The sequence below is a fragment of the Bufo gargarizans genome, chromosome 1 (assembly GCF_014858855.1).
Source record: "Bufo gargarizans isolate SCDJY-AF-19 chromosome 1, ASM1485885v1, whole genome shotgun sequence".
NCBI lineage: Eukaryota > Metazoa > Chordata > Amphibia > Anura > Bufonidae > Bufo > Bufo gargarizans.
In genome coordinates, this window is record NC_058080.1 from 95,386,818 (window position 1) to 95,530,996 (window position 144,179).

The 144,179-nt window shown below is 45.1% G+C and overlaps 1 protein-coding gene across 6 annotated transcripts; it reads left to right on the forward strand.

The window, feature by feature from the left end:
* The first annotated feature begins 33,991 nt into the window (after positions 1-33,991).
* CPEB2 (cytoplasmic polyadenylation element binding protein 2) lies at positions 33,992-117,978 on the forward strand. Of its 6 annotated transcripts, none has more exons than XM_044296705.1 (12): positions 33,992-35,292; positions 49,881-50,168; positions 70,068-70,158; positions 77,155-77,205; positions 89,373-89,456; positions 93,649-93,672; positions 106,945-107,115; positions 107,296-107,385; positions 109,878-109,996; positions 110,776-110,890; positions 112,922-113,103; positions 114,133-117,978. In XM_044296705.1, exons 1-12 carry the CDS (start codon positions 34,234-34,236, stop codon positions 114,358-114,360), a joined length of 2,502 nt encoding a protein of 833 aa, XP_044152640.1. In that variant the 5' UTR covers positions 33,992-34,233; the 3' UTR covers positions 114,361-117,978. The 6 variants fall into 6 exon arrangements, with proteins under 6 accessions (XP_044152640.1, XP_044152651.1, XP_044152662.1 ...); XM_044296716.1 differs by having other exon boundaries at positions 49,881-50,159; XM_044296727.1 differs by lacking the exon at positions 89,373-89,456 and having other exon boundaries at positions 33,993-35,292.
* The last annotated feature ends 26,201 nt before the right edge of the window (positions 117,979-144,179 follow it).

Genomic DNA, 144,179 nt, shown 5'->3' on the forward strand with positions numbered 1-144,179 from the left:
CCCATACAGCTTCCGGCTGGCTTCCGAGCCATCGGGTCCCCCCTACAGCTGCATGGGGACCCGATGGCACCGCCGATGGGCGCCGCAAACCGCAGGTAAAGCCGCAAACCGCAGGTCTTAATTGACCTGCGGTTTGCTGCGACAGGATGCCCGCTGAATGATTTCAGCGGACATCCTGTTCCTATTAACCCCCGCTGCGCCGCAATCTAGTTCCGCCGCTGCGCCGGTACGTCATGGGTCCTTAAGGACTCGGGAAACATGCCGTACCGTTACGTCATAAGTCCTTAAGGGGTTAATTGTGGTTGCCATAGAGGAAGCCCTGCTTTGCATTACATGGATATGGATAATATTACATTTTTGCCCCTGGTATAGGGGGAAATGCAAGAACATACGCAGCATCTCTAACTATATCTGATCGCTGGGTGTTAGGATTTCGATTGCCTTCATTGTCACCAGGGAGAGTGACCTGTTTCTCCTGCAGTGGAAATGTTTTGTTGCCTATTAAGATGAATGTAACGTTCTGTTCACACCAGCAACAATATTACACGACGAGTCCAACACATAAAAGGAATGATCTCTTATCTATTCTTGCAGTGTTTCTGCTCACTCAGAAGCCTTCCTCAGGTTCTTCTGAAGGCTTGTACCAGATATATTCAGAATTTTTCACGTGCGCTGTTCATACTGTCATCATGACTTCCATCTATGCTGGGGAGATAACAGCTATCCCAGTTCCGGATGCCACCCGGCGGACCCCATTGACATGGGTTCTGGTCATTGTGATGGCAGGAATATTGCGGGGGCCATAATTGACGGCCCTTACCAACCTAAGCACCACCAGGGAAGATATCAGATCACAGGACGAGAAGTACTACAAGAAGTACCGTAGGACCTGTTTAAGTCTTCTGGTCATTACAGGGTTAACGTTCAGTGGTAAGAAGACGATTCTAAGAGGTTTCCCTGAATGGAGATCTTTCCCTAATAAACCCCGGAAAGATCCTTGTATTGTTTGCCTAACAATGCGTTCACATAGGGAGCTGGTGCTTTAATATGGCGTGAGAAGGCAGTGTAAGGTCAGACAGGGTTCATAGATGGGAAGTGAAAAAAGTGAGAGAATGGTCAGCTGCGGTCAGACATGTGGCCTGATGACATCATCGGTCTCAGCAGAAGGCAGGGGAATTGTCATTTAAATCATGGGAGACTTCAATGGAGTATGGAGACACAGAGGTTTGCACATGAAGTGTGACCTGGATCAGTACCGGGATATTGTTGGAGATGTCATCAATGTTTCCTATTTCTAATGTGAACGATATGAACAATGCATTAGGCTTCATTCACACGTCCGCAAATGGGTCCGCATCCGTTCCGGGTCCGGACCCATTCATTCTCTATGGGGACAGAAAAGATGCGGACAGCACACAGTGTGTTGTCCGCATGCGCATTTCCGTGCCGCGATCTCGAACTTCCGGGCCGCAGCTCCGCAAAAAATAGAACATGTCCTATTCTTGTCCACAATTGCAGACAAGAATAGGCAGTTCTATGGGGGTGCCGGCCGTGTTTATTGCGGATCCGCAATACACCACGGACGTGTGAATGGACCCTAAGACCACCTGCATGGATTCTCGTATGGAAAACGCGCAGTGTAATACAGTACCAGAAAGGCGTATGAGATTTCATACACATTGCTTTTTCAGAAACTGACTGGTTTGGATAAATCTCCCCCTATGTTTTTGAATTCTTTCCAGTTTCCAACATCTCTACTTGCTGTCAACCAAAAAAATGGAATTATCCTTACTTCTATTCAAAGCTGAAAACCGATTCTCCTAACTTCCCGCTGCCCATAAGACTGACAGGTTAGGCGGGGTTCACATCGCCATTTGGTTTTCCGTTCTTCTGATTCATCCAAAAAACCTGATCCTGTATTTTAAGCATCCATTATGCTCAGTTATGCACATTTTGCGTCTATTTTTGCCATTTCCGTCTGAGATCTGTTATTTTAGTTGGCAAAAAAAGACTGTGGAAGATTTTTTTTTTCTGCCTAAAATTTTGTTTTTTGTTCTTTTCTGTTCTTCTGACGGATCAGAAGAACGGAAAACCAAACGGTAATGTGACTAGGCAATCCTCTACGAGGTGAAGCCTGAGCTCCGGACCATAATCTGCAGGCTCAGTGACCGATGGCATCTTTTGGACCCTCAATTATATGATTGAGTGTAAATTATTTTTTCATATATTTTCTCTATTTTTCATCTTCCATTTCTGTTGCGGGTTTTTGATTCTTCTCCAAGAGGCACATGTGGCTTACGTTATCATTAACTAGTGATGTGGTGACCGAGCGTCTTAAGCCCCCCATAAACAGCATGTGTGCCCAGCCTGAACCATCTGCCATGTGCAGGCTCATTAGAACTACCTGATAAGAGATATCAGGGACCCGTTAGTATCTAAAGAAAAAAATGACAGCCTGGTGGCATATACATAACAATGCCAGGACTTACTTTATGCTAATGGGCCTTATTAAAAGAAATCCCTACTTGCCACCATTCATTTCAACTGGCTAATCTTTAAATATTTTGACTTGGTACAAAATAGATCTAGACTTAAAGGGGTTGTCCCACGAAAAATATTCTACAGTTTTCAAACCAGCACCTGCATCTGAATACTTTTATAATTGCATGTAATTGAAAATTTAGCATAACCACTGAGTTATTCAGTAAAATGTGTCTGTATAGCGCCACCTGCTATTTGTTTATTTTCTTATTTCTTTGACCTGCTCACTGAGAAGGCCGCACATGCTCAGTTTCATCCTTCAGCTGCCTCCTGAGCTGTGATAGGGAGGGCTGAGACACGCCCCCTGAGCTGTGATAGGGGGAGCTGAGACACGCCCCCTGAGCTGCAGCAGAAAAGACCCTCCCCCTGAGCTTTTAGCTTGATATAAATCTAGAAGAGCAATGAATGTGGGGATCTCTGGATCCATGTGAGGTACAGGGCTGGTTCTAGCTTTATTAGAAAGGTATCATCATGTACTATATAATGTCTAATTTTTATTTTTTTACATTAGTCATGGGATAACCCCTTTAAAATAGGCACAAAACACGCCTTTGTGGACCAAGGATACAAGAACGATAGCTTAAAGTCACAGTAGAAGAAGCGGGCACCGTGTGACACCACCATGTGTACAGTGCCAGCTTCTTCAGGCTGTGGCATACATAGAGAAGTAAGGGCCCCATAGCAAGGATCAAACCAGGCCCCCTACACAGGACAGAAGGGTTTCTGCCTAAACCCTGTTCAATGACCCTTGGGCCATTTTTCCACTGCCTCGTTTTTCCTTTAGAAGGTAGAGTCCTGACCAAGTTTTCACCTCTAGTAGAAGAAGGGATGATCCCAACTGGGCCCCATAGCAGCCGCATGGTCCACTGCTATGGTAGTTACGTCCCTGTCTCCAGGCCCTGGATCATATCTGTAACCTCACTTTCTGGGCACTACAATAGCCAATACTATGTGAGAAGAAAATTGAGGAAAATGTTTTATTCTATAAAGATTTTTTTAATGTGCTTATTCAATGTGTGATCGCAGTGTGAGTTAACTATGTATATGTTAATAGAGGACATATACATATAATAGACATATATATTAATATGTGTGGTAGAAGAACACCCACATTCCCTGTTACATGTGCTGTCACACTTCAGCAAGTCTTCTTACACAAGTCCATGTCTGTGATGACATCTGTGACAAGATGGTCTGTGGTTCATCCGTGAAGATGTTTGGTCTGTGTGTCCATTTTTGCCCTCCTTGTCTCATCTGTATTTTATGTGCACTGCTAGGCTGAAAATTACCACCAGAACATTTCCTAGCAACAATTCGTGAAAACCCTGACAAAACATGGATGGCGCCTGTGTTGTGTCGGTGGTTTTCACAGATCCATAGACGTGCGTGAGGGATCAAATGGGGACAAAAATAAGGCATGTCTCCGTGGTGTCGGTGGAAAACCACTGGTGTATAAATACATCCAGGAATTTATATTGATGACCTGTCCTCAGGAAAGAGGCCTATGCGTGCATTCACACGACTGTATGTATTTTGTGGTTTGCAAAACGGGGATACGCAAACAATACGGATGACGTCCATGTTGCATCTGTTTTTTTTTGCAGACCCATTGTCCACAAAACGGACAAGAATAGGACATGTTCTATCTTTTTTGCTGGACTGTGGAACAGACATAAGGATGCTGATAGCACGCGGTGTGCGGTCTGCACTTTTTGCAGCCCTATTGAAATGAATGGGTCAGCAAAAAATACGTATCGGATGTAGACCAAAAATACAGTTGTGTGAATGGGGCCTAATGATGACTTTAATTTTGGTTCTTCTCCAGGCATGATAATGGGGGGTCTCATATCTAGGAAAAATAAAACTGGACATAAGTCACACAGACAGCAGTTTATGTTACAAGGGAGGTTTTAGGGTGAAAAATTCTCAGAAATGATAGAACTAGAGCATCCTGCAGTCTGAACCGTGGCTACATCTGTCACGGGGGGGTTATCATTAAAAAATAAGTACAGTACAACACTTAGGGCTCATGCACACGACGGTATGCCCTCCGTGAGCGGGCGATATGTCCCGGAGTGGCATACATCGTGCGCAACAGAGCGCACAGCATCATAGGTTATGGATTAAAAGTACTTTATCTTCAGAATTAAGAAATGGATAATTGGACATGTTTTGGAAAGATACACACCTAACTACATGAGGTCTCAGCCATGAGCCATGAGGAGGAAAGAACTGCCTGTAGAGCTCAGAGACAGGATTGTGTGGAGGCACAGATCTGGAGAAGGGGACAAAAAAATTCTGCTGCACTGAAAGCTCCCAAGGGCAAAAGGGCCTCCATAATTGTTAAATGCAAGACGTTTAGAACAACCAGGACTCTTCCTAGAGCTGGCTGCCCCACCAAAGTATAGCTTCCTCTTCATGCCCAATAAATACACAAGAATAGTACATGTTCTATCATTTCTGAAATGGCCACACGGTTGTGGACAGCACATGGATGCATCCGTGTGTTGTCTGCATTTTCTGCATAATAGAAATGAATGGGTCAGCATGCTATCCGAAAAAAAATGCAGATCGGGCATGGACCAAAAACTATGGTCATTTGCTTGAGGCCTTAGAAAGGGTGATGGGGGGCTTCATATATGGCATTTGTCCCAAAAATCATATCATAAAGTTAAAAAAAAAAGTCTGATGCATTTATAAATCTGTAGGATAAAGGCAAAAATGATTGTATAGGAGCTGCTGATACAATTTACACACATATGAAATATCTTTGAAGACTCATAACTGGAGACATATGTCATAAAGTAGTAAATCATGGGGAAAAACAAATTTCTAGGCTTGTTAATTGCACCATCTCAGCCTCTCCCTTGCTTTAAATAGCGGATGACATGCAACAAGAGCTTGTATTCAGCAATACAGCAAATTTAGACCTGACATGCTACATGCCGAATGACCACAAGACACAAAAACGTTGTGTACATACACACAACCGTTGTTTTGGTCCGCATCCAAGCCGCAGTTTTTGCGGCTTGGATGCGGACCCATTCACTTCAATGAAGCCACAAAAGACGGGGACAGCATTCCGTGTGCTGGCCGCATCCGTTGCTCCGTTCCGTGGCACGCAAAAAAAATATAGCATGTCCTATTCTTGTCTGTTTTGCGGACAAGAATAGGCAGTTATATTAATGGATGTACGTGAAAATTGCGGAATGCACACTGACGCCATCCATGTTTTGCGCATCTGCAATTTGCGGACCGCAAAACACACAACGGTCGTGTGCATGTAGCCTAAAAAAAAAAAACATTCAACTTAAAGGGACTTTCCAGGGCCCTAAAAATGTTAGATAATTGCAGGGATTATTATGAAAGCACAAAAGAATATTTACTGACCCGTCCGCTCCCCCTCTATTCCAGCATTGCTGCTCCTGTACTGCCCACCACCGATTTCCCGCAATGCATCGATGACTTTCCAAACTATTCCATGTTATCTCTGCAGCCATTCAAACATCTGTCACATGAAGTAGTTGTGAACTAGGGACGGGCGATTTTAAAAAATTTGATTCGGATCCAATTAAATTCGACGGGAATCGAAAGTGTTCTGATTGTCTGGAAACGTCTCTCTCTTCCTCTCTGTCTCCACCAATCTGCATCTCTCTCTCCCTCCCTCTCATTGTCTTTCTCTGCCTCTTTTTCTATGTCTCTCACTCCCTCTGTATCTTTCACTGACTCCCTCTATCTCTCTCTCCCTCCCTCTCTTCCCCCCCCCCACTCTCTCTCTTCTCTCCCTTTCCTCCTCTCTCTATCCCCCCTCTCTGTCTCTCTCTTCTTCTCTCTGTCTCTCTCACTGACTCCCTCTATCTCTCCCTCTATGTCTCTGTCCCTCTCTCTTTCCCCCTTTCTCTCTCTCCCTCCTTTTCTGTCTCTCTAGCCCCCCCTCTCTCTCTCTCTCCCTCTGTCTTTCTCTCTTTCCTCCTCTCTCTATCCCCCTCTCTGTCTCTCTTCTTCTCTCTGTCTTTCTCACTCTCTCTCTCTGTCTTTCTCTCTTTCCTCCTCTCTCTATCCCCCTCTCTGTCTCTCCTCTCTCTCTCTTTCTTTCTTTCTTTCTTTCTCTCTCTCTCTCTCTCACTCCTCACTCTTTCGCACTCCATGATTCTCTGGAATCAAATCTTACAAAATTTAGGTTTGGTAGAATCAGAACTTCTTGAAAAATTCTGCTTGAATTTACAATTTTAGAAATTATTTCCTCCTCTCTATTGGGAACGTCATTGCTGCTGCCGCTCTCTCAGTATCGATGATATCCCAGAATGACTGGCTGCAGGAATCCTGTGGGACCTGTGGCAGCACTACAGCGCGGGCAGGTGAGTAATAGCGGGATTAAAAGGCAGATTATCGGGGATGAACGAAGGGGACAAACAATTTTTTTTTATACAATGTTGCTATAAATATATATATACACTCACCTAAAGAATTATTAGGAACACCTGTTCTATTTCTCATTAATGCGATTATCTAGTCAACCAATCACATGGCAGTTGCTTCAATGCATGTAGGGTTGTGGTCCTGGTCAAGACAATCTCCTGAACTCCAAACTGAATGTCAGAATGGGAAAGAAAGGTGATTTAAGCAATTTTGAGCGTGGCATGGTTGTTGGTGCCAGACGGGCCGGTCTGAGTATTTCACAAGCTGCTCAGTTACTGGGATTTTCACGCACAACCATTTCTAGGGTTTACAAAGAATGGTGTGAAAAGGGAAAAACATCCAGTATGCGGCAGTCCTGTGGGCGAAAATGCCTTGTTGATGCTAGAGGTCAGAGGAGAATGGGCCGACTGATTCAAGCTGATAGAAGAGCAACGTTGACTGAAATAACCACTCGTTACAACCGAGGTATGCAGCAAAGCATTTGTGAAGCCACAACACGCACAACCTTGAGGCGGATGGGCTACAACAGCAGAAGACCCCACCAGGTACCACTCATCTCCACTACAAATAGGAAAAAGAGGCTACAATTTGCACAAGCTCACCAAAATTGGACTGTTGAAGACTGTAAAAATGTTGCCTGGTCTGATGAGTCTCGATTTCTGTTGAGACATCCAAATGGTAGAGTCCGAATTTGGCGTAAACAGAGTGAGAACATGTATCCATCATGCCTTGTTACCACTGTGCAGGCTGGTGGTGGTGGTGTAATGGTGTGGGGGATGTTTTCTGGGCACACTTTAGGCCCCTTAGTGCCAATTGGCCATCGTTTAAATGCCACGGGCTACCTGAGCATTGTTTCTGACCATGTCCATCCCTTCATGACCACCATGTACCCATCCTCTGATGGCTACTTCCAGCAGGATAATGCACCATGTCACAAAGCTCAAATCATTTCAAATTGGTTTCTTGAACATGACAATGAGTTCACTGTACTAAAATGGCCCCCACAGTCACCAGATCTCAACCCAATAGAGCATCTTTGGGATGTGGTGGAACGGGAGCTTCGTGCCCTGGATGTGCATCCCTCGAATCTCCATCAACTGCAAGATGCTATCCTATCAATATGGGCCAACATTTCTAAAGAATGCTTGCAGCACCTTGTTGAATCAATGCCACGTAGAATTAAGGCAGTTCTGAAGGCAAAAGGGGGTCCAACACCGTATTAGTATGGTGCTCCTAATAATTCATTAGGTGAGTGTATATATTTCCAAATATACAATATACTGGATACACAGTATACATTGCAGTACTGGAGCATAAAATACGGTACTGTCATGAGTACTGGCTAATCATTTTTAACAAGAGGTGTGTGTCCCACAACACTGACACAATGTGCTATAAACCAGGAGACAAGGCATCAGCAAGCTCAGGGCTTTTCCACAGAGGCAGGAGACGTAATCCTGTTCTGCTTATATTACATAATGTTGCAGACAAAAGATGTGACTCTCAGCTGTTTGCGGTAAACTTGGCAGCATGGCGCGGTGTCACCTGACCTCTGCGCCAATTTCACACCTTGCTGTCCTGGTTTTCCGTATTACCCAGAATGCCTCTGGAGCTCAGCCAATGCTCCTTTCAGCAATCACAGCTCGGCACTTCAGCTGCAGACATGTTCCTTCAGCATTACCCTGGAACTAATTCAAGGTGAATTAAGCTGCACGTGCATAGAAATGGAGGCAGACGTAATTATCTCTGGTGTCAAGTTCTGAGGAGGACTAAACATCAAGAAACAAAAACAAGAGGTAAAGAATAAAAAATGCAAGCATTGAGGGTGTTCAGGGGCATTAAAGGGGCGGTCTGGTTCAGAGCAGCCATTTTCAGGACCCTCGTCTATTAGACTGGGCTAGGAACAGTTGCATCTCTCCATCTGAAGGACCCAGCACGTTCACACATTACACTCACTTCAAAGGAAATTGTGTAATGCTTCATTTCTCCTGCAGGGGCGCTGTTGTCGATTCCTACACAGAAGGTCATCAAGTTATTCTCCTGACAAAAAAAAGTATTGTCAACTCCTTAAACCTCCTTACAATTCCATTAAAATTGGTAAAACGATATCACTTTTTATTGTACATTTTTAATATATGTCTGAAGTAAATATAGCTGGCGCAAAACTCACAGGATGCAATTGCTCTTTTAACCCCTTGCTGAAAAAACACATTTTAGCCTTAAAGGGGTTTTGTCACTTCAGCAAATGGCATTTATCATGTAGAGAAAGTTAATACAAGGCACTTACTAATGTATTTTTATTATCCTTATTGTCTCCTTTGCTGGCTGGATTCATTTTTCCATCACATTATATACTACTCGTTTCCATGGTTACGACCACCCTGCAATACATCAGAAGTGGCCGTGCTTGCACACTGTAGAAAAAAGTGCCAGCCTCTTTGGTGGCTGGGACTGTGAGAGCGCACATATCATATAGTGTGCAAGAACGACCACTTCTGCTGGATTGCAGGGTGGTCGTAACCATTGAAACTAGTAGTGTATAATGTGATGGAAAAATGACTCAAGCCGGCAAAGGAGGCAATATGGACAATCACAATACATTAGTAAGTGCCTTGTATTAATTTTCTCTACATGATAAATGCCATTTGCTGAAGTGACAAAACCCCTTTAAGGACCAGTAACATTTACCCCAGTTAAAGTAGTTGTCCGGGTTTAGAGCCCCTCTTCACTCATTTACCATGTATGAGCATTTCTAGCTCTGATGCTCCCCCTTGCCCTGCGCTGCATCGCACAAAGCAAGGGCTTTTTCTTTACTACCAGTGACGTCTCGGGCTTCACCTGGGTATGCTAGGTGGAGGCTTCTGCCTAGCAGTGAGCCGGGTGATGTCACCATCACAGATGCGCGGTCTTCAGCACTGCCCTAGGCTATTTGACAGGATAGAGCAGTGCTAAAGACCGCCCATTAGTGCTGGTGAGGTCACCGGAATCACTGCTAGATGGAAGCCTCTGTCTAGCATACTGAGAAAAAGCAGCCCGTCTCCTGCACAATGCAGCGCAGGCCAAGGGGGAGCATCAGAGCAAGCAATGCTCCGCTCATATCGTACATGGTAAATGAGTGAAGGGGAGCTTATGTCCGGTTTTCAGCTCTGAACCTGGACAACCCCTTTAAAGTTTTTTTTCATTTTTTCTTCAAATTTTTTTTCTAGATTTTACAGGATAAGCAGTAACTTTTTAGGAACCATTTTGTGGTATCAAATAACTTTTATTATTTTATTTTTAGGAGGAAAGATAAAACAGCAATTTTAACATTATTTTGTGGAATTTATTTACTGTGTGGTATAAGTAACATGATAACTTTATTCTGAGGTTCAGTGGAAATGGACGCAGCTCAGCCCCATTGAAGAGAATAGTCATGGCGTCGCAGGCCTGCAGGACGCGGCGAGAAGGCTGCGGTGCTACTATAGTGTGAACTCGCCTCTAACAATAATTCCTTGACCCTGAAATGAGTAAGGCAGGACCTTCTGACGTGTGTATGATCGGTGTCCAGCTCATGGGTCCTCACCTCACAGTTGGACACTCGACTCACTATGGTTATCTTTTTGAAGGTCTCAGTGACATTAGCACATTTTCAGCCAAGCATGAATGTTTATGGAGGAGCTTTTGGCTTAATGCTATGTCTATCTAATATGTCCGACCGGCCACCGAACTAAGCTTGTAATGGCATCAATATTCATAAGCTCCGTCCAGATGCATTGGACCTGATATCACACTTTGGGAGGAGATCTTTCAATGACAATCCACAGCTGCCAAGGTTGTGAAGAGCCCTGGGAGGTAAGGTAGCATGTATGACTATACAAGGCGAGAGGAGACTGACATACAGCGAGACAAAGGGCACTCGTATAATGACAAAGGAGGCGAAGATAGAGAAAGCAGATGCAGGCCAGAGGCAGGCTGGATAATGGTGGGAATACGCAAGTGGTGAGAGACGAGGAGCAGGGCGGAAGGGAAACAAGGATCCCCACTAAGAGCAATCTGCTAAACTGATGACTAGTGGAACCGCATAAGGCACATTTTACATTATTTGTACAGACCAAGGTTATTCACTGTCAGTAAACTGACTAAATGCAGGAAACCATACCATTAAATGAGGATTAGAGGGAACCTGTCACCATGAACATATAGCACAGCAGGTTATAGAGAAGGATTTATGGGGAAGGATTCAGGATAACTTGTCATTTATTTAAGTCACTGCTTGCTCTGGGCTTAGGAGTCCAGTGGGCGGTCCTATGAGTGATTGACAGCATTCTATATATGCATAGTCACTATAGTCTGCACTATATACAATAATGTTACATAACCACGGCAAATCATAACCGGATAGAGGAGGTAACAGGGGCTGGGTGCCAATTGCCATTTTGTACCCTTCTGACTGGCAAATATGCCTTGTACTGTACATATACAGTCAGTGACCCACCTTCCATGGAGGCAGACCCGAAGACTGCTATGGGATCCAGGTTGAGGGGGGCCTGATACTAAACTCCTTCTATTCCTGACACTGCATTTTCATACTGTCACCCTAGAAAGGGTTCTCAGTGCAAATATATTTTACAGCTTCCATTGCAGTCAATGTTAACTGTATACATTGCTATACACTGAGCTCCACCTAGTGGTGGCTTCAGGCAGGTATTTTTGCAATTAACTGGGGGAGAAGCCACAAACATAGACCTGTAAGGGGGGGATTTATCAGTGTATTTATGAGAGCTGTGTGATGTAAGTGAACTGAAAAATATAGGGGGGAATTTATCATATACTCTATGCCAGTTTTCTGGTTGCACCATGTTTGTGACTTTTTAAGTGCGATTGCAACAAAATATTGTCGCAAGTGGCATTTGTATGCCGCCCTTGACATTCGAAAATAATATGCAAAGAGGCATCTCCCAGGGAAAGAGAACCATCTGACTAGCGCCACCTTTTTGAAGTGGTTCCCAATGAGTGAAAATCCGACTTTTTAACAAGCTTTGGGACATAACAAAGGGAAATAGCCAAGCCAGATACCCATCTGCAGACAGCTTCCTGCTTAATAAAAAAAAAATCATATATTCATCAGAAATCTTTGGAGTTGTGCTTTCAGTTCTGCATTGCCTGGGAGTGTTTTACACATGCACATTGGGAAATCGGGTAGGGCAGGGGGCCCTAAGTTTTGCTATGGGGCCCTATGAGATCTGTGTATGTCCTTGTATACAGATGTAGAGAAGCTGAAACGGTATTATTACATGACAAATGAGCAATTCAGGAACTCTGGCAGACCATCCCTCTGGGAGCTGCAGCGGTGTCCTTATTCCTTACTGGTGTGAAAACCCCAAAACCCAAGCATCTGGTCATCAGCCATTGAAGGTGTATGGACACAGGTTAATGGATATAGTAGGTACTACTAATATAGTGATATAGGTAGCACTAATATATGCACTCCCTTGTCCTGTGCTGTATCGCGCAGGCTAAGGGCTTTTTTGTTTATAATACCACACCTCTGTGCGGAGGCTTCCGCCCAGCAGTGTTCCCAGTGACGTCACCGGCTCTGATGGGCGGGCTTTAGCGCTGCCCTAGCCGTTTTACAGGCTAGGGCAGCGCTAAAGCCTGCCCATTAGTGCCGGTGATGTCACCGGACTCAGTGCTGGGCGGAAGCCTCCACCTACCAGTCTTTATGGAGAGCCCAGTATATCACCGGAACGCCATAAAATGCCTTTGTCCTGCACAATCCACTGCAGGGCAAAGGACAGCATCGGAGCATGAAATTATCCGAAGCTCATATTAGGGGGGCTGCCTGCGTGAAAATGTGGTTATGTCCGAGTTCAGCTCAACCCCTTTAATATAATGACATACAATAGGTACTACTAATATAGTTCTATAGTTACTACTAATATTGTGATATATGTATTACTAATACAGTTATACTGGTACTACTATATAGGATGTAGGTACTAATAATATCTAATGATATAACCATATAGGTAGTAATTATATAGTTATTTTAGTACTAATAATATAGTGATATAGGTATTACAAATATAGTTATATAGGTAGCACTAATATAGTGATACCAGTGTTACTAATGAATTGATATAGCTACTAATAATGACATATAGTAGGTACTACTAACATAGCTCTATAGCTACTACTAATATTGTGGTATATTTATTAATAATACAGTTATATAGGTGGTACTAATATAGTTATATAGGTACTACTAATAGTTATAGAGGTAGTATTAATATAGTGATACAGGTACTAATAATATCTAATCATATAGTTATATAGATACTAATTATATAGTGATTTACATACTAATGGTATAGTTATACAGGTATTACTAGCATAGTAATATAGGTACTAATAATATAGTGCGAGTGCTAATGATATATTGCTATAGATACTAATCAAATAGTAATAGATACGAATACAGTGATACAGGTAGTGCTAATATAGTGATCTAGATACTACCAATAGTTACACAGGTAGCATTATTATAGTGATATAGGTACTACTAATAAAGCGACATAATCTAGTTGTTATTAACCCTTTATGAAATACAGTATAAGAATAGTAATAAAGCCATCTAATATATAAAGCTGAGTGTATGTGTGTATGTATGTCCGCTAAAGGAATCCGCACCATCACATTTAAAATCACAAAATTTGGCACACAGGTACATCAGGTGTCCGGGAAGGTTTTAGAGCAGGTCTCAGCTCTCTAGGACACACTGTTCCTGACATATTCCCAGAAAAATGCATTAGCCAATAGAAGCGTGGTCACATGAGCCTTATCAGCCAATGAAGCTGTCAGGCCCTTAGTCCACACATACACACAGTTTTACACCAGGTTTCCACAACCCAGCCACTTTTCTTCACTGCTGTAGGTCAGCTTTCACTGTTAAGGAGATGGGGTACTGTGGAGGTCACTAATAAAGGGGAGGCGCTTTGGAGGTCACTGTAAAGGGGATGGGATGCTGTGGAGGTCACAGTTAAGGGGATGGTCCGCTATGGAGGTCAGTGTTAAGGGGCAGGGTGCTATAGAGGTCACTGTTAAGCGGGTGGGGTGTAGTGGAGGTCACATTTTAAGGGAACGGAGCTCTGTGGAGGTCACTGTTAAGGGGGTGGGTTATTGTGCAAATCACTGTTAACAAGACGGGGTACTGTAGAGGTCACAAATAAGGGGCAGGCCATTGTGGAGGTCACTGTTAAAGGGGCGTGTGCTTTGGCGGTCATTGTGGAAATCCCTGTTAAAGAGACAGTGTTGTGGAGGTCACTAATAGGGGCGGCCATTGTGGAGGTCACTGTTAAAGGGGCGGGCACTGTGGAGGTCACTGTTAAGGGAGGAGGGGACTGTGGAGGCCACAATTAAAGGGGCAGCGGTGTACTGTGAGGTCACTGTTAAGGGAGCCGGGTACTGTGAGGTTACTGTTAAGGCAACGGGGTACTGTGAGGTCACTGTTAAGGGAGCAGGGTACTGTGGCAGTCACTGTTAAAGGGGCAGTCGCTGTGGAGGTCTCTGTTAAGGGGGCCGGGAATGGTGGAGGTCACAGTTAAGAGGACTGTAACCTATGGTCAGTGTTAAGGGCAGGGTGCTGTGGAGCTCACTCTCAAGGGGGTGGGCCCCTGCGGAGGTCACTCTCAAGGGGGTGGGGTGCTGTGGAACTCACTGTTAAAGGGGCATGCTGCTGTGAAGGTCAAAGTTAAGGGGGTGGGCTGCTGTGGAGGTCCCATTTTAAGGAGGCGGGGCACTGTGGGGGGTCAGTGTTAAGGGGTGGGGGCTGTAGAGGTCACTGTTATAGTAGATACTGTCGATATCTTTTAATAACGCACACAAACATTAAATGAAATAGATGAAATATACCCGAGCGAAGACGGGACCTTCTGCTAGTTGTATATGTATATGAACACTAGAAATGATGAAAAATGGTAACAATCATTGTTACTACTGTTAATAAAGCCTATAGAGGGGTGGATCTATTAGGCCCCTTGCAGAAGAGCGTGTTCGGATTAGGTCCGGATGCGTTGCGGATGCGTTCTGTAAAAACTGCGCGATTTCGCAAGCAACTCTATTCAGTTTTGTTTGCAATCGCGTTTAGTTGTTCAGTTTTATCACGCCGGGTGCAATGCGATTTAATGCATGTTGCATGCGCGTGATACAAAACTGAATGTATACAAACATTTCTTAGCAACCATCCGTGAAAAACGCACTGCATCCGCACTTGCTTGCGGATGCGATTTTTACGCAGCTCCATTCACTTCTATGAGGCCAGCGTTGTGTGAAAATCACTGAATATAGAACATGCTGCAATTTTCACGCAACGCACAAGTGATGCATGAAAACCAACGCCCATGTGCACAGCCCCATTTAAATGAATGGGTCCGGATTCCGTGCGGGTGCAATGCGTTTGCATCGCGCATTGCACCCGCGCGGAATACTCGCTCGTGTGAAAGGGGCCTTAGACTGCCATGGCTCCCTTGTATACACCACTCCTGCCTGGGATTGAGTAATTTTGGAATACGTATCTATTCTCGTCATCTGCATTATTCCTGGTCCCTCTCAGCAAACACCGGACCTGCCAGAGTCCACCCTTTCTTATCTGTCAGGTGCACATTTCGTGGTCTCTCCTCTGCTTCCAAAGGAGGGACTTATCACCAGTCATCAAGACTGGGAACTCTAGCTTCCCTTCTTTCAAGGTGTTGATGGCTTTACGAGAGATAATGCTGCTGACCTAACCTGGCTTTTCCAGAATTTCCTACTGTGTTCTTGGACTGATATTAGGAAAACTCTTTCATGACAGGTGGTTTCATTGATACAAAGCAGATTCACACCCCAAACAGGCTCGACTTGTCCAATCTGTCCAGGTTCTGTGCATTGTTAATGAGTAGACATGCAGTCCAGAGTCTACTATACAAGAACAGGACAAGTGCTGACATGTCTGAGGCCAAAACCCTGCTTGTCTTAACAAGTTCCTAGCTATTTCCTCAAACTGTATCAAGTGAATTTCTTTGAGGTTTCACTTTTGATGTACTCTACACATTACATAGTTACATAGTTAATACGGTTGGAAAAAAGACATAAGTCCATCAAGTTCAACAAGGGATGCAAATCCCAGAAGGAAATTAAACTAAGATTTCTACACGTTTTCATAAGCATTAATGTTGTTTTCTTTTAAGAATTCATCTAAACCCTTTTTAAAACCGTCCACTGTTCCTACTATGACCACGTCCTGAGGAAGTCTATTCCACAGCTTCACCGTTCTTACAGTAAAGAAGCTTTGATGCTTCCGGAGACTGAGGTATTTCTTCTCCAGTCGGAGGCAGTGCCCCTTGTCTTTTGAGGGCATTTTACATGGAACAGTTTTTCACAGTATTTTTTGTAGTGGCCCATTTATATATTTGTATAGGTTAATCATGCCCCCCCCCCCCCCACCTTAGTCGTCTCTTCTCAAAACTTAATAAATTTAATTATTTTGATATTTTTTTCATAGCTAAGCCCCTCCATGCCCCTTATCAGTTTAGTCGCTCTCCCCTGTACTATTTCCAGCTGCAGAGCGTCCTTTCTATGGACTGGTGCCCAGAACTGAACTGCATATTCCAGATGAGGCCGCACCAACGCTTTGTAAAGTGGTAATATCACATCCCTGCCCCGCGAGTCCATGCCTCGTTTAATGCATGACAATATCCTGGTGGCCTTAGAAGCAGCTGATTGACATTGTATGCTGTTATTCAATCTTTGATCTACAAGGACACCCAAATCCTTCTCTATAAGTGACTCTCCAAGTGTTACATCCCCTAGGACATATGAAGCACAGAGACTATTATTGCCAAGATGCATAACTTTACATTTATCCACATTGAACCTCATTTGCCAAGTTGATGCCCAATCACTCAGAGTGTTCAAGTCAGCTTGTAGTTTATGGACATCTTCCATAGACTGCACAGTACTACACAGCTTAGTGTCATCTGAAAAAATAGATATGGTGCTATTAATCCCGTCCTCAGTATCATTAATAAATAAATTAAATAATAGAGGGCCCAGCATTGAACCTTGGGGTACACCACTTATAACCCGGGACCATTCTGAATAGGAATCATTGACCACAACTCTCTGGACATGGTCAGTTTTCAATCCAATTACAAACGATACTTTCCAAGCCAATAGACCTTACTTTACCTATTAAACATTTATGAGGGACAGTATCAAAAGCCTTTGCAAAATCCAGAAACACTACATCCACAGCCGCCCCTCTGTCCAGGCTACTACTTACCTCCTCATAAAAACAAATCAGGTTAAAGTCTGACAACTTCTGTCCTTGGTAAACCCATGTTGGTTATTACAGTCACATACTCCTGTGTATAGTCCCTTTAGAGTCCTTCAAACATTTTTCCCACATAAGAAGTTAAACTAACTGGTCTATAATTATCTGTGAAGGACCCAGATCCTTTTTTGAATAAGGGCCCCACATTTGCCTTGCGCCAATCACTTGGCACTGCACCAGTCCCTAGAGAATCTTTATAAATTATAAACAGGGGCACAGCAATGACTGAACTGAGCTCTTTAAGCACTCTTGGGTGTAATCCATCTGGACCCGGAGCCTTGTTCACATTTACTTTATTTAACTTATCTTGGACAATATCTACCGTTAGCCAATTAAGTATATTATATATATTATAATATTATATTACGTGATGTCCTCTCTACTCATACACTAGAATAGCAGAAATGGGCTTCCAAAGAGATGGTCAGTTTGACTCGCTAGGGGCCCATTTTCTGGGGTTGTGGAGCTACAGGTCTCAGGTGGACAGAATTCACTTGTATACCAGCCAGGGATTAATTATCCTCCCTACCTGCCCCCGGTTCTGATATAATCAAGGACCCATGAAGACAACGCCACCTAAATATATAAACTTTTGGACTTTGGACTAGACCCGTTGCCTTGGGTCTAGCAGATTTTCATTTTTTTTCCTCCCCATCTTCCAAGAGCTAAAACTTTTTAAATTTTCCATTGATATAGCCTTATGAGGGCTTATTTTTCTGCAGATCAAGTTGTATTTTTTAATGGCACCGTATAATTTACTAGAACTTGTATTGGAAAATGGGAAAAAAAAGGAAAGTTTTTGTGTTTTGGTTTTAGCATTCCATATGTGCTAAAAATGACATGATGACCCTATGCTGTGGGTTGGTACAAAAATAAATAGTTTCTGTTACATTTTACTGCTTTAAAAAAAACAACATAATTTTTTCTTGAATCACCATATTGACTTTCACAGTCTGCCTGTCAGGCTATGCCTCAGGCAGGGCTTTTCAGACAGTTCACTATGGCAGGCCTGGGAGCCTTCACAAAGCCCTAGGCTGTAATAGAAATCGATCGGAGCCCCACAATTTTGCTGTAGGGGCTCCAATCGGAGGACAGAGGGAGCCCTCTCCCTTTGTCTAATCACACAAATGATGTGGTAGCTACTGACAGGGGCATGTGATGGGTTAAATAAATGGAATTGGAGTCATCTCTATACCCGGCCACTACCATAATGAGCTCCGATTGACAAGTCTATCTGCACTCATTTAGAGGAGTTTTTACATTGCCAGATGCAAATAGTATGAACAAGATCATTCAGTCCCCTTACGGTTTGAATATTGTTGGCAGCAGATCTCCAGTAGAAATGGGGAGACATGCTGCCATCGACAATGATTTTAAGGCCCACATTAAAAAAATGTATAACTCCTTTAAGAGTGTTGTCTGTGACTTTAAAACAGAGGTCTAACACTCAGGACCCCAACCAATCGTCAGATCGGCAGACCCCCCTTAGCTGATTATTCAGACACCACACCGGATCGCTCAGCACCATTTGCTTGAATAGGCATAGGTGCAGTACCTGGCACACATACACCTGCGCAGACTGAAGGAGCTCCTGGGGGTGGGGGTCCCAGGGGTCAGACCAAGATAAGCCATCATTTTAAGGTCCTACGCAACTACTTTATGGCCTCAGGCACTGTGAATGGTGCCAAAGATCCTACCGTTCTGTACTACTGAGTCATAGTTATGGATGGAACATGCCTCCACATAAAATCAGAGGTATACTATGTGCACATTGGAATCCATGGGTAAAACAATGGATCCGAAATAGGGCGGTGTACCTGGCCTTTATATTATTCCAGGAAGTACTTCCTAATATCATATAATATAATAATTAGGCATGTGGTATGGGAATGCAGTGAGGTAAGCCGGTACAATATGTGGCTATACAGGTAGAGGGATTAAGGTCAGAAGACGGTGGTTGTCTTGCCACTTTAAAGTCATTAGCAAGTACTTGCCTTGGGTATTGCACATACACAGGTACTACGTCCAAAATAAATCCATTATAAAGGTGCGGCCAAAATGCTATTTCACTTATTAACCCCTAGGTCACCTGTCAGTTGTGCATGTACAATGTTAATAAAATATTTATCCTGTACAGTGCATGGTGTGAAAAAAATAAAAATAAGACCAAATTGTCGTTTTTTTATGTCTTCACTTCCCAAAAGAACTGCAAAAAAAAGTGATCAGAAAGTGATACATAACCCAAAATGGTTTCAATAACAACTAATGCACTTCCGACAAAAAAGAGCCCTCACAGCTACATAGACAAAACTATAAAAAAAAAAGGTTATGGCTGTGAGAGTACGGTGATCCCAATACATTTAAGGATTAAAGCAAAACTATATAAATCTGGTATTGCTGTAAACATACTAACCCTCACAATGAAGGTGGCACACAGGGCACCGGCCGTGTCTTCTCCACATCGCGATGCAGACCCACTGACCTCAATAGGTCTTAGAATAGGAACATGTCTTATCTTTTGCGGCCGCATGGATCTGGAAGCACACGGAAGATAACACATGCCCTATTCTTTTGCCGCATCTTGCGTATTGCAGACCCATTGAAGTCAATGGGTCTGCACCACAACATGCATGTCCATGTTTTGCAGATCCACGGTTTGAGGTCTGCAAAACAGACACAGTTGTGTGAACAAACCCTTATGTATATGTGGTAATTGTGTTAATCTAATGGACATTCATCGCAAAAATGTTTAGGAAATGTATAAAAAGCCTGAGTACAATGACTCTTCTATGATAGGACAGGGCTGAGTACTGCAGCTCCGGAGGGACTGACCTACTTGAATTCTAGCATTTTTCTAGCTCTGAAGGTTCATGTGTTGAAGGACTACCTTGTAGAAGGCCCCTTTCTGCCACGCAGTGTATATACTCAGGTTTGGGACAAGGTGAAGCCATATAAGTATTACTAATGAACCAGTCCTAATGTATTTAACAATTCTAGTTCTGTGGTGCAGTTGACCATATAAGTGTGTCCTTTGGGAGCACAATCATTTCTCCAGCTCCTTGTATCCGAAGTAGAGGCTCAGTTTCCATTTTCCGGTTTGCATGGTTTCTAAAGTCAAATCTGGAAACCATGAGATTCTTGCTGGGATCAAGACAGTAAATACCTTGCCACTGCAGAAGAGCCTATGGAGAGCAGTAGGTGACCCCAGCTCAGGTTGGAACTTGGCCTTGTCCTCACTTTAGCATATAAGACATGAGAAAAAGGCTGGAAGGTCACAGTCTTCTTCCTTGCTACATGAGATGGATAAGAAACACTGTGCCCCCTGTCATGGGATGTGCTGGTATTGGCGATGGGGGCATGAATAGTGGTAAGGTCAAGGATGGACTGTTAGTGGTCCAGGCCTTGCATATACTCTAGGCCCATACTTCACTCAGAGGACAGATGACCAGGGCTCAAGAAGGGACAACACAGAGTCATTTCTTCTTCTACCATCGATCACAGCTTCTGACCCAGCTCTTAAAACCATATCCTCACAGATAGGGCTGAGGTCCCTCAGGATGGTTAAAGATAGGGTTCTAGTTATGTACATAATTTACCTACACCGATCACCATCCTAGCTATAACAATCACTGGGACTGATGGTTTTAATCCCTAGGACAATCCCCATAAGAGCTCCTTCACACGCTCTTAAGCCTGTATTACACTGCCCGATTTTTCGGCAGATAATCGCTAACAAGCGTTAATCGGGCAAACGCTCGTTCATTGGGCGATCCAAATCTTTTGACAAGTTAAAAAGTCATCCTTTGCAGGCGGCAGATCGTGGTGTGTAATCATGATCTGCTGCCGGCAAACAAGGATTCAGTATAGGGAAGAGCGACGGTATAACGATTCCTACTCCCTATACTGAGGAGGAGATCGCTGCATGTAATAGCGAGCACAAGATTGCCAGGAAGGAAAGCGTCCCTCCCGACAATTGCCTGTTAAATTGGCCAGTCTAGTACACAGATAAGGGCTAGAGATCGAGCTGTCAGAGCAGCTCTCTGATGGATTCACTGAGAAAGCAACAGTCTGTAGAGGCATTGAAAGTGAGAGATGTATAGGAAAAATTGTTTAAAATTTGTTCTAAAGATCATCATGAAAACATGATTTCAGACGAAAATTAGTTGAATGCCGTGACCATAATCTTTAAGGCGTACCTTACAGGTAATAAGAATGAAAAAATGTCTCCTAGTAAGACACGGACATTTTTAAAGTATAATAATACAGTATATAAACAGTTAAAAAGGGTAAACAGAACACAACATAAAAAACTGCTTCCATGAAAAAAATAAAAAGTTATAACTTTTGGAATGCAGTGAAGGACAGAACACCAAATAAAAAACAATCTGCATGTTATTAGTACATAGGATGAGGTGGCAGTGGTTGTTGGGGGTAGTAGTACCTGTGTGTTGGAGATGTACCGTATATAAAGCAAGTTTCAGAACTACCATGGTTGCATCTTGATGCCGTCGGTATCCTGGACGCCTAGGCCTATAGGTTACCGTGAGCTTTGTAGCTACTGCTGTGCTTTTATAGTAACATGCTGTGTTCTAGAAGCATGGCACAGAGAGACCATTCATACAGTCTGTAGGTGCTGTAGATATACTGTATCCACCATGGACGAGCCACACACAAACCACTACCTGACCAGTAACATTAGCACAATACTACCCCACAGTAGTAAATAAATGATAGTATATCAAAGGCAGTTGAATAGTTTCCTTCATAGTGCCAACATAATATGTACAGAGGTTCCAGTATCTAACACGTTGCAGATCTACAAGAGATCCTTCCTTCAATTAGCACACGAAATCGCACCTCTAACGCATTTCAGGTTCACAAGCAGGCATTCCGTACATAGGGAAAGACCGCTTGGAGGTCCAAAACACATTAGCAGTGTGGTTTCCTGTGCAACTTGGAGGAAGGACTGATAGTAGGTCCGAAATGCGTTAGCAGTACGTTTTCTTGTGTTCCCCGGATTTTAATAATGTCCAAATAAAGCCTGGATTTTTTAACTGATTTAAATGCTGAAACCCCTCCACAAATTGGTAATATGCTGGACCCTCAGCATTTTCGAGCATCCTATTAGTCATGGGTGAGCTGAACTTTCTATTACATTACCAATAGTGTTGAGCGAATCGAAGTTCACAAAATGGACTTCGATATAAATTTCAGGGAAAATTTGATTCGTCGAATTTAATCGTGCTTCGTGGTAACAAATACATTTTCCCTAAAATGGTGATAAAACAAATAAAATTCTTACTCACCTCATCCATTTTGTACGCAAAGAGTCCTTCCCGGCAATCTTGATTGAAGATCCCATGCACAATCTTGTGCGCGGTGCTGTATGATGTCACCACGCCGGACAGTATGATGATGCTATCACGTACTGTCCATTTCGCACTGGATCTTCAAGCAAGATGGCGGCAGTGCGATCAAATGGATGAAGGTGAGTATTTTTTTTTAACAGATTAATTCCTGACAGCCCTCAATAGCCAATCTTAGGTGCCGTGATCAGAGTTGAACGCACAATCGCCGTTCATCGTCATTGTGCCCACGACTCACAAAGAAATGCACTTCGTGATAAAGTAATTAGTCACAAAGCGAATTTCTTTATGAAATTTGGCGGAGCAGCAAAACCGAAGTTCTGAGTACTTCACTCATCTCTGATTACCACCATAGCATGTAGCGCTCTAGGCTTTCTGCCTGCTCTCATCTTGTAATAGCTGTTCAGTACCACTCTCTACAGAGAGACTGCGGATTACAAAATGTGAGCACTCCATTAAACTGGGGCGCAGCTATAGTGGAAGCAGATGCTAAGGGGCCCGAACTCAGAAGGGGCCCGCCTGGGAAGAGGACTGAAAATTTTTAATGTCAGGCCCGTTCGAAATTCTGCTGTGGGGCCCAGTCGCTTCTAGTTACACCAGTGCATTAACCCATATAGGTCTACTCTCTCACACCTGAGAGTTTGCTACGAGGGTCCAGTGGAGGTAATCCCCTGAGAGATAAGAAAGAGTCGCAGCTCGATTTTCCTTTACCCAGGGCAAAGTTTCTGTTTGCTGCCCTAAGGGCCTATTCTCACACGACCGCGCCGTGTTTTGCAGACTACAAATTGTGGATGCGCAAAACACAGATGCCGCATATATGTATGTTCTGCAATTTGCATAATGGAATGGGCGGCCCATTATAGAAATGCTTATTCTTGTCCGTGATTGCGGAAAAAAATAGGTCATGCTCTAGATTTTTTGCACGCTGCATTGCATTGAAATGAATGGGTCCGCACCCATTCCGCAAAATTGCAGAACGGATGCGGACTCATTCATACAGTCATGTGAATGAGCCCTAACCCTGTATCTAAATCTCCTATCCAAGCAGTGCAGCTTGTTAGCAGGACAGTTTCTATTATTTATTTTTACGAGGCACTGGAAAGCAAACAAAACATGTATGCTTAGGTGTATCACTTGTTTTTTTTTATTTTTTTTAACTAATTAAAACCAATTAGTGACACACATTTATTTCTCACTTGTTTTATTGTAGATAGACACAATGGACAGGAGAAGTTCGTCAACTTTCACGGGGGAGGTTTCTAGGCATGCTCTGTGACCTGTGCAGAGGTCATTGTGCAGGGAGGGGGAGTATAAGATCTGTGTCCATTACCTATTGTAAATGGAGGATCCCGTATTATCTATACAGGGGTGCTATATGTCACTGTAAGGGCTCATGCACACGACCGATTTACCAGTCAGGATACATTGTAGGAAACGGGGAGGAGCAGAAAATCTGTACAAGATTACAGTTCTCTGGATGCTACTAAGGGCTGATGCACACAACCGTGCAAAATGTGGATTCGCAAAACACGGATGCCGCCCGTGAGTGTTCCGCAATTATCAGAACAGAATGGGCCGCCCATAATAGAAATGCCTATTCTTGTCCTCAAAACGGACAAGAATAGGACATGCTCTATATAAGTGAATGGGTCCGCATCCTAGCCACAAAAAATGTGGCTCATATGTGGACCCAAACAACATTTGTGTGCATGAGCCCTAAGATTGTCTCTGTTCACTGACAGAAAGCAGAAATTGTGTTATTATGAGGAAAAGGGGTCACCTGCAGCTGTTTTTATTTTTCTAAGGATTTTTTTTTTAATTTTGTAAAACTGGTAACAAATAAAAGCCAACGTTGTAAGAATAAAAATGGTCAGTGCAAGAGGGAAAAAACATAAAAAAGCCAGACACACCAGGCTCTGAAATAAAGTACCACACCACAAAAATGCCCCAAACACTCTCAATGAACATGGCATCAATGTGTTACACGATTGAGGGCTCCGAATGTGGTTCATGACAGCACAATAAAAGCAGGAAAAATATGCATAAAATATTTGGCAAAATTTGACAATTGGGTGTTACCAGTTGAGGCTGGGTCCCTATCTAGTCTAAAATTGCCCATACACATTACATGCATGAACCCATTGATTTTGGCAGGATGGACCGACCATATAAATAAATCAGGACCAATACATAGGGATTGGGCAGTTAGATGTCAATATGCCTGATCCTTTTGATTTTATTTATTTATTTTACGCACTTAGGCCCCATGCACACGGCCGTGTTTCACAGCCGTGTGCGGGCCGTGGAACCGCGGCCTGGATCCCTCCTGAGAGCAGGAGCGTACGGCGTCACTGGTTGCTATGACGCCGTGCACTCCCTGCTGCTGCCGCAATACAGTAATACACTGGTATGATCTATACCAGTGTATTACTGTACTGTGCCGGCAGCAGGGAGCGCACGGCGTCATAGCAACCAGTGACGCCGTGCGCTCCTGCTCTCAGGAGGGATCCAGGCCGCGGTTCCACGGCCCGCACACGGCTGTGAAACACGGCCGTGTGCATGGGGCCTTATATAGCGCTACTATATTCCGCAGCATCACACTGTCCCCAGTGGGGCTCACAATCTAAGGTCCCTATCAGTGTGTCTTTGGAGATGAGCCGCCACCAGAGGTATCTGACAGCGGCTTTCTCCCGTTTCCCGTTCAGAATACATTCATGCTTGTCCAAGCTGAGTGTGTACAGTCGTGGCCAAAAGTTTTGAGAATGACACAAATATTAGTTTTCACAAAGTTTGCTGCTAAACTGCTTTTAGATCTTTGTTTCAGTTGTTTCTGTGATGTAGTGAAATATAATTACACGCACTTCATACGTTTCAAAGGCTTTTATCGACAATTACATGACATTTATGCAAAGAGTCAGTATTTGCAGTGTTGGCCCTTCTTTTTCAGGACCTCTGCAATTCGACTGGGCATGCTCTCAATCAACTTCTGGGCCAATTCCTGACTGATAGCAACCCATTCTTTCATAATCACTTCTCAGAGTTTGTCAGAATTAGTGGGTTTTTGTTTGTCCACCCGCCTCTTGAGGATTGACCACAAGTTCTCAACGGGATTAAGATCTGGGGAGTTTCCAGGCCATGGACCCAAAATGTCAAGGTTTTGGTCCCCGAGCCACTTAGTTATCACTTTTGCCTTATGGCGCGGTGCTCCATCGTGCTGGAAAATGCATTGTTCTTCACCAAACTGTTGTTGGGTTGTTGGAAGAAGTTGCTGTTGGAGGGTGTTTTGGTACCATTCTTTATTCATGGCTGTGTTTTTGGGCAAAATTGTGAGTGAGCCCACTCCCTTGGATGAGAAGCAACCCCAGAAATGACTGGTCTCAGGATGCTTTACTGTTGGCATGACACAGGACTGATGGTAGCGCTCACCTTTTCTTCTCCGGACAAGCCTTTTTCCTGATGCCCCAAACAATCGGAAAGAGGCTTCGGAGAATATGACTTTGCCCCAGTCCTCAGCAGTCCATTCACCATATTTTCTGCTGAAGATGAATCTGTCCCTGATGTTTTTTTTGGAGAGAAGTGGCTTCATTGCTGTCCTTCCTGACACCAGGCCATCTTCCAAAAGTCTTCGCCTCACTGTGCGTGCAGATGCGCTTACACCTGCCTGCTGCCATTCCTGAGCAAGCTCTGCACTGGTGGCACTCCGATCCCGCAGCTGAATCCTCTTTAGGAGACGATCCTGGCGCTTGCTGGACTTTCTTGGACGCCCTGAAGCCTTCTTAACAAGAATTGAACCTCTTTCCTTGAAGTTCTTGATGATCCTATAAATTGTTGATTGAGGTGCAATCTTAGTATCCACAATATCCTTGCCTGTGAAGCCATTTTTATGCAACGCAATGATGGCTGCACGCGTTTCTTTGCAGGTCACCATGGTTAACAATGGAAGAACAATGATTTCAAGCATCACCCTCCTTTTAACAGGTCAGGTCTGCCATTTTAACCCAATCAGCCTGACATAATGATCTCCAGCCTTGTGCTCGTCAACATTCTCACCTGAGTTAACAAGACGATTACTGAAATGATCTCAGCAGGTCCTTTAATGACAGCAATGAAATGCAGTGGAAAGCTTTTTTTGGGATTAAGTTAATTTTCATGGCAAAGAAGGACTATGCAATTCATCTGATCACTCTTCATAACATTCTGGAGTTTATGCAAATTGCCATTATAAAAACTTAAGCAGCAACTTTTCCAATTTCCAATATTTATGTAATTCTCAAAACTTTTGGCCACCACTGTATGTGGAGTGTAAGCCACTTTACAACCCCCTCTGACAAGAGGAATAGTAAAACCTAGAATTCCTACAATTCTAGGAGGAATAACAGGGGAACGGTACATGGCTGAGTCCTATAAAAACCTGATCCAGAGTTGTTATTTCATGGGAAATACACGTAGTAAAACAGACAAGTCAGGCGAGGTGACAGCTCCTCTTTAAAGCCCCTGCCCTGATGATTCTTATCTATAACATACAAGCACAAGGCCTAAGCTTTGTTCACCCCTTCTCCTCCCGAAGGCCAGGGAAGCTGCAGATGGATTAGTTATTTGCTTTGGGCGCAGACAGATCTGTGCTCTCACTAGGGAAAAATCCCATGTCTCAGCAAGTCTCTGAAAGTAGCACTTTCTCCCATTACTGCCTGCTCTACCCTCCCATAGCTGGAGGCATCTCGCACAGTACAAAACACATAGACGGGTCAGAAAAACCAAGGAGAATCCTGCAAGTTACTTTAACCCTTTGTATCCATGACTGCTGTGCGGTCAAGTCCTGACACTTAACTAGCCCCCTGCAACGCTCTCCGCACGCTGAGGGTCGGTAAATGGTGCAGAAATAACACTGAGTGCCGAGTCAGCTATGAGGCATTAGTCAGCGTTCACCACCCCATGTACTAAGTATACAGCTGGGCCAAATGTATGACCTGTCCATGCAGGGGTGCACCTAGCCTTTCTGCTGCCTGAGGAGAAAATTAAAAACAGCCCCCCCCCCCCCCCTCAATACCAAATTCTCAACCTAACCCCTCTCCTCCTAACATTACATATATCACTACAGAACATACAGGGTAATACAGCGCCCCATACCTCTTACATCCAGTGACGTCTCTTTGATGTAGAGGTTCTCTTTCCTCATCTTCTCCTTTCAGACCTTCAGACCAGACCACCATTTTTCAGCCATTTCTCGTCTCTGCAGTTTGAAAATAAATAAATCTTAGTTTACTACTTTTCCATCATCCTCCCATGATCTGGACAAATCATCCTACCACCCCCAATACTGTGCCGCTGTGCTCCCCAATACTATACTGCAGAAACAGATAGACCCCCTGATAATAGTAGTACCATGCAGATAGTGCCCTTCAATAATTATTGGCCCACAGTGCCCTAAAATAACTGCGCCCAGCAAATAGTGCCCCTCACACTAATAGTGTAAGCATAACGTCCCCCAAAAATAATTGTGGTAAGCTGATACTGTGCCAAGGTGCCCCCACAGTAATAGTGCTCCCAAAAGTCCCACCAATAGGAATAATTCTCTGCTAGAGCACACATGGTAGTAATAGTGCTCCTACAGTGCCCCCAACATGTCCCCACTGTGCCCTAGAAGTAATAATGCTCCCATAATGCCCATACTAGTAATCATGTTCCCCATAGACCCCCAGTAGTAATAAAGCCCATTATAATGCCCCCAGTAGTAATAATTCTCCTTATAATGTGACAGTATAAAAAAATGCCCCCTTATAATGTATGCCAGTGCAAAAATACCCCCTTTTAATGCCCCCAGTTGAGCTGTCTCCATAGTGCTTCCATAATGTGTCAGTATAAAATACCCCTATATAGTGCGCCCAGTAAATGCCCCCATAGTGCTCCTCTCCTCCTTGTGCCCTGCATAATGTACCACTATAAAATGCCCCCTATATATAGTGCCCCAGTAGATGCCCTCAGTGTCCCCCATAATTTGCAAGTATAAAATACCCCTTCTTAGTGCCCCCCCGTAGATGACCCCGTAGTACTCCTCTCCCCCGTTCCCCATAGTACCCACCATAATGTGTCCCAATATAAAATACCCCTTTTTGTGGCCTCAGTAGATGCCCCCCGTACTAGTAAAAAGTGCCCACATAGTACCATCCAATAATGTGCCAGTAACAAGTGTCCCCATAGATGCCCCCCAATCATGTGCCGGTAAGAAGTGCCCCCCAATCATGTGCCAGTAAGAAGTGCCCCCCCCCATAGATGCCCCCAAATCATGTGCCAGTAACAAGTGCCCCCACAGTGCTCCTCTCCTGTATTGTACCGTATAAAAAAATATAAACACATACCTCCATCAGGCTGGCAGTGATGCAATGCAGGCCTCTTCCGGCCTGTGTCCCGCTCTGTACGGCTCAGGCGGCGGGATGATGTCATCGCGCCGCTTGCACTGGCCTCTGATAGGCCAGAGGAACGGAGATGTCTCTCCCCTGCCCCACAGCATCCATCTGTATCGCTGTCCTGAGGACGGCGATACAGATGACTATGGATATGGGTGCCTCCACAATGAAAGCGCTCATCTCCCTGTGCCCTGCCGCTCCCCACTTGTCACCAGGGCCGCGCCGCCTGAGGCCATCGCCTCACCTCGCCTAATTGGTGGTGCGGCCCTGTGTCCATGCACCCTACATGATGAAGGGGCGTATCCTGCACAGGACCTCCCCTTATAAGCCCATTTTCCTAGCCCGGCCAATTATTGCTAACTAACATTTGTACAAAAGCTCGTTCGCAAGGATCGGCTTGTGTAGAGGCGTCGCCGATTGCCCGCCAAATGAGCAAATGAGGATGGGCCGTCACTAGCTGACCGGTGGGGGTCCGCCACTCTGCACCTCCGCCAATCAGCTAGTGATGGCCTAGCCTGAGGATAGGCATCATGTAATAAAAGGGGGACAATCCCCTTAAGGGCTCATGCACACGACCCTATGTATTTTACGGTCCGCCAAAAATAATGATGACGTCCGCGTGCATTACGTATTTTACGGTCTGGAATAGCTGGCTCCTAATAGAACAGTACTATCCTTGTCTGTAATGCGGACAATAATAGGACATGTTCTATTTTTTGGGCGGAACGGAAATACGGACATATGGAAACGGAATGCACACAGAGTAACTTCAGTTTTTTTGTGGACCCATTGAAATAAATAGTTCTGCATACGGTCCGCAACCCCCCCCCCCCCCCAAAAAACCCCCCCCCCTGAAATGGCACGGAAAGGAAATGCGTTTGTGTGCATGAGGCCTTACATGTAACATCACCATTTCAGCATGATGTGATGGTCTGCACCTTGTTCTCCACCCAATGGCCTGTGCTCTGGATAATGTGTACATGGGGCTGCCTTTCATGTAGCAGTGCTGGTGCAGGATATGGCAAGTGGATGGGATGAAGCTGTGATATCTTACACTGCCGCCACTAAGTACACGGTGTACAGACCCATGTACACAATGAAGAGGCCTCAGAGGCGGCACGAGCTGCGATCCCTGATCGGCGGTGGTGCCGAGAGTTGGATTCTCACTGATCTGATACTGATGTCCTCTTCTGATAGAACATCAATATCCTGATCCCAGAAAACCCCTTTAAAAGAGCACTGAAGGTAAAATGGACGCCCTGTTATACGTACAGCAGGGTCGAAGGGGGTGGGGCACGACACAAGGATTGTCTCTGTGGCTGGTCTTGTCATGCTCCGCCCCCTCAGTCCCTGCACTACCTAGAACGCAGTGTAGAGGCTTTACCTGGAGGGTTACGGCACCCAGCGGGTTACAGGGAAGGCAAAGCAAACGTTCCGACCGCTGATTTCATAATGGTTGTTTAATGAGCTAACAATGAGCTGGAATCCTAAAAATCAAGACAAAAAGGGGCAAGGTCGCTACGCCCGACATGGCGGTGACGAGATATCTCAAGGCAAGGCCTCTCCGTTGTGTTTGATCTGTATTTAACCCTTTGTTACTCTACCTCTCCAGTAAAGAATATCCGCCCTGAGACACAGGGCGAGATTTATCAAAACTGGGGTAAAGGAAAACCGGTTTAGTTGCCCATAGCAACCAGATTCCACCTTTCAGAGTGCCTTTGGAAAATGGTTGCTATGGTTTTCCTTTAACCTCCCCCAATATTATAAATATGCGGCAGCGGGCGCTGGTTTGTGGCTGTAAACCGTTTCCTGATACGGTTTTCGTGTGATCATGGCGGTCATACGACATTACATCACTTCGTAAAGTGATAACGATGACTAACATTGCGCAATGTTTTCAGCATGTGACTCCTGCCGATGACATCACACAATACAGGCCACTGTCCCAGTAATATGCATCTAGCAGTAGTCTATATACTGCAATCTACACTCCCATATCTGCACAGCCCGAGCAGAGAGCTCCAGCCCCTGCTCCTCGCAGCTTCTCTCCGGCAGTGAAGGGGTTACGCGCGAGCTCCCGGCCTGCGTTTTCCCACGGCTGGCTATCGGCCCCGCCCACACTCTGCATTGTGACGTCACGGAGCTGGAGTCGAGGCAGCCCACAGCCTGACAGGACGGGCTCCGGGACGCATGCGCAGCCCGGTCTGTGCTGCAGGGACCACGTCACTTGGTCAAGCTCTACTACTGCAGTGAAATAAAGGCTGGGAGCCGGGCTCTGCAGTGTGTGACATCAGCTCTGTGCACATTCATATGAAGGCTATGGAGCCTCCAGACCACCAAAAACACGCGCAAGCAGTGGCGTACACACAACCGATGGGGCCCCGGTGCAAAACCGATGTACTTTTACTCAGAACTGCAGGTGTCAGCATCAGGTACCAGCAATGCATTTCCCACGTAAAACCAGCTACATTATGTAGCAGAGCTGGTTTTGTCATGCATTTCTTTTGCCTTCATATGGTAAAATACTCCATTGGCCCATCAATGGCTTTATAACTAAGGCTACTTTCACACCTGCGTTTAGGTGCGGATCTGTCTTGTATCTGCACAGACGGATCCGCACCTATAATGCAAACGCTTGTGTCCGTTCAGAACGGATCCGTTTGCATTATTCTTAAAAAAAAGTCTAAGTCAAAACAGATCCGTCCTGACTTACATTGAAAGTCAATAGGGGACGGATCAGTTTTCAATTGCGCCATATTGTGTCAGTGAAAATGGATCCGTCCCCATTGACTTACATTTATTTTACAAATCTTAAAAATCTTATCTAGTAACAATCCGGACGGTCGGCACCGGTTTCTTTGCGCGCTCCCTTCTCCCTGCTGCGTCTCGGCATCGTTGTGCGCCTGTGCAGCCTAGGGAAACGTCATGTCCCGCACGAGGATGAGACTGACGGGGGAGGAGACTCAAGGGAGGGTAGGCCTGGCTCTACAGCGAAACACTGGGCGGTGGGCCCCAGGCCGCCCGCCCGGGTTATTATACTGGCAGGCGCAGCGCCAGCACACACAGTACTACTGCAGGGCGGGGCGAGGGGTCCACAGGCGGCCGGGCCCCCTGGAGTGCCGGGCCCGGTCGCAACTGCGACCCCTATATGTACGCCACTGCGCGCAAGGTCCACATTAGGCTGTTGTGCACACGGATTACCGCCCTCATCCGTAATTTTGAGTACAAACATGGATGTGACCTGAGGTGCAGTGCAGACCATGATAGCTTATGGTGCACCATGTATTGGGCGTTCCTGTTGGAAGGTTTGGGGGTAGCACCGCTACACAAACCAAGCTAATGCTTAGGGCCCCAGGGGGCCCCTTGCTGGCCACAAGGCAATGAAAGGGGTGCATATACCGCCTGTTCAGCTACTGTAAAGGGGGGCACTGCTAAGCTAAAAATAGGGCACAGTGGGCCAACAGAGGTGGGGTGATGGGGATCCCCAGAACTCCATACATGACCCACTGTTTACATGAGCTGTTCTTCTAGATATGCGGGATGAATTGGATCCATAATTGAAGGACCTACAGGATCCATACACGAAGGACCTACAGGATCCATAAACAAAGGATCTACAGGATCTATACACAAAGGACCTACAGGATCCATAAACAAAGGATCTACAGGATCCATAAACAAAGGACCTACAGGAACCATACACGAAGGACCTACAGGATCCATAAACAAAGGACCTACAGGAACCATACACGAAGGACCTTCAGGATCCTTTTACTACAGGACCTACAGGATCCATAAACAAAGGACCTCCAGGATCCATAAACAAAGGATCTACAAACAAAGGACCTGCAGGTATGATAACCAGAGGCCTTGTCCCTTCTGGACATTTATAAATGACTGCTAGGTGCCACCTCTGGGACCCCCTCCTCTCTCTAGGTCGGGAATGGAGAGACGGCTCCCCATGGACAGCTCCACAGAACATCTGAATACAGCCGAGCGTGCTTGTAGGTGGGACCCGCATCTATTGGACAGATAGGACAACCCCTTTAAGTGTCAGACTGCTGAATAGCATTTTTAGCACCTTGACAGAATAGGGGATTGGTCATCAGCATCTGATCGGTGGGGTCCGACACCCAGGACCCCCGCCGATCAGCTGCTTTAGAATGCAGCGGTGCTTGCAGTATCACCAAGGCCTTCTTGCTGCTTTCCCTAGGCCCAAGGGACATCATAGTCATTGGTCACATGGACAAGGAGCAGCTCAGCCCCATAGACGTGAATGGTCCACCTATCAGAATTAGGGCTCATGCACACGACGGTATACGAGACATACGGGCCATATGTCCTGGAGCGGCATACATCGCGTGCACGGCATCATAGGTTCCTGTGACACTGTGCGCCCGCGGGGCTATTGTCCTACACTCACATTATCATATGTACAGCGCTATGGATATAATATGATATTATTCTGCTGGCCTGGTATATGACATGCTGGCCTGTGGCTCAGTGGTTAGCACTGGTGCCTTGCAGCACTGGGGTCCTGGGTTCGAACCTGACCAAGGACACTTTTGCATGGAGTCTGTATGTTCTCCGGTTCCCCCCCACACTCGAGGATACACTGACAGGACCTTAGATTGTGAGCCCCATTGGGGACAGCCTGATGCTAATGTCTGTGGAATATAGAAGTGCCTGTAATATTCATCTTCTCTCCCTATAGACTAGGACACACTGGCCCATATCTGCTATAGCCCGTCACACACGTGTACTACCCCATATCGCGCACACACAAGTGCCCTGCCCCCTCCTGTTGTCAGGGCTGCAGGTGTCACCCTCACGCAGGCCCCGCCCCCTGTGTCAGCAGCAGCACGTCGCCGTCACGCTGACGTCTCTTCCTGCCTTTATAAGGCGGCGCTGCAGTCAGGGAGCCGGCATAAGGAGGAGTGGAGGGGGGTAGTAAAGAACACACAGGGCAACATCACCAGGGAGCCCCCCCAAACCGAGGACAGTAACGTAAGCCCCGACCCTCCTCAGCCGGCGCCTCTCATGTCTTCTTCTGTAACACTGTAACGAGAAGCCAGCTGTGCAGTAGTAACGTTGTACATAGAGACCATATATCCGAGCTCCTCTGTTCTTAGCTGCTCTGCCCATAGAGGTGTCAATGGGGGATTACGGGTTCGGGTTACTGCAGACGGCCGGCAGCGGAGCTGGCAGCAGCGGGGGCACCGGCTTATTCGGTGGGGGAGCCTTCAGGAGCAGCCAGCAGTTCCCCTCGTCGGGGGGCAGCGCCCTCTTCTTGCCCAGCTACCCGCAGGTGATGCAGGATGAGCTGCTGTTAGGGGTGAGCTGTGCCCACAGTAAGAACGGCGGAGGGCATCACCAGGTGTCGCCGCCCGCCCTGCTGCTGCAGCACGGTGCCCAGGACAAGCAGCTGGGGCACAAGAGGAAGGACTACAACCCCCAGGAGAGCTCGGCTGCGTTCAGGGAGGAGCTGAAGAAGCCTGGGGAGGTTAATCATCGCCAGGGATCTCCCAAAGCGGAGGATCTGGGTGTGGAGGGTCCTGACAAGCTGCTGCCAGCCTCCCCTTCATCGTCCTCCTCTTCCTGCTCCAGCTCCTGTTCTGCAGAGGAGGTGGTCGCCGCTGCTGGAGACCCCCATGTGTCAGGGTCTCCTCCATCTCTGGGTGGTCACCAGCTGCCAGCCAAGAACAAGCTCCAGATGGACGGACAGAGTGGGCACCTACTGAGCGGGAGCACCAACCTGCTGGGCAGCCCCTTCCCCGGCTCTCCTGACTTACCCAGCACTCAGAGCCCCGGAGGATCCAGTTCTTCTCCCTCACTGCCCGGCTTTGGCACCCCCTGGTCCGTGCAGACCTCATCCCCTCCACCGCCCCCACCATCCCAGCTCCCCCAGCAGCAGCCAGCTGCGCCCCACCCTACCGGGCACAACCTGAACGCCCTGCAGAGCCCGGAGCCCGACGGCTACTACCCTGGCATCCCCTCCTCCATCAACCCGGCTTTCTTCCACAGCTTCTCCCCTGTGTCTGCCAACCCTTGCCCTGGCATGAACGTGCCTGGATTCAGCAGCCCCTTCTCGGCTCAGATCAACCTGACCCAGCAGCAGCAGAGCAGGAGGTCCCCTGTCAGCCCCCAGCTCAACCCTCAGCACCACCAGGCTGCAGCCTTCCTACAGCAGAGGAACAACTACAACCACCATCAGGTAATGTCCTCTCTACTGTCACCGCTGCTGCTTGCGTTAACCCTGTAGTGGCCGCGCTGCATGCATTGTCTCCGTATTTCTAAGCCATACGCGTTAAAATTTATTCTGGTGATAGGCAGCGTCAGAATGAGTACGATCGCCCTTGTTTCGGGGAACAGTCACTCTCAACAGACACTAATCCGTCTTATTGGTCTCGGATGTGCGTAAAATCCAAGCTTTTATTGGTAAGTGATTGCGGGACGATGTGGATATCCCAGCGTGTCATACGTGTGTGTATATGGCGGTCATGGCAGGATAAGATATGGGACTGCGGTCTAATGCGGTTTATAGCGTCACCTCAAATGTCAATTGTGCCTCTTCTAACACTGGGTGCCAATGGGCTTCATTGTGCTATAGTGGCATCTGTAGCGCCTGGGCCGCATGTCAGTCACCAAATGATAGATACCCCCTTGAGTGTGTACCCCCCATTGTTACATAGCCCCCTTGCATCCCTTTCAGAGGCCTAGTGACGCGGGTCCCCCGTGTCACCTTGCTGTGCTCACCGTCATTGTGATGGGTCCTTATCTGCAGCGTGACATATGGGTGCCTCATCGGATTAGGTGGCATCTTCCTATTTCCAGATACACACCGACCGATGTAGCAGAGCTGAGTTTAACATTCGGGATATCACCATCTCTTTTTTTTTTTTTTTTTTTTTTTTTACATAGGACTGCAGGTGCGTAGGGATGCAAGAACAATGACAAACTGGGCTCTGCTACATGGGTGTCTATGTTTGACCCCTGTGTGTGAGCAGAATAGGCTGTCGTGGCCAGGGTGATGTATGGCTGAGCTGCGCTAGGCCCTAATTACGATGCGGTAGACTGCGATAGATGACTGGTATCACTGGCGGATATAGCCCTGCCCTCCGCGTACAGAGTCCTACGGTGTGGGCTCCTCATGTCACATGAAGCTGTCATTATCATGCACTTTTCCTCCCACCCCGGGCACTGCTGCTTTGTGGCCTTTCCAGCTGCCATTTTGTGTGTGCTCAGTGTATACGTTACTATTTTGTATATGGAAATGCTCCCTGGGGTAAATAGGATGCGTGCTCGGCTCATACAGGATGTGGCTTGTAACCGCCCTGCGTGATAAATACGGCGTATTGTCTGCCTATTCCGTGATCTGTCCGGTACAGTGACCTTGGAGATGGCATAGGGTATTATAATGTAGGGTCTTGTTCTCTTCAGACATGGACGCCGCGCTTTAAGAATGGCCGTCTCTGCATTTGCGGCGCGTCCAGTGAGCTTATAGAACGCTCTACGTAAAGCTGGGTTTGTCATTTTGGCACAATGGGTTTTCCAGTTCAGTGAGAGATGGTGCAGGAGAGAGCGGAATGACGGCTCTGCTACATCTGTCACATCGCTGCTAATTAGCGCAAGGAGCCTCTGTGACATTCCTGGGTCAAGCCTATGACTATTGTTCACACCCAGCAATGGTCTGACACATCTCACTCGTGACTTGTGTATTTCCGTGCAGCCTTTTCTCTGCTAGGCCACGCTGGAGGACACGTCTGGCCATTAGAGAAGACAGACTGACTGATAGATGGATAACAGAGAGGGATAAGACTGATAGAAATATATGAAATATACAGATTGATAGATTATGGTGGATATATATGAGACAGGCAGTAGATGGTCACAAATAATTAGATTAGACAGAAACCTGGATGCAGAATTTGATAGATACAATATTAGGCTACATTGGATCCGCGAAAAAATGTCATCCGTCTTTTCTTCTTTTTTTTTTGGGCAGATCGCATAACACATACGGTCGTGTGCATGTAGCCTTAGATTGTCGATAGATACAGTATTATACAGATACAATACTATAGATTAGATCGATAGCTGAGATATATAATGACATGGATATTAGATAGAGATAGATAATAGATGGATACATACAATATTAGGCTACACGCACACGACACGACCGTATGTGTTTTGCAGAGCGCAAATAAAAATGGATGACATCCGTATGCCATCCCTTTTTTTTTTTTGCAGATCCATTGTAAGGGTCCATTCACACGTCCGTAATTTTGTTCCACAATTTCCGGAACGGAATTGTGGACCTATTCATTCCTATGGGGCAGCACGATGTGCTGCCCGGATCCGCACTTCCGGGTCCGCAATTCCGATCCCCAAAAATATAGAACATGTCCTATTCTTGTCCGCAATTTCGGAAAAGATTAGGCATTTTCTATTTAGTGCCGGTGATGTGCGGTCCTAAAAATGCGGAACGCACATCGCCGATTTCCGTGTTTTGCGGATCCGTGGACGGACGTGTGAATGGACCCTTACAATGCCTAAAACGGACAAGAATAGGCCATGTTCTATTTTTTTTGCAGGGCTACGGAACGGACATACTGATGTGGACGGCACACGCGGTGTGCTATCCGCATTTTTTGCGGACCCATTGAAATGAATGGGTCTGCATCCTATCCGCAAAAAAAAAATGGAACGGACACAGAAACAAACATTGTTCGCTTGCATGTAGCCTCAGGCTACTTTCACATCTGCGGCATGGATTCCTCCGGCACTGCCAGATGCGACCGGAATGCCGGAGATCTGGCTGTAGTCCGGCAAACATGCAGAGAATTGGCCGGACAGAAACCGCTGCGGTTTGCGTCTGGCTGATTCCTGGCATTGTCTGCCAGATCTGGCAGCCGGATTGCAGTGCTGGAGATTTGAAAGTAGCTTGAGATAGATGTGGTATTATACCAATAGTAGATGGATATTAGAGTGATAGGATATTACATAGATACGATATTAGATAGCTAGATAGATGGGTACATGCGATATAATATACCGTAGATATTAGATGAGATATTACATAGATTTAAGATGGAATATTACAAAGAGGTATTAGATAGATGACATTTAAATGAGACCGACATTAGATATGACAGATAAATGATAGATACTAGATAGATATTAGACAGATAATAGATAATACATAAAAGGAATATTATATATATTACGGTAGATCGATAGATTACTTATGTGACACACTAGATATGACATAGATATTACGGTAGATAATGATATTAGATACATGCGGTATTAGATACAGATAATATTGGATAGATACATGGATAGATATGATACTAGATGGATATATTAGTTAGATACAGTGATAAATAGTAGATTTTCTTTTATTTTAATAGTCTACACTCCACGGCCTGTAGATGGGATTGGTCCTCATAATTATCCTTTTCCAGGTATTTTCTGCGCCCCTCGTGTGCCCCCCTCACATCAGCACTAGAAGTGCCGTCCTTTTGTCTCTCATTCATTTATTAATAGACGTGTACAGCTTGAACACGCTTTGATACGCGAGGGGATTTTGCAGGACATCACAGAGCGGGGGATGTAGTCCTCTCCGTCAGCACAGGGATTAAATGGCATTCAGGATCTGAAACTGAACAAGGGAGGGCAAAGCCTTTAATACCCCAATTGTTTTCCCTTTTTTTCCCCATGTTTTGCTGAGGTATATCTTACAGGGTAAAAACCCCACGTCACGATCTGCTGATGTACACACTGGTAATTACTGCCCTGGAAATATCCGCTCGTTGACTGGGGCTTGTGTCTGCAATGGGGGAGGTAGTGGCGACCTTCTACATTGATATAGAGACGGTATATAGATGTGAGGTAGTGGCGGCCTTCTACATTGATATAGAGACGGTATATAGATATGAGGTAGCGGCGGCCTTCTACATAGATATAGCGACGGTATATAGACGTGAGGTAATGGCGGCCTTCTACATAGATATATAGACGTGAGGTAGTGGTGGCATTCTACATTGATATAGAGATGGTATATAGATGTGAGGTAGTGGCGGCCTTCTACATTGATATAGAGACTATATATAGATGTGAGGTAGTGGCGGACTTCTACATTGATATAAAGACGGTATATAGATGTGAGGTAGTGGCGGCCTTCTACATTGATATAGAGATGGTATATAGATGTGAGGTAGTGGCGGCCTTCTACATTGATATAGAGATGGTATATAGATGTGAGGTAGTGGCGGCCTTCTACATTGATATAGAGACTATATAGATGTGAGGTAGTGGCGGACTTCTACATTGATATAAAGACGGTATATAGATGTGAGATAGTGGCGGCCTTCTACATTGATATAGAGATGGTATATAGATGTGAGGTAGCGGCGGCCTTCTACATAGATATACAGATGGAATATAGAAGTGAGGTAGTGGTGGCATTCTACATAGATATAGAGACGGTATATAGATGTGAGGTAGTGGCGGCCTTTTACATTGATATAGAGACGGTATATAGATGTGAGGTAGTGGCGGCCTTCTACATAGATATAGCGACTGTATATAGATGTGAGGTAGTGGCGGCCTTTTACATTGATATAGAGACGGTATATAGATGTGAGGTAGTGGTGGACTTCTACATAGATATAGCGACTGTATATAGATGTGAGGTAGTGGCGGCCTTCTACATATATATAGAGACGGTATATAGACATGAGGTAGTGATGGCCTTCTACATTGATCTACAGATGGTATATAGACGTGAGGTGGTGGCGGCCTTCTACAGTACATTGATATAGAGACGGTATATAGACATGAGGTAGTGACGGCCTTCTACATTGAACTACAGATGGTATATAGACGTGAGGTGGTGGCGGCCTTCTACAGTACATTGATATAAAGACGGTATATAGATGTGAGGTAGTGGCGACCTTCTACATTGATATATTGGAGGAGGCACAACCTTCCTTCCTTGACATGCAGATGTAGCAGAGCTGAGTTCAGTGTGATTTTTACATATCACTCATTGAGCTCGGCCTACATAACAAGAATATCCAGAGGGCAGAGTGGCCATGATAACAAAATCATGACTTCAAAAAACGTAGGGGCAGATTTATCAAAACTAGTGTGAAGGAAAACTGACTTAGTTGCCCATAGCAACCAATCAGATTCCACCTTTAATTTTTCAGAGCTCCTTTGCAAAACAAAAGGTGGATTCTGATTGGTTGCCAGTTTTGATGAATCTCCCCTGTAGTGTCTATACAATGTATAGCCGCATGATGGAGGTGAAGTAAGGGGTTCGTTTATGTTTATAGGATTAGTTTATGGTTTTTACAGGAGCCATGACGGATCCATGTTGTGTGACTTTCCAAGGCTCTGTCATTTTTTCTTATGCAACATGCTACACTATAGAGTCCTTTAATGAACAGACGTCTGTATATATACATGATGCAGCCATAGTATATAGTTTCCTATGGCAGCACATGGCTTCTCCACATGTTACAGACCAGTACATACACTGGGGGGGCAGGTTTGTCAATCTATCTGGGAGAAAAGCGTTGTTGCCTATAGCAACCAATCACAGTGCAGCCTTCATTTCTTCATGTGCTCTTGAGAAATGAAAGCTGCCCTGTGATTGGTTGCAATTGGAAACAAAGACAATATGAATGCCATGTTGCCCTATACGAGACTTTAGCTGCGGTTTGAGTAGGCGCTCATTGCTCTGTGTCACCTACCAGTGATCACAACCCAAATTACAGTCTGTGATTATCGCCTCCTACGGTACATGCTAACGTCCTACATCCAACATCACACAGATGTGCTTGCTGACTAGAAAGCAAGGAAGGAGTTAATCTACTTAGCCTTCGCTTATCAGTGACCGGGAATAGAAGCAGATGAGGGTTCAGGTCATCTCCATTACGTTGCAGTTTGTCAGGTCAGGTGACCAGCCTGCAGCGTAGCGCCCCCCACAGGTTTGTAGCGTAGGGTGCTGGTCGGCGGTGGGTGTAAAAATAAGGGAGCTGGCAGTAGACCCCTGTACATGCCGCAGTCATGTTTCCTTCCTCCATTACTTGACTCAACCTTGCATGGATTGATGGCGGTGCAGGATTAACCCTTTGCGTCTGCTTCTGGTTTGGCCATTATATGGCAACTGTGCAAGATTAGTGACACACAAAGTGATGAGAAGACAACACCGCACACGATAAACCTCTAGTCTTCTTTGCGCAGTCTTATATTTTACGATGTACGAGCTAAGAGCTGGACTACCAGAGGCCGGATTTAAAGGAGTTGTCCAGGATTAGAAAAACGTGGCTGCCTTCTTACAAAAACAGCCCCCACCCCTGTCCAAGGGTTGTGTCTGGAATTACAGCTTGGCTCCATTCAAGTCAACGTGGCTGCAATACAGCACACACCCTGTGGACAGGGGTGGTGCTGTTCTTGGAGGAAAGCAGCCATGTTTTTTTTTTTCCTAATCCTGGACAACCCCTTTAAGGCTACATGCACACAGCAGTGTCATCTATACAGATTTCTCTGTGTTTCTGCACCAGAATCCCCATGTGTAACTTGCAGATTTGCCCCAGAGCTCACCTGCAATTCCGCTCGGCAGCGTCGATTTCCATGTGTACAAAATGCGCAGCGTGTACATGACATTTAGAAAAACTCATTAACTTTGTCGGTACTGTATCACGCCTCCGATTTTCCGCCAGAAAATCCACGTAGGTAATATGCACCGTACGCATATACCTATATGCGCACAGTTCATATTACCTACTTGGATTTTCTGGCGGAAAATCGGAGGCGTGATACAGTACCGGCAAAGTTAATGAGTTTTTCTAAATGTCATGTACACGCTGCGCATTTTGTACACATGGAAATCGACGCTGCCGAGCGGAATTGCAGGTGAGCTCTGGGGCAAATCTGCAAGTTACATCAGCACAAATTGAATGCATTTCTGTAAGTTCCTCTAGAAGAGATGTGATCTGAGTGTACAGGAGGACATAGGCCCTGTACTGTATATTCCAGCATATATACATAACATTGTGGGAGGATCCCGACAGAACCGTCCCCTATCCGCTGCTGACCACTTCTAGTCGAGCAGATCTTGGCATTGTGCCGTTTACCATGCCTTCTGCTGTTCTCTGTTATCAGCCATTTCCAGCTGGAGAGGCTGGCCGTGTGCTCTGCCCTTTAAGCCATGGTTACTATCTTCCACTGACACAGTTTAGTCATGAGGTATGAAACGCGTCAACCTCAGGGATTCCTAATGAATGGATGAATATTACTGCAGATTATTTCGAGGTCGGTGTTCCCGTGCCCCTTCCAATGTTCTCCACGGCTATTAATGGACGCTGTTTATAGACCTGATGACTGTAGGTTTTTAATATATCCTGGCTGGATCTTTACAGGCAGCAAAAATGATCCCGGTGCGACTGGGCGGCTGTGAAAAAAAAGCGATGATCCCTTAATCCTTTGCATTAATTTTAGTTACTGTGGTGAACCAGTCGCCCTCCCCCCAGGTCAGACATAGAGCGGCGCTCACTTGGGCTCGCTTTCAAAAATTTGGTAGGCAGAGCCCGAGAGGGTCAGCTTTCTGTAAACTAAAGCTTTGTTTTTTGGCAGTGTACATGCGATGCATAATAGCCGGTTATCAATGGGGGGAGGATGAGCAATTCAGAGGCCTTTTTTATTTATTTATTTATTTTGCCGTTTTTGGGAACAGTACAAGATGTTCTGAGTGTTTTTAAGAGGAAAATATAAAATATGGGGGAGATTTATCAAACTGGTGTAAAGCAGAACTGGCTTAGTTGTCCATAGCAACCAATCAGATTCCACCTTTCATGTTCCAAAGGAGCTGTGAAAAGTGAAAGGTGGAATCTGATTGGTTGCTATGGGCAACTAAGCCAGTTCTAATTACACCAGTTTGATAATTCTCCTGCACTGTCTTTATTTTTAAGAATAAATTAGATGCTTTCATGCCAATCTGTAGCACAGGAATATTCTCCAAATTTATCATCCTTTTAAATATGAAACCATCCGGTCCCACATCTCTTACCCCTGCAATTACTGGGGGTGAGAAAAAGATTGGCTATATAATGTGACGACACATGGCCGCCATTACCTGATTGCCTGCCCTGACTTAAAGGGGTTGTTCAAGTGCTTAGTATTGATGACCTATCCTCAGTATCTTATTGGTGGCAGTTCGACGCCTGGCACCCTCACGATCAACTGTTTGAAGAGGCCACAGCCAGACATGTTCATTAGTCACATGGCCCATCTGCAGCTCGCTCCCATTCACGTTAATAGAGCTACGGCTACTTTCACACTGGCGTTTCTGGGTCCGCTTGTGAGATCCGTTTCAGGGCTCTCACAAGCGGCCCAAACCGGATCAGTTCAGCCCCAATGCATTCTGAATGGATAAGGATCCGTTCAGAATGCATCAATTTGGCTGCGCTTGGTGCCCGTTACGTTTTTTAGACGTTGCAGCGTTTTGGTGTCCGCCTGGCGATGCAGAGCCAAACGGATCCGTCCTGATTTAGAATGTAAGTCTATGGGGACGGATCTGTTTTCACTGACACAATATGGCGCAATTGAAAACTGATCCGTCTCCCATAGACTTTCAATGTAAGTCAAGTTTTGACTTAGACTTTTTTTTTTTTTATGAATAATGCAAACAGTCTGCAGATACAAGACGGATCCGCACCGCACGCCAGTGTGAAAGTAGCCTAAGCTGCAATACCATGCATAGCCCCCCACCGATGAGATACTGATGACCTTTCCTGAGGATAGATAGTCAGTATTAAACACTTGGACAACCCCTTTAATATTTAGCTTGTGTTGTGTTTATGCTTTAACATAGCAACCAATCTTAACAGGCAATGCTGTAGTATAAAGCATGATGGAGAGGCAACTAGCTTCATGAAGCTCTAATGAGACTGCACAAAACTCCTCAGCCAATACACCTGAAATCGCCTTCACGTCGCATTCTTTGGGGGCAAAGGACTGTCCTGACAGGTTGACGTCATGGTACATGGTACTCCATCAGGAGAACTATACAGGGTTAAAAAGGAGATGCATATGTCAGCCATTGACTTTAATAGTAAAATTAAAAAAGCACAAATGTTAGCATATATAGTATTAGTATAGTGTGTATGTATGTGTGTGTATATATATATATATATATATATATATATATATATATATTGTGTTTTTTGTTTTTGTTTTGTTTTTTACAATGAAAGTCAATAGCTGACATGCGTCTCCTTTTTAACCCTGTATAGTTCTCCTGATGAAGTATTTCTGAACCTGCTCCCCTATTATCCATAGACTATCATGTACATACAGAGCTCCTTATGCAGTGTACCAGTAAGCTATGGACTGTAATCCTGTACGACCGTCACTCAGCCGACATGTGCAGCCTCAGTAAGGTCACTAGTTTACTGTGACATGACACCTTCCATGAAACTTGGCTCTAGAAATAAAATGGCTGTCTGCAGTGTGTAGGTGAGGAGTACTATATAAAGCTAGAACGCCTCTAATATAGTACAGGGCACTCACTATGCTCGGCTACCGACGGCCGCAGAAACCAGCATCATCCTAAAAAGCAAAGCCTTAGAAATAGACGTTCTTCATGTTTGTGGGTTACAGACCAGTCTTTGTGGAGGAGGCCTGATGTTAGGAGAAGGTCGGCTGGGCCTAGCACTTGTGAGGGTTATGCTTGTTTAATGATAGTTACCTTTTCCTGTATATTGACTAGTTCCTCCAGATGTTATATACTGATTACCCCGCTCCTAATATGAGCAAGCGTGGTCTTATTCACATTCTGCAGATTTGACGAGGTCTGTTCAGAATCAACATGGAAGATTCATTTACTTTAGGACACCTTATCAAAACTGTGTCCTGGTTATTCAGTATTGCCAAGGGACCTCATGCCTCCTCACAGACCGACCCCTTTTTATGAAGCAGGAGTCCTTTTTCGAGGGCTGAAAGGGGGTTACTGGACTATTGACCCTCTGACCCGATGGCGCAGTAGTCAGAGAGTTCGCTAGGCTTTTTCTCATCAGGGCTAAGATTTGGTTTGCTTCCTCAGCACAGGCAGAGTAGCTTGTTGGAACCCAGTCTTGCACCCAATGGTCAGGGTCTTATCGCCCATCAGACACTCCCTTCCTACTCCCCTGGTACCAGGGGGTAGTACAGTAGGGTTCTGTTCTTCCCATTTGCATTAGACGAAGGAAAGTTTAGGTTGTCACAAGTTTCACATGTTGTAAGTCTCTTTTGAGCATATTGAATTTTCCAAAGCTCTTGCATGGCGGTATTATCAGCCTGACCACAATGTGCCATGTCTGACCGGAGGCCCCACATGTACATGACTGTATTACAGCTACCTATATCCTCCGGACTTCTTTGGGATTCTGCTGTTCCTCAAAGCGTCTTTGATCTGTTATGGAGGTACAGAGAGGTATTTCTGTCAGATTACACATGAATCCATCACATTATCTCAGGTGCAATTTTCACCAGTCCTGACCATGAAGAGCTTCGCACTGTGTCCCTGTTTAAGTTTGCCTTCATGGTGGTACCCTGACCTCCCACAGCCAGATGGCCAGGGCTATTGCTGAGGTAAACCTGGCGGAGATGCTTCCTAAATCAGAGATACCTAGTATGAGATATAGAGCTAAATGGACTCCATTTTCCTCTGTACAAGCTTCACACACACGCCATTTCCATATTTGAGGCCATGGACTCTCTATGCTGCCCAGCCTCTGCCATTTCTTGTACTCAAACCTTCAGTTCTGTATCCGTAGCTTCCATAGGGCATCTCGTGTATGGCCAGCCTTAGGGTCCTTTTTCACCGGCAGATATACTACGGTACTTGTATCTTGCCTTCATTGACAATTTAGCAAGTTCACAGTTCTACAGTATTTTCACATTGCAATAACAGCTCGTGGGATCATTCATCCCCATACAATCTGCATTACTGTTAGCAGCACATCCTGGTTGATTGGCAGACGAGAAAGAGGGTTCATATGAGCGATTATTCTGGAGATCATCCCCCTACCTCCATGTAAAAGGGCCCTTCACTCTTATGTGATCTCGTTCTGGTAAGAGGCATGATGGGATTTCTAGATTGCCATGGTTGGTGATTTTTTTTCTTTGCCCCATGTCAGCTATTGTTTGTGAGGAAATGGACGACGCGGTTGCTCTTTGTCCTTTATAACGACAACATTTTCCTGTAGCAGACAGCTGACTTCAGCATGGGGACGGAGTCATAAGGACGTCACGTGCCCTGCACACTGTCTCTTTTCTTAAAATATGTCCATGCCGGGGAACTGAGAATCCTGGGCACTTTTACTTTCAGCAGCTCTGCCAGAAGAGCCCATTCTTATCCTTTTTACCAGTATACAAAAGGTGTGTACAGTGTATATTCACACTGCACCAGTCCATGGAAGGCAGTGGTCTCCAACTTGTGACGAGGAAGGCAGTAGTCTCCAACTTGTGACGAGGAAGGCAGTAGTCTCCAACTTGTGACGTGGAAGGCAGTGGTCTCCAACTTGTGACGAGGAAGGCAGTAGTCTCCAACTTGTGATGTGGAAGGCAGTGGTCTCCAACCTGTGACAGACCAACGACTCCCATTCAAGAGAGTCCGCTGATAAGAGACCACTGACGTAAGGTGAACTGTGCAACCGGTACTACGCTTGCGTTTCCAGTACATCTATGGCGTAGGACTTGCTGTTCTGTGTATTGAGACCAGTGACTGTTAGGTGGGCATGCCAGGAGGTAATCCAGGTGGCCACCAGCATTGATTGATCAGATTACAAAATTGGTTGGCAGAAAGGACTGCGTGCCAATGCTGGGGTTGGCACGTTGCCATTTTGCTGTGTGAGTCCTTTCATGCCCTGTCCTTTTATGCATTTTGTTATGCCCACCTCCTAAGCCGGACAGCATTGATAAGGGTGGGTATCACAGGTGTCCACTGGACTTCTATTTGCTTCATGTGACCTCTTATCGGCATGGATTCGGTTAACTTCAGAATCTCCTACAATTACATCTCCTCCGTCATCCCTTAATTCTCCAGTACAATGTGACACCCGCAATAACACCCTCCTCAATTACTCATTCATCTGCAGACTTCTGTCTCCTTGCCAAGTGTTGAGTCTTCTGCGTGTTAATATCCTCTATTTATGGAGCCCCGATACACCCATCACATGCCTGGCACCACCATGCCGTGTCTCTGTATACATCTGCCATCTAAATGTATGTTCAGATGCTCCTTTAGAGAATTATTGGGGGGTCCTCTAAAGGATTATCATTTATAACTCAAAGTATATTAGACTAGAGTGGCTTCAAAAAGTGTCCATTGATTTTAATCTCTCTCTGATACCAAGTGCCCCAACAACTGTCCATCCGATTGTCTGGGGACCCTTCTCACAAAAATGAATTGTCCAAAATGGACATCCCCTTTAAGTGACAACATCGTTACAGGACTGTAAATAACGTGTGATAGTTGGAAGGCTTTGTAACAGTTCTTCACGTTTGTCCCTTGGTTGTATAGATTGGGGAGGATTTCATGGTATGAACCTCTGAGGAATTCCACATTATGGAGTTCTAGGTCCGTCCCACTGTGCAAACCATATACCTCATGGTGTCCTTTTTTCTGCTGTATGTGTCCATATAGAATAGGGCTTTCTGCTGCACTATTGCATACAAAAAAACAAACGTCTGATGGAGGCTAAAAGAGCGCACTTTTGGCCTCTCTTCCGTTGGGTGGATGAGGGCCTATGAATACGCATACACTGGGAGCTTTCCTGGTGCATGCGCCACTGAAAAACACGTTGTGAAAGCAAATAGAGTGATTTATCACCCCCCCCCCCAGCTTTGTGGGATAAAAAAGGTTGAAAACTTCGCGTTTGTGACTTTTTAAACACCACTTGTGACAATTTGTGTTGCAAGTGCTGCTTCTCTGTCGCCCTCATCACTTTCCCGAAAAAAGGGCTAGCTGGAATTTTTATTTACCTTTGTGCCAGTTTTCTTCAGTTAAAGAGGACTGCAATCTATGTCAGCTAGGGGTCAGCGTAGATTTCAGCTTGGACGCACAGACTTAGGGCCCATTCACACGACCGTACTGCTTTGCGGAACCATTCTTCCACAAAAAAAAAAACTGAACAAAGAGTTGTTAATATGTTCCGTTTTTTTGCGGATCCAGGACATTGAAGTTTATTTTTTGCAGAGCTGCGGTACGGAATAACGGATGCGGACAGCACACGGTGTACTGTCCGCATCTTTTGAGGGCCCATAAAAAATCCAAAATTGCGGAATGGGTACGTAGGGGCAGCCTCCGCCAGCAAATCGGCTCCACAGGTGTAAAATGCTGGTCAGCGATAAATTCCCCCTATAGTGTCTTGACAGCGTAATTTTTTTGGAAGATTCTGCACCAAAAAGTTGCTGGCGGCCACACTGCTGTTCATGAGGTGGTGGTTCATAGGTGCGACCATGCCAGGACGTGCACTTTTATTGCGCTGTTGTGGCACGGCCTCCCATTGAAAACGGTGGGAGTTCGATTCCACGTGGGTGCTGGTGGGTTTTTGGCATATTCCATTGTCAAAAGACAAATGGCCCCTACAGATTCTGTATTGGGGCAGAGGCGTCAAGTTACGCCTTTGGGTCCTGCTGCCTATAGTGGCCGATGAGGTTCCAACTTGTGACAGTCCCTCATAACTAGACATGGTCTTGGGAGACAACTCCCTGATGGAGCTCAGATTGCAGCCATATTGGTTGTCAAATATTGACGGAACAGACCTATATTGTATGACTACCTTAGTGGAGGAACAGGTGGGCAGGCCATGTTTGATGGTAGCACAGGCATGACTTGATACTTAGGTGTGGCCTGCCTGTAAACAGAGTTGGTTTATCGAGCTCTGTAGCACTCGACGCCTAGGATTCCTGCCGTTCTGGACTTGTGTGTCCCCCACCCAGTCACCTGAAACAAAACCTTTCATTGACAGCCCCATTACCATTAATGAGTGCCTGGAATAGCTGTGTCCTCTCATTATGACTCTACCTTGTTGGTTTGGCCGGTTCCGTCACATTGTTGCAGTTGTTCACGTGTTGCTTTTTGTTGTCTTGTGTTGGAGTCTTGGTTGCTGGAAAACACTTTCTTGTTGGTGTTTCCCTGTAGAAACACAGAAGACATTCTTCACATTGTGTTAGGGTGACGTACGCAAGCACGCTGCTTTCTGGCATGACGACGGTTAATATACTGAGCCAGCGAGCAGCTAGACGTGGCCCCCCCATCTGCCCCCGCCGTTGCACTCCATAAAAGTGAAGGGAAAACATAAGGAGGAGATTTATCAAAACTAGTGTAAAGTAGAACTGGCTTAGTTAGTTGCCAATAGCAACCAATCAGATTCCACCTTTCATTTTCCAAAGGAGCTCTGATAAATGAAAGGTGGAATCTGATTGGTTGCTATGTGATTACTTAGTAAGGCTCCTTCATGGGAGAATATGGACATCCTGCAGAGCTTTATGGATGAGGAGTTGGACGCATGTTCTAGGCTTTCACCTCTGTTTATGCAGTACATTCCCGGAGAACACTTGTAAATTCCCTTTTTGCAGACCTTTGATGTAACCAGCATAACCAGACTGTAAACCCAAAGATAACATGACAGTAGATTAGATAAAATCTGATGCAAACGTCTTCATTAAGATATTTCTAGATCTGTATCACACAGAACTTTCTACGGCTACGTGCTCATAACTATGTCTTGGTTTCTCTTGCAGCCGATGGTCAAGCAGTCTCCATGGAGCAGCCACCAAGGCAGCGGCTGGAGTACGGGCAGCATGTCCTGGGGAGGGATGCATGGCAGAGACCGCCGTACTGCTAATATGGGAATGCCTGGCACCATGAACCAAATCTCCCCTTTAAAGAAGCCCTTTTCTGGGAACGTCATCGCCCCACCCAAATTCACACGATCTGCACCATCGCTCACACCTAAGTCTTGGATTGATGACAATGTGTTCAGGACGGACAACAACAGCAACTCTCTCTTACCCTTACAGGTAAGAATGGTATGTACCTGCACTTTACCCTTAATGCATGCGTCCATATCCTATACATGCACTTTACACTTCAACAGTCAGATGACACCCGGGCAGTGCATACTGTCCCCATCCTCTGAGATTCCACAAGTTCTTATGTTTTCTTTGTTTCCACCCTAACATCCTAAAATCCTATAAAACCTCATATTGCAAGGCTCATCTATCAGTATATACTAGTACAGTGTATGACGCCATATTTACATACTCTCGGTTCACTAGAAGTAATGATAATGGGGGACCACAGTGACAAATAGCATAACAGCCGTGTTATGTCATCATATCCGATGTGCACCAAACATCTAAAATGGGCCAAACCAATGATATTTCCCCTAGACTATTGACCTGTTAGCTCCTACCCTAACCTTCTTTGTGGACCTTGGAGAGGACCAAATTACCATATGTTGTTTTTTTGGAAATCTTTTGGCGACACCTGCTGAAGACTGCTGTTTACTTGGTATGTGGGACCATATTGGTTAAGGTGATTTTCCAACCACAGTAAGTGATGGCATATTGAAGGATAGGCTATCATTTACGTATTGATGTGGCTGCATCTGCTTGGACCTCCACTGATCCTTAAAGGGGTTGTCTAAGTTCGATTTATTGATGGCCTGGCCACCGTGCCAGCGCTGCCTCCTCTTCATTGTTTACCTGCTAGCCGTTGCATCTGCAGTGGTGAGCAGATGTAATTACACACAACCTGTCCCATTCATTTCAATGGGACGGCTCGTAACTATACACTTGTATAGGAGCGATTCGTACAATTGAAATGAGCGCGCCTTCTCTTCAAACAGCTGATCGGCGGGGGTGGCGATCTGATATTGATGACCTATCCTGAGGATAGGTAATCAATAAATATAACTTGGACAACCCCTTTAACCCTTTTCATTTTTGTGTTTTCATTTATCTACCCTATACAGGTCCTTCTAAAAAAATTAGCATATTGTGATAATGTTCATTATTTTCTGTAATGTACTGATAAACATTAGACTTTCATATATTTTAGATTCATTACACACAACTGAAGTAGTTCAAGCCTTTTATTGTTTTAATATTGATGATTTTGGCATACAGCTAATGAAAACCCAAATTTCCTATCTAAAAAAATTAGCATATCATGAAAAGGTTCTCTAAACGAGCTATTAACCTAATCATCTGAATCAACTAATTAACTCTAAACACCTGCAAAAGATTCCTGAGGCTTTTAAATTACTCAAAACCGCAATCATGGGTAAGACTGCCGACCTGACTGCTGTCCAGAAGGCCATCATTGACACCCTCAAGCAAGAGGGTAAGACACAGAAAGAAATTTCTGAACGAATAGGCTGTTCCCAGAGTGCTGTATCAAGGCACCTCAGTGGGAAGTCTGTGGGAAGGAAAAAGTGTGGCAGAAAACGCTGCACAACGAGAAGAGGTGACCGGACCCTGAGGAAGATTGTGGAGAAGGACCGATTCCAGACCTTGGGGGACCTGCGGAAGCAGTGGACTGAGTCTGGAGTAGAAACATCCAGAGCCACCGTGTACAGGCGTGTGCAGGAAATGGGCTACAGGTGCCGCATTCCCCAGGTCAAGCCACTTTTGAACCAGAAACAGCGGCAGAAGCGCCTGACCTGGGCTACAGAGAAGCAGCACTGGACTGTTGCTCAGTGGTCCAAAGTACTTTTTTCGGTTGAAAGCAAATTTTGCATGTCATTCGGAAATCAAGGTGCCAGAGTCTGGAGGAAGACTGGGGAGAGGGAAATGCCAAAATGCCTGAAGTCCAGTGTCAAGTACCCACAGTCAGTGATGGTCTGGGGTGCCATGTCAGCTGCTGGTGTTGGTCCGCTGTGTTTTATCAAGGGCAGGGTCAATGCAGCTAGCTATCAGGAGATTTTGGAGCACTTCATGCTTCCATCTGCTGAAAAGCTTTATGGAGATGAAGATTTCATTTTTCAGCACGACCTGGCACCTGCTCACAGTGCCAAAACCACTGGTAAATGGTTTACTGACCATGGTATTACTGTGCTCAATTGGCCTGCCAACTCTCCTGACCTCTGAACCCCATAGAGAATCGGTGGGATATTGGGAAGAGAAAGTTGAGACGCAAGACCCAACACTCTGGATGAGCTTAAAGGAAACCTGTCACCAGGATTTTGTGTATAAGGCTGAGGACATGGGCTGCTAGATGGCCACTAGCACATCCGCAATACCCATTACCCATAGCTCTGTGTGCTTTTATTGTGTAAAAAAAAAGATTTGATACATATGCAAATTAACCTGAGATGAGTCCTGTCCCTGACTCATCTCACATACAGGACTCATCTCAGGTTAATTTGCATATGTATCAAATCAGTTTTTTGACACAATAAAAGCACACAGAGCTATGGGGACTGGGTATTGCAGATGTGTTAGCGGCCATCTAGCAGCCCATGTCCTCAGCCTTATACACAAAATCCTGGTGACAGGTTCCCTTTAAGGCCGCTATTGAAGCATCCTGGGCCTCCATAACACCTCAGCAGTGCCACAGGCTGATTGCCTCCATGCCACGCCGCATTGAAGCAGTCATTTCTGCAAAAGGATTCCCGACCAAGTATTGAGTGCATAACTGAACATAATTATTTGAAGGTTGACTTTTTTTGTATTAAAAACACTTTTCTTTTATTGGTCGGATGAAATATGCTAATTTTTTTAGATAGGAAATTTGGGTTTTCATGAGCTGTATGCCAAAATCATCAATATTAAAACAATAAAAGGCTTGAACTACTTCAGTTGGTGTGTAATGAATCTAAAATATATGAAAGTCTAATGTTTATCAGTACATTACAGAAAATAATGAACTTTATCACAATATGCAAATTTTTTGAGAAGGACCTGTATTCCTTGAGCCATAATTTTTTGCAGGCCAAGTTGTCCTTTTTTTTTTACATCACCATATTCTGACCCTCATAACTTTTTAATGGTTATATCTATTGAGCTGTGTGGGGGCTCATTTTTTGAGCTTTAATGCCCTGGGTCAGCATATTAAAATCTATTACTGGCATCCTCACAGGCCAGTAAGAAGCACGGCATCTAAAGGCTTTTATTACAGCGATCGGCATTATTGCCGGTTGTGGTAATTAGCTGTGGGTTTCAAAGAGCAGAGACCCGCCCGCCAAAACACCCGCTGCACGTGCAGGCGGGCGCCATGTTTGCCCATCGTCCCCCCGCCGTACATGTAGCGAAGAGGTTAAAGGGGACGTCTCACCACCTCGGTCTGCAGGTTGCATGTAGTAGAGCAGGAGATGCTGAGCAGCTCGATATATGGATTGTGGGAGAATATTCAGTAAATCCTTTTATTCATACTTTTATATCAGAGTTTTCTGTATTCCAGTTATAGAAAGTTATCCCCTATCCACAGGATAAGGGGATAACTGTCAGATCGGTGGGGTCTTACCGAAGGGACCTCCACCAGTTACTCTGTAGAGTTCCTATCCACAGGATAAGGGGATAACTGTCAGATCGGTGGGGGTCTTACCGAAGGGACCTCCACCAGTTACTCTGTAGAGTTCCCTGAAAAGCACGCCACCGCTCCATTCAGACAAGCACTGTTCTCTACTATCTCCAACTTCTCATTTGATGCGACTTTTTAGGGGGTTGAAGTGTACCTCTCATTTCTGATAGTACATGGGGTGAAACCCAATACCTACTATTAGCTGCTGAATCATGTCTGTCTGCACTCCCTGCCTCTTCTCTCGATAGATTTCTATAGGATGGTGTAATCTGATCCTTCGCTGACCAGGCAGCTGGTGGATAACTAGAACAAGGCTTTTCTGTCCGATTAGATATATTACACATTTTCTTGCGTTTGCTTGTACTTTTCAAGTGTGAAAGTATAGTGACCATTTAAAATAATGATTGGGCTACCATCACGTTATCTGAAAATACACAACAAAGGTGCCCTTCACATATGTCCAGAGATCCGGTTTAGTTCCCCTCTGGTGTGAATCAGAAAAAGCTGGAGGGGAACTTAAGCGAAAACTGATCCCATAGTCTTCTATGTGGTCGTTCTCCTACATCCAGCGTATCGGTTGTGATGCCGGATGTCAAATAACGGCAAACAGAAAAAATGATTAAATAAATAATGCTGCATACTCACTTCCTGTCCAGCGCTATCAGTGTATAGACATAGCTGTGCACTGACATGCAGCACACGTATATCAGTTGTGTCCGTCTCCCGACCTAAAGTAACTGGCCAGGCACAACTGATATACTGTATGTAAAGCGGGCCAAATGCACAGCCTTTTTTTGTTCCATATTATATCGAATTTTATTCCATATTGTTTTTTTTGTTAGTTTTTGTAATCTTGCTGTGTGATACGGATGTACGGCCACATTCACTTTTCCACTAGTTATTTCCATTGTTCTGCAGTGTTAGAGATGAAGTGCTGGATTAGGCATGTAGCTGAAAGCAACGGAGCCTAACTGATCCTGTGACTATAATGGGGTCCATTCAGTTTCCGTTTGGGTGTCCACTTTAAGGACTCATGCCCACGAACGTAAGGGCTCCGTGCCGTGCTGCAGACTGCATACAGCGGTCCTGCAATACACGGGTCACTAGCCATGTGCATTTCGCTTCACGGATGCGAACCCATTCACTTGAATGGGTCCGCAAATCCGGAGATGCGGTGCAGAAGCACGGATCAGAACCGTGCCTCCGCACCGCACAAAAGTATGCACGCACTACTTTTTTGCGGTGCGGACCGTCGGATGCAGATCGCAGAACCTATTAAGGTTGTTGCGATTATTGAAATATCGATACCCAATCGATACTATATGATACTTTATCAATATGATACTGGGATTTTACATTAATCGATACTAGGCTGCCCTACTGCACAGCCTAGCATCAGAGAACATGGAGTACGCTGCTGTCAGCGCGCTCATGTTCCCTCAGCAGCACAGGGGAAAAGGCAGCCCCCCCTGACTTGTGCATCAGAGCAGTTCATGCTCCAAAGCTCTTCTTTGCCCTGCGCCAAATCGCGCAGTGCAAAGGCTCTTTTGTTTACAATAACACATTGCCGGGCGGAGGCTTCCGTCCGGAAGTGTTTGGTGGCATCACCGGCTCTGATGGGCAGGCTTTAGCGCTGCCCTAGCCGTTTTACTGGCTAGAGCAGCGCTAAAGCCCGCCCATCAGTGACGGTGATGTCACCGGGCTCCCTGAGCAGCTGGAAGAAGAGGCTTCAGCTCGCCTGCAAGAGACCCTGCAAACAGTCACTTCCGGCTAAGAATTTCCTATATGAAAACGGGGCTTCAGAAATATGTGGCAAAGGTAGGGCATGCAGGTATGTAATATGTATGTCACTCTAGTACTATTACACCAATGTCCCCAATCCCGGACAACCCCTTTAATACAGGAGGCAGGTGCCGGCAGCAGAATCACATACCCGACACCCTGCCTCTGACAGGGAGCTGCGATCAGCGGCAGTGGTAGTTAACCCCTCAGGTGCAGCAGCTGAGGGGTTAACTGCCGCTTATCTGCTGCCGACACCCGCCTCCTGTATTAAAGGTTAATTATCATTGGGGGGGCAGTGCGCCCCCCCCCCCCAACCCCAGTATTAAAATCATTGGTGGCAGTGGCCACAGGGTCCCCTCCCCTCCTCCTCATTGGTGGCAGTGGCAGCTTCTGAGCGGAGACCCAGCAGTGTAATCCTGTGGCTCTGATCAGTTACCATGGCAGCCAGGACGCTACTGAAGCCCTGGCTGCCATGGTAAGCTCCCTGCTGCCGTGTGTACTATACACAGGGCAGCAGGGAGAGTGTGAGGTCCTATTCACCCTAAGGGTCCATTCACATGTCCGTAGTGTATTGCGGATCCGCAATGCACCCGGCTGGCACCCCATAGAACTGCCTATTCTTCTCCGCAATTCCTGCTCTCCTGCCCACCTGCTGATGACTGACAGGCTTCTACCTGGTTTTCTCCCTTTCTCTCTAGGAGAGAACTGCCAATCATCAGCAGGAGATTATAATAACCAGGACTCTTCTCAGGTAGATTTGACTCTTTACAAGGCCTGGGCTGCAATGATTATGATGCTGGTTCTCGGCAACCACTCAGCTCCTGAGTGACACACCGCTGAGATCAGCTTTTCTGTCACTAATTTATGCTGCCCTCAGTGAGGTCAGGAGAAAGTTGATGACAGGTTCCCTTTAAATAAAAAGTAAAAAAAAAAAAAAAGTTTTAAATAAAACACCAAAATATTAAGTATTAATCACCCCCTTTCCCAATTTTACATATAAGATATATAAACAATAAATAAATAAACATATCACATATCGCCACGTCCGAAAAGTCCAAACTATTAAAATATAAAAAAATCTCCTATGCGATGAATGCCAGAATGCGGAATATACGTGGCTTTTTTTGTTTTATTTTTTTTTGCATGGTATCGACTATCGCAATACTTTTTTATGGTATAAAATTTTTTGTATCGCAACAACCCTAGACCCCATTCAAGTGAATGGGTCCGCGATCCGCATGTGGCTTCCCCACGGTCGGTGCCCATGCACTGCAGGCCGCAATTTGTGGGCCGCAGCACGGGCATGGAGCCCTTACGTTCGTGCATGAGCCCAGGGAGTATTTTTTTCTGTCTGTTTTTTGAGAGCAATCTGTGATTGAGGCCTTGTAATGATTCTCATTGTCGTGCTGAGGAGGCAACTGTAACATGATCTCATTCACTTCCATGGGGTTATGTGGCAAATGTAACATGATGTCTTTCACTTATATGGGGCTGTGTGTCAATTCACTGCATAGCAAGAGCACGTTTGTGGAGGAGAGAAGCCAAAGGCACCCGAATCCCTTCGTTCTCTGGATCGCCAGTGGTCCCCCAGGTAAGGCTACTTTCACACTAGCGCTCCGATCATATTAATGCAGACGGAGGCTCCGTTCAGTACGGATCCGTCTGCATTAATAACTTAGAAAAATTTCTAAGTGCGCAAGATGCCTGAGCGGATCCGTTCAGACCTTCAATGTAAAGTCAATGGGGGACGGATCCGCTTGAAGATTGAGCCATATGGTGTCATCTTCAAGCGGATCCGTTCCCATTGACTTACATTGTAAGTCTGAACGGATCCGCTCGCCTCCGCACGGCCAGGCGGACAGCTGAACGCTGCAAGCAGCGTTCAGCTGTCCGCCTGGCCGTGCGGAGGCGAGCGGAGCGGAGGCTGAACGCCGCCAGACTGGTGCAGTCTGAGCGGATCCGCTCCATTCAGACTGCATCAGGGCTGGATGGAGGTGTTCGGGTCCGCTCGTGAGCTCCTTCAAACGGAGCTCACAAGCAGACCGACAAACGCTAGTGTGAAAGTAGCCTAAGACCCACACTAATAGCCCACCAATATGCCATAACATTCAGGAATAAGAATACCCCTTTAATAGTTGTGGCTCCAGCATATCCTATACACAGTATGTAAATTTCACATCATTTGCAGATCCTCAGGTTACCCATACCGAATATATCCCGGGCTTCAAACCCATGGAGCCGATGCACATTCAGTGTGGCTGCCAGTGAAGCAGGTGTGCTCAGTGGCAGTCTTCCCCTGGCAGGATGCCATCCTCCTGCATGCACTCAATGCCTTACATGGCCGTTCTGCTGTGAAGGGCGAGCGTGTTTGTCAGCTTTGTTTTCCTATGGGCAGTAAGAATGGCTTTGGGATAATTGCAGAGTCCTTAAACTGGGTGAAACCAGCTTAGTTCCGGAGGAATTATCTTCTGTGTCTATGGATAAATATAGCTATTGTAGCCCGTATGTCACACAAGGACGGTAGTATGTCCGTAGCTGATTAGGTGGGGGGGTATATACAAGATTGCATAGTGCTGAACAGGTGTGTCCTGCATGCCCCCATGTTTAATGATAGTTCTTGTCGTTGGGTGGAGTTAACCAGTCAAGGGCACAAATCTTTATTAAAGGCAGAAAATGCAAATCTGCGGCCACGCTAGCCTTGTAGTACATTTGGCTCCTATCACTCTGACAAACTTTGCTTTAATGCCGGGCTTAATAAATTCTATTTAATAACCTTTTAAAAATCGGTCCGTGGCCTCCTCAGAAAAAAAAACTATTGTTTAAATGAAGTTTTAATGTTAAACATCTATTTTTTTTTATTTTTTTTTTACAATCTTTGTAGATTTTATTAAAAAAATTTTTTCCATGTCACCTATATTTAAAAAAATATAAATAAAAAATCCTAACATCCTGCAGTTTTCACACTGATCAGTAAGCCTAATAAACGCCCTCACTTTATGCTTTTCAGTAGTCTCATTATCATAGGCAGGATTGCATTGACAGAATATCGCCTGTATATAGATAACACCGTATCTACCATTGGAACTGTAATGCGCTGCGGAATACGTTGGCGCTATATAAATATTATTATTATTCACCATAGGTGACATCACAGCTCACCTCCCCCCCCTCCCTGCACAATGACCTCTGCAAAGGTTATGGAGCATGCCTTGAAAACTCTCCCATGGATGTCGATAAACATCACCAGTCTATTGTGTGTGTAGGGGGCTGCTGTAAAGCATATCTCTAAATGCTGTTATTACAGCTCAGGCAAGATGGCTGGCCACATAATCAGGCCCAGAAATAGAATTAAAAAAAAATCTACAGTCAGATTATAATATATTTTTTTTCAGTATCTGGTTTTAATTGGTAAAAAATAAAGGTGACGCATTCCCTTTAAGGTTTTAAGTACTCAGTTGTAAGTTACTGAGCAGTAGGGGCACATGGGTTAATACTTTATCTCGTCCATACAGCTCAGTGGTCTGGCATGTGGTGGTCTTCGTCTTCAGGAGGGTGATGTGATTTCAGCCAGGGTTGGATACACTGGTGTCAGCTGCCGTCCTTAGTCCTTTTGTCCTTACAAGGCCTGGTATTTAGAGGGCATCTTCCTTCCTTGTGACCTAGCAATGCAGCATTGTTTGCCTCCAGTCTGTAGTAGTTAAATATTCATTGTTTCCACCTTTGTAGACCAGGGCCTGATGCATCCATAGAGTCTTCTCCTTAGCCCTGGGGAGTCTGTGACCATAACTACAAACCGTTTTGCACTGGCCGGTTTCTTGGATTATGAGCTACTCGGGACACTCCACCACCTGTTCCCTCAGTTTATTATAGAGAGATCGGACGCTATTGTCCTCTTCCTGGCCGTTCTCCTGATCCATGACGTCAAAAACATTACATCACGTTGCACCCAGAGCAAGACAGAGTTTTTGTTTTGGGCTGGGTTTCCACGTTCAGGTTCCTTGATGCACTTTTTGAAGCCAAAGCCGCATCATGAATGGAGGACATGACCAGGATTTTGAATCCACTCCTGGCTTTGCTTTCAAAAACCTGAATGTGGACACCCGCCTAAGTGTCTAGGACTATATTAGATTTTTTTTATCTGGTCCTTTGCTGATGGAGAGCAGATGTTGAGGGTGTCTGGCAGCTCCTCCTACACATTACAAAATAATCTAATCTGTGTAGACAGCTTAAAGGGGTTCTCCGGGAATAATGCCTTTTTCTGTCCTGCCTGCAGCCTGCCTCTGTAAATAGAAGATTGTTTTACCCCCCCCCCCCGGGCCTTCACAGCAATCACTTGGGTGTCGCGTCCTTTTCAAACACTTGATTGTGGGGTGCTGGGATCCTTTAAGCAAAGCCTTCTCCTCGCACCTTGCCAAGAACAGCTCTGTCCATTGGATATAGTGGCTGTGCTTGGTATCACTTGGCTGCGCCTGGCCTGGGCCACGTGACCAATAAATGTGACGTCACTGGCCTAGGGAGAGGCCGCGGCGGTCACCGGATAACTGCGTTCTCTTCTAACAGCGGATTGGCAGGGGGTCCAAGGTGTTAGACCCCCCCCCACCGATCTGAAGATAGGTAATCTCAGTAAACCCCTTTTAATCCCATACGATTCAGGCCTCTTGATAAATTCTGGGCATTTTCTGCCAGTCCATGCGCCAGAAAAGCAAAGATGAGCTAGCGTAGATTTTTTACGCTATAAAAAATGGCAAAAAGTAGCACAATTATGTACAAAATGTGGCTAAAATCTAGGCCAGACACATGATTTTCCCCTATATATACACCCTGTAGATTTGATATCAGTGCACCATTTTGTAACCACTGTCCCCCACAACCCCCATAGCATTTGCTCCCCCGCTGTGTTTCAGCCCAGGCGTTGGGAGGAATAGACCCTTTGAGTGCATGCACTGGCTAATGTGGGCATACCCGAAGTCCAGCAGGTTGTGCCCCCCGCTGTGCACTGAGCAGGTGTACGTGCAGTTTGCTGTTGTGTTTTTGCACTGGTGATTGACAGTCGTGAGCAGTGTAAATAACGCATTGTGTGCGAGCCCGGCTGTGATTGTGGACCTCTTTCCTTTACATTATTTTGCGTATTTAGCTGCCCCTTGACCCCCCCCCAGTTACTGGCTTTCTGTGTTCTAGGTCACTTCATTCCTGTATTTATTGAAGTGTGACAACTGAACTGGTGACATATTGATGGATCCACAGCTCGGTCAGCGCTCTGCAGTGAAATAGAAAGCGAGCGCTGTTGTATGATTTGGCAGTGTGTCCTAATACTCCTAAATTATAGTGATGCTGTGTTCAGATGATTAAAGGGGTTATGCCATAATGTAAAAAAAAAAAAAATCGCATCATATAGGACAGGCATGCTCAACCTGTGGCCCTCCAGCTGTTGCAAAACTACAACTCCCAGGATGCCCAAACAGCCTACAGGTATCAGCCTACAGCAGGGCATTGTAGGAGTTGTAGTTTTACAACAGCTGGAGGGCCGCAGTTAGAGCATGCCTGATATAGGACATGACGACCTCTTTCCAACAAAGCTAGAACCAGCCCTGTACCTCGCCCGGATTCAGAGATCTCCCCATTCATTGCTCTGCTAGATAATCATTAACCTGGGAGCTTAGGGGGGGCGTGTCCTTAATGCTGCAGCTCAGGGGGCGTGTCCTTAATGCTGCAGCTCTCTCCCTGTAACTGCCACAGCTTCTAACAGAACCGATGGTGGGTGGCAGTTGAAGATTTAAACTGAGCATGTTCGACCACCTCAGTGAGACGGACACAAAATAAGGAAAAGAACAAACAGCAGGTGGCGCTATACAGATACATTTTATTGAATAACTCAGAGGCTATACAAAATTTTTAATTACATGAAATTACAAAAATATTCAGATCCAGGTGCTAGTTTGAAAAATGTAGCATATGCTTCATGACACAACCCCTGTAAGGGCTGCTCAGATCCAATGTGCTCGGACATGATCCCCACAGTTACCATTTTTTCACCCCATACATCACTTCGTACATAGTTTTTTCCGGACGGAGCACTTAGACTGTAGTACAATTTTGACAAGTCCACTCCACATGGGGAAGTCCCCCCCTCCCCGATTTGCATACGATATTGACCTAGAAAATGCTTCAGAATTAAAAAACCAGCAGATTAGAAATGCGCTGCCCTTGGTGCAACAAATGAACCTGATTTGCATAAAAATGGATACACTTGACTTGTTCTTGGCGCTTCTTGCCGTTATGCTGTAGCTAGCGCATTTCAGCCGTGTACATGTGTCAGAGTGATTGCCAGGGGAAGCCTTCTATATTGCAGATCTCTGATGTGGCCCTTGTTGAACAAACATCTGCAAATTTGAGTTTTTCTTGGTACAAGTTGTGGACGCGCAGATCGTGGACTAAAATCGGACAATGAGTCCCCGTCTCCATCTGGCAGATAAATTAGGCCGGGCTTGCATGTTGCAGTGTTGGGATTGGGATCACGTGTGAATACAATGTTCTGCTCCTGCAATCTCATAGTCGTGTATAATCTAGTGGTGTTGGGTTCTTTGGGATGACTACAGAAACCGAGCGTCCCCTCCCCCACCTTCTGACACATGTGGCTTGCAGTACAACCTATTGCGGGTGATGTGGTATATTCACGCCCCATGCTTAGGCTTTTACACTGTGCATGTATGCCGTATATGATGGGAAAACACCAGGTGAATACACCAAAACCATGTAGAGGCCAAAAGTGTGCTCTTTTAGTCTCCGTCGAGCTGGTATATACCCGTTTTTGCCGTATCTGTTTTAATGTAGCAGTGAAAACGTATATATTTTTGAACATGGGAGCCTATGGGCAATGGATGCCACTGTATACCTGTATGCCACTGTATACCTTTTTTAATGGTCCTCAACCTTCTGTAAACATTCTTCTCTCAGGGTATAATCCTAAGCAAAGTAGCTTTTCTAGCAGTTTTCCCCCCAGGAATGGTGTTTTCCTGGATAACTTCTGTCTTGGCCTACTTTTCAGCAGGGCACACAAAATAGGCCTGACTCTTGCCTGTTCAGTACCAGACTGTCAGCCCACTACCAGGCAGCTGTAGCGAACAATTGCCAGTTAACTATTTCCTACTTATACATAGCCGTTTGGGATACATGGTGCACAGATCATCTCAGTAATCTCTTTTAAAGTGTGAACCATGGCATTAACCGTTTAGCAGTGAACCAGCAGGTCACTGCCCATATATCCGGAGATCCTTCCAACGTATACCACAAGAGATGAGCGGCGGTATCTTCTCAGTTAGCCATCCCACAGAATACAATGGGCTATTAGATTCACCTATTATTCTTTTGAATTTCTCCTTTGCCAGATGCCAACCTCAAATATGTGACGCTAATTTGCCCAGTATATCTCAGCGGCAGGTGGGATGGAAAATGTAAATCAGCAAATTAAGAATTAAAGCTATAGCGGGCACAGAGGTAGCACTGGCAGAGACAAGACCAGGGAAATGGAGATAAGGCAGAGGATCCATGCCGCTTCCATCCAGCTCAGCTGTTTTTGGATTATTTGCCTGGGTAGTTTTGCAGAATTTAGACGGTTTGCTTCTTGCTTGGTTGGTTTTGATGTGCAGTAAAAACCTTTTGTTTCCAGTGGGACAAGATAGATGAATATTTCATGGCAGGATGATCAGCACGGCGCTTATCTGCTAGGTTTCAGCATGCTGGGGGACTCACAATTGCTATGTATCTGTTTGAAAGGGACATTCATTGGGCAGTGCCAGCTGCTGGAGATCCAGGGTGGTTTTATGTGGAAATGATCCCTCATGGCAAGAATGCCCAACCTGAGGCCCTCCAGCTGTTGCAAAACTACAACTCCCAGCATGCCCCTACAGCAGGGCATGATGGGAGTTGTAGTTTTACAACAGCTGGAGGGCCGCAGGTTGAGCATTCCTGTCTTAGGGTATTTCCACTCATGACAGATACACTTCAGATTCTCTGCAGAGTAAACCGATCTGCGGTGTTGATTTCACATCCGCAGTACGTTAATTTATGCTGCAAATATCCACCGCTCCGCAATTCACTGTGTCAAATCCGTTGCAAAATCTGCCCCGCGTGGCCGCAACCTAAGGCTCCATTCACACGACCATATTATCAGTCCGCATTTTTTGCGGATTAGACACGGACCCATAAGGGTCCATTCACACGTCCGTTTTTTCTTTCCTGATCTGTTCCGTTTTTTTGCGGAACAGATCTGGACCAGTTCTGTACCCATTCATTTTCAATGGGTCCTGAAAAAAATCGGACAGCTCAATGTCTGATTTTTTTTTCAGGACCCATTGAAAATGAATGGGTACAGAACTGGTCCAGATCTGTTCCGCAAAAAACGGAACAGATCAGGAAAGAAACAACGGACGTGTGAATGGACCCTTAATGTCAGTGGGGCCGCAAAAGATGTGGACAGCACACTGCGCACTGTCTGCATCCGCACGTCCGTTCGGCAGTCCCACAGAAAATATAGAATGTGTCCTATTGTTCATTTGGCAGACAAGAATAGGCAGTGTCACAATGGGTCTTCAAAAAAACGGATGTAATACGCACATCCGTTGTTGTTTTGTAGTCCGCTACCGGCCATGTGCATTCTGCATTTTGCGTAACAGAACAGCTGGCCCCTTCTAGAATAGAACAGTCCTATCCGTGTCTGTAATGCGGACAGTAATAGGACATGTTCTTTTTGTAAGTGGAACGGACATGGGAACATACGGACACAGAATGCACTTTTTTTTCTGCAGCCCCATTGAAGTGAATGGTTCTGCATACGAGCCTCATAAAAAATGGAACGGACGTGTTCAAAAAGTACGTTTGTGTGCATGAGCCCTTAGGCTGTATTCAGATGTAGCAGTTCAGGTGCAGTTAAGGCTAGGTCTACACAACGACATTTGTCGCGTGACATTTTGTTGCACTAATGTCGCGCGACAATATTTATAATGGCAGTCTATGGTGTCGCACTGCAACATTTGAGATGGATTTTTTTTGCGACTTTCGCGTTGCAGTTGCAGCATGTTGCAGTGCGACACCATAGACTGCCATTATAAAAATTGTTGCGCGACATTGGTGCAACGTATTGTCACGCGACAAATGTCGTCGTGTAGACCTAGCCTAAAACCACACGGTTTTGCTGCGTTTTTTTTTTTTTTCTTGTGGTTGCATTGATTACAGGTGGAACATGTAAATGAAATGATTCCCGTGTTAACCTGCAAAGGTTGAGCTTACACAGAACTGCTGCATCCGGAGGTGAAAGGTAAGACCTCAGCTTCACCTGCCATACCGTGGAGCCACTGTCGTGGGTGCGCAGAGTTTTGGACGCATGTGGCAGCTAGAGCGTGTAAACCTGCCCCGAGTGCATGGAAACGTTGGTGGGGGAGGGGGTACGTGGAATTCTGCCCCATTAACCTTTTGGCTGCCGCACAGGACAGCTGGCTGCTGCTGGCAGGAGCTGTGAAGGCAGCAGGTGTGCAGTGAATTGTTTGGAGGCAATGTCGCATCACGCTGGTATCGCTCTTTATACGTGGCCGTGGGATTTACAGGCCGACACCTTTTTCTTGGCCCCGCGTTTTGTTTGTTCATTTTATGTCTATTTTATTGCTATTAAAATAGAAAGGACGGCAGTGAGTAAATATTCCCTGGAGATAGTCTATCCGTCGTGTGCCGATTTACTGCAGCTGCCTCCCCAGACCTTCACCAGGTCCAGTACCTTTACTCGTTAAGATTGGACCCCCCACAATTCTTCTAATCATATTACAACCAGTGTATGTACGATGTACATGGAGCTGCCATGTCCAAATCAGTGCTTGCAGGCACCGCACAGCGCCCTGCGTATTGTCTGCTGGCCCATAATGGCGACTCCATGTGCCACCAAGAAGGGTCCATGACCCGCAGTGCGGTCGTGTGGATCCTCGTTATGATTGCTCGGAATTTTGCAAATCGTAAGGATAATTGCCATAAAGATCATTCCTGTCCGTTCAGCGAGTCCTCTGCTGCCATTTACTTCATCTACGTCTGGAAGTACACAGAAGATTTGTCAGTCAAAGTGCCACCCATGAATCGCGAGCCGTCATCAACATGGCAGAGTAACCCGGCAGATCAGGGACAGAGTTATAAAGGTAACCATCTAAGCGGGCTGGTGCAAAGTGGCAGAGGATCAGCTGTAGTCACCAGTCGTGGCATAATCATGGAGCCATCCGCCAGATGGGTGTTACCAATTGGGGGTGGATCCTTGCACAGGCTGGCATTGATTGGATATTGTCAGACTGAAGGGACACACCCTCTACTGGTAACACCCATCTGGACCTGCATTGTGGACAGCTAGTAATAAAGGTCTAACTTCTAGTAGGAATAATAAAGGAATGGCACAGCATCGTCATAAGAACAGATGGTCCACAATGGGGAACGCAAGTAGTTATGAAAACAGACCCATAGACACCCATGGAGGTATGATACGGGCACATTGCAGGCTGTGAGTCCTGTATTAAAGGGGTTATCCTATGATTACTGTAAAGAATGAAAAATTAAGACCTCTTATAGTAGGTGACAATCTCTTTGCAACAAAGATATTACGGATCCTGACCTCTCCCCATGCGTTACGCCAACTGCTCTGCTACATTTAGCTGGCATCTCAGGGGTGTGTCCTTTCAGCTGCAGCTCTCCCTGTCACAGCTCAGGGGGCAATTGAAGGTCAGAAATGAGCATGTGCGTCCACCTCAATGAGAAGCAGACAGCAGGTGGCGCTATACAGATACATTTTAGTGAATAACTCAGTGGGCACGTGTCATTACAGAGGTATTCGGAGCCAGGTGCTGGTTTAAAAACTGGGGGGGACAACCGCTATAAGGATTTCTGTAACAGCTGCATACACAGGACCTTACTCTAGCTTGCTTGGATAGGAAGGAGTTAAAATTGGATATTTGCAGTGGTTAAAAGAAAAAAAAATTCTATAATACGCATGAATTAAAATAAAAGCGTGTAGTGGCCTGTGTCTGTGTAATATCCATAAATCCATATTGCGGTGCACATGCTATTTCCGGCCGGTCAGTAAATCTGGATGCTTGTGTCGCTGTGCCGTTCACCTTGAGCTGTCCTTCTCACATGGTGCATTCAGCTCCAGGCCTCCTCCCTCCGCCGCCTCACTGCGTCACCCAGAGTAATGTGATACGACTGCGTCTAGAGCACCGTTCCTTTCATTCGGTATCCAGTAATCTAGAATATCTCCTAATTTGATTACACACGTCTAAGGACTCAAGCAGACTTCCATTGTTTTTGTCCGCATCCGATCCACATTTTTTGAGGGTCGGATGCGGACCCATTCACTGCAGTGGTGCCGCAAAAGATGCGGACAGCACACCGAGTGTTGTCCACATCTGTATGTCCGTTGCGTCCACAAAAATATAGAACATGTCCTATCCTAGGACAGTTCTATAGAGGGTTCTATAGACAGTTCTTTACATTCTGCAAAATGCACACGGCTACGGCCATGTGCCTGAGCCCTAACCCATATGACAGTATAGTGTGGAATTTGGCAGGACCAGAAGCAGAAGAGGTATCAGTGCTATGGTCGCCTCCCAGGGGTGCAGCAGGGGGATAGCACCGGTATACAGTGTGTTCGGAAGGTCTTTTGTGACTTTTAATTTTTGTTAAATGGGTGCATGGGTGTTTTTGCGCAATGCTGACCACGAGGGGGTGACGGGGGCCAGAACATCAGGCCCTACACATTTACATTGGAAACAGGGATACTCCAGTCAGGGGCTATAGTCGTTTTTACTCCAGGCGCACGGACTGCCGGCGGTGCATCTGATTTGACAAGGCCCGAGCCTCATCATAAATTTGGTGCTTTCTCCAATAGCATCGGTCTTTGTAAATGGCCCTCATTGTCTTGTTGGAAGGTGAACCTTCAGCCCAGTCTGAGGTCCAGAGCTCTCAGGATCAGGTTTTCATTAAGAATATCTCTGTACTTTGCTCCTCTCTGTCCAGTCTCCCTGTTCCAACCAGTGACAAACACCCCACAGCATCATGCTACCACCACCATACTCCACTGTAGGGATGGTGTTTGGCAGGCGATGAGAGATGCTTGGCTTCCTCCAGACATGATGCTCAGAATCTTGGTTTCATCAGACCAGAGAATCTTGTTTCTCATAGTCTGAGAGTCCTTTAGGTGCTTTTTTTGTTGCAAACTTTCATGTGTCTTACTGGTGGAGTGCTGCAGTAATGTGCCCAATGTACGGCACGTGATCCTGGAAGTGGTGGCCGCATGGGATCGCCGCTAATCTTGGATAACCCCTTTAATTGGGCCTAATGTTTCTTAGGTGACGTTGGATTTGTTTGGTACTGGGAATGACTGTGTACAGCGCTATGGAGTACGTTGGTGCTATATAATCCACAGGAGATGAATATTGTGTTCTGTATGAATGTGTTGTAGACGAGGAGGGTACGGAGCAGATATTTGTGTGCAGTACTATTTACTGTATTATCATATTGACCTTCATTCCCAAATGACTCGTTAATGTCTTCTTCTAATTGGTCGGCTGTTTGTTCAGGGACTGGTCTCGGCGGCGTCCCTGGCTGTGAAGGCCCATGATGTGGAGCCCTATGGAAGGACTTGTAATCTCCCACAACAATGCCCCTCTGTATTAAAAAGCGCCGAGTGGTGCACAGAGCGGACTTAATAAGGATAATCTGATTATCTCTCTGAAATACGATTCCAGCTCAGAAATTGTTGCCTTCCAGTTTGATTTCACTTTTCCACTCAGCGGCAGTTTGAGGCGTTGTCCTACAGAGCCTCGTAAATTAGGCTTGTTGGATTTTATATACTGGGCATCGTTTAGGCACCCACACCGTATACCGCCTCACACGTGAAACGCAGCGTCCGGACACTGTTCTGCATCCATTGCACCACAGATCCCTTGGGCTGTGTTCACACTTCTGACACAGGAGCAGAAAAATGAAAATAATGCTCAACAGAGGCCATTGACGTCTCAACGAAATACGATGGAGCTTTCAGCAGAAGTGTGAAAAGAGCCTTATAATGAGGCCTGTGGGATTTCTGCCACTTTGATGCTGCCCTTAAGATAATTTGGAACTGATTATGGAGCCCCTAATACCAGTGTGAACATAGCCGAAGACTGTTAACATTACAGGCAACCTACTCTAAAGCACTGACCCCCCAAACTGTGTATAACCACAAGTCTCAGCATACCCCGACAGCCACAACGCTGTGTGCACAGACCCTGTACAATACAGTATGTAGTCCCCGCTGCACTTTTAGGCACCGTAGCCTCCCCTCATACCTCTATCATATCTGATCACTTTTTTTTTTTTTTCACACGTATGAGAAAAAAAACTTGTTGTACACCCCTGAAATGAAATAAGAGGTATGCCACTTATATGGATCCCCATATAGTGCATAAGAGGAAATACCAGATGCTACAGAAATAGAACAGCGCACCATTCTAAATACAGTACCAGCGTTTCTTCTCCGTCCTATACCTTCATAGGTATTTTACAGATTATATTTGTATATCTAGTAATGAGATCTGGACACGGTGCTTCCTCTCTGGTATAAATAGTCTTTCGTACACTCGCCAGATGTTTAAAGGGGGGGATTTTTCCACCAGGTTTATCAAAAATTGCCGTATGTTTATTTTAGCCAGGCTGACAATTTATTTTCCTGGAGGTCTCCTGCGTCGCTACTCGGCTATGGAAGATATTTCAGAAATGCCAGATACCTCCTGACAGACGTAAAGAGGATGAGTCCCCAAATAGGACGACCTGATTTATGTATATAGCGCGTATGTGTGTGTGCATATATGTGTGTATATATATATACACACACACACACTGTATATAGTTTAGTGATAATATAGAAAGACCAAAAACTAAAGCCATCATGTCTTACTGTGACCCTTATCACAAGGGGTTTATATATACTTTTAGTTGACTTCTGATATCCTTATAATAAGGAAGCACTCCAGCATAACGTAGAGGCTGTAGTACACGGATCTACTTGATGTGCCATACTTGAGTCATCTACTTATTTAGCCCCTTCTTCCTCTCTGATATGGTTCCCCCTAATGTAATCTCATGTGTCGCCCTTCAGCCTTCATTTCCCATGATGCCGTTGGCTTTCCAGAGGCAGGGGGGGGTGGAGGCTCATCACACTTCCGTCCCCTAGTTCACATGATGCACAGCTGTGTATTCTGGTGTGTATTCACACTGCTCTCCTCTGAAAGTGAGAAATCTATTAATCACAAGCAGGGAGCAGGGAAGGCAGGGTAAGCCCAGGAGAAGATTCTAACACTCCCCTGACTGACTGCCTGTCTGCTGTTTGTGAGTGCTGTGTGGACAGTCTGTTCTTATTCCTATGTGATCCAGCTTCAGCCTGCCTTCCCTGTCTCCTGCTTGTGATATGTGCATCATTACACTGCTAGAACATTACTGGGCTGTTCCATTATAATATCTTATGTTACCTTACTGTGTACCAGAAAACAACTCCAAATTGTACTTGATCACCGTAGACTATGACATACTAATACAGATCTGCTGCTGTTCTCTTCTAGGATCGTAGCCGAATGTATGACAGCTTGAATATGCACTCACTGGAAAACTCCCTCATTGAAATCATGAGAGCTGAACATGATCCCTTAAAAGGTGAGTAGACTTTCCAGGTAAATAATGTGAATATCTGTTGGCGTGTATGTGAATACTGTATGTTGCTATGCTTATCTCGCTTCTGTCCAAAACGTGGCTGTGTAGTGAATGATAACGGGTGATGGCTTTGTTCAGACGGCCATCATGGCGCCTAGCGGACTCTAGTGTTCAGGGCATCAAAAGCATTTCATTCAAGCCTGACAGAAGAGAACCCAGCTCGAGTGTGAACAGATTCTTATGTAGAGCTTAAAAGGGCTGGGAGCATTTATCTCTTATTCATTGGATGGGTTATAAGTACTAGATCAGTGAAGGTCCAACCAGTGGGACCCCCACCAATCTCCAGAATGGAGGACGGGGAGTCCACAGCGAGGAGGAGTTTGAATAAAGTGACAGTCGAATATATGGCCACTGACTGAAACGGCAGAGTACACCGCTTATCCGCTGTATCCAACCCCTGCCGAGCTAGCGTTTACCTCCTTTCCAGAAAATAGTTGATAAATGCCCATGGCTGGAAAGAATGGGTATCCAGTTTTGGATTAAATACAGGAAAGATCCTGTCCTTACGGCCTGTTAGGCCAACAGGACACCTACGGTCGTGTGAATGAGCCCCTAGGGTGCGAGTGAGGTAGAAGTATCACGGTGCTGCTTTGGGTCTTCCCCGGACGAGTGAGTGGGGTTATTGATCCACTCCCTGGCCTGACATTTCAGGACTGTAACCGACTCCACCAAATTCCACGTCTTATCTCTGTGCTGTGGTGTTAGTGAAACCTCCCAAGTTCTATCTTTCGGCTAATCGCTTGGCTGTTTCTGACTTTATGAAAAGTTCTTATGATCTCGGAGATCTCCTATACCTGGTAGCCACGAGAGCGTAGTGTGGACGACAGTATTCTCATTATACTATAATGCCCTTATGGGAAATGTTATATTTTTCACACATGGTCACGCCGAGTCCTTTGGAACAACAGATGCTCTTTGCAACAGCTCTGTTCTTAGGCTAATAGAAGGGGAACCTTGTGTAGAGACTTCCACATTCCCAAGCAGGTAGAGAACAAGATATGCCTTGTCCTGGTGGGACCGCTACTGTAATGGGAATAGGTCATTCAAAATGACTTATTATTTAAATCAAATTTTTATGCTAATCATGTTTTTTACAAGATTTGGCAAGTTTTCTTTTAATTTTCCATTTCACTATCTATGTTTAAAAAATAAATAAACCTAAAACCATGATTTTTTTGCACAGGCCGATGAGCCTAAAACTACGTGCAGACTTCCTGTTCTGTACAGGTAACTTTTCAGTTGTCATCGCATTATTATCACAAGCAGGATTACAATGACAGATATCACCTCTGTGTAGATAACACAGTATTCACCATACCCAATAGGTGATATCACAGCTTATCTACTCCCTCCAGACCTCTGCACAGGTCACAGAGCATGCCTAGACAACTCTCCCATGTAGGTCCCTACCACAGTATCTGTGGCTGCTCTTAAAGAACAGAGTTGAAGTTGATAAAGATAGGATCGGGGGAAAAATACAAAATAACAAAACTCTAACTTGATTTAAACAATAGGTCATTTTGATGATACATCCCCTTAAAGTACCTGTGTTATGCCTAGTACGGGGCTTGAGGGGGTGGAGCATGACTAAGGTTTTTAAAAAGGGATTCCCTGCATCATGCACCGACTTTGCACACTCTACACTAGGCATAAAATGGTGTATCGGAGTGCTCCTTTAATTCTTCAGGGCTTCTTGGTAATTGAACTGTGGCAAGGGGCTCAGCCCATTGTAACGCAGCGGGGTTTGTTCAGTGGCGTAGTCATCTGTTCCATGACGGATGTGACACAGCGTTGCGGCTTCAATTATAAGTCTTTACGCGCGTCCGAATTTAAGTCTGCAAACGACGGATCTGCCAAATTCCATGTGCACTCTACATTTTCTTCACTCCCATTAAGAGAAATGGCTCTTCTCGTCTGCAACGCGGTCGGAATAGGAAATGTTCAGTAACAAAAAATACGGCAGTGTGCATAGCCGCATAGAAATGAATGGGTCAGCGTGCTATCTGCAAAAAGTTTGGATGCAGATGGCGCACGAATGAAAAATACGTCCTAAAGTGAACAGAGCCGTGGCTGGATGGTGAGCTGTGGGCTTTATAAATGAGTCACTTTATGATTCCCGTCCCTTTAGTGTCCCTTTCTTGTGTTTTCATGACCGACATCTCGCCTCGGGCACAGTGCCTTCTAACCTTGAAAGGCTTGGCTTGTTCTTGCCGGGTGAGGTAGGTGCCCCCGCCACTGAGTAGTCCTTGTGTCTTGGAGGGTCTGAGGAGATGCAGATTCATAAATGCTAACATTTACATGCCGCTGGCCGGCTCTATAGCTGGGAATGTGTATGTGTATACTCCTAGGCACATTCTTCTGCTGGAAGAAAGCAAGCCTTTGTGTCTCGTAATAACTCCCCTCTCATCGGAATAATCAAAACAGGCACGGACAGTGCATCTTGTGTGCAGCACCGCAGAACCGAGGAGAAAGTGCCTGGAATGTGAGGCACGAGGTTCACAGCGCACCCCTGTGACTGAGCATCTTGTCTATGCGTGTGTTTGGGCGCACACAGAAAACTCTTGTGTTGTAGTACACCCCGCGCCCTTCCCATCCACTCTAGCAGGTCATTGGATGTACACGCAGCCCGGCAGCCAGGAGTCCTAATTGCATTTTGGAAGGTCTACCATTATGTATTATACACAAAAAGAACAAAAAAGTCATATAAAGGTATACATAGTAACATGGGGTGTGAGGCTGAAAAAAAGACCCATCCAGTTCAGCCTGTTATCCTGTTCATCCAAAGCAAGGGGAAACACACTCTCAGCCAATTTTCTTCATTTTAGGGGAAAAGATTCCTTCCCGACTCTAACCAGAATAACTCCCTGGATCAACGACCCCTCTCTAGTAGCTATAGCCTGTAATATTATTACACTCCAGAAATACATCCAGGCCCCTCTTGAATTCCTTTATTGTACTCACCATCACCACCTCCTCCGGCAGAGAGTTCCATAGTCTCACTGCTCTTACCGTAAAGAATCCTCTTCTATGTTTGTGTACAAACCTTCTTTCCTCCAGACGCAGAGGATGTCCCCTCGTCACGCTCCTTAGTCGTCTTTTTTCTAAAGTGAATAACCCTAATGGTGATAATCTTTCAGGGTACTGTAGTTGCCCCATTCCAGTTATTACTTAAGTTGCCCTACTCTGGACCCTCTCCAGCTCTGCTATGTCTGCCTGGTTCACAGGAGCCCAGAACTGTACACAGTACTCCATGTGTGGTCTGACTAGTGATTTGTAAAGTGGTAGGACTATGTTCTCATCACGGGCATCTATGCCCCTTCTGATGCAACCCATTATCTTATTGGCCTTGGCAGCAGCTGCCTGACACTGGTTTTTGCAGCTTAGTTTGCTGTTCACCAAAATTCCCAGGTCCTTTTCCATGTCAGTGTTACCCAGTGTTTTACCATTTAGTATGTACGGGTGACTTGGTTTTAGGGAACAACGCGGTACAATTTTTTTCCCATATACTGTAGATGAAAATGTGGCACTTTGCCTGCTTCTATAGGAACACCTTACTGCTGTATTTAGGATCCGTATCACACATTGCGTGGCTCCTTCCCCAGATGAAGTGCCCATGTAGCGGTCGCGTGGTGCTTATACAAGAATGGGACCTAAAGCCCATGGGGGGAAACTTTTTAATGCCACTTGCACAAAAACTTTGGAGCAAATGATGTTGCTGTGCCCCCCTCGCCACTTTTCCAAAGTGAGGGCATGGCAAGGGCAGGGACGGGCGAAGCTAGCGGCCATGTATATTTATCTTCTTTTACACCAGCTTTCTGGCTTAAAGAAGACTGAACTCTACGCCAGCTGGAGGCACGGACTGCCGGAGTTGCACCTAATTTATGACTAGGTGTGAGCAGCCTCCGGCAGTGCACGGGATTATCACAGACCGGCCTGAAACGCTGGTCAGTGACGAATCCCCCCACTTGCCTCTGTTTTTACTAACTACCATTTCGCACCCTTGCGGCGAGTTGTTTTTTGGGTTTTCACAGCTGTGGAGTTGACTGTGTAAATGAACTATTGTCCTTTATTCTCCTATTCGTGTTTATTTTAAGATCATTTGGGCCGGGGCGGCACAGTAGGAGTACTATGTCAATGTTAGTCTAATTCTGAAATCACCTGGAGCACATTTCCTGAGCGGATAATGATATTTTTTTCCTAATATGTATTTTGTGGTTGCGCAAACACACACAGCCAGTGTGCAGTAACGTGGACCTCCTGTTTCGTAAAACCTCTCGTTTGCGCGTTATGGTTTTATTAAAGTTTTTTGAAACACCAGAAGCATTGGAGATCCTTTATCTTCAAGCTAAAGTTTGAAGAGCCGCCTCTCATAAGGGTCCTAGCCCACAGACCTGTACTAATGCCATTTTTGGACGTGTCTCCTTAAAGGGGTTTTCAGACATCTTTACTGGATAATAACCTATCCAGTAAAAGGGGTTGTCTCACGTCAGTAAGTTGCATTTATCATGTAGAGAAAGTTATTATAAATATTATCCATATTGCTTCCTTTGCTGGCTGGATTAATTTTTCCATCAAGCACGACCACTACTGATGGATTGCAGGGTGGTCTGTAACCATAGAAACGAGCAGTGTATAATGTGATAGAAAAATGAATCCAGCCAGAAAGGAAGCAATATAGATAATAACAATACATTAGTAAGTGCCTTGTATTAATTTTCTCTACATGATAAATGCCACTTACTGAAGTGAGACAACCCCTTTAAGATATCCGATCTGATCGGTGGGGGGTCTGACACCTGGGACTGTTTGAGAAGGCACCAACATTCGCAGTAACGCCACGGCTTTCTCGCAGTTTAGTATAGGCCCGGGATGCTCAACCTGTGGCCCTCCAGCTGTTGTAAAACTACAACTCCCAACATGCCCTGCTGTAGGCTGTCTGGGCATGCTGGGAGTTGTAGTTTTGCAACAGCTAGAGGGCCGCTGGTTGGGCATTAGGCCATGTGACATCACGTTCATCGGTCACATGGTCTAGCCATAGCTCAGCACCAGTGAAGTGAATGCGGATGAGCTGCGATACCAAGCACAGCCACTATACAATGTAGAAGCTGAGAGAAGGCCACCGCTCTACTGTTATCACCGCTGCCTTCTCCAACAGCTAATTGGCAGGGGTCCTGGGTGTCAGACCCGCACCCATCAGATACTGATGACCTTTCCAGAGGATCAGTTAAAAAATCTCGGAACACCCTTTAAATGCCAGAGAAATACTGTACATAGACTTAAAATTTTGTTGTTCAAAGGTTCTTGAAGAAGTTCTCCAGAACTTAGATTTACTGAGCAGATTAAAGGGAATCTGTCACCAGGAACTTCTCATAAACCAGGCACAAGGTCTAGTAGGGCTAGCTCAGCTGAATGTAGTGATATCATTTACTTAGCGATATGGCGTTTCATTCTGGATAAAAGGTACTTTTAATCCATAAGTAAATGAGCAATAAGTGCACCGAGGGCGGGCTCAAGCCACTCTGTGCACTACTGCTCCTCCTGATTCCTCTGCCAGCCCCTCCTTCTCTTTCCTGATTGGCAGGGCCAGATGACTTTGTAGAAACCTGGCCCTGTCAATCCATAAGGAGAGAGAGGGGCTTCCAAAGGTAACAGCAGGAGCATGGGTGCACAGAGTGGCTTGGGCCCGCCCTCGGTGCACTTAACTGCTCATTTGCATATGGATTAAAATAACTTTTTTTCCAGGATAAAGCAGCAGATCGTTAAGTGATGAGATAGTCCTGCAAGACATGAGGGGGGGGGGGGGGTGGCGGTTAGTATTTTTTTGGTGCGAATTACCTATTTCTCTCTATTTGTGACCAATGGCACTAAGAAACCCCCCCCCACTGCCAGACCACACTTGAGACATTTGGAACATATTTGCAGCATTTCTAGTGGTAAATTGCGACTTTTGTCTCAGACTCGGGGCGTTGTTGTTTTATTTTTGTTGGATGTCAATTTACTGACAAAACCCTGCAGTTTCGCTCATTTCTAAATGTGTCCTGTTTTAATACAAGTTGGCTTTCTTTTTATAATTGCGACTTTTCGACAAAAAGTCCTATCTTTCTGCCATAAATGCGACTTTTTTGCACAAAACACCACCACATAAGACGGCTTAATTGTCAACTACAATTTGAGCTATTTCTGCCGATAAGAGGATGATAAATGAGGTGTATAATATGCGCAAATTTGATAGCCCCGCCCACTTTGACATTTTAGAATGCGTGATGCATTCTTTACGGTGAAAATTCTGGAGAAACCAGTTGATATTTTTGGCGCAAATGAAAACGCCATTCTTTTTGACGCATTTTAAACCATAATTCTGGCGCAACATGCTTAGTAAATGTCCCCCCTAGTGTCTGGTTAATCAGTGACTTTTCCGGTTCTCTTTAAGGCACTTGCAGTAATTTCCGCCCAGTGTCTCCGTGTGACGGGTCTTCTAGCTAGACATTTGTAGGGAACCACCTGGAGTAGGTAAAGGGTGTGCAGAGGTAGCGGTCACATCTGTATCACTGGACGTGCAGAGGTCTAGGAAAGCTGAGCCACAAGAAAATGGACGACAAACCCTTTTAATAAATTGACGATGACCTCCTATGAGGCCTGGGTCACCTTGTGTGGTGCTGGAAGGTGGCGGGACACACAGGGGACCAGGAATGTTAGCTTGATGTCACAACATGAAGAAATTGTTCTTTTGCGGATTATGTTTCTGCCTGTTGGTTTATTGGCTACAGGGGGAGCTGCCTGCTGCTCAGGATCCAGAGGGGGTACAGGGGAAGTGGGGGGCAGATCTCCCGAGGTCAGCACATTTCCGGACTGCTTGTCCCATTGGATCACATGCAGGGTGTAGCACTGAACATTACTTAACTCCGTTACTTAACAATTCTTTTTTTTTTTTTTTTCCAGGTCGTTTGAACTACCCCCATCCGGGGACGGACAGTCTTCTCATGCTGAATGGTAAATAATTTAGTTACTTGATTAAATATTAGCTCAGCGTATCATCCTGCGTGTGTTCCTGGTGTAGTACGTCCACCTATATGTAGCAGAGCTGAAATAACAGCAGATAATTAAGTTTGTTCTTGGCGCTGGTTGCGTGCCAAGTAATCTGTCATTCGGTAGTGAGCACGGTAGTCCCTGACGGGCACGATATTGAGCAGTATGATCACGTACGTTGGGATCGGTATACCTCCGTGTACACCGCTCTGTGCCGGATTCATGATGGCTCCGTTTAGTAATGCATGACTAATAAGGGATCTCTTAAATGACTCAGACATTAGTCTTGTTATGGCAGTTCACCATTATTTTGGCAGGGTCTGCTCAGGATCTCTAGTGGCCTTTCAGAAGCCAAACCCCACCTTTGATGTTAGGAGAAATATAGCTATATCAGGATGGGATTTTCTGCAGTAATGGAGGAATCGGGGCAGATAAGTGGTGAATGGCTAAGGCTACTTTCACATTAGCGGCAGGACGGATCCGACAGGCTGTTCACCCTGTGGGATCAGTCCTGCCGCTATTTCGCCGTGCAGCCGGACCGCTGCTCCTTCGGACATGCAGTACTTTTAGTACGACGGCCTCTCGCCATGCACTGCTGCTTATAGTCAATGGGGACGGAGCGGCAGTCCGGCGGCACGGCGAAATAGCGGCAGGACGGATCCGACTGGGTGAACAGCCTGTCAGATCCGTCCTGCTGCTAGTGTGAAAGTAGCCTAAAGGTGCCCATACACCTTCATGACATTCATGGAGGCACCACTGATCATAGTTTCTGGGCAGCAGATTGTGTGGTCGAAAAAGCGTCCTCCTACAGTGAAGGAGATCACTGCATGTAAATGCGCTGCCTTCGTCACTAAGCGAGCAGCCGACTGTCAGGAAGGAACGCTTTCTTCCTGAGAATCAGCTGCAGAATCGTCCTGTCTAAATCCACCTTCAGTCTGGGTTTTCTTACAGCGGCAGATACATGCAGCCCAACTGCGGCGGTCAGTGGCCAGACAAATTTGCAGGTTAACAGAGGTATTACTCTTAAAAGTATGCAACTGTTGGCCAGACATTGTGGGGATGAATGACTTGTCATACGATCATTCATCCTCATGCCGTTTACATTTCTGAGCGCCACATTCCCTTCTTACATGCCGCCATGTGCTGCTGACAGATTATGATTGGTGGCATGTGTTCACAGGGCTATGATCGTTCCCGATCAATGGCCCATGTATAAAGGGCCTAGTTGGCCAAATCTGCCAATTTTGGTGGGATCAGCCGGCTGTCTAATGTGAGGTGCCCTTATTTTCTGTTAACATCAGATGGTGGGTGAAAGAAGGATCAGGCGTGTTATGCTGGCCGTACACATGATGCTTGGAGACGGGAGAGATAGCCGTCGTTCGGCTAGCATTGAATTTGCATGGGCAGCTTTAGATTTCAAAATGCCTTTATCCACACAAGATGGAGGCCTCCGCCAGAGGAGTCATATAGCGGCTTATTCCCCTTTCCTCAAGGCTGAGGATGCAGGTGTATGAGGGAGTCTGAAATATCTAAGTAAAACCTCATGCACACAACAGCGCCGTGTTTTGCGGTCCACATATTACGGATATGCAAAACAATTATGCTGCCCGAGTGCGTTCCGCAATTTACGGAATGGGCCATCCATAATTGAACGGACAAGAATAGGACATGTTCTAATTTTTTGCGGGGCCATGGAATAGAGCAATGCAGAGTGCTGTCTGCATCTATTGCGAATGGGTCCGCATCCGAGCGGCATTTTTTGCAGAACCCAACAACGTTTGTGTGCATGAGGCCTAAGGTGTATGGACTTTTAGGGTGTCCCATTGCGACAGCCTGTTTCAAAGACGCTCCAGATTTTGGCTATGCCACGGTTGACAAGCCTCCTTGCCGCACGGCTTGGCAGATTTGCCATTCAGGATTCTGGGAAAGCTGAGTGATGAATGTTGCAGTGACGGCCATGTTGGTTACTACCCAGATCTACCAGTGGAATATTTCACTACTGGACAACTCAAGGTGATTTTTGTTTCCGTGAGACATGCTGAACCCGTCTAGCTCCGGAGCGCACTGCTTGTCCTATCTGTTTGTCTTCATGGTTGGCTTTTACTTTTTACACCAAAGCTGTATGTTGGTTGTTAACGTCTGACCTTTGGCTCCAGGGGTTAATAAGCAGAGGGCAATAGAAGTGGTGACCTTTCGCCCCTGCAGGAATAATGATCTGCGTCCATGGCTATTGATCTAGTGACTGATTACTAGAACCTTTCCTCGCTAAATTCCCCTTAGCAGCAATTTATGTGGTGCTAAATCTAAAACATGAGGACTGTTTGGATGATCTTGTCATCTGCAGCCACCAGAAACCTACTTTATAGCCGCACGCCCTGGCTCCTGAGCCCAGGTCCTCCCAGAAATATTTCCTAATTTATTGCTGGGAAAGAATAATTGCAGCTATCGCAAACGACTCGTATTTACGCGCGCCCCTCCGCATTTACATAAATGTAAGGCCTGGATAACCTGACAATGATGTGCATGTAAGTCACCGACTCCACTATTATGTTCCTGACCCCAGCAGCATAGGTTGTCCTGGGTATATCTAGGCCTACTCTTGGAAAATTAGATTGTTAGCTCTGTTGCCAAGGATTCGGTCTCGCTATCAGGGCACCCAGCGATCCGCTATCTGTATATGAGAAAGCTGGGTGACAACCAACAGCTGTCATCTGGGTAGTCAGCTGACTTTCCTAGTCTCCTTCATATAAAATCTGCCTAGAGGTTCAGTAATATGCTCACATCAGTCCAGGAAGCTGAGATATTGGGGCTGTTTGACAGGGGTTCACATTTCCCCTGGCAGTCATGGCCATTTTCTTTCTCTGAGTACCAGAATATCGGCTCTACAGGGTTAAAACGTATATAACATTGACTACTTAAATCAAATCTCCATGCAATAAAAACATATCCCCTTTCTTGTGGATGGGGGATAGGTTTCTGATCGATGGGGGTTCAGTTGCTGCGAATAGGGGTCTTATGTCCCCCATATTAATAGACTGGCCATTGAGCATGTGCGCTGTCGCTCTGTTCATCTCTACCAGACTGCCATAAGTATCTTAAGTACAGTGTTCTGTCCCACAGAGAATCAATGAAGCTTGTATAGGCTCCCCTGTAGGTAGGGGGATACGTTTAAAGGGGGTCAGTCAGCATTTTTAACCATGCTGAACTGCTGACAGCACTAGGTAAGAGCTGGGGACCGCAGGACAAACATAGCTTTTGTGGCGCTTTTCTCATCAGGAGTAGTGAGAAAATGAAGTTTTATTCAGCAGCATTCTGCTCCTGCACTTCAATGCCTGCTTCACAGCCCCTCCCCTCTGCTCTGAGAGACCACTAGGAGCCCTGTATAACTGTGACTCATATCAGAGGGGCGGGGCTTGGAAGCAGCGCAAATCGGAGAACACTTCACTGTGAAGCCCCTCCTTCTGGGCACTTGGTGCAGCAAAATCTGGCAGGATAAAACTTCATACTCACACTGCACTTGAGAAAAGCTCCACAAACGTTGTGTTTGTCCTGCTTTCCCAGCCCCTACCTAGTGCTGGCGTCAGTTTAGCATGGTGCCAACTGCAGTCAGACTCCATTAAATCTTGGGACTTCCCCTTTAAGGCTCTTGATTTTCCTGATAATCCACTTTTTTTCTCGCTGGAGGTTCAGGTGACACTGTACTAATCTCCAGCTAAACTTGTGGTGCGGTTGTATTTGTACATAGCAATCAATGTGCATAGCATGGGGAAGCAGCCTGATGAAACTGGCTACACCCCTGGAACAGAGCCAACACTGAACAATGACTCCATAACTCAGAAAAATCCTAATATAAGAGAAAATTTAGATTTAAGTAAAATAAGCAGAAAAGTAAGACAAAGTGAGTCCTTACTTATGAGTCAGGAATGGCACTGCTGAAAACTGGAAATCGCCTATGGCGGGGACAGGAGCTTCTTCAGGGTCATGTGCTGTACGTAAATGTACCAAAAACATAACATGGGTCCGCCCTCCCCTGGTGTAAATAGGAGCAGGTATAGAGCAGTACAGGACATGTAGTACCGCACGGTACTGTAGAGAGGAGCCACTAGACAGCCAATACAGAAATGGCCATAATGATTTGTTGGATCTGAACTTTTGATGTCCTAGGAAAGACCATTGTATGTTGAAAATATTGTGTCCTGAGGCCATTGTATCTTGAGGGACCACTGTATGTGTTTAGAGGGGGGTTTCAGCCCAAAACATTTATCTATCCTCTGGATAGGTGATAAATGTTGTATCGTAGGGGCTCTGATCACTGGGACCCCACTCAATGCTAGAACAGGGGACCAGGTTCCACCTATCCCACACAGCCACACGACCACAGCAAGGAGGAGTCTGAATGGAGTGGACATATTTATACCCGATGACTGTATCTGATTCCAAAGGGTTTTCCATCAAATTATTATTTTTTTTTTTTAATAACAAAAGCTCAGAAATGGTTAAAAAATTAAACAAAAAGCGCAGTTACTCACCTTCACTGATCCCCCTGCTGCTGTGTCACGCTTCTTCAGTACCCACTGCTCTCCTCTTACTGGTCCTGGGTCATGCCACAAAATGCCCACTCAGTCAATCCCTGGCTTAGGCGAGTCACCGCTAAGGCCAATGATTGGCTGAGCGAGCCCTTTCTGGGATATCTGGCTTGTCAAACAGGAGCAGGAAGTGGGGAGCAGCAGGGATCCTTGGGGGTGAGTAATGATTTAGTTTTTACTTTTAACATTATTATTTTTTTTTTTTATCATCTTCTTGAAAAACTCCTTCAACCTTACAGCGCTACTGTTAGTCGAGGAAAGTAGAATTACCAGTGGCCACTGGTCTTTAGTCTGGCGTAACTCTATTCTGACTGGTGTTGAGGCATGTCGGAAATGTATATTGCACCAATTATTTCTACTTAACATTATATATGGCCAAGTTTTACAGTCCCGAGGCCTTTACAACCTCCGTAAGGGCTCCCCGTGATCCATGATTTACTTTGGTTTGGCTTGAAATCTCCAGGAGCTTAACACAACCAGCTAAGAGGCCTCTGGGGTGGAGTGGAATTAAGACCTTTACTGTACCTCACGCGTTTTCCATCTATTCGTGCTGACATCACTTTTCACCTGGCAGGGGATCTAGGCTGTTGGGAAAGAAAACAGAGTTAGGTAATTGAGTGAAAATGAGTGCAGGCAAATTTCATGCAAATCTCCGGATTGCCTGCAGCGCAACTACCATTTAACGTGAGTTGGACATTTGTAGGTCAATGCAGCCATTTCATTCCCGCTCTCCAACATCAGAACTGCTTTTCCTGCATGAGAAGCGTTCTGAATCAGAGAGGTTATTTATTCCTTACCATTACACAGATGGACTATGGCTTCATTCATGGTTTACAAGGGTATGAGGGGTGTGACTGTGTGTGGGGTTATATATGAGGCATGGCGTTCCTATAGGCACATACCTACAGTTTACATGCTCCGAATCCTACAGGTTTTAAGCATATGATGACCTTATTTTCTTGGTGCCCTTAGGCCTCATGCACACGACAGTTTTTTTTCACGGCCCGCAAAAACGGGGTCCGTGGGTCCGTGATCCGTGACCGTTTTTTCGTCCGTGGGTCTTCCTTGATTTTTGGAGGATCCACGGACATGAAAAAAAAGTCGTTTTGGTGTCCGCCTGGCCGTGCGGAGCCAAACGGATCCGTCCTGAATTACAATGCAAGTCAATGGGGACGGATCCGTTTGATGTTGACACAATATGGTGCCATTTCAAACGGATCCGTCCCCATTGACTTTCAATGTAAAGTCTGGAGTTCTTTTATACCATCGGATTGGAGTTTTCTCCAATCCGATGGTATATTTTAACTTGAAGCGTCCCCATCACCATGGGAACGCCTCTATGTTAGAATATACTGTCGGATATGAGCTACTTCGTGAACCTCAGATCCGACAGTATATTCTAACACAGAGGCGTTCCCATGGTGATGGGGACGCTTCAGGTTAGAATACACTACAAACTTTGTACAAGACTGCCCCCTGCTGCCTGGCAGCACCCGATCTCTTACTGGGGGATATGATAGCACAATTAACCCCTTTAGGTGCGGCACCTAAAGGGGTTAATTGTACTATCATATTCCCCTGTAAGAGATCAGGGCTGCCAGGCAGCAGGGGGCAGCCCCCTCCCCAGTTTGAATATCGTTGGTGGCACAGTGTGCCCCCACCATCGCCCCCCCCTCCCTCCCTCTATTGTATTAAATCGTTGGTGGCACAGTGTGCCAACCACCATCGCCCCCCCCCCCCCCCTCTATAGCAGTAACATTGGTGGCAGTGTGCGGTCTCAACAGTAGAAGATCCATACTTACCTGCTTGCTGCTGCGATGTCTGTGTCCGGCCGGGAGCTCCTCCTACTGGTAAGTGAAAGGTCTGTGCGGCGCATTGCTAAAGAACTGTCACTTACCAGGAGGAGGAGCTCCCGGCCGTTCACAGACATCGCAGCAGCAAGCAGGTAAGTATGGATCTTCTACTGTTGAGACCGCACACTGCCACCAATGTTACTGCTATAGAGGGAGGGGGGGGGGCGATGGTGGTTGGCACACTGTGCCACCAACGATTTAATACAATAGAGGGAGGGAGGGGGGCCGATGGTGGTTGGCACACTGTGCCACCAACGATTTAATACAATAGAGGGAGGGGGGCCGATGGTGGTTGGCACACTGTGCCACCAACGATTTAATACAATAGAGGGAGGGAGGGGGGGGCGATGGTGGGGGCACACTGTGCCACCAACGATATTCAAACTGGGGAGGGGGGGGGGGGCTGCCCCCTGCTGCCTGGCAGCCCTGATCTCTTACAGGGGAATATGATAGTACAATTAACCCCTTTAGGTGCCGCAAGACAGCAGGGGGCAGTCTTGTACAAAGTTTGCAGTGTATTCTAACTAGAAGCGTCCCCATCACCATGGGAACGCTTCTGTGTTAGAATATACTGTCGGAAATGAGTTTTCACGAAGTGAAAACTTAGATCAGAAAAAGCTTTTATGCAGACGGATCTTCGGATCCGTCTGTATGAAAGCAACCTACGGCCACGGATCACGGACACGGATGCCAATCTTGTGTGCATCCGTGTTCTTTCACGGACCCATTGACTTGAATGGGTCCGTGAACCGTTGTCTGTCAAAAAAATAGGACAGGTCATATTTTTTTGACGGACAGGATACACGGATCACGGCCTCGGCTGCAAAACGGTGCATTTTCCGATTTTTCCACGGACCCATTGAAAGTCAATGGGTCCGCGAAAAAAACCGGAAAACGGCACAACGGCCACGGATGCACACAACGGTCGTGTGCATGAGGCCTTAGACTGCGGATATAGCAGTGCTGAATTTGTGGAGCTGAACAGTTGGTGCATTTCAGTAACGGTCTGGATGTTCAGATGAAATGGCGAGAAGCTGAAATTTTTTTTAATTATGGTGCAAATATGGTATGCGGCATGCGCCATAATTTACGATTTTTGTTAAGGCCACAATAGTGGTGTAAATATATTGATAATTGCCCCTCTTTGTCTAACTGTTATACAGACTACTGGTTGGTTTTCTTTCACAATCAAAATTGTGATGCTAAATTTGGGTCTTAGGTCATGCGGTTTTTGCCGCTGAGCCTCGCACGGTATGGGAGAGATGGGTAGACATGGTAGACGTGGATGGACAGATAATGAGCGACATTGCCACCATACAGTCCCAAATTCTGGTTCTCTAGATTCGGCCTTTAAAATCCATATGACAACCGGAGTCACAAAGCAGTCTACGCATTTCATGATTAAGACACTACGTCGAAACGCATAGACCGCTTTGTGACTCCGGTTGCCATATGGATTTTAAAAGTAAGGCTACTTTCACACTGGCGTTTTGGCTTTCCGTTTTGAGATCCATTCAGGGCTCTCACAAGCGGCCCAAAACTGATCAGTTTTGCCCTAATGCATTCTGAATGGAAGAGGATCCGCTCAGAATGCCTCAGTTTGCCTCCGTTCAGTCACCATTCCACTCTGGCGGCGGACATCAAAACGCTGCCTGTAAGTCAATTGGAACGGATCAGTTTTCTCTTACATAATAGAAAATGGATCCGTCCCCCATTGACTTTCAATGACTGATCTGTCATAGCTATAGAAGACATAATACAACCGGATCCGTTCATGACGGATGCAGGCGGTTGTATTGTTGTAACGGAAGCGTTTTTGCACATCCATGACGGATCCGCAAAAAACGCTAGTGTGAAAGTAGTCTGAGGAATAAAGGTTTGGGATTTTAACTGCGGTCTGGTTGCTGGAATCTTGTTCTTGTTTTGGAATTTTCCCTGGTCCAGGGGTCCCGTGCATGGCAAGCGTGGGTGAGCTGAAGTGTTTGTTATTTACTAGAGTCGGCCTGATACAGGGCCCAAAGATCTGCAGTCTAGTCATATTTGCCAACTCACCTGGACTCCTGGAAGAGCCGGCAAATATCCGAGAAGGCATCCATGATCTTAAAAGCTGTCAATTACGCGTAGAGCCTGAGCCGTGACCTAGACTGCCAGCTCTCCACCATGGATGAGCAGAGGCTGCTGTGGCTCGTACAGTAAGGCCATGTAGCACTGGTATTTGTTAGCTATTGGCGGTATCATACGGCAGTTATCTATACCTGAATGAGATGGGAAAAGGGCTAAAAGGCCTTGTTTGTCCATCGACTCCCTGTCAGCAGACATCCGCCGACCTTCCAGCTTTCCAGTATCCACGTTTATTTTGTCTGGGCCAGGGATTCATCTGTGTACACATTCTTCTTACCTCGGGTCTGGTGATTTGTGCCGCCCTCCCAGATGAGACGCATCATTGTAGAAATCAGAGCGTGCACATGAATGGACGTGTAATGCAAGTGGGATCATGCCGCCCCCCTCTGTCAGACTCCTGGCCCTGGTATTGTTTCCAGGTGGCAGTAAAAATGGATATGGCATTGGAAATTGTCTTTTAGTGCTCTGGATCATCAAATGGACATGAAATATTAGGACACACTTGCTGCCACAAATTAGTACCAGATTATCAGTATTCCAGATTCCGAATGTCAGATTAAAGGAATTTTACTACATTTTAAGGCTACTTTCACACTAGCGTTCGGGGCTCCGCTTGTGAGTTCCGTTTAAAGGCTCTCACAAGCGGCCCCGAACGGAAACGTCCAGCCCTAATGCATTCTGAGTGGACGCGGATCCGCTCAAAATGCATCAGTCTGGCAGCGTTCAGCCTCCGCTCCGCTCAGCAGGCGGACACCCGAACGCTGCTTGCAGCGTTCGGGTGTCCGCCTGGCTGTGCGGAGGCAAACGGATCCGTCCAGACTTACAATGTAAGTCAATGGGGACGGATCCGTTTGAAGTTGACACTATATGGCTCAATTTTCAAACGGATCCGTCCCCCATTGACTTTCAATGTAAAGTCAAAACGGATCCGTTTGCATTATCATGAACATTATTGTTCATGGTAATGCAAACGGATCCGTTCTGAACGGATCTAAGCGTTTGCATTATAGGTGCGGATCCGTCTGTGCAGATACCAGATGGATCCGCTCCGAACGCAAGTGTGAAAGTAGCCTAAAGGGAATCTATCCGCTCCAAACCAGAGTAAGCGGTGTATAGTGTAAGAAACGCTAATTCCTTTTATCTCATTTTATCTTCATACTCGCTTGCTTTCTTGTGCTGGGCTCCAACAAACCAGCGATAAAATACATTGAGAGGACTGCTTTTTGAGTCCTCTCCCTTATTTGTGTGAGCTCAGGAGTCCTCTCGATGCCTTTTACTGCTGGTTTGTGGGAGCCCAGCGTCGAAGAGATTATGAAGAAAAAGAAATGACATAATCGGACTTGGCGTCACACTTACACACGGCTTACGTTTTAAAGGAAGCTGACCGATTCCCTTTAAAAAAAATTTTTTTTTTTTTACATTTTTATTTAGTTACCTGTAAATGCATAAAATGAGGAAAAGTTAAGTAGTCAGACATAAGCTCCTCAAAATTTCCCTCAGTGGCACAAGCCATGTGATGAATTTGGTGCAGCTCACATGATATGTTAGAGCCTGTTCACGTCGCTCTACTTTTGCAGTATGTATCGGGAAAGCTGGAGGCCACCATTCACCTGACAGAGGCCAAAAAAAGTGTCTTTGCGCCAAATTTGGAAGTTATAATTGTAACTCAAAAAATGTTGCCATTTTTTGCAGTGTTTTTAAGTTTTTCTTTACTTTTTTTATATGCTGTCATTTTGTTTTAAAGTCTAAAGTGCGTTAGATTATGCAGTACATATGAAACATTTTTGTGGAGTGTTCTTTGTGCTGCACTTCTGGTTTTTACAGTTTTCAGTGTATTATTTTAATTTATTTTTTTCTACCGTTTTTCTCATAGGCTTCCCTATAAGCCTTGAAAAAGAGCCAGAAAAATAATGTTTTGTTCCGAGTGCTAGAGCCCAGGCACACTACCGTATTTTCTTTCAGTGTCCGTTCATTTTTTTATTTTATTTTTTTCAGCCCGTATGCGGAACCATTCCCTTCAAAGGGTCCGCAAAAAAGATGGAAATGACTTCGTGTGCATTCCATTTTCATGTGTCCGCAAGTCCCTTCCGCGAAAAAAAATAGAACATGTCCTATTCTTGTCCGTTTTGCAGATAAGGATAGGCATTGTTACAATGGATCCGCGAAGAAAAATAGATGTCATCAGTTGTTTTTTTTTTTTTTGCGGAGCTGTGTTTTGTGGACCGCAAAATACATACGATTGTGTGCGTGAGCCCTTAGAAGAAAAAAAATGCAAAAAAAAAAAAAAAAAGATAAATGATAAAATAAAAGCATGGTCTTAAAGGAAGCAAAGTAAGAGCTACTTATTTACCTACAGTTTACCTAATCGCCCTGATAAACTACTCTCACCAATCTGGGCCACAAGTACCAGACTGCCAGAAGTTTCAGACAGATTTTGTTGTATTTTTGTACTTTTTTTTTTTTTTTTCTTTTTAAACCTTTTGGAAGCTTTTATATTTTCAAAGGGAATCGGCCCCCACCACCTCCCTATCTTACTAAGGGCATATAGGCACATAGCTGTGGTCCACTTGATTAAAACGCTGGTTTTCTCTTCTTGATCCGAGGATCTGTTCCAGAGGTATACTTCTTCGTTCATATGCAAATTAGGAGTTTGGTGCAACATGGGTGTCACTGGTGCTCTTGTTGCACCGAAACCCAGCTCGTTTCCGTGGGCAGCGACTTTGATTGACAGGGTCAAGCACTGGCGACTTAATCTCGTCTTACGCAGTGTTCTTGTACATGCGCCGTTGGGACACGTATCGACGCATTCGCAGCTTTCATTCTAGACAGGGATGAAAATAACTTACTACGCATGCTCCACTGTCTCCTCTGTTATGTCCATGTCCATCTCTTATGCTTACATCATCAGCGCCTGCGCAGTTCACTTGTTTTCGGCCCTGACTACTGCACCGATATGTGAACCGACGACTGATGCGCGAGAAGACCTGTCCAAGAGACATTATGTCTGCACTGCCTGGCCCCGTCACTCAAAGCAACTAGTGAGGGGCTGGGCACAGAAAGGAGAGAAGCTTTGGTGCAACAAGAGCAATAATGGTGCCCTCGTTGCACCTAATTTACATAGAATTAAAAAGTATCATAACTCAAGAAGGGAGCCTCGGATCAAGAAATGAAAAACAGAGTTTAAATCAGGTGAACCACAGCTTGGTGTCGAGGCCCCTACTCGGATAGGGAGGTCGCTGGTGAGAGAATCCCTTTAAAGCGCACGCAGTCTCCTGAGAGAGAGGCAGAAAGACCTGATTCACCAGTTTGGGCAAAAAAATAAAAATAAAAACAGACAACAAATAGATATAGAAATGACTCCTGCTGTTCATCAAGCCCTAGCCCTGCAGGGTTGAGCTCAAGGTGTACCATAAGATGCTGTGCGGGGTGGGATTATTTCCAAAAACTTGCTGGTATGTGTGTCCAAGCCAAATGCTTACATAAACGAGGATTTTCGTTTCCTTTATCCTCTTCCGCACAGTGGAATTTTTTTTTTTGATCATTTGTTTAAAGATTTGTTTATTCCCACAAGGGGCTTTTGTCGAGCGGACAATGGGCGAGAGGGTGAAAAAGTCTTCATGCAATTTTTTCGTCCGGTCGCATTGGGCAGATAAAGGTCAGACATTACAACTATTATATTGTATGTGGCGAATGTACAAGATGTTCTTTGGAGCATGTGATATTTTTTTATGAAGACTTTTTTGTTCTTTTGGAAAAATGACATTTTCGCCCTGGGGTCTGACAGTTGACACAATGTAATATCGGAAATAAATGCAGAAGTCAAACTTTTATGGTGTGTTTTATGTCATATTATTTTTTTTTTTAGTTAAAGGCCTCTTTCACACGGGCGTCCCGGATTTGCTCCGGATGCGTCACGTGTGCATTGCGGGAAACCCGCGCGAGTAGGCACGCAATTGCAGTCAGTTTTGACTGCGATTGCATTCCGATGTTCAGTTTTCTCCGCGCGAGTGCAATGTGTTTTGCACGCGCGTGAGAAAAAAAACTGAATGTAATACCCAGATCCGAACCCGGACTTCTTCACTAAATGTGAATGTGCCTTGAGGGGTTAAAAAATAAAATAAAGAATTAACTCACCTCATCCACTCGATCGCGTAGCCGGCATAGTCTTCTTTCTTCTTCTTGCAGGACCTGCAAAAGGACCTTTAACGTAATCGCACTCACCACGACTTCAGCGCAGGTCCTGCTTCAGCAGGACCTGCGCTGACGTCATTAAAGGTCCTGAAAGAAGAAAAAAGAAGACTATGACGGCTGCGCGATCAAGTGGATGAGGCGAGTTAATTTTTTTATTTTATATTTTTTTTAACCTCTCAAGACACATTTTAGTAAGCATTATATATTAAGAATACTATTATTTTGGCCTCATGCACACGGCCGTTTTGGTCCGCAACCGAGCCGCAGTTTTGGAGGCTCGGATGCGGACCCATTGACTTCAAAATACACAACGGTCGTGTGCATGTAGCCTTTCCCTTATAACCATGTTATAAGGGGAAATAATAGTGATTAGACTTTAATTGGGTTGCTCAACCCTATCATCTCCTAGCAACCATGTGTGAAAATCGCACCGCATCTGCACTTGCTTGCGGATGATTGCGATTTTCACGCAGACCCATTCATTTCTATGGGGCCTGCGTTGGGTGAAAAACGCTGAATATAGAACATGCTGCAATTTTTACGCAACGCACAAGTGATGCATGAAAATCACCGCTCATGTGCACAGCCCCATAGAAATGAATGGGTCCGGATTCAGTGCGGGCACAATGCGTTCAACTCGCGCATTGCACCCACGCGGAAAACTCGCCCATGTGAAAGGGGCCAAAGGGAATGTGTCAACTATAACGTTTTTTTCTTCCAGTTAAGACCTGATAGTGTCCTTTTTTTTTTTTTTTTTCCTCATCTGTTTTTATTTTCTGATTGTAGATTTTTTGTAAATTCTATTTCCTGAACATGATTATGGGGGCGGCCATCTTGCCAAAGCTGCTGTTAACAGCCTATAGAGAGATGCTTTACAGCAGCCACCATGAGCCATAGACACAATAGATGGGAGGGGACCTCACTGACTTGATCTGTGACCTGTGCAGAGGTCATTGTGCAGGGATAGGGAATAGATAATCTGTGGTATCACCTCTAGTGAATAGTGGATCCTGTGTTTTCTCTATAGTCTTGCTTGTGATGATAATGAGATGACTGCTGAGAAGTGATCTGTGCAGCCTTAGTGGCCGGTGCAAAAACCTGGATCTAAGGGGTAGTGAGTGACAGAAATGTAGAGTTTAAATTTTTTTGAAATGTAAAAAAAAAGGCCCTATTAGACTCTTGTCGACCAAACCGGCTGTTGTGGGTGGGACCGACCAACAATCTAATATGTATGGGGAGCTCCCGACTCTTCCCCGGCAGATGATGTGGGGGAAGTGGAGGATGGGCTGCGTTAAATTTAAACGCCCAATTCTTTTCTTCTCCAGGGAGATGAGCCTCCTCCAGAGCCTGGCAGCTGAATTCTTGTCTCTCTCCCCCACTGACGTCACATTCATACTTAGGCTACATGCACACCAACGTTGTTTGTTTGCGGATAGGATGAGAACCCATTCATTTCAATGGGTCCGCAAAAAAATTCGGGCAGCACACCGTGTGCTGTCCGCATAAGTTTGTCTGTTCCGTAGCCCCGCAAAAAAAAAAAAAAAGAACATGTGCTATTCTTGTCCGTTTAAGGGTACTTTCACACTTGCGGCAGGCAGTTCCGGCAATCCGGCCGCAAACGGATGGCATTTGTCAGACGGATCCAGATGCAGATCCGTCTGACAAATGCATTGAAATACCAGATCCGTCTCTCCGGTGTCATCTGGAAAAACGAATCCGGTATGTATTTATTTTTATTTTTTTTGCATTTTTAAAGGTCCGCACATGCACAGACCGGAAAACTGGATCCGTTTTGCCGGAACACTTAATTCCAGATTTGGCACTAATACATTTCAATGGAAATAATGCCGGATCCTGCATTCCGGCAAGTGTTCAGGATTTTTGGCCGGAGAGAAAACTGCAGCATGCGGCGGTATTTTCTCCGGCCAAAAAACATAAGAGGGACTGAACTGATGCATCCTGAACGGAATGCTCTCTATTCAGAATGCATGGGGATAAACTGATCAGTTCTTTTCCGGTATTGAGCCCCTGTGACGGAACTCAATACCGGAAAAGCAAAACGCTAGTGTGAAGGTACCCTTAGGCATTGTTACAATGGATCCGTAAAAAAAAAAAAAAGGATGGCATACGGATGTCATCCGTTTTTTTTTTTTTTTTTTGCGGACCGCAAAACGCATACGGTTTTGTGTATGTAGCCTCAGTCAAACTGGTCATACATGTATGTGGGGTGGTCCCCGCCGGTGTATGGTCGTTCAGAGTTGTACAGGCCTAATAAATAAACCCTTCCTCCTCTGGATATCACACGATTCAGCGGAGGATGATTTATAAATACAGAGGACATGGCAAGTCTCATGACTGGCAAGAAACCCTGAGCTCTCCGCACAGCAGGGACAGATCTATGGGGGAATGTGCCTTATTTAACCCTTGTTTGGTAAATTTAGATGACCATTGCTTATTCTGAGCAGAGTATTGTTACTCCCAGTATGTACAGTATTCAAGCCACTCATCAAAACTCATTGCAACACTGCCCCCAGAGGCCAACCGTTGCATTTCTCATAATTAAGAAAACCCTTTTTCAAGCTCATCACAGCAAAAAAGCCATTTAATTAGTGAGAGACCTATAACATGAATCTTCTATTAAAATCCTATGTAAATATGAATTTATCATGTCTATTTCTGGTTGGGCATCTTACCTAAGGGGTGTTCTAATTTGAGCAAGTAAAGGCTATTCTTTGCATAATGAAAATTTATACAATTTTCTCATCTCTTTTCCTAATCAGTTTCTTATTTTTCAAGATCTCTGCTGGCTGTCATTTAATAGAAGAGATCTTGAACGTCGTAGAGGAATTGATGCAGAAAGTATATTGGAAAATTGTATAACCTTTCTTTTCTAAATTTGTAATGCCCCTTTTAAAAGAGTTGTCCAGGTTCGGAAAAACATATTTTGCTTTCTTTCAAAAACAGCACCGCCCCTGTGCACAGGTTGAGCGCAGCATTGCAGCTCTGCTCTATGGAATCCAGTGAAGGTGACCTGCAAGACCAGACACAACCCATGGACAGGGGTGGTGCTATTTTAGGAAGAAAGCAGCCATGTTTTTCTACTCCTGAACAATTCCTTTAAATCTGTCAGCAGATTTGTAGCTATGACACTGGCTGACCTGTTACATATCCGCTTGGCAGCTGAAGATATTGTGTTGGTCCCATGTTCATATGTGTCTGCTTTGCAACTGAGCCTCTAGGAGCAACGGGGGCGTTGCCGTTGCACCTAGAGGCTCTTCTCACTCTGTGCCCTCTCTACTTTGACATGGTCATGCACTATAAACGTCCTCACACCTGGCCCTGTTAATCAAAGTGCAAAGAGAGCACAGCCTCTAGGAGTAATGACAACGCCCCCGTTGCTCCTAGAGACTCATTTGCATATGTTAAAACCACATTTTTTTCAGCAATGTGGACACATATGAACATGGGACCAACACCGATGTCTTCAGCTGCCAAGTGCACATGTAACAGGTCAGCCAGTGTCATAGGTACAAAACTGCTGACAGATGCTCTTTAAGTCCTGTTGTTTGATATTGGGTCTTCATTGCCGTATATTAGTTTTCTTAGCGCTTTGACTATATAAAAGATTGATCATATTATCCTTTGTTTACATGCAGCAAGGAGTTATGGGAGAAGACGAGGTAATTCATCTATCCATTTATTACTAAAGCTGAGTTAACCATTAATTTGCCTGATCAGTTTTGATTTCTCTCTCATCCTGTCCTCAATCAGAACTTCTGGATGTCCCTCACGGATGAATGATGTGCTTTGATTAACACATATCTACTGATTACTAATAGAATGCGTCCTATAAAACCTTATCAGATGATTACACCACAAGCTGTAGTTATATCAGGGCTATAGGAATTACATTCTTTCTGACCACATGCAATGTATGGCCCACATCAGAGACAAGGGGCCTAAAAATTGTCCATCATTGCTTTCAGTCACTGGCGCTGATGCATGGTCAGGTTAGAACATCTGACCGTGCCACGAAATGTCAGCAGATTAGCGCCTTGGACGTGAAATAGATACACATTGCAGCTGCTGACAGCTTCCCTGAATGAGGAGAGGGATGGAAGCTGCTGTCAGACACTTCTGGTGCACTTATCTCCTCTGAAAACATACAAAGACGGGTCTCCCAAGTAAGAGAACCATATTACCACCTCTTGGAGGTGGCCAGCCAGAAACCTACGTACTGACGAGGGGCAAGCACCCTGAAACAGCTGTCTACAGATGGATATCTGGCTTGGCTATATTCCCAAGGTTTGTTGGAAAGTTGGATTTTGACTCTTGCTGCTTCCACGATGAGGCACTGGCAAGATGGTTCTCTTCCTTGGGAAATGCCTCTTTGGATATTCTTTTCCTATGGAGCCTTTCTAATAAGCCCCCATACCATGGAGAGCTTCGGGTCTCCATAAGGAGATTCAGCACCCTGCCTAACCCTACTCCGAAAAGAAAGTGATTGGGCATGTTAAAAACCACGTGTGTGATCCTTTGTATGACAAATGGAGCTACCACAGCTTTAACAATATGTTAAGAAATTGATCAAAAATGTAATGTTAAAGTGGAGGTTCACTTTAATCAAGTCATATGTGTTATGTGTGTAGACATGGAAGAACATAAGAGTTGCAGATTTAGAATCCCCTAAACGCGTATTATCCAAATCTTTCAGATCATTACCTTCCCTTACCCACAATGCACGTTATCAGAACGATGGGTTTGATCATGCATATTCTGATGTGTGCAGCCATCCAGAGATTGTGACTATGATGAAATCTCTTGGACATTTACAGTGCGTTGACCTTTGTAGACTTGCTGTAGGACCAAGGTAGTAACCACCCCAGGCAGCGAGATGTTACTGAAAGGACACATGGTCAGTATGAACCATGAAGTCACACCCTCCCATAGCAACTTACAAGCCTCATAGACTGTGGCACCTACGTCATCGACTCCCCGGGTGACAGTGAACACAAGTGGCAGCTAACCAATTCCTGGCATGGCTGAGTTATGTTTAGCTGCAATCTCTTGGAAAACATCTCCTAAAGGGGTATTCTAGTTCCAGAAAGTTATCCCCTATTCACTGGTAGGACCCCCACCAATTGCAAGAATGGGGGCCCCACACCCCGTGTAGCTTCCCTTGAAATGGATGGAGTGGCTGGTCAGAATGCCCACCGCCACTCTATTCATTTTCCATTGAAATGCATTAATGCCCAACTGTTCTGGAAAAACGGATGCGGTCTGCACATGCGCAGACCTTTTAAAAATGTGAAAAAAATAAATACCGGATCCGTTTTTCCAGATTACAACCGGAGAAACGGATCCGGATCCGTCTACAAATGGAATCCGTTTGCATACAGATGGAACGGAACTGCCTGCCGGAATCCAACAACGCAAGTGTGAAAGTACGCTAAGTTCACCGAGGGAAGGCCCTAACCTCTCTGAACCTTAGCTTCTCTGCTCTGCTTCCCTGGAGTCTCCTAGCAAGCACTGAGTAGCTAAGGCCTGTCCACGGGCGCTCTTCATATTTTAAAACCCTTATTTCTCGTGCGTGGCATTGGGGGACACAGCACCATGGGTATATGCCCAGCTGCCACTAGGAGGCTGACACTAGAAACAAAAAAGTGTTGGCTCCACCCAGGTGGGCTATACCCCTCTGCTAGAGCCAGAACAACTCAGTCTAGTTCTAGTGTCCGTAGGAGGCAGACATGACCTGCTAGCAGGTCCTTTTTCTGCTAATTTTTTATTTTATTTTTATTTCTTTTAATTTTTTCCTCTACAGGTAGCAGGGGCGGCTCCATCGTGTTCCACCTTAGTTGCCCCCCTGCGGGCGCGTACTCGGTACCTTGCAGCCACCCAGTCCCCAACGTGACCTGCTTCTGCAGTGGATTCCGGCGGACCCACGGTTCCGTGTTGAGTCCGCCGAGGGGGTGGTCATGCTGCGCCTGAACTAATCGGAGGGTGAGTATGAGCTTCAGCCCCAACCCATCTTCCCCTAGTATAGCTGGGCCTTTGGGGGGGCACCTCTCCTTCACTCTCCTTCTCAGGGGGGTCTCCCTTCTGGAGCCTTTTTTAATGGAGATCGGCTCCTTTAAGACGGCCATTTTCGGCCTTCGCCCTTTCCTACCTCGGTGGCTGTGTCCTCTCCTCTGCCTGTCCTCGGCGCTGTCTGTTTTATTCCTGCGCTGGCGGGCGGGGGTTGCCGGCGGCGGCGCTTTCCTCTGCGTCCGACTGCGCCCTGAGGATGGGGAGCGCATACTAGAGGCCGCGGCTTTTGCTCGGCCTAGGCCGCGGTCACGTGGGCGGGCGTCGTCTCCGCCTCCTGCGCTTCCCGGGCTTCCTCTCTTGCCCCTCCCCTTGTGGGCGTTCCTCCCGAGGTCTCTCTTCCTTCCGCCCAATCCAGCGCCAGCGCGGGCTGCTAGGGGGGCGGTTCTTCTGCCGAACGGCTTCTCTGTGCCTGGGCTGAGCGGTCGCGTGCGTCGCCATATCCTCCTGCGCTCCGGATCCTCCAGCGCTCGTTTTTTCTGGGACACAGCACCATTGGTCGTGGTAGGCAGCCTCTGGCTGACTTCTTCTTTTCAGGTTCCACCACCGCCATCATGTCTTCCTCTGGTCAGGCCCCCACTCCCCCTGCCGCCATTTCCACTCATTACGCCTGCTCTGTGTGTAATAGGAAGTTCCCATGCGGCCAGCCTACGTCCCTCTGTGTGCAGTGCCTCACCCCCGGGCCCGCCCAGTCCGCTCCTGCGGCCTCTACCTTGTCGGTTCTCCCGGAATGGGCTGCTACCCTGTCCCAGGCCATAGGTAGCCTTGCTAGCCTCTCCCAATCCCTGGCACAGTCTCTGGACAGTCTCCCTGCCCAGATTGCGGCCGCTTCTGGCAGGGCCTCTACCGCTGGTGATGCGCCTGGCGATGGTTCCCATCCTCGCTCCGGCTCTCGGTCCCGCAAACGACCACGTACGGTCTCGGCTGGGTCCCACTCCTCCTCAGTTTCCCCGGATCGCTCCCCGGCTAGGTCTGAGTCCGGTGAGATTTCTTCTTCAGCCGCTTCCGCCGCTCCTGGGGACTCCTCCGCTTCAGATTCTGAATCTGAGCGGTGTTCGGCGATGTCGGCAGCCGTGCAGGATCTCATCAGGGCCGTTCGGGACGCACTCCACGTACAGGACGTCCCCTCGTCCTCCTCCCTGGAGGCGGTGTCCTTCCGCCGCTCTAAGCGGTCCACGGTGGTTTTTCCCAATCACGAGGATCTGGACGCTCTCCTTGCCAAGGAGTGGCGTCACCCTGACCGGCGCCTTCATCTCACCAAGGCTTCTGATGTCCCTTATCCTTTCTCTGAGGATTCGGTCAATCTCTGGACGATTCCCCCCCTGGTGGATCCTCAGGTCGCTCGTCTGGCGAAGGCTACTACGCTTCCCCTGGCTGATGCGGCTTCCTTGTCGGATCCCGCTGATAAACGGGTCGACTCCTTGGCCAAGTCCGTTTTCATAGCGGCGGGCGCCGCCATCCGCCCTGCGTTTGCCGCCTCTTGGGTCGCCAAGGCATGCGCTGTTTGGGCAAAGCAGCTTCTCCGTGCCTTACCTGCTGACTCTGACCAGGGGGACTTGGCAGTGCTTGCCTCCCAGATCTATCAGGCCTCCAAGTTTCTTTGTGACGCCTCTATGGAATCGGCTCGCCGCTCTGGGCGTGCGGCCGCCAACTCTGTGGCTATCCGCCGCACCATCTGGCTTCGTTCCTGGGCGGCGGACGCCGCCTCTAAGAAGGCTCTTATCTCTCTTCCCTTTCTCGGTGGAAAGCTTTTTGGGAAACGCTTAGAGGAGCTCATCTCCGAGGCCACTGGAGGTAAGAGTTCTCTTCTTCCTCAGAATCAGCCTCGCCGCCGTCGTTTCCCCGGGTCGTCCTCCCGGACGCAGTCCTTTCGGTCCTCTCGGGCCCCCCCTGCCCGATCTGACAAGAAGCCTTCCAGGCCTTCCTTCAAGTCCAGGCCCTCTTGGCACGCCAAGCCCAAGCCCGCTCGTCCCCAGTCCACTAAGCCTCCTTCAGCATGACTCGATCCCCGTCATGGTGGGAGGGCGCCTGCTCGTCTTTCGGGATGTTTGGCGGGCAAACGTAGAAGACGCCTGGGTTCTCGAGGTGGTCTCTTCTGGGTACAGAATCGAATTCACCGACCTTCCGCCCAGTCGTTTCTTCTTGACGTCCCCCCCCATGTCTCCCGCCCGGGCAGACAGTTTTTTTCAGGCCATTCATTCCCTGCGCGCTCTGGGGGTCATCGTTCCGGTTCCAGAGTCAGAACGTTTTCGGGGCTTCTACTCGAACCTGTTCACCGTCCCCAAAAAGGACGGCTCACTCCGTCCTATCCTGGATCTGAAGGCGCTCAATCGGTTTGTCCGGGTCCGTCATTTCCGCATGGAGTCCCTCCGGTCCGTGATCGCCTCCCTGGAGTTGGGCGAGTTCCTGTCGTCGGTCGACATTCAGGATGCCTATCTCCACGTTCCCATCGCCCTCTCCCATCAAAGGTTCCTTCGCTTCGCGGTGGGTTCGCTTCATTTCCAATTTGTAGCCCTTCCCTTCGGTCTGGCCTCCGCACCAAGGGTTTTCACCAAGGTGTTAGCTCCCCTAGTGGCTCTTCTTCGTGCCAGGGGGGTCGCCCTGGTGCCTTACCTGGACGACCTTCTGATTCGGGCCCCGTCTCCCGAGGACAATCTGTCCAGCCTGAGCATCACCCTCTCGGCTCTTGCTCAGTTCGGGTGGCTTGTCAACCACTCCAAGTCCTCCCTTGTCCCACGCCAGAAGATGCTCTTTCTGGGAATGCTGTTCGATACTCGCCTCGGGCGGGTGTTCCTTCCCCCGGAGAAGGTGTCTTCTCTTCAGGCGGGGGTACATCTTCTCCGCAGGCCGTCCTCTCTGACCATCAGGACATGTATGCGCGTCCTGGGGAGGATGGTGGCCTCATTCGAAGCCATTCCTTATTCCCAATTCCACTCTCGGGACCTGCAGATGTTCATCTTGTCCAGGTGGGACAAGTCCCCGGAGGGTCTCGAGCGCCTCGTTCGTCTCCCTCCTCAGATTCGCCTGGATCTCTCCTGGTGGTTGCTTCCCCGGACGGTGTCCCTGGGCCGGTCCTTCCTCCCCCCCAGTTGGCGCGTGATCACGACCGATGCCAGCCTCTCGGGATGGGGAGCGGTGTTCGAGTCCCTCACGGTTCAGGGTCTGTGGTCTGTTCAGGAATCCTCCCTGCAGATCAACGTTCTCGAACTCAGGGCAATTTTCTTAGCACTGTCGCACTGGACTTCCCGTCTGCGCGGCCTCCCGATCCGGATTCAAACGGACAACTCCACCGCCGTGGCTTATCTGAATCATCAGGGGGGCACCAGGAGCGTGATGGCCCTGCGCGAGGCCTCTCAGATCCTGCGATGGGCGGAGGAACACGTTCCCGTTCTCTCCGCCGTCCACATTCCCGGGGTCGACAATTGGGCGGCAGACTTTCTCAGTCGTCAGCTCGTCGACCCGGGCGAATGGTCTCTCCACCCGGAAGTGTTTCATCAACTGTGTCTCCGGTGGGGAGTTCCGGACGTGGATCTCTTCGCGTCTCGCCTGAATCACAGACTTCCGCGCTATGTTGCGCGGTCCAGGGATCCGCAAGCTCTTGCGGTCGATGCCCTGGTTCTGCCTTGGTCCCAGTTCGACCTTCTGTATCTCTTTCCGCCCATCCCTCTTCTGCCTCGAGTGCTCAAGCGTCTCAAGGCGGCCCGGGTGCCGGCGATTCTGGTGGCCCCAGATTGGCCCCGCAGGGCGTGGTACGCAGATCTCGTGTTCCTGCTCGCCGACGTTCCATGGCGTCTTCCCCTGCGTCGCGATCTCCTTTCGCAGGGCCCTCTGTTCCACCCGAATTTACCGCAGCTTCGTTTGACGGCGTGGCTGTTGAGACCGCGATCCTGAAGGCCCGTGGTCTCTCGGACTCTGTCGTTCAGACGATGCTTCGCGCTCGGAAGCCCCAGTCGGCCCGTATTTACTATCGGACCTGGAGGGCGTATTTTGCTTGGTGCGAGTCCGCACGTTCTCGTCCTCTCCTTTTTTCGGTCCCTAATATTCTGGCCTTTCTTCAGGCTGGTTTTGATAAGGGGCTTCGCCTGGCTTCTCTCAGGGGGCAGATTTCTGCCCTTTCGGTCCTTTTTCAACGTTCTGTGGCCGCGCGGGCTCAGGTTAAGACTTTTCTGCAGGGTGTCGCGCGCCGAGCCCCTCCTTTTCGTCCTCCGGTGGAGCCGTGGGACCTGAATCTTGTTCTTGATGCTCTTCAGTCCTCTCCTTTTGAGCCCTTGGCAGACATCTCTCTGTCGTTTGTGTCATTTAAGGTTGCCTTCCTTGTGGCTATCACCTCTATCCGTCGGGTTTCCGAACTGGCGGCGCTTTCCTGCCGGTCGCCTTTTCTGGTGTTCCATCGGGACAAGGTCGTTTTGCGTCCCGTTCCTTCTTTTCTCCCTAAGGTTGTCACCCCGTTTCACATCAATGAGGAGATTATCCTTCCTTCCTTCTGCCCTAATCCTTCTCACCCTCGGGAGAAGTCTCTCCATTGCCTGGATGTTGTTCGGGCTCTCCGCTGGTACCTTCGCCTCACGGAACCCTTCCGTCGTTCGGATTCTCTTTTCTTGGTTCCGGCGGGTCCTCGTAAAGGTCTGCCTGCCTCCAAGGCCACCATCTCTCGCTGGGTTCGGTCGGCTGTCAAGGAGGCCTACGCCGCGAAGGGTCGCGCTCCCCCTTCCAGGTTGACCGCTCATTCGACTAGGGCAGTCGGAGCTTCCTGGGCGGTGCGTCATCAGGCTTCGGCTGCCCAGCTTTGCCGGGCCGCCACCTGGGCGTCAGTTCACACTTTTGCTAAATTCTACCACATTCATTCCCTGGCTTCTGCTGATGCCAGCCTGGGGCGTAAGGTTCTGCAGGCAGCGGTGCTTTAGGTTGCCGTCTGGCGATCTTCTTCCCTCCCTCAGGGACTGCTTTGGGACGTCCCATGGTGCTGTGTCCCCCAATGCCACGCACGAGAAAAATGGATTTTTTGTACTCACCGTAAAATCCTTTTCTCGTAGTAGGCATTGGGGGACACAGATCCCTCCCTTTCCTTGGAGCATTTGTTCTTGTTCGTGGTTCCGGCGTTTGCTTGTGGTTGTCGGGTTCCCCAGTTCAAGACTTGTTGGCACTCCGTTTCTTTTTGGTTCAGGTGTGGCGTTCCTACTGCTTTTGGTACTGACTGAGTTGTTCTGGCTCTAGCAGAGGGGTATAGCCCACCTGGGTGGAGCCAACACTTTTTTGTTTCTAGTGTCAGCCTCCTAGTGGCAGCTGGGCATATACCCATGGTGCTGTGTCCCCCAATGCCTACTACGAGAAAAGGATTTTACGGTGAGTACAAAAAATCCATTTTTCTCCTAAAAACAGCAGCAGGTTGGGGAAAGAAGGGTATGCTCTCGATCAGTTGCGTCATCCGACCATTTTGCGGACACTGCCATGCAAAATTAAATATTGACCGTTAAAGTAGTTCAGACTGACCCATAAACATTCAATGAAATAGGGCGATGGACGATAGATCTTTCTCTGAACATTTAAAATAAATAAATAAATCTTTCTTCCACCCGTTTATCGGACAAAAATTTTGATCATGGCCACCTTCTTTTCAGACAGTGATAATCTGTCTTTGTATAACAAAAACAATCATTCGCTGATAGTTTCACCCAAAGAGCTATAATCTTGGTTTTATCATCGTTGGACGAATATATCATGGCCACCTTGAGTCTGGCCAATAAGTCTATTGGCGCATCAGATGCATTTCCCAACCACTTTAAAGTTTTTAGCATTTTTCAGACATGAAACAAATGTATCCTACAAAGGAAGTCTCAACATTATCCAGTTTATCAAAATTTAACTAAATAATTTGGTCAAATGGCCTCCAGGATTGGGATCCCATTGACATGAGCTAAAAGGAATGTTTGAACGCCCCCTTGAAGTACTATTGGTTTGCTTAGAGCAAAGAGCAGCTGGTGAGCAAATGTCACCCCCCATGTCTGTTGAAAACACATGCTAATTTGCAGTTCTATATATAAGGACCCAAGTATTTTTTTTAAATAGGTCGTCATCAATATCAGATCGCTTGGGGGTTCTACTCCCAGCAACCTGCCAATCAGCTGTTTGCAGGAGCTGCGGCCACCAGAACCAGGTACCATAACGCTGCAGTAACCAGGCAAGAGCCGAGGTGTTCCTGTGGTGGAGCCCCTACAGACAGGCAATCAGCGGAGGTGCTGGAAATGGGACCCCCACTGATCTGATATTGATGACCCATCTCTAAGTCATGGAGACTTCATGTATCAGTCCCTTGGTAAGTCCACCATCTACTACTGTTACTGGAAATATTGCCTATCGGTGTCTGGTCTATTTTCCTCCCGCACACTTGCATATGTATCAGATATTGATGCACAATTATAGATTTTTTTCTTTTTTTACCATTTGTTCCATCTTTGGATCCAGATTGTATCCATATCGGGCTGAAGACGGTACCAATACAGATCAGTGTTGAACACATTCTGCGCAAAAAAAAAAAAAACATATAAAAAGAGGAAATAAAGATATAAAATCAATGTAACCTGTCCAAACCAGGCGGCCAAAAATTGCATTTTGAAATTGTAGTAATTTGCAGCTAATGTGATTTTTGACTGGGCGCCACACTACCTGCCCATGTGAATATACCCTAATACAGTGCATAAAATGCCAATGTTATACCCGCAGCATGTCCTCGTCGCAAAATCACATTATCCTTGTAATACCAAGAGATGATGACATTGCTCATCCTTGCTACATTTTATCTCCATGTCCTTGGAGCCAGTTCATGGGAAGGACTCCTCTCCTGGTGGTATCATTCATCAGACCACAGAACCACAGTTCCTTATGTCTCGACACTCTGGGGGTTGCAATGCCAGTACCTTCTGGGTTATAAATTTAGCAGAACGTGTTTTTCGGACATTAGACACTTGCTCAGGAAGGCATTCTTCTCCCGCAGCTGGTCACTCGATCACAGTGAGCAGAGGGTCAGGTCTGTGAAATTCTAGCCCCATCTGCTTCACTTAAAGCTTCCAGACAAATGGCCGTAATAAAAACTAGTTTCAGGGTAAGATGTGTGCGCTGCTTCAGATTCCAACCTCAAATTAAAATCATAGGTCCTTTTAAAGGTCCTCAATTAGCACAGACTAAAAACAGACCTGTCTTGTAGTCCAAAGGACAAATGCTGATTATTATTCGGCCCCTTAAAGTTTGGGCAAGAGGCATTTGATTCAAACTGGTGCTGTTCTGACCCCACATCCTAGTGTATGGACGCCTGGTAGATGTGGTCATATGGAGTGTCTTGATATGATAGACTCGTCACTCGTAAGATAGAGTAACTACACTTACCGCTTATTGACTGATCAAATTAACCAAAAGGCGATGGCACATTTACAGACGGAAAACAGATGTTTTACAGAGGTACTTCCAGTAAGTCTCTATACAGGACGGGTCTCTTTAGGAAGATTCAGCACCCTACCTAAGCCACTTTTAAGGCATCCCACCCACCCAGCCAGAACGGAATCCTACTCTGTACTGATGAGACTAGAACCCCAAAACAGCTGTCTACGGATGGATATCTGGTCTCTTGTCAAATCGCAAGGCTTGTTGGAAAGTCAGGTTTTGATCATAGTGGCTTCCAATAGGTGGCACTGACAAGATTTTCTCTTTCTTGGGGGATACCTCTTTGCATACAGGAACACCCCAAAAACCTTGATACACTGTGTCATACATAGTGCATGGCTTAAAAGGTTGGTGCTTCACTTCTGTCTTTAGTGTTCAAGTCATGCAGCTTCCCTTCAGACTTTGTGTAATGGTGGCAGTCCGCGAATGCCACCATCTTAACTCCCCCGCCACACACAGCCACCAGTTATACTCCTGGTACCTTCGGGTGCGACTGCTGTTGCCTAATTGTTACTCAGCCAGTGGTGACCTTGCCCTGTGGGAAGGTGTCTGAGAATAGAGGTTTTTAGCTTGTCTTGTTCCTGCTGTTTGTGTTTTCTGAGCTCTTGTGCCTGAACTCTGCCTGTTTCCCATGTTGATCCTGTTCCTGACATCCTGACCACCACCTGTTCTTCATATTGACCCTATTCCGCCTGCACTTACCTATTGCCTGTTTACCAGATAGACCATACTCTGCCTGCCCTGGCCTCAGCTTGTCCACTGACCATCTGTCCCTTTGGTGCTCCGCCCTGGTGTCTCTTGACCTGCCTGCAGTCAGCTGTCTCTGAACGGAGACTACTTCAAGAGATAGCTTCCTGGTGGTTTCTCTGCATTGGAGTCCAAATCCCTGTACAGGGGTGAAAACCAGGGGAGCGACTTAGATAACGCCCTTAAGTCAGATCTGTTCAGCTATACAGTTGGTCCACACCAACTGACTTGCTTTAAGTCCTTTACGTAGCCCGATGTAGCAAGTGATTGTTGGGAATGAAGAGTTTCTTCCTGACAGTCGTCGGTGAAGATGACTGCTGCATGTAAATGTAGTAATCTCCTCCACTGTATGGGGAGGAATGATCGCTAATCCCATCGCTCGTCCCCATACTAAATATTGTTTGCCAAAAGCAGATGATTTAGGTGTCCACACGAGTGATCCAATCACCCAATAAACGTGCGTTTCACTTGTTCTGGTAATCTGTGCCACCTTTACACAGGCCTTGTTAGCGATAATCTGCCCTATCACTTTTAGGGTACTGTGAGTTATGGACAGGAGACCTTCTTTCTGTCTATGTCCTTGGAGCTTAATTGGACTGATGGCTACATCTTATGTCATACATACTAGTATTGTGTCTTTGCATATACATTATAATGTAAGTAATGAGTATTGCACTGGAGCTGTGTATCAGGCTGCCTACAAAAAAGTACTGCTAGACTTTACAAAGTGCTGTATATGGCTCCTAACATATATCATCTGCTCAAAAGGGTGGAAATTATATATATCATAGATAAATCGATCGATCAGTAGATGCTGTATGTACAGTATGTAGGCCTATCCTATGCTTTAACCTTGGAATTTGCAGACTTTCAAAAAAACTATTCTGCTCATGTTAATGTAATAAAAATGCTTCATTCCCAAGGGAACACGTAAAGATTTTAAGATGAATGTCTCACTATGACATCACTTATGCGTCCAACATCATGTGCTGATTAATTCCTTAATATATCTGTATAGTATATTTATGATCCAGAGCATAGCTATAGATCTAAAACCTAATATACTGGCTACCTTCAGCCACCACTAGAGGGAGCCCATGAGCTTACTGCGTGCTGTGTTATTGAATTTAGTGTATGCAGTAAGCAGCTGTGCTCCCTCTAGTGGTGGCTACAGATAGGCAGCATGTTATCTTCTCTGTCTATGCAGGGGATGTGGAGACCTGTGCAGAATTGTGAACTTGTTCCTGTAGACTTAAAAAAAAAAAAATAATCCTTGAACAAACTTTCTTAAATTGCTCTGATTTGAGTTTAGCATTTTCTACGGTTTAGTGATAACCTAGTTCAGTGCTAATTGGTAAACTGGTCTGGTTTCTAGCAAATTGACGTGTCATGGATTTCTGTGAAAGTGCATGTTCTTGTAAGATTTTTCTCAGAGCATTTTCTGTGATATAAAATGGCCACTATATCGCCAGTGTAATCCATCATTCAGTCAGGCCGCTCACATCAACCAATCTCCTACCTGTCAGGTTACAGCACCGCGGAGGCATTTATTATACTGCTGCAGCCCAACACCATGTTGAAGCTGTGATTTATAGCCCTCTTTGAACTATACAGGTCCCTCCTGATTCAATGTAATGAAGCTTCCTGCTAGAATGTAATTGAGGGCTGTAAAACTGGGCGCTGTCAATGCTTTTTTCATTATTGGTTCGTTAACCTTTTTAAGAAATGATCTGCAATGTTTTTCTCACCTCAGCATCAAACTATACGGTGTGCAAAACCGCCATCTATGTGTTTTTGTATAACTATCAGTATATACAATGAACCTCCCTCAATCTGCTTTGTGCAACTGTGTCTACATATACAATGTGCTACCATCTATTATCTTGGTACAATTGTATCTGTATCTGCAATGAACCGCCATCTAACTGCTTTGTACAGTTCAGTATATACAATGAATTGCCATCTATTTGCTTTGTGCAACTGTGTTTGCATATACAATGAACGGCCATTCATGTGCTTGGTACAGTTGTAACTGTATATATATATAATGAACCACCATCTCTGCTTGTTACAGTTGTATCTGCATATACATTAAACCGCCATCTATCTGCTTGGTACAGTTGTATCTGCATATACAATGAACCGCCATCTATCTGCTTGGTACAGTTGTATCTGCATATACAATGAACCGCCATCTATCTACTTTGTACAATTTTATCTGTATATACAATAAACCGCCACCTGTCTGCTTTGTACAGTTTTTATCCGTATATACAATGAACCGCCACCTGTCTGCTTTGTACAGTTTTTATCCATATATACAATGAACCGCCACCTGTCTGCTTTGTACAGTTTTTATCCGTATATACAATGAACCGCCACCTGTCTGCTTTGTACAGTTTTTATCCGTATATACAATGAACCGCCACCTGTCTGCTTTGTACAGTTTTTATCCGTATATACAATGAACCGCCACCTGTCTGCTTTGTACAGTTGAGCAGTAAATATATTATCCTGAGCTTTCAAAGACAATACTAGAATGAGGTTGAAAAGTGACAACCACTGTTCTGAAAGTATCTCAGAAACGTTGTCACTTCATTGACTGGAGAAATACCGTATGTTGGTGCCATATTATAACTGTATGCCCCATGAGGTAGCCATATAACTCTTCTCTTTGTTTCCCTCAGGTCGCTCCTCTCTCTTCCCAATAGATGATGGTCTGCTTGATGATGGCCATAATGACCAAGTCGGCGTTCTGAATTCACCCAATTGCTACTCTGGACATCAAAACGGCGAGAGAATTGAACGCTTTTCACGAAAGGTGTTTGTTGGTGGACTTCCCCCTGATATAGATGAAGGTGAGATATGGTGGAAATGTTGAGGGGGTGGTGGGGAGGGGTTGTCACCGTTTTACGCTCCTTTTGTCTATCTGAATTATTGATTGGTTTCATTATTGGACGTGACGAATACTCTGCTGCTTTTTCTGTCTCTGCTGGTTACATGATGCAGTAATTTGGAAATGTTGCTTCTCTCTTCAGACGAGATCACTGCCAGTTTTCGTCGGTTTGGTCCCCTGGTGGTAGATTGGCCCCACAAGGCAGAAAGCAAATCTTACTTTCCACCAAAAGGTAACAAGTTGATTCCCTCCATCTTCATAGATACATTGATCTGCTGTAATGTGTAACACCTAGAACTTACATGGGAAGCTGCTTCCGTCCCTCAGCATCTAGATAAGCGCTCAGCCATGATGTTGCGAGGCCACACTGGATGCTGTTAGGGTTGTGTCTATGATGCTAGCTGCTTATGAAAGGGTGGTATCTGCTGTGATATGGCAAAGATATCATGATGGCCCTCACACTGGACTTCGGAAGTTGCGGCAACAGTTCTACACTGAATCTCTACCTCCTATAGAAGTGAATAGGAGATACGGAAATGATACAGCACGGCCCATTCACATAAGATGGGTATCTCAGCCACAAATGGTTCAGTTGGGAGCATCTCTATAAGTAGCAGGACCTGCACTGATCTGCTAGACACCAGGGTTTACTTTCCTTTATAAGGTGCCCATAGTACTGTATTTCAGCTGGTGATATTGCGTCCACTCAGTGGCCTCTGGAGCCTATGGCACCACTCGAAGTTGAGCACCATATGCTAATTAGGACATCTAACTGCCTGATTGGTAAAGAGGCTTCACATATGTGCAGAGAGGAGTGGTGCCCCATGGCCCGTCAGCCAGTTAGCATATGGCGCATGATCTTGACTGGCACTTATAAAAGGAGGTGCCTGGTTGGAGCACTCTTTTAGTCACATGACTATGAGCCACCTATGGATATTGCCGATTGAAGACGTTTTCCAAGACTGTAATATCGATGGCCTATCTGATTAGTAAGGTCCTGAGGATCTGATCAGTGGAGGTCCAGCTCCTAGCACCTGCAGTAGATAGATGAAGGATGCACCGCAATCCCCTTCGGCGTTTCATTACATTTAGTTGTGGCTGTGCCTGCTACTGCGCAACATCAGTCTCGAAAGCTGCAGTACCAGAAAGGGCTGTTTCACACGAGCGGATGCCATGCGTGTCATCCGCTGCGTGAAAGAGAGACGCACTCCGGACAGCAGAGACACGGAGCATTAACATGATTGACCACAGTGACAACTTTATCTCACTGTGATTTTGTAGTAAAAAGATCAGAGAGGCACGGAGCATTATCAATCATGTGAATGCTCCGTGTCCCTGCTGTCCAGAGCCCAGCTTGGCTGTCATTTACTCTGCGGATGACACGCACGGGATCCGCTCCTGTGAAAGAGCCCATACAGCCACTACCCAATGTAAGGCGCTGTGCCTAATAAACAATAAGGTGGACGCCATCTACTGCGAGGAATCAGTCCTCCACTGATCAGATATTGATGGCCTATCCTACAGATATCTGTCAGTGGGTACCTACTTCTTGTAGTAAGTATACTTTATTTGCCAAGGGTTATGCTACTTACTTTAACTTGTCATCAATTCTTACAAATTCAGAAATCAAGTGCTCGTATATTTCTGATGCCTCCATCTAAAACGCTTCCTATACCAGAATGGTTAATGATGTCATCAGCCAGCATTTTAGTAAAGATGATGTCATCAGCCAGCATTTTAGTAAAGATGTCATTTCTGTGGGCACAGCTTCTTATTACTCTTCTGGCCTAAAAGGATGTTCAGGCCTTCTAAAGGCAAATACTTTATCAGGAGGAGAGCCTTACTCGGAGCCAGGTCATGCTCACAAAGCCATTGTCTCTGGTTTCAAGCTGGTGTTTTGCATCCAGGAGCCTTCTCCTGCTGGTGCAGTTGTGTGACTATTTGACTAATCCCCGGCCGCCCGGAGGTGACTGACTTGCGGCTTATTTTAGCCATTTCAGTTTATAAATAACAGATCCCTGTGGCCTTTTGAGGCTAGGGGACAGCTGCCGGATCTGCCTCAGGATCTCATTCACACGCCATGGCCTGAATTTACAATACAAAGCCAGCTCAGCTACAGCTATTGTTCTCAGCCATGTCTCCTGTGTGGTGGATGTGGTAATTATGGGCACCGTCAATACAAATTATATGGTAGAAAATATTAGATGGACAGACCACCATACTGCTGTAGGTGAGGGTGAGGGCCTCATGCCGACAGTCACAGCCACTTCCTGCAGCCACCACTAGGTGGAGCTCATTACCTAGAGCATTTAACACCATGGAGTCATGTAGTAGCTGTGTAAATCCATCTGCTGTGAGCTCCCCCTAGTGGTGGCTTTAGGTACCAGAGTTTTAACTTCTTATTTGTACTGTGCCATGTTGTCAAGGCAAGCAGGGGATTTGGAGCTTGCAAAACTGAACTATGTACAACAAAATTATAGCAGACATTAGTACTTGGAAGGGTGTTTATGGTGACTATAAATATATATTGTGTGTGTATATATAATATAATATATATATATATATATATATATTAATTTTTTTAAAGCTACATTTTATTACTTGTAAATGTAATACATACAAGTGCATTATACACTATAAAACTGAAATATCTCATGTTTGTAATATGTTACCTGTGGTTGCTATTTTCTCAATATATATGTTTTTTATGTGTTTTTGCTGCAGGTTATGCATTTCTTCTTTTTCAAGAAGAAAGCTCAGTTCAAGCACTCATTGAAGCCTGCATCGAAGAAGATTCCAAACTTTATCTGTGCGTTTCTAGCCCCACCATCAAGGACAAGCCAGTAAGTAGACAATGATATTCTCCAGGCACTGGATGGAACATATCACACATCGTATTACCCAGGGGACCTGGATAAAACAAATCCCCAGAAAGCTTAGTGCTCAGTATTGATGGATCGTATTTGCACATTGGCCGTCTCCTTCTTGTTTGTTGGTTTGATTTACACAAATGGTTGTCAGAGGATGGGGAATGTAACGGTTATATCTACAAGCTTTGGTGCTAGCAGAGTTTATACTAGGACATTTATGGTGTATCTACAGAATGTCTATGCTGGGAATACCCCTTTAAGGCAATGCATACATTGTGCAGCTATCTTAGGTTAATATATGCATTGTTTGACTATATAAAGTCAATATACACATTGGAGGAGATGTATTAAAACTGGTGTAAAGGAAAACTGGCTTGGCTGCCCCCAGCAACTAATCAGAATCCACCTTTCATTTTTCAGAGCTCCTTTGAAAAATGAGAGGTGGAATCTGATTGGTTGCTGTGGGCAACTAAGCCTGTTTTCCTTTGCACCATTTTTGATAAATCTGCCCCATTGTGTAAGTTTTAAAGGGGTTGTCCAAGAGTTCAAAACAGCAAAAACACCCACAGAGCTCACCTCTTTTGTTCTTCACATATGTGCCACCTGCCATGTTTGTTCTCACGGACAACCTCTTTTTAACATTATTCACACAAAATCTCAGAGACACAGAGAGAGCAGTGAGAAGTGCCAGCTTATGTATGTTTGTCCAGGGTTACAGGTTTAGTAAGTAATTTTATCATTTCTGTAAAAAGGTTCAAATTCGCCCCTGGAATTTGAGTGACAGCGACTTTGTGATGGATGGGTCCCAGCCGCTTGATCCCCGGAAAACAATATTTGTAGGAGGAGTCCCCAGACCACTGCGAGCAGGTAAAATGTTATCAATATCGCTTTTTCCATGCCATGGTCTCCATCCTTTGCTTCTCCAGTGGTTTAAAAGCTCCCGGCGGCTGTCCATACATGCTGGGAGTTGTCACTGCAGAGGCTGATGGGCTGCAGGTTGTAGACCACCTGCATATCTTAAAGGGATTATCCTGGAAATGATAATGAGGGCTTATCCTCAGGACAGGTCATCACTATCACATCGGCGGGGGTCCAAGTCTCGGCACCCCTGCTTATCAGCTCTTGCAGGGAGCTGCTGCACCCATCGAAGCGCTGATGAGCGATGCAGGCTCCCGGCAGCTTTCCAAGGACAGCGCCGCACATCGTATAGTGGCAGTGCTTGGTATTGTAGCTCAGCCCCGATTGACTTGAATAGGGCTGAGCTGCAACTAGGCCATGTGACTGATATATGGTGACGTCACATGGCCTAGGAAGAGGTGGGGGAAGATTGGCAGGGGTCTGGGGTGTGGCACCCCCTGCAGATCTGATACTGCTGACCTATCCTGAGAATATCTTAAATATAAATATATTTTCCTGGATAACCCCTTTCAGATGATAATCTTTTCGGTATGGTTAGTGACTCCACTGGGATACAATAGTTTAACGGTGCATTTTAGTCCAGAAACGTGTTCGGCATAGGTTTTTTTCTTTTTGTATCTGAGAGAGAACCCTATTTCCATGGTGCTCATCAATCTGGGAAGAAGAGCTGCATTATGGTAGCAATTTCTATATTCGTGATCTGTCTGCTTCCACCCACTCACTCTCTAAACATAGACATTATACAGTGTGACATTAATATGTTAAATTCTGTTGTAAAAGTTTTTTTTTACGCTTTTATACATTTACCAGACAGGAGGCAGGTTTATAAAACATAGAAAAACTCATTCTATTAAAGGTGTTCCCTTTGTTCCAGTACAGCAGGACCGCCCCTTTAAAGGGGTTATCCAGGAATGGATAATAATGACCTAGCCCCATCATTATCATATTGGCGGAGAAATAAGTCCTGCTACCCCTGCCGATCAGCTGTTTGAAGGAGCTGTGGAGCTCCAGTAATCGCTTTGGCCACCTGGCAGCTTACCAAGCACAGCGCCATGCTAGGCGATGTGGCTTAGGGCTCATCCGGACGACCGCATATTCGTGTCCGCATCCATTCCGCAATTTTGCGGAACGGATGCGGACCTATTCATTTTGATATTGCTCCAAAATATGCGGACAGCACACCGTTCCGTGGCCCCACAATTGCGGACAAGAATAGGCATTTCTATCTATCATAGGGCTGGCCGTGCCATTCCCCAAAAGCGGAACACACATGGCAGATATCTGTGTTTTGTGGATCCGCAAATTAGATCTGGTTGTCTGAATGATCCCTTAGGATGAGACTGCGATGCACACAGAGTGCCCGGCCATTTCTAACAACTGATCGGGGGGCTCCTGGGTGTGAGACCCTGCAGATCTGATACTAGGGATAGGTGATCAATATCGATTCTCAGATAACGCCTTTAAGACAAAAAAGGTAAGACACCCTATTAAGGATCTCAATCTCCACATCTTTGTCAGAGTGGAGAGAATATACAGAGAGCGTCCCTCCTTCTAGAATACCAGACCAGTCCTTATATTGCATAGATTTCATTAAGAACTGTGTAATACTTCATTTTACTATTGGTGGTGCTGCAGTGAAATTGAACACTCGAAGCCAAGTTCCCCACAGATAACAGCTTTGGGGCACCCTGTCTTCAGTTTGATTGGGGAAACCTTTTAATAAAAAAGGAATTGTTCAAAGCATTATGGGAAATATGGAATCCAGAAAGGGTACTTACTGTACCAGCATTTAAATCTGCAAAATTGGGACATGTAACCCCCACCCCTAGGAATAATCCTAAAACGGGCCCTTTTGGGAGAATTTTTTATTTATTTATAGTCCAGTTGATGGAATAGTTCCAGCAAAATCAGGACTGTCAGCAGAAGAGAGAGAGTCACTTTCAGTTCTGGCTATTAATCAGTTTATTCTTATTCCTATAGTGGAACTGGCTATGATTATGGATCGTCTCTACGGGGGAGTTTGCTATGCCGGAATTGATACCGATCCAGAATTGAAGTATCCGAAAGGTGCCGGACGTGTTGCATTCTCCAATCAACAGAGCTACATCGCAGCCATCAGTGCTCGATTTGTGCAACTTCAGCATGGCGATATTGATAAAAGGGTAAGTGCTTGATTGTTAACCTGCATTTAGTCATGTCATAGATCCAGGGTTATTGACCCTTCTTCTTTTGCAGTCTGTGAACAGTTAGTCATTAGTGGTCACTGCCACGGAAATTCAATTTTACATGGTGGCTATTCAGATATATGGTTGTCTGTGTAATACTCGGACGGCTCATGTACTCCAGGGCAGATTTCTATTAGATCTCTACTAAAGGAGTTGTCCTAGGTTAGAAAAACATGTTTTTCCTAGAATGGCGTTCACAGCTTATGTTTCCTTGTCCCTTAAAATATGTAAAGACATTTTGACATAGCTGAGAGAATAAGGGTTTACTTGCTGCCGCTTCACTCCTCTAAAATCTAACTACCACAGTTTGTCCTACTTAGTGTCCAGCCCATGTCCGGTGTAAATGCTGCTGTCAGTGAGGCCATGTCCAGTGTAAATGCTGCTGTCAGTGAGGCCATGTCCAGTGTAAATGCTAAATGTAAAACAGACAGACAGCAGCTTCGGGGGAACTCTGACACAGTAACTCACCAATTAAGTGGATAGGAGGCCCACATGAATCCACTTCTGGTTGTAGGGAGGGATGAAGGACTGCTGCGCATTCCCCTTCTCCTCCCATCTCTTTTTACTTCAGAGCACCATGGACATGCAGGTCTCCTCTCCTGTGAAGAGGTAGCATTGCTGTGTAGTGCTGCCACCTACTGGCCGCCGCCACAGTTTTCTCTCCTTCATAATAGGAAAGGTGATTACAGCGCTGTACTTCTCTTCACTCCAGCCCCCATACAGTGCTAGGAATCAGCAGACTGCAGGTACAGCAGCTGTTCTCTCCTATTTGGGTCATAGTACAGCCTCCACTGTGATATCTGCAGGTTCGGAAGGAGCATCAGTCCAAACCTGCAGATCTGGTGGTGGAGGCCCTGGGGCGCTTGCCCTGGGCGCCATCCCTTTTAATCCAGCCCTGAATGGAGGAGAACTGTTGCTTTTGGATCATTGAATAAAGTCAGAATTATGTCCATCTTCTGATTACAGGTGGAGGTGAAGCCATACGTCTTGGATGACCAGATGTGCGATGAATGCCAGGGAGCCCGTTGCAGTGGAAAATTTGCTCCGTTTTTTTGTGCCAATGTCACATGCCTGCAGTATTACTGTGAGTTTTGTTGGGCGAACATCCACTCTCGCGCCGGGCGGGAATTCCATAAGCCACTGGTGAAGGAAGGAGCCGACCGGCCTCGTCAGATCCACTTCCGCTGGAACTAGACATCGCTTGTCTACCACTCACTGAGAGAAGGGTGCATGCGGCTTACTGTGTTTAAAGATACTGACCTGCAGAAGAAATAAGTGCATTCTTCTGCTTCTCACCCCAGTCCTCTACACGTGCATCTGTATCAGCAGCCAAAACACTAAAAGCCTCTTGTTTTTTCACCAAAACCCCACATCTCAGGCTTACTAATTCTTTGTGATATTTTCATGTTAATTTTTTTTTTTATATATATTTTTTTCAAAGTTCTTTTTATATGTAATGCTGAAATTAGATATGGGAATGTTCTGCATAGGGGCAACACAGTCTGCTGCTATATAAATATATATATCTATATAGATGAAGTGTGCACTTATTTCTAGACATGGATTTTTAACTTAAAAATCAGCCCCAGTTATTTACCAAAGGTAGCAATTAATAGTGAAAAACAAAAAATGGAAAATGTCTGCTACTAAAAGATTATTTTTATTGTTGATATTTTAAGTGTGTATGTAAATTTTAAAAAAAATATAGGGTTGATTTTTTTTGCTCTCCATTTTGACTTGCAAGAAATAATACCTCAGATAATCTGATTTTTATTAGCTATTTTTAATCATAAGCTGTATTAGCTTTGCTGCTACATAGGTGTTGTGTGTAATGCCACCTATTTATACAGGATTGAAAAGTTTTCAAAATCTGCATCGCAGAAAATAAAAAAGGCAGGCAGCACAATATGGCCGAAACTGCCATAGTTTTAGAATGTGAAATATGCATGTTTACCTACCTGTCTACACCATATGCATGCACTGGAACTATTAACTAACCACAAATACGGTATTGCAGATATAGAAAAAAAAAAATATATAAAAAAATAAAATAAAATAAAAAGCTCTTTTGAAACTAGGTACAGTAGCATGAGCAAAATGACAAAATTTTGTAAGAAAAAAAAAAGCATACTTGCATGAATTGTGACTCAAGTAAAACAGATGTCCTTAAATGTGTACAATATAAAAAAAAAAATGTTTTAGAATAGTAAGTGCAGCCATTTTGTGTCCTGGTCAGTAGTGGACATCAATTTACAAGGATTGGGTGTAATATTGTAATCCCCGTGCAATAGTCGTGGTGTGTGATTCTGAATCTTGTGACGTGAAGTAGCATAGAGGGAAAAAAAAACTGGAAAAATTTGAAATTTTATTCAAAAATAATTTTCTCTGCCCAATTAAAAAAAAAAATTCACGAATTTTAAAACTTTCTTTTATCTCAAAAACATAAGACCAAAGATGGCCAGCACACTTGTAATCAGCCACCAAATGTATAACCCACAAGCTACGTATTGACGCCTACTAGTTAGAAATAATATTACTATTAATAATAGAAAATGAATGCTTGACGCTTTAGATGAAAGTCAAAATGGAGATGGTATATCGCAGACGGCTAGTTGCATAACAATGCCCCTTCTACCTTCAAGACAACAGTGACGCGTGGCTAAAGTTGAATTTTGTAATTGATTCCCCTGTACACTTTTTTTTTATATATATTTTATTAAGGCTGCTATTTTTTTCTATTATTTTTCATAAAAATATATCTATTTATTTAAAAGGAAATTAATTTTGGCTAGGAAAAAAATATTTACAATATTTTAAATTAGGCCACGGGGTAATGCAACTAGCCCAAATTTTTTTTAAATCAGTACAAAAAGGCAATTTATATTTAATCCACAAAATACCAATTTTAACACAGAATTGAAAAGAAAAAAAAAAAGGGATTTTCCTGGTAAAATCCATGGGACAATCTTCTGTGTACGAAAAAAAAATTGTGTTCCTACCGGTTGTCAACAGCGTGCTTTTTTTGTACTGTACAACATGTGACTTGTCTCACTTTGCTGTTATGTGGTTGTAGTTCACGTTTTAAATGTTTGAAAATTGTTGCTGTTCCGAAGAGTACTTCTCTCTAATTTATTTATGTACCCTTAATCGTAACTTAATATGATCTGTCCTGTTCCCCAGGTCTTCAACTCTTAATAGTATTTACTCAATCTTCACCCTTCTTTCCACCTATACCCCCTCAAACAATCCCAGTTTTATTATGCACTATATTTTATATTTCTGAAAGAAACCTTTGACAGTCGGCTGTTTTTGGAACACGCTTGTTTTAATTCACATCTCGTTTTTGCAATACCTCGATTATTTGCTTTTACAAGGAGAAAAAAAAAAAGTTTCCATCAATCTTAATGAATTAAAATTTTTAGAGAGGTGAAAACGCAAAAATAAAGTTGAAACTGTCAGGTGAGGTTTTTATTTTTTTTTATTTTTTTTTAGCCAAATATTTGAAAATTAAATTCCTCAAAATGAAAATTAAAGGGAAAGATTGGCAAGAAAAGTCCTTTATATTATACGTCATTTCACTTCTGTGTGAGGCGGCCCTTGCTGCTTCTAGTTCCAATCCTGCTTTTTGTGTGTGTGTGTACTTATGTGTAGTAAATTCTTATTTTCTAATTGTTGAACACTGTATTGGATTTTTTATAAATCATATTTATTTTACTATTTTTGTAGAAGAATGCTAGTTGATTTTGATTGTATTTTTATATTTTTAAAGCTTCTCTTTTGTTTCCCCAATGTGCATATTGCTGCCCAAGTGTATGACTATGGAGGAAAAAAAAACTTTAAAATCCACACTTTTTGTTAAGAAGGAAACATTTAGCATTTATATATTTGTGTATGGACAACACTTGATATTGTATCCCTGTTGCATCTGGCTGCACAAAGCCTCTCCTCAAAGATGCTAGAAAACTTGAATATAACACATTTTGGAAGGCTGACTAACCTCGATTCTGTGTTGTGATGTGCAATACTGTTTCTAATATTTGTATAAAAACAGTGTAAACCTTTTTAATGCAAATTTATTTTTTTCATTGCATATTTTGCAGATTTTATCCACAGTGTCATTTTTTACTGTCAGAAAAGATACCCCTTTTGTCATTGCAACTATTTTTTAAAATCCAGAAATCTTTGTACTGATGTAAATGATTGTAGTTATTTTGGATAGTGTTTTGCTAACAAAAGGAGAGACTTTTTCATGCATATTTCTATTTTGTTGTTTTTTTTTGTTTGTTTTTCTTTTTGGTTTTTTAGAAGTAATATTCTTGTCATTAATATCATTTTGTATTTTTATGTGGGAAAAATATAATTTTATGACGCTAATTGCTAAAAGTTTTATTTTATTTTGAATTATTTTTGGAGCTGAAATCTTTGTACTATTAAAGCAACTAGTTTCTAATTCAGAGTTTCTGTATAGAATGGCACAAGTGGCTTACGGAGTGTTTGGATTGTAATTATTAAAGGTTCTTTGATATGCAAATTTAGTTGATTTCTATTTTATTTTTGGGTATTCTGTATAATTAAGAGCCCATGCTTAAGGACACTAGGTGATTGCCTTCAGCTTGAATTTTTATTTTTTATTTTTACGATATTTTAGTTAAAAATTTTACTGTTATCTTCCAGGTGTCTAAATCTCCAGTCTGTCTGTTGTACTGGTAATTTAACTCTGTAATGAAATAGTTTGCTGCCAACTATTTATATTAAGTAATTTTTAAATATTTGTAATATTGTTGACTGACTAATAAACTTAAGTTATTGGCATGTCTTCTTTTATTGTCTCGTTATTGCTTCTTATTATTTTCTTCACCATACTGATGTCGTCTTGGATATTTCTGGAGTACTTGTCACTATTGATTATTGTGTTTGTTAGGTAACCATATGGCACTTACTAATATAACCTTTGTAGATATTCTGCAGCTTTCTGTATTTAATAAGGTATGCCCCTTTGTTGGTCAAGTGTTTTGTGCTGTCCACACATAGATCCTGTCCATAAAATGGCTGATGATGATGGGTCGTGTGACCAATCAACCCACATCCATTCATATAAACTGGACCTGCCATCTGCACTTGCAGTGTTGGGAGTTTAGCACAGGTGCAGTGTATATGAACGGAGGAACCTGAGTGATGTGTCTGGTCTCATGACCCTCCATTAGCAGCCATCTTATGGACCGGGCCTCTGTACGGACAGCACAGAAGGGGGCATGGCTTATGAAATATAGCAGACGGCACAGAAAATGAACAAAGGCTATATTAGTAAGTGCCATATAGTCACCTTACATACACATTGGTCAACAGTAGCCAGAAAGTGGCCCACCCCTTTACAAAGATTCTGATTTAGGCCTCATGCACATGACTCTGTCCGTTTTGTGGTCTACAAATTGTGGATTTGCTAAAAAAAAAAAATTTGATATTTTTTTTAACAGACCCTTTGACTTCAGTTGGTCCATGGTCACCATATTGTACACATCGTATATATATATTTGTGGAAAGCACACAGATGCTCCATGTGCTTACTGCATCCATAGGCCCGTTCCGTAAAAAAAAAAATATTTGAACTTGTCCATGTTTTACGGCCAAGTATAGAACCTCTTGAAAATGCAACACAGATGGTATCCATATTTTGCACGCACAATTTTTAGAGGTAGAAAAATGACTTAATATGCAAATTCTGTTTTAAAACGCTAAGAGAGGGTTTAGGCCTGTATTAATCCAGCAGATAAGGCCGACGATTGTCGGGAAGGAAGTGTTCCTACCCAAACATTGCCTGCTCGACAGTGGAGGTGAAGGGCTGCATGTACATGCAGCGATCACATCCACCATATGAGGACGAGAGGTCGATATTGAGATCGCTCGTCCTCATGGCTACATTGTTTCAGCAGATCTCTGATAAGACAGCACGGCCTGCTGCCCAGAAACGATCATTTTTAGCCTGCACAAACGACAGTTTCATCCAATGAACAAGTGTTTCACTCGTTCATCAGGTGATCGGCTGCACCTTTACACGGGTGATTGTCGGGAACGAGCGTTCACAGGAACGTTTGTTTCCGATAATCTGCTCTATGATTGCACCATGTAAATTCATCTTAAACCTAGTAAACGAAAACTAGTAAACAAACTACTAAACCTAGTAAACGAAACCTAGTAAACGAACTACTAAATCTAGTAAACGAAATATAGTTGCCCTCACTGTTTCTCATCTGCAGCACTTTTTGCATGATCCTGACTAATGATGAGTGAAGCAAGCTTCGGATGCTATATCCGAAGTCGCTTTTTTTAAAACTTCGGATTAATGCTGTACGGAGATACGTCTCCTTACAGCATTAGAATGTATGGGCTCCGATGAGCCAAAGTTAGTTATTCGTGAAGTCACGCGAGACTCTGTTGAATAACTTCGGTAGTTGATTTTTAAAGAGGAAAACCACTTTAAAACTTAGAATCGAACCGAGCTTCAGTTCAGAGGTACCAGTCGGAACCAAAGTCAAGTTTAAAGTGGTTTTCCGCTTTAAAAATTAACTACCGAAGTTATTCAACGAAGTCTCGCACAACTTCGTGAATAACTGACTTCATTAATCCGAATTTTTCAACTAAGTCGCTTTGGATGTAGAATCCCAAGCTCGCTTCGCTCGTCACTAATCATGACACAAACCATGTTGTAGAAGACCTGCTGAGTGACACATTTTTATTTATTTTTTGTAACTTCTATTGACGGTACAGGTTGGAGGGTCCTGCTCCAGCCGCTTGTCATACAGGACAGTGAGGAGAAGGAGGTAGCCATGAGTTTCTGGGGCACGGATGTAGTTATTTCTTAGTTCAAAGCCTCATTCACACATCCATGTCTGTGATGTAATCTGTGATAAGATGGTTAGTGATTCATCTGTGAAGGATCAGTGTCCGTTTTTTGCTCTCCATGTGTCACCCGTGTTTCAGGGACACTGCACAGTTCAAAATTAATTTTCATTGCATCTCCTAGTGGTCCATGAAACTCAGATGGCATGTGTGAATGAGGCTTTACTGTAATATGAGACAAAATCAAAGGAAAGGAGGAATGCTGGGGTGTTCTTTTTGTTTTGTTTCTTTTCTTCCCTCTCCCTTCCTTTCTTTTGTGCTCAGCTGCAATATCTGGACTTCATGGGGTCCTACTAAGCTGTTCACCATACCATCCTAAAAATGGTCGCTATGTGCCAGTATTATGTGAATGCAGTCTTAGGCCAATTTCATATATGCTATTTTTGGTACATCTATTTCAGCCAGTACCTAATAGTAGAAATCAAAGAGTAGAAATTATTGTTTTTATGGGTTTTCTCCTGAACACAAAAAATGGATCAAAAGGTTTGCCACCTTTTATTCTTTTTTAGTGCAGCTTCCGTTCAGTGCTCATAATGTCATTCATATATATGTAAAAAAATGGGTTCGGTGGCTCACCTAATGGGCACAATGAAAATGGGTGCACACCTCACTGGAATCACCCGTCCCAAAGAAAGCAATAATAAATAAAAATGTGGAGGGGCACTCGCTAGATGGGAATATGGTAACAAAACAATTGCATAAAATAATTTATTATACTCTCTCTCTCTCTCTCTCTCTATATTAGTGCACAAATACTAAAATGACATAAAACCAGCAATTATACAACTTCACTCAAATGTTAAAATGATGTAACTAAATGGAATGAAAATCTTGCAGACCCCCGTAGAGCTCACAGGTCCGCAATCACCACATATATAATCACCACAAAAACACTGCTTGATGGTAGGATATTGCGGTATATTACTGTAGATATTGCACTTATTGTCTTATTGTGGTTGAGTGCACAAGCCTGCTATGTCCCATAAGTGGTATGGTAGACAGAATCCAGTTTAGTGAAAGCGGGTAAACAACAGCAGGATCGTAATCCTAAATGATGTATTTAATGGAGGGTATAATCCTCTTCTATTCAGGTACACGGTGTCTAATAAACAGTACTATATTGGTACATTACCGCTCCTGAGATCTCCGGTTGTCTGTTATGGGAGTTTGCTGCTCCTTGGTTTGGCTTACCCAGCGTGGCGTCCAGCGTGGTTTCTGAGTCAAACGTAGCGTCCCACGTGACTCTGCAGCCGCTTCCTGAAGTTAGTTTTCAGTTTCCTGGGTCCTAGATTCCCTCAGCCTCCGCTACCATTACCTTGAAGGTAAAGATATTAGCGGGAATGTTGCATCAAATGTCCATAAATAAATTCAAGAGCATAAAGTCTAATGTTCAGCACCAAATGCGTTTCAAGGTATACACCCCTTCATCAGTGGCTATAACATTAGACTACTTGTATGGGCTTTATATACCCCGAGATCTTTGGGATAATAGGGATTGTCAAAAATCCTGGAACCGGATTCAGTATTGTGTGAATAAATCTCAAGTTCATTTGCAACCCCTAATATATAAAAACTCCTAAGCATATATAATACATCTGCATAAATGATCATATATTAACTTCCAATTGCAAAACCATAAAATTTCAAAAACCGCATATAAAATGCATAAAAACCGCATAAAAGACCAATGAGTAAATATATAGATATACATTAATACATTATATCTAAATCCATATTTGCGGTTTTTTTCAATTTTATTTAAAAAACTTGTCTGGGCACCTTACTGTCTCATTTGCATATCAAATAAACTGGATTTTCAGAGGATAAAAACATCTATTGCTGGAACAAAGGCACATCTGGAAATAAGGTACTAAGTGCTATTAGGCCATGGCTTTACTGCAATAGCGATTATCATGGTGACAGATTTCCTTTAAAGCTCTCCTACAGCAGTGAAGTTAAATGGCTGGGTTGTTATGGAAACCTGGAGTAAAACTGTATGTGGAGGACCTGCGAGCTTCTATTGGCACATAAGGGTCATGTGACCAAGCTTCCAGTGGCTAATGCATTTTTTTTAACGAATATCTTAGGAACGGTACGTCCTAGAGAGCTGAGACCTGGTCCAAAACCTTCCCGGACACCTGATGTACCTGTGTGCCAAATTTTGTGATTGTAAATGCGACGGTGCGGATTCCTTTAGCGGACATACACACACATACACTCAGCTTTATATATTAGATTGTAGGAAGGCAGAAGGAACCATCGTTGATGGTAGATACGTGTCACCGAGGTTCCTGGCCTCGGTGAAGTAGGAGCCAGTATTTTCAGATGTCAGTGGAAGTAGGTGGTTGACACTTTGTTTATTTAGTATAGCTGTGAATAGCTAATCCTGGACGGCTCTTACTGGGAGTAGTTATAGTGCTGGGTGGGTGACTACTCCCCACTTTCAAGGCCAGGTTTTGACTGGCCTACAAAAAAAAAAGCCAGCAGTGTCAGGTGGGGTGAGCTCTGTGGAGGGCTGTGTGGGAACAGAGTCTGAGCTGAGTTGCTGTGCTTGAAAGACTGAGGACAAAGCGAAATCCACATACACCCCGTGGGGTTACTGTACTGTGCTAAACCATACCTGTGTTGTGCTATAGATACGGGACTTCATTGTTTCTCTGAGGCCGGCTGGAGCAAGCTGTTTACTGCCTTATTGTTTTGTCAAGAATAAAAGACAATCGTTGCTTTGCTTTCACCGCTAAAAGGCTGCTGCTGTGTTATTATTTGAGGCTACCATTGGGGCAGCTCCCTACTATATATACAGGTAAAACTCAAATAATTAGAATATCGTGCAAAGTTCATTTATTTCAGTAATGCAACTTAAAAGGTGAAACTAACAGATGAGACTCATTACAGGCAAAGCGAGATATTTCTAGCCTTTATTTGGTATAATTTGGATGATTATGGCTTACAGTTTATGAAACCCCAGTCACAATCTCAGGTCCCCTTTGCTCAGGGGGTATGGATTAATTAGCTGACTAGAGTGTGACACTTTGAGCCTAGAATATTGAACCTTTTCACAAAATTCTAATTTTAAGCTGCATGAATGCAATTCCTTTTAATTTGCATTACTGAAATGAATGGAGTTTTGCACAATATTCAAATTTTTCGAGTTTTAACTGTGTAGATATATAGGTGGCCAGGGGTTCTATGGACTCTCTAATAGGTGCGGGTCCCACCTCTGGGAGAACGGAGCGCGCACTGCACATGTGCAGCCGCCCTCCATTCATTTCTATGGGGCGCTGGCTCAGCTATTTACGTCTTCCTCATAGAAATGAATAGGAGCAGTCGCCACGCGTCGCTCCCATTCACTTCTAGGGGAACAGCGAGGAGCAGCGCTTGGTGGGAAATCCGGGGTCCTCCAGCCACAGCTCTCCCCGCACCGTTCTCGTTGTAGGTGCGGGTCCCAGAGGTGGGACCTGCACCTATCAGACAATGGGGGCATATCTTAGCGATATGCCCCCATTGTCTGTATAAGATCCTCACCTGTCTCGCACTCCGGTGTGGCTAAAAAGGGTCCTCGTGGAGCTGCGGGACAGGTTACGCGTGTCTCCATTGATACACCAGCTCCGACCCCTTTGCGAACCAACGCGGGGATGCGTTCGCATGTGCGCCGGAGGGGAAGATCGCATGGCTTTCGGGGACAGCTTGGCCAGGCTAGTGGCAGTACGTTCGGGCCGAGCTTGTCTCCGGTGCCTATTGCGTATTCCATTCCAGTTTCCATGTCGACGCGCTTGCGCACTCTTGCAGAGCCTATCGTGCATCCACATTTACGTTTAAAAAAAACGGGTTTGCAAGGGGATATGCGGTTGCGCGTACATGCTTCTTATGTGCTTCGCCGACCAGCGAAGGGAATAGCACCTGGCTGCAAGTTCAAAGCAGATTAGGGGGCCTGCATTGGTCTAATTGACTAATGACCAACCAAAGCCTTGTACACAGGTGTAGGGCAGGATTATGACCTATGGGAAGTGGACACTTGGCGCCCTGGGATTTGTTTGCAGGCACATAAAAGGTGGCCTCCCAGGTTGGTCAGTGCCCACTGTTATCCTTCCTTATCCAGGTGCAGGTCAGTACTGCTAGCTACTGACTGAAGTTTGCTGGGACTCCGTCCGTTCCAGTGGGACCCGGGACTTTCCGTGACGCATCTGTTTACCTGGCAACTTGCACAGAGACTTATGCACAGATCAGGACTACTGACTTTCCTTAGTTTTTTATTTGCCTGATGTTTGCCCAGTGAAGTTTACCTGGACTTTGTTTATTTAGTAAATAAACCCCTTTTACGTCATCCTCACTGGTCTGTTTTGTTGGTGCCTTGCATTACAGTCTGAGATGGGAATACCCCTTTGATGTTGTATGGGCTCTGAAGTCAGTTATTCGCTAAGTCACGCGAGACTTCGTTGAATACCTTCGCTACTTGATTTTTAAAGCGGAAAACCACTTTAAAACTTGGAACCGAACTTGGCTTTGGTTCCGACTTTTTGGAAAGTTCTATTTTTCTTCTGTTGAAGCCAAACCTGTTTCCAGGTGACTAAACTATAGTGACAATGTCAGCCACAGATACAACTTCGTAAAAAAAATAAAATAAGAAAAAAGTAATACGCTGACTATGTGTGCACATGCAAACCATGATGTCTGTGGCCCCTTGACCACAACCAATGCAGCATCTATGGAGATGACGGTTATGCTTTGGTTCTTCCAGTTTGCTTGTATTGACAGCACATTGTAATTTATCCGACTGCAGCTTGTAAAAAAGAGGTATATATAGATTTTTAGCATGAGGCGTAACAGGCGTGACATTAGTTCCAGATAAAAATAATCAATGCTTATTTTGCGGGGCCTATGGTATTCTGACAACCATTATGAGGATTTATTGCTGTATTCTGGATCCCGAGGTGTCAAAATGATTGCAGGGAGCAGCACTAAATGTGTCAGAGGATAATACATTTATATTAGATGCGGCCATCCTAAGAAAGTATGCTAAGGGTAGCGTATCCATTTAATAAAGCTGGCTGCAATGAATTTCACACAATGGAAAGTTAATATTCCTGCCATTAAAACTGTGAAGCAGATGGCAGCAAAAACCATTTTGACTGTGATAAGTAGCAGTAATTATCTAGAAATTCATGCTTGTGATCATCAACGCCGAGATACTTTCTATGCCGTTAATTCTGTTTTCACAGAGATATTATTTCACGTTATTTAAAATGAAAACAAAAGTCCATTTCCATCTGTTTATTTAGTTGCTGGTAGATAGATAGATAGATAGATAGATAGATAGATAGATAGATAGATAGATAATAAATAGATAAGATAGATAGGAGATAGATAATAAATAGATAGATAATAAATAGTTAGATAAGATAGATAGGAGATAGATAGATAATAGATAGATAGGTAGATATGAGATAGATAGGTAGATAATAGATAATAGATAGATAGATAGTTATGAGATAAATAGATAGATAGAGACATACTATAACATAAGGAATATTTTTCCAATCCATATCTCCTGGTCAACAATTCCAGGGTAACCCCTCCAGTGAGATCACCCTTAGGGCTAGCTTATTATGAGCACTGGTGTATGACAGCACTCTTTCATCTGACGTGGGATTGTGTTGCCTAGTATACATTTTCTAATTATAGCTTGCATTAAAAGTTATGCTTTAGGAAAGTTCCTTTGTTGGAGCCTCTTGGTAGCTCAAGTTGTATATAGATCTCTTATGGAACTATTTTGTCCATTTACGTGTCTGCTATGGTTTAGTGGTGTTGTTTCCAATGCCTCATTGAACTTTTCCACATTTTTTCACATTACACCCACAAACCTAAATGTATTTTTATTGAGATTTTATGTGATAGACCAACACAAAGTATCAAGTATTTATAGATAGATAGATATGAGATAGATAGATAGATAGTCCAAAATTAGGGCGGCAATGTCGGGTAGAGATGCACGGAGTGCCTGCAGTTTAGATGAAACCAATCATCTGTTCTAGTGTTGAGTGAAGCCGACTTCGGATTGCTGTTTTAAAATGGTTTTAAAGTTGTATAAACAAAGCCCGAAAGTTAACGAATTTCACCTCGGCGCATCCCATACATCTGAATGCTGTACAGACACTGGTCTCCATACAGCATTCAAACAAAGTTTTGAATGAAGTGACTTGAAATCTTGGATCCAAAGCGTGCTTCGCTCAATACTAATCTGTTCCATACTAAAGTAAAAAAGCCACGGCACATTCAAGTAAAGTGAGAAAAGTTCAAGTAAAGTGAGAAAAGTAGCGTCCTTTATTCACCCGAGTATCAACGTTTCAGTCCTCTTACTGGGATCATTATCTAATGGTCCCAGTAAAAAGACTGAAATGTCGCTACTCGGGTAAATAAAGGACACAACTTTTTTCACTTTACTTGGATGTGAGATGGATAGATAGATAGATAGATAGATAATACAATAAATAAAGAATAGCAGCAGCACAGTCAGTGATGAAGTTGGGTGCAATCCCTCCTGGACTTCAGACATAAATCCATAGACAATATCCAAAAAACAAATGATGAGGCAGCACTCACCCTTCACAGATACTGGAGTGCTGCCTCATCATTTGTTTTTTAGATAGCTAGATAGCAGGGGCGTAACTACCATAGCGCCAGACCATGCAACTGCTATGGGGCCCAGGGCAAGAGGGGGCCCAGTCTTAGTTGGGATCATATATAAATGGTTCAAAAACGTGAACCCGCGCTGACTAATTGAGTATCAAACAATACTGTATTGTTATAAGGCACACTAAAAACTGAACTGCATGTAACCCTGATGAAGGAATCAGAGTATTCCGAAACGTGTTGGAGGCACCTGCAGAGTGTGTGACATCACACTGAATACCCATCTTCTTGGTTACAGCATAGCTTCTCCCTGCACGTGTGTGCTACTGGCTGGAGCCGCACGTTGAGGTTAGAAGAAGCCGAAATTTTTGGGATTAGTTCTTATATATGTCTTTGGAGGAGATCAAAGAAAAAAAGACTCACCCTACAGCTTGAAAGGCAAGTGTAATGTAGTGTGTCTTATAACAATACAGTATTGTTTGATACTCAATTAGTCATCACGGGTTCACGTTTTTGAACCATTTATATATGCATATTATAGGGGGTACTGGCAGTCTACCCAGTTATTTGTGTACCCAGCAGCGACAAAATAAAATCTTGTGGTTGCCGAGGACAGCAGCGCTGGGATCATCTAACTCTTTGTAGTTTGAATACGCTTTTAGTTGGGATCATCTCCTCTTCTACTAGGGGTGAAAACTTGGTCAGGACTCTACCCTCTAAAGCAGGGGTGCACAACCTGGGGCCCGGGGGCCACATGCGTCCCTTGATACCATTCTGTGCGGCCCCCAACCATCTGGTAACAGACATGTATGCCTATGTCTTGTGGCTGCTCACATGTATTTTTCATGTATTTCTCCCATTAGATGGGAGTGCTGGAAGTGTAACTAGACATTAATGGTATATAATGTGTTCAATATGCCATAAGTACAATATTTCAGTTGTTAATACACCTTTAAATTGTAATTTCGGCCCTCGTCATTGGTTCAGTCTGGCAATGTGGCCCCCAACCAGGAAACGTTGTGCACCCCTGCTCTAAAGGAACAACTTATATCAAATGAAGCAGTGGAAAAATGGCCCAAGAGTCATTGAAAGGGGTTCAGGCGGAAACCCTTCTGTCCTGTGTTGGGCCTGGTATGATCCTTGCTATGGGGCACTTCTCTATGTACGACACTGATAAGATAGATAGATAGATAGACAGATAGATAGATTATAGAAGACTATAGAGAGATAGACACTACTACTGAACTTTTTTTTTTAGCAGTGCTGTGGAATTTCTCATACTACTGGCTAAGAACCAATTACCCAAAGCTGGACATGTAATTTACATTTACAAAATGTACAGTAGACAATGATGAACACACATCACAAGTGTATTTTAGGGTGACATGAGACTGTTAAAAGAAAAAGTTATGAAACCTTCAATTCAGCTGCTTCGCCAAATTTCACAAAAAAATTCACTTTGTGATGAAGCGCATTTCTTTGTAAGTAGCGGGCACAATGATGGGGAACAGTGATAGCACTGCCCCCTGTGACTGAACCACTCAGATGCTGTGTTTATTGCTGATCACAGCATCTGATGTAAAAATGGAGACCTTTCAATAGTTAAAAACAAAAACCTCCATTTGAGATTGGAGAAGCTGTCGCGGCCATCTTGATTAAAGATTCTGAGGAAAATCTCGTACAGTACATGATGACATTGTTATGCTGGCCGGTGTGGTGACGTCATACGTCACCGCGCCCAAGACTTCACGCGGGATCTTCAATCAAGATGGCCACAGCAACCTTTACGTGATCAAACGGATGAGGTGAGTATGTTTTTTTTTTTTTATGCCATTTCAGGGAAAATTGATTTGTTACAACGAAGCACGTGGAAATTCGGCTTCATGGTGAATCGACTTTTCCCTGTAATTCAGATCAAAGTCCTCTTCTGATACTTCGATTCTCTGAACTCCTTTTTTTAAAGCCTAAACATTCTAGAAATGGGCATAAACTATATGGATAAAAATAGGAACCCTGAATTATCCCCCTCAAAAACAATAAAAAAAAATAAGGTTACTAGTCCAACAAATACAAAGTTATGACTGTTAAACTATTGCATGCGATGAACTCCTATACTGTGTCTGGTCATGAAGACCAAAAATGTCCCTATTTCAGAACCAGTTGAATTGTGCCACACTGACTTATATAGTGCTGCTCCATCACATGCCCTGAACTGACTGACCATATTGACCATATTGAAGGTAGAAAAATGTCATAGCAAATGTCAAAAGAGGCAAAAAAGATTGGTCATCCTTAGCTCCTCAGTTCAGTTTTGGTGCAGTCCCTTATTTGAAGGAACGGGTCTTTTTTGGGCTTCCCCTATGTCATCCTCAGCCATATAATTCCCTGTTTCAGCTGCACATCTAAATGCATTTCTCTCAGGAGCAGTGGGCGTCTCCCTTCTGTGGAATCTGCCAGCGCTGTACTGTGGTGACCTTACCTCTCACTATATTTGTTTTCTTCTTGGGAGGTCAGAAAGCTGATAAGTAGGGGGAGATCAGACTTACAGACACACAGGAGCTTCTCTGCTCTTCAAAAGTACAAGCAGTGCTTCTATCAGGCTCAGCAAGTTCTGACATGCATCCATTTCCTGTGAATCATCTCTGTTACTAGAGACGGATCTAACAAGTGGACTGTTGAGACCCCTAGTGGCCATGACTTCACAGATTTTTTCAAGTGGGTGCAGGCAGATTTTTTAAGTAAATGATTTAGAAATGTGCTAATTACACCATTCTCTATTAAATTAAATTGTGTGAAAGTACAGTAACTTTAAATTCTTGTAGTTGAAGATTAGATCTGGATGGTGGCACTGTCACAAACAGTAACAGAATGAGGTTATGTTTAGCGTCCTGCTAATTGGTGTGTGGGTGCTGGTTTCACGTATAAGTAAAAAATATTTTGACACAGATCTGAGGAATGTTTCCCGGCTGTAAATGTTCTTATGTGCTGGGTGTTTATCTGCAGTAATTACTTCAGGCAAACCTGCTGAAATGTTCTTATTTAGACAGGCAGCCCACACTCAAAAGTGATGACACTGGATTTTCTATTGGTTTTGTAAGTTATATTAAAGTTTCATATTTTTGATCTGTGGCCACACAACTCATCAGAAAAGACATATACAGGAGTGTATCAGGCAGTGTGAAGCCACTTTACCAACTTACCGTTTTGGCTTTGGGCTAAACCCTAAGGTTGTCATTCTAGGCCCTTTCCCGGTTTTCACCCTTTAACCCCTATACAGGGATCTGGACTTCGATGCGGGTTAGCAACCTTTTGGGATAGTCCGAGTAGTGGGCAGCTATCCCACTGGTGTCGATTACTCCTGTTCCGAGATCTCTGGATATAGAAAATGCACCCCAAAAAAATGCCGGAAAACCACAGGTACAGTCTGAACAGGCACCAGGGCTTTAATGCCAGTTTTAAAGATCCAGGCAGCACATAGTTAGAACCCATTCCCATGACTGTATATTTCTGTCCACATCCATTCCGCAATTTTGCGGGAGGGATGTGGAACCGTTCATTTCAATGGGGCCGCAAAAAATGCGGACAGCACACTGTGCATCCGTACTTCCGTTCCATGGACCCGTAAAAAAGATAGAACATATCCTATTCTTGTCCGTAATTTCGGACAAGAATAGGCATTTCTACACAAGAGAAAGATGATCCGCTCTGTAAAATACGGAATGCACACAGCCGATATCTGTGTTTTACGGTTCTGAAATTTGTGGACTGCAAAAACGGATATGGTCTTTTGAATGAGCCCTTAACATAGACACAGAAATGTGCAAAAAAAATAATCAAAAAACACCGGATCGTACAGCCACACGCTATGCTGTGATCTCATAACTGCTACTCAGCAGGAACCAGCGCTACTTGGCGCATGTGTACCGCCTCCTATGCCACATGCTAACTGAGGCATTAGTGTACATTTTGATTAAAAGGCATAAGCTCACTCACCATGCCAAGGGTGCCTCTATTAGTGGAACCTACTCTAAATTTGGCGCGGCACTGCGTGGTGACTAGTGATGAGCGAACTTCTGTTTTAAGTTTGGCGTCTAAAGTTCGGCTTCCGGTTAGCGGAGAATCCCGATATGGATCCCGATATGGATTCCGACTTCCGTTGTGGTCCGTGGTAGCGGAATCAATAATGGCCGATTATTGATTCCGCTACCACGGACCACAACGGAAGTCGGAATCCATATCGGGATCCATATCGGGATTCTCCGCTAACCGGAAGCCGAACTTTAGACGCCGAACTTAAAACAGAAGTTCGCTCATCACTAGTGGTGACCACCGACCCAGCAGGCGGCGGGGCCCAGCAGCCAAACAGCACCCCTGCTGCCTGACAATGCCAAACTTAGCACTGGGCCCCCCAACCCACCCGGACAGCACCACAATGACAGTGGCCACCGCGGAGCACCTCACCATGTGAACAGATGTCAAAGCTCACCTTATCCAAAGCTCTCAGGAACTCCAACTGAGAGCATGGTAGTTTCATTTAAACCCTCATGCAAAATTTTTAAAATTAAAAACACCTGGACCGAATGGGAGGAGTGCTGATACCGGTATGCGGGTCGGCGCTGCGGGATTGGTTGTCGCGCGCAGTGCCGCGCCAAATTTAGAGTAGGTTCCACTTATTAGAGGCACCCTTGGCGTGGTGAGTGGGCTTATGCCTTTTAATCAAAAGGTACACTAATGCCTCAGTTAGCATGTAGCATAGGAGGCGGTACACATGCGCCAAGTAGCGCTGGTTCCCGCTGCGTAGCAGTTATGAGATCAAAGCATAGCATGTGGATTAATTTTTTTTTTTGCACATGTATAGACACAGAAATGACTTGCTAGCGAGGTAGTGGTGAGGCACACAAGGCAAGCAGACTAGGAACTTGACTGGAGCACAGAGAAGACAGACTGGGTTAACTTAAACACAAACTGAATGAACATGGACTTGAAAGTGTGGGAGCAGTGCAGTGATGAGCGGCAGGGGCAATATTAGAATTCACAATATTTTGCAAATATTTGGGTGAATATTCGCTAATTCGTGATCTCCAGTCATTATTTTCTTGATTCCGAAAATTGGAAATTTAAATTCGCAATACGAAAATTTGGGATCGACACTACTGCTAAAGTCAAAGATATTGCAGCTTTCTCATTGGCCCACAAGCAAGAAGCAGTGAGGGATCATGGGTACTGATGAAAAAAAATCTAGAATATTTGCAATTCCGAAGATATAGCACTCTATTCTAGATACTCGCGAATTCTCAAAGTGCCAATATTCGCGATAAAAATTAGCGATTAGAATATTCGCGATCAACACTAGAGCACACAGGCAGGATGGAAACAGAACTTGGAGCATGGCAGGGCACAGGCAGGAAATAACGCAGGATAAACGCAGATAAATTGCAATAGCACTAGATTATCAAACACCTTTGCCGGTCAGCAGAGAAACTAAAGATCAGGCACTCTAAGGGGACATCAGTCAGGAGCATGGAGAGGGTACGGGCTATCTGGATGCCGGATGGCAGGGTGAGTGGCGTGAAGTCTGCACCCGCAGGAGTGCAATGGGCATGGACTGCAAAACGAACACATTGTTGAGTAAAATAACCATAATATTGAGAACAGTAACCTGTTCCCTAAAGGGGTGTTCCAGCTAATCAGAAAATGTTGGCGGCGTGGTCACAAGCAGGGTTGTACTGGTCCAACCGAGCATCAAAAGTTAGATGAAGGTCCCAAAGTTCCAGGAAAAAAAATAATATTTGGAGCTGACTTTGGAGATAATCACTTGCCCCTAGGGTCTATTTCTTTAATTCAAAACTAATTAGACTACACTGATGATATAAAAATTCAGCCCCAAGAATAATTTCCTCTGTTTGGGCCTAAGGAAACCCAATCCGACACTGGTCACCAAGGCTTAAAAACATCCACTGATCATCCACTACTGCCGTTCCAACACTGCTCTCTACTTCCGCCTCTTATAGCGACATGCAGGAAATGCCCCAAAACGCCCTCTCATCCAGATTGGGGCAGCTCACCACTATGGACAGTGATTGGCTGAGAAGGCATTTACCGCATATTGAAGAGCAAGTAAAGAGCAGTGGGGACTCGGACAGCATTGGAACGGCAGCACTAGGGGATCGGTGGATTTAAGTATTCATTTATGATTTTAAGCCCTTCTGACCCCACTTCCACCTACTTCTTTTAGTTAGAACCAGGGGCGTTGCTAAGGTCTCAAAAGATCCAGGGCCCAAGCTCAAATTAATAAGGCCCAGTTCTCTAAGTCGCCCTCCCTCCCGCCACACACCGCATTTTCCTGTACTTGCTATATAGCAGCACATACCTCTCACATCCAGGGCCTCCAGGTGATGTCTCCTCAAATGTGGATCTTCTCTGTTATCATCTTCTCCATTCGATTTGTACAACTTCTCTCAGCCGTGCCTCGTGTTATCCTGCTGCTCGCTGTGCCCCCTAATACCCCCAGATACTATCCTGAAGAAAAAATTGTGCCTCCATAGTAATACTGCCCCTACAGTGCCCCCAACCGTGATAATGCTCCCCAAGAGTGCCCCCATTAGTAATACTGCCACCGTGATAACGCTCCCGAAGAGTGCCCCCATTAGTAGAAGAGCTCTCCTGTATTAATAATACCCTCACAGAGCCCCCAGTACAAATAAGGCCCCCTATTGTACCCCCAGTGGTAATAACGCTCTCTACAGACCCCTCAGTAGTAATAAGACTCTTAGTATAAATAAGGCGGATCTATAAGTCCCTTCTATAGAGCCCCCAGTAGTAATAAGAATGCCTATAATGTTCCCTGGATTTGCAGTGCCCCCTGTTATATTCCCGCCTCCACCATACAGTCCCATGTAAATAACATTACACCATCTCTCCTGCCCCCTCCAAAATACAGTCCTATGTAAATAACGTCACTCCCCTCCCTTCACTCCCTCCAACATAAAGTCCCATGTAAATAGCACTATTTCCCTCCGTCCGCCATACAGTCCCATGTAAATAACATCACACCATCTCTCCAGCCCCCTCCAATATACAGTCCCATGTAAATAACATCCTTCTCTGTCTACAGCCCCCTCCAAAATACAATCCCATGTAAATAACATCACTTCCTCCCCATTCGCCTTCAACATACAGTCCCAAGTAAACAATATCACCCCCTCCCCAGACTTCTCCAACATGCATTCCAATGTAAACATCACCTCCTCAACATTCAATCCCATGTAAATAACATCAATCCCCCCCAATAGCCACCTTCAACATTCATTCCCACGTAAATAACATTGCCCCCTGAACATTCAGTCCCATGTAAAAACCATCACTCCCTCCTTCAGGCCCCTGTAACATTCCGTCCCATGTAAATAACATCACTCCCTCCCAAAGCCGCCATCAACATACAGTTCCAGGTAAATAACATCACTGCCCTCCCCCAGCCCCCTCCGACATACAGTCCCATGTAAATAGCATCACTCCCTCCCACAGCCGCCTCCAACTTACAGTTTCATGTAAATAACATCCCCCAGCCCCCTCCAACATACAGTCCCATGTAAATAACATAATCCCCTACCACAGCCGCCTTTAACATACAGTCCCATGTAAATAACATCACCCTGACCCAGCCCCCTCCAACATACAGTCCTATGTAAATAACATCACTTCCTCCTACAGCCACTATCAACATACAGTCCCATGTAAATTACATGACCCCCTCCCCAGCCACCTCCAACACACAGTTCCATGTAAATAACATCCCTCCCTTCAGCCCTAACATACAGTACCAGGTAAATAACCACAACTCCCAGCATTGCTCTGCCTCTCCCTTCACTTACCTCTCCTGATGTAGCAGACATCACCTCAGCTTCTTCCTCTCTTCACTGCAGCCCTCTCCTGCAATGGTCACATGATGGTGACTTCATGTCATGTCCTTCTCAACCACTGACTGTTTTACTGGGCACATGACCTGTGATGTCACCACAGGTCCTTCAGCTCTTCCACCGCATTAGATTCAATTGTATTGCCGTTCTGTGGATGGCAATACAGTTGTATCTAGCAGGCAGGCAGGACATTCGGGGCCTGGGACAAAACATCAGGGGCCCCGAATGTTTTAACCTAGCAAAGCTCCTGGCTAGAACACTCCTTTAATGGACTAATGGCATGGTACCTGTTTCAGAAACCAGCTAATTTATGTGCTAGGTTTGATGGCACTACATTCTCCTGCATTCATTACCATCGGCAGGATTGGTTGTCGTACTGTTGGCTAGATCCTGTACTTTCCCAAGGAACTTAGAGTATTAGTTCACCGTCAGTAACAGCCCCTGAACACAGTGTTCATACTGAGTGCTGTGTTCCTTAAAAAGGGTTATCCCATGACTAATGTAAAAAATTAAAATCAGACATCATATAGTACATGACAATCTCTGTCTAACAAAGCTAGAACCAGCCCTGTACCTCACATGGATCCAGAGATCTCCCCATTCATTGCTCTGCTAGATTTATATCAAGCTGACAGCTCAAGGGGAGGGTCTTTTCTGCTGCAGCTAAGGGTGTGTGTCTCAGCTCTGCCTATCACAGCTCAGGGGGCGTGTCTCAGCTCTCCCTATCACAGCTCAGGAGGCGTGTCTCAGCTCTTCCTATCACAGCTCAGGAGGCGTGTCTCAGCTCTTCCTATCACAGCTCAGGAGGCAGTTGAAAGATGAAACTGAGCATGTGCGGCCATCTCACTAAGAAGGACAAAGAAATAAGAAAATAAACTAACAGCAGGTGGCGCTATATAGATATATTTTATTGAATAACTCAGTGTCTATGCAAATTTTTTTAATTACATGCAATTACAAAAGTATTCAGATCTAGGTGCTAGTTTGAAAACATTAGAATATATTTCATGGGATTGCTCCGCCATTTGGGTGGCCGATAGGGAACGCTGTGAAATCATATATGACGTTACAAGGATTCCCTGTGTGGGTACAGAGAGCTCAGATGCATGCAGAGTGGACAGGACCAGTGTCTATTCTGCATGTCTGTGCATACAGATCACAGTGATCTAATGGGCTATTACCAGGAGGTTCCTCTATAGATCTGGATATGGGGACAGTAGGGAACACATAGGTAACGCTCTCCTATTGTACAAACAAAAGGATGTAATATGTAAAGGATACATAAAATTAGAAAAATAAAAATGCCCACATGTCCAAACTCATGCACACCAATATATCTTACTTGGCATGAACACATTTTGCATAAGTGTCAGATGCTCAGATGTTAAAGCGGTTATCCCAGCATTACATGTTAGATCTCATATTCATTATATAGATCATAAAACAGAATTACCATTTACATGCTGTTAAAATAATGATCCAATCCAAAGAGTTATGACATTTACTTACACAGTATGGCGCCACCTGATGGTCAAAGTGCATAGCAATGTACATGTCCATGTGCTGCTGGTCACACATGCTTAGTCACTCTCCCCACAGCCAGGTCACCAAATAGCGATCCTCTTATCTGCAGGGACATTTTATTTATTTATTAGCATCTCTGCCGGGAACACCATAACAATGTTATACAGTAAACAATGTAAAAATATTACAGCAATCTGCATTTTTTTTCAGGCATTTTCACATCACCTTTTCTATAGAAAAAAAAAAACATGAAGAAAATGCTAGTTGAAAGACACACTATTTGCTTAAAGTGCCCAAAAAGCTACACAAAAATGAGCCAAAAGAACACGTGACCAAAAAATGTCCGTGGTTATTCTGGCATTTTTTTTACTGGTGAAAAAGCTCCAGACAAAATTCATGTGTGTAAGGACCCTAAAACATTACTCTAAAAAATTAGATATTTTTTTCTGACCATTTTCCCTAAATTAGACAGGAAAATTTAATGATATCAGCTCTGATTCTGAATAAGAAGAAAGTCCTACTTAAAAAAAAATTAATAAAAAAAAGAACAAAACAAAGCCCCTGCTCCTAACCCTGTCTTGACCGCCCAAAGTAAATATACATCGGGGGTGGGGTATTTAAAGATGGCAGCTGCTTGTCAGCGTCAGTTTTTGTTTTGTTGTACGATTATGACGATACCACATTTGTATAGTTTTTCTTGCGTTTTATTATTGAAAAAAAATTATAAACCTTGAAATAAATTTCTTTTTTCTTTTCATCGCCATCATCTGATCCTTATAACTTTTTTGAAGCTATGTGTACAGAGGTCTGCGAGGGCCCATTTTTTGCCGGGTGATCTGTACTTTTCAGTGATACCATTTTCAAGTGTGTGTAACTTTTTGATCACTTTTTATTCAATTCTTGGGGGAAGTTAAAGAGACATAAAATGGCGAATTGGCCATTTGAATTTTTTTCTGTTACGCCATTCGACACATGCGATAAATATTGTTATATTTTAATAGTATGGGCGTTTTCAGATGTGGCGATGCCTATGATGCTTTTTTTAATTATTATTTAATTTTGCTGAAGATTTGAACGTTTTTATTTATTTATTATTTTTACATTTTTATAAACTTTTTTATTTTAGATTTTTTTTAAAACTTTTTTTTAAGTCACCCTATACTTTGCAATCATCAGACTGCCAATTGTGTCCTGTTATGGGTATATATCCGGCACAGAACACGCCATTCACTGTATTCCAATGCGGCTCTGGGCCATCACTATGATATTACACCTTCCCACATCTCAGCCGGGGACCGCTGTTATGGCTCCCGCGTCACATTTTGACCACAGCATATGAGAGCTTAAATGTATGTGATTGGCGTTATGGCTGATCACACACATTCACCCCGGGCCTCTGCTGTTTGAAACAGCAGAAACCCAGCGGCTATGGCACCCACTGCACCCGTGAGTGTGCACCATCTATAAAGTGATGACTTCCGCCGTACTCTCCAAACCCCAGCCAATCAGCTGTTAGAAGATGAGCACCGCTGCCTCCTCAAACAGCTGATCAGGGGGATTGCAAGTTGATGGACCCCCACCGATCAGATATTGATGACCTATCCTGAGGAGAGGTCATCATATTAAAGGCTTGGAAAACCCCTTTAATATCCCGCTCTTCGCTGATAATCTTCAGTTTCAATTCTGTGTCAAAAGGATAAAAAAAAATGTCCATGTATCCCATGATGCATTTGTTTATTCTCCTTAGGCTTCTTTCACACTAGCGGCACGGACCTCCGGCAGGCTGTTCCGTCGGGTGAACAGCCTGTCGGATCCGTCCTGCCGCTAGTGACCGTGTGCCCCCGGACTGCCGCTCCGTCCCCGTTGACTCCAGTGGAGGCACGGCAGCGCATGGTAAGAGGCTGCCAGAATAAAACTACGACATGTTCGCCATTTATTCCAGCAGCCTCTCGCCCTGTGCGCTGCCGTGCCTCCGCACCGCCCCCATTATAGTCACCGGGGACGGAGCGGCGGTCCGGGGCTCACGGTCACTAGCGGCAGGACGGATCCGACATCTCTCATGTTGGATTTTTTTTTTTGGGTTGTTCTTGGCTAAAACTTCAAAACTGTACGGCACGTTGCCGATCATTTGCCAGATCATAACCGGATCTTTGTACGAACGATCCGATGGATGATTTATCGGTGTTGAAGGGGTCTTAAAGGGCTTTTGTCACTTCAGCAAGTAGCATTTATCATGTAGAGAAAGTGAATACAAGGCACTTACTAATGTATTGTGATTATCCATATTGCTTCCTTTGCTGGCTGAATTCATTTTTCCATCACATTATACACTGCTCGTTTCCATGATTACGACCACCCTGCAATCTATCAGTGGTGGTCGTGCTTGCACACTGTAGGAGAAGGCACCGGCCTCTCTGGTGGCCAGGACTGCAGGAGTACACATAGGCTGGTGCTTTTTCCTATAGAGTGCAAGCAGGACCACCGCTGATGGATTGCAGGGTGGTCGTAACCATGGAAAGGAGCAGTGTATAATGTGATGGAAAAATGCAGCCAGCAAAGGAGACAATATGGACAATCACAATACATTAGTAAGTGCCTTGTATTAACTTTCTCTACATGATAAATGCCACTTACTGAAGTGAGACAACCCCTTTAATAGCAATCAATCTCAATATTTATATCTATCATAAAATATATTTTTCTGTTTTTTAGAACTCTGCATAATACCACCCCTCAATTATTCCTCCAGGAAATGCATGTCTCATTTGGCAACTAGGTTTTCTATTCTCCTTGTCAAAGTGTATGTGTTTCTATACAGTCTAATGAGGGAAATGATAACACCCAGCCATACAGTTCCAGCAGGAATAACAGAGGAATGCCAAAATCCTAAGAAAGAAAATGTTATTTCAGCGAGGTGAGGAAGTTGGCAGCCTGCGAGCGTCTTACCCTCACGGCGCGAGATTTCACCGGAGCACAGGGCTGGCAGACAGATGCGAGCGCTGCCTGGCCCTGTCAATCAGAACTTGGAGGGAGGCGACAAAGGTGGGAGAACGGAGCCTCTAGGAGCAGGAACAACGAACCCCCCCCCCCCCCCCCCCCCCGCTCCTAGGGGCTAATTAGCATATTATAAAAGTTAGATTTCTGGCGTAACGGGGGCATAGATAAAAGTAGGAATAAACTAGTTAGTTTCAGCTGACATTAGCACATCGCTAATGTCAGCTAGCTTAATAGGGTTAAATCTGGGGAGAGAAAACCTTTAATTAATAGTCTCATTTTGCAGGAAAGAAATATCCATATTTCATTAAGAAAAATTATAACCAGATGGAAGGGAGAATGTGATTCAAATGGTAATATTTTTGCTGCAGCTGACTGATATTGGCAATAAATGTATTAAAGCTGTCGGAGCGTTCACAGCACAGCGGCCGCTATAATATTCTAGTGCAGGAGTAAATCACAGCCGCTCAGTCCGGGCGTAGAAGGTGTGAAGAAGTAATTACAGCCCTGTGATCTGAAATGTACAGACGTGTAAGGTCATCATGTTATAAAACGCCTGCAGATCTGACTGCGCTACCACTAGCCTCATGTTACAAGGTTTAAAGAAGGGAATTTTATTTAGTATTTTTTTTGGGGGGGGGGGGGGGGGGGGGAATCCTCACACTGCTGGGCACCAGTTCTCTTTTCATGGTATCATAAATGGGGTTTTGCTCCTACTGGCCTGCACTGATTGTAGTATCATAACACGAGCCACTAGATGGCAGCAAAACACATCAAATGTGAACAACGCTACTGTTCCTAATAATATATAGCGTTGTAATATCCGCATAGACTTTTTATATCCACTGTATATGTCATGTCACTGTATATACTGTCATTGTATACGGTTGAGGGGGCCCTGACAATCTTTTAGTTTTTCTCCTGAATGGGCCCCTTCTGAGTTCGGGCCCCAAAGCAGACGCTTCCCCTGCTTCCAATATAGCTATGCCCCTGATTTTTTCATGGCAGCTTCCTTGCTCTATTAACTCCCACTTTAATATCAAGTGATCAATGAAAGGGTGTATTTGTTTCATTTACTACTACATAGACATACCAATGCAATATGTATTTCAGTTTGGCCTCCAGGGGGCAGAAACATATGGACCTTGCAACAGTAGAGCAGCTCAGCAAAATTCACTCTCCCAAGAAACTTTTGATTTTATTCTCCCCCAATCTGAGGAGCCCCATTGTTATACTTTTCCGTTATACATTTTGCCCAATGTATTATGTCATAAAGCCTAGACTGATCTCCAGATTTTATTGTCTGGCTATCTAACCGAAGGAGGGGGTCACTCCAGTCTTAATCCAAGAAGCATGGAGGTATTTATCACGGAGGAAAGGTTTATCCAAGTGTAATCTTTAAGTCTCCCCGGCTGTGTAAACATTGCCGACCTCAGCACCTCTGGCAGTGAAAAATGTAATGGGTCTAAAGTTTTACATTGTTATTTTTCCCCTAAAACTTCTCTGCATAATTATTTCATACAAGACATGCAATTTTTTTGGCCACAAGTCTTCAGTCTTTCTCTGTTTGCATGTCTTATCTAATGAGGGTGCGGTCATCGGTTCTAATACCTAATACAAGTTGGAGGCAAATGATTTATGGGTCATACGTTGCAAATAAAGCTTAGTGATTGTGCGTTGCATGTTTCTAAAATACTTTGTTTTCCTATTAGTACGTTTTTTTTGTCTGTGAATGGAAACATCCTGCCCTGGCCTAATAATGAGAATGTGAGCTGGATACATCAGCAGCACAAATCTGTTTGCTACAATGTATCAGTGAAGGTAAAGTGGTTTAGCCTGTAATACAAGCTGTTGCAGATTATTACATATATTTTATTGATTCATTCAAGGAGGTTGTCTCACTTCAGTAAATGGCATTTATCATGTACAGAAAGTGAGTACAATCCACTTACTAATGTATTGTGATTGTCCATATTGCCTCCTTTGCTGGCTGGATTTATTTTTCCATCACATTATTCACTGCTCGTTTCCAGGGGTTACGACCACCCTGCAATACATCAATGGTGGTCGTGCTTGCACACTATAGGAAAGAACGCCTCTACCTCTAGTGGCCAGGACTCACCTTTACCTCTCTAGTGGCCAGGACTTGTCTCTACCTCTCTAGTGGCTAGGACTCATCTCGACCTCTCTAGTGGCCAGCACGCGCCTCTACCTTTTTAGTGGACAGGACTCATCTCTACCTCTCTAGTGGCCAGGACTCGTCTCTACCTCTCTAGTGGCCAGGATGCACCTCTACCTCTTTAGTGGCCAGAACTCGTCTCTACCTTTCTAGTGGCCAGGACGCGCTTCTACCTCTCTAGTGGCCAGGACGAGCCTCTACCTCTCTAGTGGCGAGGACGCACCTCTACCTCTTTAGTGGCCAGGACTCGTCTCTACTTTTCTAGTGGCCAGGATGCGCCTCTACCTCTCTAGTGGCCAGGACTCGTCTCTACCTTTCTAGTGGCGAGGACGCGCCTCTACCTCTTTAGTGGCCAGGACGCTCCTCTATCTCTTTAGTGGCCAGGATGCGCCTCTACCTCTCTAGTGGCCAGGACGCGCCTCTACCTCTCTAGTGGCCAGGACGCGCCTCTACCTCTCTAGTGGCCAGGATGCGCCTCTACCTCTCTAGTGGCCAGGACGCGCCTCTACCTCTCTAGTGGCCAGGACGCTCCTCTATCTCTTTAGTGGCCAGGATGCGCCTCTACCTCTCTAGTGGCCAGGACGAGCCTCTACCTCTCTAGTGGCGAGGACGCGCCTCTACCTCTTTAGTGGCCAGGATGCGCCTCTACCTCTCTAGTGGCCAGGACGCGCCTCTACCTCTCTAGAGGCCAGGACGCACCTCTACCTCTCTAGTGGCCAGGACTAGTCTCTACCTTTCTAGTGGCCAAGACTTTGCGAGTTTGCATAGGTCGACGCTTTTTCCTATAGTGTGCAAGCATGACCACGGCTGCTGGATTGCAGGGTGGTCGTAACCACGGAAATGAGCAGTGTATAATGTGATGGAAAAAATGAATCAAGCCAGCAAAGGAGGCAACATGTATAATCACAATACATTAATAAGTGCCTTGAATTAAAGGGGTTATATGCCGGGCCCCTCACACTGAATATATTTACCTGGCTTCCCGCTCCCATTGCTACTCCTGCACCCGCGATGCTAGGGAGGCTCATCCCGGTCCCCGCCTGCCATTGGCTGCTCCCCCCGACACCGGATGTTTTTATCCATGCAAGGGGAGAAGCTGCAGCAGCGGTGCAGGGACCAGAAGCGGCGCAGGGAGTGCGGAGCCAGGTAAGTATATTCAATGTGGGGGCCCATGGGTGCTTGGCCTCTTATTAACATTGACGCTATAAATAAGCAAGTATAAAGTATTGCATATTTGTGCCATATTGTAATTATTCCAGTTTTTCCCTTTTTTTTTTTTTTACTCTGTGTTGTAAAAAAAATGTTGTAAACATCGGCAAAAAAAAATACTCCAGCCAGGGGCTGGTCTAATTTCTCCGCCAGGTGCACAGATTGCTGAAGGTGCACCTAATTTATAACATCTTCTTTCAGCTAAGCCAGTGGAGAAGTGGACTGGAGTAAAAAGCCGATCTTTCTAAATGACCCCCATTGTGTTAGGCTGAGTTCACACGAGCGTGACAGATTTGGTCCGGATGCGTTCAGGGTGCGTTCAGTTAAACTCGCACCATTTTGCAAGCAAGTTCAGTCAGTTTTGGCTGCAATTGCGTTTAGTTGTTCAGTTTTTTCCGCGCGGGTGCAATGCGTTTTGATGCTTTTTTCACGCGCGTGATAAAAAACTGAAGGTTTACAAACAACATCTCCTAGCAACCATCAGTGAAAAACGCATCGCACCCGCACTTGCTTGCAGATGCAATGCGTTATTAACGCAGCCCCATTCACTTCTATGGAGCCAGGGCTGCGTGAAAAACGCAGAATATAGAACATGCTGCGATTTTAAAGCATTGCAGAAGTGATGCATGAAAAACAACACTCATGTACACAGACCCATTGAAATGAATGGGTCAGGATTCAGTGCAGGTGCAATGCGTTCACCTACTGCATTGCACCCGCGCGGAAATCTCGCCCGTGTGAACGCAGCCTTATAGTGTTCCCCAGGGCATGCACAGTTTCTAAGGCCTCTTTCACACGACCGTTTTTTTTTTCCGTTTTGCGGGCCGTTTTTTGCGGTCCGTATACGGTCCGTATACGGAACCATTCATTTCAATGGTTCCGCAAAAAAAACGGAATGTACTCCGTGTGCATTCCGTTTCCGTATTTCCGTTTTTCCGTTCCGTTTAAAGATAGAACATGTCCTATATTTGGCCGCAAATCACGTTCCGTGGCTCCATTAAAGTCTATGGGTCCGCAAAAAAACGGAATGCATACGGAAATGCATCCGTATGTCTTCCGTATCCGTTCCGTTTTTTGCGGAACCATCTATTGAAAATGTTATGCCCAGCCCAATTTTTAATATGAAATTACTGTATACTGTATTTGCCATACGGAAAAACGGAACGGAACAACGGAACGGAAACGGAACCACAACGGAAGCAAAAAACGGAACAACGGATCCGTGAAAAACGGACCGCAAAACACTGAAATGGACATACTGTCGTGTGAAAGAGGCCTAAGGCTGTATACAGTGAGTGATCTCTGTGGCCTTGCTGGTACTTGGAATATAACCACTGCTCTGCCTGGAGAATTACTGATCTCAACATCCTAAGGCCTCATGCACACAACCGTTGTTTTATTCCATGTCTGTTGTGCCGTTTTTCGTGATTTTCTGCCGACCCATTGCCTTTAATGGGTCTGTTAAAAACTCGGCTAATGTACCGTTTGCCATCCGCGTCTGTGATCCGTGGTTCGAGTCCGTCCAAAAAATATAACCTGTCCTATTATTTTCGCGGAAAACGGTTCGCGGACCCATTCAAGTCAATGGGACCGCAAAAAAACACTGAGGCACGCAAGATTGTCGTCCGTGTCTGTTTTTTTCCTATCATTTGCATGGCAAACCT

What these genes read in the sequence shown, in the direction of transcription:
- CPEB2 (XM_044296705.1), top strand. Translation starts at nt 34,234, where the DNA reads ATGGGGGATTACGGGTTCGGGTTACTGCAGACGGCCGGCAGCGGAGCT. An exon ending in CCACCATCAAGGACAAGCCA is followed by an intron (nt 109,997 to 110,775) that starts GTAAGTAGACAA and finishes TTCTGTAAAAAG; the next exon opens with GTTCAAATTCGCCCCTGGAA. An exon ending in CCCCAGACCACTGCGAGCAG is followed by an intron (nt 110,891 to 112,921) that starts GTAAAATGTTAT and finishes TTATTCCTATAG; the next exon opens with TGGAACTGGCTATGATTATG.